This window comes from Carex rostrata, chromosome 19, assembly GCF_964058835.1.
Source record: "Carex rostrata chromosome 19, lpCarRost1.2, whole genome shotgun sequence".
Taxonomy (NCBI): Eukaryota; Viridiplantae; Streptophyta; class Magnoliopsida; order Poales; family Cyperaceae; genus Carex; species Carex rostrata.
Window position 1 is genome coordinate 513,062 of NC_135936.1, and position 144,179 is coordinate 657,240.

At 34.0% G+C, this 144,179-nt stretch overlaps 11 protein-coding genes and 1 non-coding gene across 22 annotated transcripts; 4 read left to right on the forward strand and 8 right to left on the reverse strand.

Annotated features, from left to right (window-relative positions):
* Positions 1 to 3,839: 3,839 nt before the first annotated feature.
* Positions 3,840 to 3,911, forward strand: TRNAP-AGG (transfer RNA proline (anticodon AGG)). The gene has a single exon. It is a non-coding gene; the product is annotated as a tRNA-Pro (tRNA).
* A 10,262-nt stretch (positions 3,912 to 14,173) lies between these two features.
* On the forward strand, positions 14,174 to 16,105 carry LOC144571968 (heme oxygenase 1, chloroplastic-like). The gene is made up of 4 exons (XM_078321363.1): positions 14,174 to 14,472; positions 15,248 to 15,471; positions 15,586 to 15,693; positions 15,797 to 16,105. Exons 1-4 carry the CDS (start codon positions 14,268 to 14,270, stop codon positions 15,887 to 15,889), a joined length of 630 nt encoding a protein of 209 aa, XP_078177489.1. The 5' UTR covers positions 14,174 to 14,267; the 3' UTR covers positions 15,890 to 16,105.
* A 358-nt stretch (positions 16,106 to 16,463) lies between these two features.
* On the reverse strand, positions 16,464 to 36,894 carry EMB3142 (nuclear pore complex protein (DUF3414)). 2 transcript variants are annotated; one of them, XM_078321362.1, is made up of 45 exons: positions 36,611 to 36,894; positions 36,383 to 36,478; positions 36,225 to 36,299; positions 35,881 to 35,985; positions 35,679 to 35,789; positions 35,040 to 35,199; positions 34,371 to 34,456; positions 34,184 to 34,291; positions 33,850 to 34,077; positions 33,306 to 33,395; positions 32,828 to 32,980; positions 32,339 to 32,455; positions 31,493 to 31,702; positions 30,771 to 30,872; positions 30,485 to 30,631; positions 30,061 to 30,191; positions 29,832 to 29,951; positions 29,412 to 29,523; positions 28,369 to 28,566; positions 27,887 to 28,005; positions 27,375 to 27,525; positions 26,875 to 26,987; positions 26,659 to 26,740; positions 25,895 to 25,981; positions 25,703 to 25,780; positions 25,385 to 25,564; positions 24,154 to 24,246; positions 23,956 to 24,069; positions 23,080 to 23,238; positions 22,639 to 22,694; positions 22,483 to 22,555; positions 22,164 to 22,354; positions 21,621 to 21,750; positions 21,046 to 21,123; positions 20,723 to 20,887; positions 20,336 to 20,506; positions 19,765 to 19,893; positions 19,264 to 19,407; positions 19,061 to 19,183; positions 18,376 to 18,468; positions 18,180 to 18,293; positions 17,885 to 17,985; positions 17,634 to 17,756; positions 17,237 to 17,315; positions 16,464 to 16,792 (listed from the first exon to the last, which is right to left on the reverse strand). In XM_078321362.1, exons 1-45 carry the CDS (start codon positions 36,749 to 36,751, stop codon positions 16,709 to 16,711), a joined length of 5,520 nt encoding a protein of 1,839 aa, XP_078177488.1. In that variant the 5' UTR covers positions 36,752 to 36,894; the 3' UTR covers positions 16,464 to 16,708. The 2 variants fall into 2 exon arrangements, with proteins under 2 accessions (XP_078177488.1, XP_078177486.1); XM_078321360.1 differs by having other exon boundaries at positions 36,569 to 36,894.
* Positions 36,895 to 40,535: 3,641 nt separating this feature from the next.
* LOC144571396 (beta-glucuronosyltransferase GlcAT14A-like) lies at positions 40,536 to 45,003 on the reverse strand. The gene is made up of 4 exons (XM_078320668.1): positions 44,126 to 45,003; positions 43,534 to 43,609; positions 43,304 to 43,419; positions 40,536 to 41,469 (listed from the first exon to the last, which is right to left on the reverse strand). Exons 1-4 carry the CDS (start codon positions 44,688 to 44,690, stop codon positions 40,949 to 40,951), a joined length of 1,278 nt encoding a protein of 425 aa, XP_078176794.1. The 5' UTR covers positions 44,691 to 45,003; the 3' UTR covers positions 40,536 to 40,948.
* A 22,689-nt stretch (positions 45,004 to 67,692) lies between these two features.
* LOC144571705 (EG45-like domain containing protein) lies at positions 67,693 to 69,819 on the reverse strand. The gene is made up of 3 exons (XM_078321066.1): positions 69,479 to 69,819; positions 67,921 to 68,203; positions 67,693 to 67,784 (listed from the first exon to the last, which is right to left on the reverse strand). Exons 1-3 carry the CDS (start codon positions 69,588 to 69,590, stop codon positions 67,778 to 67,780), a joined length of 402 nt encoding a protein of 133 aa, XP_078177192.1. The 5' UTR covers positions 69,591 to 69,819; the 3' UTR covers positions 67,693 to 67,777.
* A 17,602-nt stretch (positions 69,820 to 87,421) lies between these two features.
* On the forward strand, positions 87,422 to 90,047 carry LOC144571543 (adenine nucleotide transporter BT1, chloroplastic/mitochondrial-like). The gene is made up of 4 exons (XM_078320870.1): positions 87,422 to 87,513; positions 87,725 to 88,279; positions 89,097 to 89,258; positions 89,571 to 90,047. The coding sequence occupies exons 2-4, from the start codon at positions 87,779 to 87,781 to the stop codon at positions 90,039 to 90,041; spliced, it is 1,134 nt and encodes a 377-aa protein (XP_078176996.1). The 5' UTR covers positions 87,422 to 87,513; positions 87,725 to 87,778; the 3' UTR covers positions 90,042 to 90,047.
* Positions 90,048 to 91,061: 1,014 nt separating this feature from the next.
* LOC144571380 (Alba DNA/RNA-binding protein) lies at positions 91,062 to 92,732 on the reverse strand. The gene is made up of 5 exons (XM_078320653.1): positions 92,428 to 92,732; positions 92,240 to 92,288; positions 91,751 to 91,813; positions 91,581 to 91,645; positions 91,062 to 91,441 (listed from the first exon to the last, which is right to left on the reverse strand). The coding sequence occupies exons 1-5, from the start codon at positions 92,542 to 92,544 to the stop codon at positions 91,343 to 91,345; spliced, it is 393 nt and encodes a 130-aa protein (XP_078176779.1). The 5' UTR covers positions 92,545 to 92,732; the 3' UTR covers positions 91,062 to 91,342.
* Positions 92,733 to 97,871: 5,139 nt separating this feature from the next.
* LOC144571337 (DEAD-box ATP-dependent RNA helicase 37-like) lies at positions 97,872 to 105,093 on the reverse strand. Of its 6 annotated transcripts, none has more exons than XM_078320598.1 (8): positions 104,813 to 105,093; positions 102,964 to 102,999; positions 101,228 to 101,760; positions 101,044 to 101,127; positions 100,458 to 100,700; positions 99,923 to 100,090; positions 99,152 to 99,262; positions 97,872 to 98,617 (listed from the first exon to the last, which is right to left on the reverse strand). In XM_078320598.1, exons 1-8 carry the CDS (start codon positions 104,859 to 104,861, stop codon positions 98,081 to 98,083), a joined length of 1,761 nt encoding a protein of 586 aa, XP_078176724.1. In that variant the 5' UTR covers positions 104,862 to 105,093; the 3' UTR covers positions 97,872 to 98,080. The 6 variants fall into 6 exon arrangements, with proteins under 6 accessions (XP_078176724.1, XP_078176723.1, XP_078176726.1 ...); XM_078320597.1 differs by having other exon boundaries at positions 99,152 to 99,265; XM_078320600.1 differs by lacking the exon at positions 102,964 to 102,999.
* Positions 105,094 to 116,679: 11,586 nt separating this feature from the next.
* Positions 116,680 to 120,989, reverse strand: LOC144571336 (DEAD-box ATP-dependent RNA helicase 52C-like). Of its 3 annotated transcripts, XM_078320594.1 has the most exons (8): positions 120,842 to 120,972; positions 120,668 to 120,808; positions 119,913 to 120,427; positions 119,729 to 119,812; positions 119,150 to 119,392; positions 118,568 to 118,735; positions 118,246 to 118,359; positions 116,680 to 117,667 (listed from the first exon to the last, which is right to left on the reverse strand). In XM_078320594.1, the coding sequence occupies exons 2-8, from the start codon at positions 120,765 to 120,767 to the stop codon at positions 117,050 to 117,052; spliced, it is 1,842 nt and encodes a 613-aa protein (XP_078176720.1). In that variant the 5' UTR covers positions 120,768 to 120,808; positions 120,842 to 120,972; the 3' UTR covers positions 116,680 to 117,049. The 3 variants fall into 3 exon arrangements, with proteins under 3 accessions (XP_078176720.1, XP_078176722.1, XP_078176719.1); XM_078320596.1 differs by having other exon boundaries at positions 118,246 to 118,356; positions 120,668 to 120,989; XM_078320593.1 differs by having other exon boundaries at positions 120,668 to 120,988.
* Positions 120,990 to 122,576: 1,587 nt separating this feature from the next.
* Positions 122,577 to 125,656, reverse strand: LOC144571721 (binding protein). Of its 2 annotated transcripts, none has more exons than XM_078321086.1 (8): positions 125,520 to 125,656; positions 125,267 to 125,400; positions 125,020 to 125,135; positions 124,713 to 124,794; positions 124,329 to 124,388; positions 123,686 to 123,793; positions 123,278 to 123,323; positions 122,577 to 122,948 (listed from the first exon to the last, which is right to left on the reverse strand). In XM_078321086.1, the coding sequence occupies exons 2-8, from the start codon at positions 125,363 to 125,365 to the stop codon at positions 122,743 to 122,745; spliced, it is 717 nt and encodes a 238-aa protein (XP_078177212.1). In that variant the 5' UTR covers positions 125,366 to 125,400; positions 125,520 to 125,656; the 3' UTR covers positions 122,577 to 122,742. The 2 variants fall into 2 exon arrangements, with proteins under 2 accessions (XP_078177212.1, XP_078177211.1); XM_078321085.1 differs by having other exon boundaries at positions 125,267 to 125,395; positions 125,520 to 125,651.
* Positions 125,657 to 125,946: 290 nt separating this feature from the next.
* Positions 125,947 to 127,763, forward strand: LOC144571339 (testis- and ovary-specific PAZ domain protein). 2 transcript variants are annotated; one of them, XR_013517489.1, is made up of 4 exons: positions 125,947 to 126,423; positions 127,199 to 127,400; positions 127,488 to 127,539; positions 127,635 to 127,763. XR_013517489.1 is itself a non-coding variant. In XM_078320604.1 (4 exons), exons 1-4 carry the CDS (start codon positions 126,215 to 126,217, stop codon positions 127,713 to 127,715), a joined length of 549 nt encoding a protein of 182 aa, XP_078176730.1. In that variant the 5' UTR covers positions 125,949 to 126,214; the 3' UTR covers positions 127,716 to 127,763. The 2 variants fall into 2 exon arrangements, 1 of the variants encoding a protein (XP_078176730.1); XM_078320604.1 differs by having other exon boundaries at positions 125,949 to 126,423; positions 127,194 to 127,400.
* On the reverse strand, positions 127,634 to 131,926 carry LOC144571338 (F-box/kelch-repeat protein At1g55270-like). The gene is made up of 3 exons (XM_078320603.1): positions 131,550 to 131,926; positions 128,957 to 130,600; positions 127,634 to 127,812 (listed from the first exon to the last, which is right to left on the reverse strand). The coding sequence occupies exons 1-2, from the start codon at positions 131,574 to 131,576 to the stop codon at positions 129,365 to 129,367; spliced, it is 1,263 nt and encodes a 420-aa protein (XP_078176729.1). The 5' UTR covers positions 131,577 to 131,926; the 3' UTR covers positions 127,634 to 127,812; positions 128,957 to 129,364.
* Between the last annotated feature and the right edge of the window lie 12,253 nt (positions 131,927 to 144,179).

Below are 144,179 nucleotides of genomic sequence, written 5' to 3' on the forward strand. Positions count from 1 at the left end.
AAATGGTTGCTTTTCTCGAAAATTCTCAGTGTAATACAACTATACAATGGACAATTGTCAGGATCTTCGTGTTCAGGATATATATATGATTAGGATCGCGGGCTATTTGGAATCATGCCTACATGATCTCAATCATGGACAATTGGAATCACGCCTACATGATCATCAACATTCAGGATTCTATGAATTAGATCATGATTATCTAAATTCGAACCGCACTTGCTGTCATATGTCATACGTTTATACAATGCAATTCAATCAAAAATTAATAAAAGAATGTAACAATAAGCAATTCCAAGGGAGTTGAGTAAACATGTCACGCATCAGTTTATTTATACACATTGTAATATGACTAATATCTATAAATAAACATGTCAGGCAACTCACAACCAATTTAGATTCCAAATGGTTCTGGTAACGTTGTATAATTCAACTTTTTCTCCATTATTCGTTCGCCTCTAGGCTCTAGCCCCTGCGGGAGAATCCGTATCCTCTGCATTAAACGGAGCTAATCTGGTTTCTGTCTATAATATAAGATATATTTCAATATTAGTATAGATCTAATCCACACAAACTTAATACAAATCGAACGGTTGTGATTCATTAACTCAAAAGATTTTCATTTGAGTTAATACAGAGGATACGGATTCCCTGCGGAGATGCTCCAAGTTATCCAACACCCCCTTACCAGAATTGGGAGGCATTACAGCCCAGGAATTGGGCCGTATTGCAACCCAACCGGCCCAAAGTTTGGACCTGCTTTTTCTTTTTTTGATGAAATCGTGACTAATTTTTTTAAACAAAAAAAGTGTTGGGTTTTCTAAATTAGTAGTTGGGAATTTTTTGGAATAAAAAAGAGAGATATTTTTTCTGAATGGAAAAGGTAATGGAACTTTATCTGAGATAAAAGAATTATGTTTTTTCTCCTTGAGAAGCATGTTTCGAATATGTTTTTTCATACCAACCCTTTAAATAATTTTAATAGTTCATATTTGAGGTGTACGGATTTCAAAAGAATAGTAGATCCAGATCTTAAGAAAGAAACATCAAATCTGAGTTGTTGAAAATATTTGAACAGTTGCGATTAAGAAAAACATATTTGCACTTTTTTTAGAGAAAAACAAATCTGTTGTTTTTCTTTCTTTGAAATAAAAATAAAATATTTTGGATCCGATTTTTTTTTCAGATTTATCTATCACATAAAAAAATTAGGTACTTTTTTATTTCTTTATAATATGTGTAAATAGAAAATCCCTTTTTAAATCCCACCATACAAACTAAAATTGAAAAAATGTGATGCCGTAATTAACCCGCTGTGATCAAGTTAAAATTTCACGTACTGTGCCGTGCTGCGACCAAAATGTCAAGGGATGGTTATGGCACGCAAATAGTCATGACACGTGAGTCACGCCGTGTCTAAACGTATCGTGATCAAACGTAACTCTAGTGACCATTTGATCATAATTTATATTAGTTTTTTAATATTCACTATTTAGTCAAGATATAATGGTCCTAATTACACGTGAAAAAACATGATACGTCCTGCCGTAATTAACATGCCGTGACCAAAATGTCGAAGGATGGTCATGGCACGCGACTGGTCACACCGTGTCTAAACGAGCCGTGATCAAACGTGACTCTAGTGACCATTTGATTATAATTTATATTAGCTTATTTAAGATTCACCATTTAATCAAGATATAACGGTCCTAATTACATATGATTCGCATGATCATGTGATGTGACTAGATCTTCCGCGTGACGTGTCGTGCTATGCCAAGTTTTAAAAAGATGGTCACGACACGCGAATAATCACAGCATAGAACACGCAAGTCACGACACATAACCGATAAGTATACCGTGTTGTTCCGTACCGTAATTGTGCCGTTCTATGATGGAACTGATATCGCCGTGTCATTTTTTCCACTCTAATACAAACTGCTAAGTTGAAGGATATTCTCTCCAAAAGACAACATTCTCTCATAGTATTTGCTAATTGGGGGAATTTCACGCATACCCCTCAAAAGTTTCAAAATTACATATTCCCCCCCCCCCCCCCCCCCTATAATTTTGAATTACGTATTTTCCATTCTAAACTTCAAAAACTCACAATTTATCCATTTTATTGTCTTTTATATTAAAACACATTCTAAATTTATAAAATATCCATTTTACCCTTTCATTAAAAACATAAAACGTCCATTTGACTCAAATTTGAATCTGAAGGGTTCCTCTGTCTGAACTGCTTTAAGATCCATACCCACTAGATCCTCACGAATCTTAAAGCGAACATACATGGATATTGAAGCAATGTGCACATATTTAAATGTGATGCGCGTGGATCCGGATTGGTTTAAGATTTATGTATGCTAGATTAGCACAGATCTTGAAGCGAACATGTACATATTTTGAAGCGATGCGCGCAGATCGCTTCAAATAGGGTGTTTATGCTTTTAATAAAGGGTAAATTTGGTATTTTACAAATTTAGAATGAGTTTTAATATAAAAGACAATAAAATAGATACATTTGTGAGGTTTTGAAGTTTAGAGCGGAAATACATAATTTTGAAGTTTTTCAGGGGTATACTTGAAATTCCCCCTTCCTAATTTGTGATCTTCCCATTTGCCTGATTGCCTCTCTTGGATAAAACTGATTCGAGCTGGGATTTGCATCTGGCGTAGTCGATCCTTTTGGAATAAAACTGCATAAAAGTGGTTTCTCTGTTTTTTTTGTTTTCATTTTAAAATTCAATTCACCTTTTTTCAGATATTAACCACACCCTAAGCATTAATACAAATATGACAGTATCTGCCATGATCCCTGGAAAAAAAAAAACCACACCCTACCTAAGCGCCTTTTTTGAAAATTGAATTCCAAATTTTGTCACCTTACCCTAAAAAAGAAAATTGAATTCCAATTTAGACGGAAACTTTCTATTTAAATTTAGCAAACAAATTACGAACCTAAGATGCTGTTAGACTTTGTCCAAAGGAGTTTTTTAATGTGCAACTTTGGTGTATTTTCAAATTTAATGTGCAACATTAAATATTTAAAACACTATTGAAATTTAATTACTATTTCGGATTAAGTGAATTTTCTTCTTCTTAAAACTTACAGAATGTTATAGAATTTGTCACAGTAAATCTTCTTCTTCTTAAAACTTACAGAATGCTACAGAATTTGTCATGCTGGATCAGTTATTGTGTAGAAGGGAAGTTACGGATCAGTTTTGAGGAAATAACATAATGGAAGGTTAGAGAGAGTAATTTGAATTTCACAAGGGCAATCTATCAAATTTTGAAGGATATTTTGACCAAATATTTGAAAAACAAAAATATTCATAAATTTGCCCCATTAAAAATTGATTAAAGCTAATATAACCTAAAAACCTATCATATTGACTTCAAACGACGAATTCAAACTATTGAAACTAATCTACATTGCAAGTGATGAGCACACATACAAAGTTTTAAAATTTATTTAGTATAAAGTGAAGCATTAAAAATAACTTTTATTAATTAATTCAATGCAGTCATTTTTCAAATTTTTTAATCATTTGACTATGCACTAAATAAATCCAAAAAATTCAAAATTTTGCATGTACACACATCATTTGTGAATTAGATTGGTTTCAGCTATTTAGATTCGTTATTTGTAGCCAATCAAATAAATTTGGAGTTATACTCATCAAATTCTTATGGTGAGTGTAGCAAAAGCTAGCTTTGCTTTTAAAAATTAGTTGAAAATAATTTTAAAAAAAAATCGATAAACTAGACTCATGAAATGAAAATGTAAAATATCATAATTTTATAAATATTATAAGATTAATGGACAAGAAGGGCATTTGGTCTAGTGGTATGATTCTCGCTTAGGGTGCGAGAGGTCCCGAGTTCAATTCTCGGAATGCCCCATTTTTTTGTTATTCTTTTTCCTACATTAAAGCCCAAAGGCCAACAGCCCGTTTCCCATAATCCGATGCTGGACCTCCAACGTGATTTTTAATTCCCATGTAGCATTAACGAACTTATTAAAATCGAGCCCCGAATTTTTCTTATAATGTTCACGCCTACAACAGTTGAAAAAAATAGCACTGCTGATTCGGCTCTGTCACCGTTACCGTTACGGAATAGCACGGATATGGTATGGGACAGTATGGTACGTGTATCGATTACGTACCGTGATTTGTGTGTTACGTACTATAATTATTCATGTGTCGTGATCATTTTTAGAAAATTTGAAACAGTATATCACTTGAAAGATTTAATTCTGACAAGTCATGTAGTCACGTAAATCATGTTTAAAAACAGCATTACTCATTGTGATGTAACTATTCGTATACCGTGATCATTTCTTAATATTTTAATCACGATACGGTATGTCACGTGAAAAATTAATTTGATTGCAACATAGCACGAAACTGAAGTCACAGTATATTTATCACGGTACATTTTTTTTTTTTTTTTTCACTCTATTCACGCTTCCGACAGCATTGCAATTATACACGAGTTTCAAGTAACGTGGCTAAGTTGTTGGATAAACCCCACGTTAGCTTTACACTTACCGCCTGCATTTGGGAATTATTGGAATATATCAATTTCTCACATATTACTGCTAAAGTTTTCTAACAACTCGAGTTGATCACCAATAAGTTTATTAGAAAATTATACTAAATTTAGTACATGAGTTTTTTTTTTTTTTAAATTGCAGAGAGTATATCACAAATTTAGTTTTTTCTTAATGTTTTATTTTCTTTTTTAAAGACTCGAGGTCTAGCCTGCCAGTTTTCTTCAAATTTTTGTTTATATTACAGATAATTTTCCTACTTTGTAGGTTTTGAATTCATGACCTTCTTTAATATTTGAATTCATGACCTTCTTCAAATATTAATACTCTTTTTTTTTTTTTTAAATATTGATTTGTATTAGTTGTCAGGGTTGTCAAGTAAATTGCTTTAATATTCATACATGATTAGTTAGATGCAATTGGGCGTTAGTTATTTTCTTGTGTTTTGAGGTACTGTTATACTGTAATTGAAGATTATGGACATAATTTCTTTTAATAAAGGCTTCACGCTTCATTAACGTCGTAGATGCCTCCAATTCAATGCCTTTCTATTGGTTTGACAAAAAAAAATTGGCATTTTATTGCATGCAGATGCTAATTATATAGGGAGCATCTAGCTATCCCCCCGTAACAATCCCCCATTTCATCCCCCGGTCATTAACTACTTCAATAACTACTAACTACCTAGGGGGACCACTTACTATTTGGGGACCACATAATATTTGAAAGATTTTACAACTGGCGTGCGCAAGTATTAATCTATAATGCATCAAATATTCATCTATAACACATCAAGTATTCATACCTAATATATCAAGTATTTTAAAAAAAAAAAACTGGACACGTTTTTAGAGGTGAAAATTTTTTTCTTCGTTCAATCTAATCAATATTTCTGACAATCGGTGAGGAATTTTGCAAATCTAAAACCACGAATGTTTTTGACATAATTTTATCTTTAAAATGAGATCCATAATGATATACTTTTGGGTTGTCCGTTGTACAAGTATTCATCATTATCGAGAAAATATTCATCCTTGTCGTGCAAGTGCAAATATAGAAACTGGACACATCACTCATCCATCTTTTACACGTTTTTAGATGTGGTTTTTTTTCTCCGTTCAATATAACCAATATTTCTGACGATCTATGAGGAATTTTGCAAATCTAAAACCATGAACGTTTTCTACACAATTTTATCTTTCAAATGAGATCCATGATGACATACTTTCGAGTTGTCCGTTGCACAAGTATTCATCTCTTATCGAGAAAGTATTAATCCTCATCGTGTAAGTGTAAATATAAAAACTGGACACATCACTCATCCATTTTTTATATGTTTTTAGAGGTGTGTTTTTTTTTCTCCGTTCAATCTAACCAATATTTCTGACGATCTGGGGAGAATTTTGCAAATCTAAAACCACAAACGTTTTCTACACAATTTTATCTTTCAAATGAGATCCATGATGACATACTTTCGAGTTGTCTGTTGCACAAGTATTAATATCTTGTCACGCAAGTATTCATACATAAGATATTAAGTATTCATTTATACACATTGAAGTATTCATATCTAAGACATCAAGTATTCATTCATATATCTCTATTTTTTTCAAAATTTTGTTTTTATGTCATTTATTTAATACGCAATGGCCTAATTCACCATTAATAAAGCTTTGTTCTTTGCAAAACTCGCTACTTCATGAGCAAAGAGAACATAAACATGAAAAAGATTAATTGCATATACATATACAAAATTATTTTGATACGATCGACAGTGACGGATCTGACTCGGTAGAGACGTGCTCTAGTATTCATTCATACACATTGAAGTATTCATTCATATACGTTGAAGTATTCATTCCTGGCAGAGGCGTGCTTGATTGGGATGGAGTGACGGATGATCTCCGACAGAACGTTCGCTGGAGCAGGAGTAGCAGGCGTAGAGGGAAAAAACTGAGGCGAAAGTGTAAGAGGGAGGGAGCTTATTGTATTTACCATTTCGAGGTGGGAGAGGGATGGGAGCTTATCGAAGGAAAAACGGAGGCGGAGGAGGAGGTGGGATGCGGAGGTGGGAGAGGGAGGTAGAGGCGGAGGTGAGGTGAGGTGTAGGAGGCGGAGGTGAGAGAGGGAGGTGGGAGGCGGAGGTGAGAGAGGGAGGTGGGAGGCGGAGGTGGGAGAGGGAGGTGGCAGGCAGAGGCAGAGGCGGAGGCGGAGGTGGGAGAAGAAGGTGGGAGAAGAAGATGAAGGTGAAAGAGAAAAATGGAGGTGGAAGAGAAAGGGAGAAAGAGAAAAGAAATAAAATGTTGTTAGAAATAGTAGTTATAGTTATAGTTAAAATAGAAAGTTAGTTGAGGATGAATAAGTGGGAGAAATTATAATTACCCAATTATATATGGATTTCATTGTTCTTTTTTTTTTTAAGAAAGCCCTCAGTTTTGAAAGAGACGTACCATCTAAAGGTTGAGTAATGAAAATCTAGTATTCTTTAGTCAAAAGCAGAACTAGAAAATTTCAATAGAGGAAGCTAATCGATCAAATACATAATATGTGAAAAGGCAAAAAAAAAATGTGATATTTGAAATTTGAATCCATAAACCTTACAAACATCAAATACAATACTTACCACTAGACTACAAGTACACATCTATTATTTTATAAGAAGAGCTAAATTATATAAATGTATAAATAACAAAAATTTAATTAAATTTTAACGTACATAATTAAGATTTTAAAAATTATTGAGGTGGCTTACAACTCCCTGACGTACATGTAGATTCGCCCCTACTTTTAACTATTTAGGCGTAGTTGTTATATAATATCATGTGAAACCAACCACAACAGATCCATTTGCACAATCAACAAGCCCAAGTTACTTTTTTTTTTTTTTTTTTATATTATGGAATTAAGAGTTTCTCGTGACTATTTCGTGCGCCATTATATTATCAACTTTTCTTTCCAAATTAAAAATATGATATCTTAATTTTTTTTTTTTTACCCCTTCCTTTTTCAAAATCGTAACAATATAAAAGTTCATGAGCAAATGAAAATTTGTTTATTACTAAAATATTAGCGGTATTATAGTTCGGGTAGACATCCGAATGAATGATAGCAATGCTACACGATTGTGAATTCCAGTATAACAAGTAAAATAGGAAGAAACTAAAATAAAAGGGAAAATTAAATAAGAAATATTTTTAACCTGATCAGATATGTTATTTATTCTCGCCAACCATAAAAAAAAAAAAGATATGTTATTTATACAATTTTCTCAAATAGCTTAAAAACTTGGTCGAAGTTTAGTTCTCAGCATAAATCGTTACTAACGATTTCTCTTATAGAAATAAACAATTAGTAACGATCTGACATTTATACGTTCAAAGCAATGTATAAGATAGTCAACTGTTTATTAAATAGCCAAGATTAATCCGGTTATTCCGTTAACAACGATTATTCAAGATAGTACCAAAAACAGAATTTTGAAAATGCGAGGTTTATTTAATATTTCAAACACTTCCTCAAAAAAAAAGTATGCTTGAAGAATATACAGATGGAGTTGGCACTTTATCATTTAGGAAAAATATAATTAATAATATATTTTTAAAATAATAAAAATGGTTGAAGAATATGTAATCATATTTGATGATCGATTTATTAAATGAGGTAGTTAAAAGTGCAAGTTTAATAGATATGTAATATCATATAATCATAAAATCTAATCGAAATAAAGTATGCTTCTAGAAGAAGAAAAAAATATAATATTGTAGAAACCGTCATTAATGTAGAAAATCTGAAAATGTTAAATTAGTCTATTTTTATTTTAAGAAATTATTTAGTCATATAATAAAGAGAAAATGTATCATCCCCCCACCTTCAGTCCCCCGATAATCCCCGCTGACTTTTTTCACGCGGTTTCAATCATTTTTAACGGTCCGTCTCAAACTGCATATTTAAAGCTTTTCCAATCCCTCTCTGTTCACTTTCACCTCTCAAAATTTAATTGCCAAATAAGAACGGAATCGTTTGTCCTTTTTACCTTTTTATATTAAAATAATATAAAGTTTATGGTTTGAGATGTTGAATCAATATTTTAACATAAAATTTCATCATGACATTTTGTTTTTTTCACAGAACTGTTAACTTATTTGAAAAGTTGAATTATAATATTTTAATATAATAAATGTTAAAATATTAGAAAACGATTCAATAATACAACAAAACAATACAGCGAAACAATACGACAATCCTTGTGTGTTCAACGAATTCATTTTGATGGTCAACATTTGAAATAATACGGCAATCCTTTTTTTCAACGAAATCATTGAGATGGTCAACGCAATTTGGCCTTCATACCTTCTTCTAAGATACCTCACCTAGTGAGTAGAGAAGGTTAGTTTTGTAATTTTTCATTGTTTTGTATGTACAGAGTCATGTGATAAGGTTTATAGAGTTAAAAAAATTATAATTGAATTTTTTTTACTGGTTTACAGTATTCAATGAAATTGTCTACAGAGTTATGTGATAAGGTTTATAGAATTTAAAATAATTGAAAGTAGCGTCTAGTGCAAATTTAAACAAAAAAAAATTGAAATTTTTTTACGGGTTTACAGTATTCAACGAAATTGTCTACAGAGTTATGTGATTTTGTTTACAGAATTCAAAACAATTGAAAGTATCATTTAGATGTAAATTTTAAAAAAAGTTGAAAAAAAAAATTGTGAAAAAAAAAATTGAATTTTTTTTATTAGTTTACAGGATTCAACGAAACTATATACAGAGTTATGTGATAAAGTTTACATAATTTAAAATAATTGAAAGTAGCATCTAGGAGGATATTTGAAAATTTTGAAAAAAAATTTGAAAAAAATTTGGAAAAAAAAATGGAGGTTAAAGTGGAGGTTGAAGTGGAAGTTAAAGTAGTTATTGGAGACCACACAGAAATGAGAAGTTTTTATGTTGACAGAATTTGTTGAATTAGTTTACAGGATTTAGTATTGATGTTTACAGTATTGATGTTTACAGAATTGAAAGTTTTATGTTTACAGGATTTGTTGAATTAGTTTACAGGATTTAGTATTTATTTTTACAGGATTTGGTATTGATGTTTACAGGATTTAGTATTGATGTTTACAGAATTAGTTGGAATTTTTTTTTGAAAAAAACATTCGAATTCTTTTTTACATTTTTAAAAAATAAATTTTGAAAAATAAAATAAAATATTGAAAAAATTTAAAAATTGAATTTTTTTTTTACCGGTTTATAGGATTAAACGAAACTATTTACAAAGTTATGTAGTAAGGTTTACAGAATTCAAAATAATTAAAAGTAGTATCTAGAAGGAGACAAAAAAATTTTGAAGAAAAATTAAAAAAAAGAATTTTGAAAAAAAAGTTTGAAAAAAAATTTTGAAAAAAATTTTTGACAAAAAATTCCGAAAATAAATTTTGGAAAATAAAAATTTCGAAAATAAAGTTTTGAAAAAAAAAATTTGAAAAAAAAATTTGAAAAAAAAAATCGAATATTTTTTACATAATTCTGTTTACAAAGTTTTAATGTAGTAATAGTTAGTTTTTAGTTTTGAAAAGTTGTTAGGGATCTTCTAGATGTGGTCCTAGTCAAAGGCCTAGAAGTGGTCCCAGTCAAAGTAGTTAAAGTGGTGGTTAAAGTGGAAGTTATTGGGGACCACACAGAATTGAAAGTTTTATGTTGACATGATTTGTTGAATTAGTTTACAGGATTTAGTATTGATGTTTACAGGATTTGATATTGATGTTTACAGAATTAGTCCGGGAATTTTTGGGGGACTGTTAGCTGCTTCCTATAATAAAATCTTATTATATCACATCGTTTAGGTCCTCATCTCACTTTATGAGGCTCAAATCTCCTCCAAAAAATCAAAATTAACATCTTTTGTTCTTCCACCGCATATAATTAAGTCGAGAATTGAAATTTAGGGAGAAGTAAAGCATTTACCCTCGAGTGTTCTTCAAAGAAGTTTGAATAATTACCAAGGATGAAAGTAGGTAATGGGAAAAGGTTATGAATTGGATTTTTTTTTTTGTCCTTTATAATTTTTATTTTTTATAAAAAATATTATTATTAGTCCTCCTTGTAAAATATAATTATATAATATTTATACATTCAGCTTCCAATTTCAAATTTCTGATTTCACCTTCGAGTACTACTTTACTATCAAGCACAAAAAATAATAAACAGGTTGAATGTGATATGATATTGTTTTGGAAAAAAAAATCAGGTAGAATGTAATTGAAATATAATATGTGAAACAGACACTCTAACACATTTCTTTTGTTTGGATTTTTCTATTTTTCCAAGGGTTGTTTTGCCATTGTATAACGTACCCCACTTTTTTAGTGAGCAAGTTGATTTGTAATTTAATGTTCACCTTTCCCGTATTTACAAGACGTGCACGATTGGATTTGTGAATTAAGAATGTTTTTTGGGCACTTTCACCCTTGCTATTTATTTATTTGAATCATCCAAAGGTCCTTCAAATTTATATTATTATCTGCGCTCGCTTCAAATAAACAATGAACGTTCAATGCTTAAATTTTTTTGGATTTTTATAGGTACGTCCAACATCTTCACCTTATATAAATCCTGTAGGTGTTTATTCTAAAATTCCATTAATAGTAAAAATGAAGTGTATATTTCTAAAAGCTGGACGTACACAATTGATACAAAAATTATTCCGGTATTGAGAATCCTTTTTACTAATTCCGCATTCCCGCTTTTTATTCCAGAGTAAATTTTTAGGAGGGAATAATTTTTTTTTTTTTTTTTTGCATACTATATATCCATTAAAAAGCTTTTTCATGTAACATTCTTTTTTTTTTTTGGGAACAAATTTTCATGTAACATTCTAGCCTTCAAGTCCATATAGGCTATAGGCTCTCAATTTAAGCAATTAATTAGTTTAAATGAAATATCAGGAAAAATAAATTCCCTGATTTAACAGCTTTCTTGGATCATGCATGAATCTCTCTCCATCAGTTTGTATATAATTAATCTAGCATTAGTATTTTACAACTTTTTTCATATCATATATTTTATTTTCTCTAATATACATAGTTAGAATTAAGGAGTTCTTAAATTCATCAAGTTTCTTTGTGAACTCAATTTTAAAATTTATTGAATTGGCTTCTAATAATTAATTTGAACTATTGAAACTCATCTACATAACAGTTGGTTAGGAAAAGGTCCTACAACTGTTATACTCAAAGGTCGAGAGTTTGATTTCCTCCTCCTGGCTTTTGCAGCTTCTACGAAGATTTAAAAAAAAAAAAATTATACCTTACAAGTGATGCGTCTACATGTGGAAACAAATTAATTTTGTATAGAGTCAGTAAAAAAACATTTAAAAAATGAATGCATTAAATTTAATTTATAAACCTTCTAATTTTAACCGCTTGACTTCATGCCAAATTAATTCGAAAGTTTAAATTTTTGTATGTAGACTAATCAATCGTAAGGCAAAGGAGTTTTAACAGTTTGAATTCGTCATTTGAAACTAATTTGATATGTTTTAGAATTGAGTTCACAAAAAGACCAGATGAACTTAAAAACACCCTAGTTCTACTCTTTGGTTTTGTATCATCTTTTATTAATAAACAGATCGGCTTGTCATTTCTTTTATACTATGTTGTCGAATACAATACTTTTCTTCTTAGACATTGTAGATAATGAGCTCAGTATACCTTTTTCTTTTTATAAAACAATATACTTTTTGTTATTGGAACTATTACTGAAATAACAATTTGGATTGTCAAAAATCAATATTTAATCTAATGATAAAGACAACATTGTACATGTGAAAAGTTGTGAGTTTAAAATTTAGATAAGAGATTCTTATAAACATTAGAATTTAAAAAATTAGACCTCTATCCTTCTCCAAATAAAAATTATTGATTTGATGTGTCAAAACTCGTTAAGGGCTTAGCAAAAAGATACAAACTAAGTTTTTAAGGAAATCTTTCAAAAAAAGGACTTGAACAAATTTCCAAAGAAATGAAAGGATAAAGCTGTAAAACAGCCATTTTTGCTCTTGCTTCCTCTTAAATTCTCTTTACCCTGGTCATCGGAAACAGAAAACCATCTGACCTACTCGCCAATAAGCAAAAAGAAAAAATAAAAAATAAATAAAAACTCATTAAAAATAGTGAGCTCTCAAAGACTTAATGTGCCTATTAGAATGCTGATATGATCTTACGCGCGATATTGCAATTAAGAGGTTTACATGCCACCTACAACAAAATCTTTAAGAAAAAAATAGCTATATATTATCGAGTCCTGGTGCTAGGTAAACCAGCACTAATTTATGTAACTTGAGCATGCCAACAATCATAGCACTTATTTTCATCTGCATCCCAAAATATTTCTTAATGCGTAAGTTGTTTATATATAATTTTTACAAGACTTTACAGTTTACACCTAAGATGTAAAGTGTTCATTATTTTTTATTTTCTAAATAATCATAAGCAATTTAAATTAAATATTTTATCAAATAAGTAAATATATATTTTTAATCTTTATTTCTAGTAACAAATATTTCTTAACATACATTATCTTTAAATATACATATTTCTCGGGAAAAAAAAATATATCAACACACATAAAAATACAACCAAGAGGTAAGTATCATACAACATAAGTAGAGTGGAAAAAAACATGCCGCGCCGTGTTTGGTCTTGTGTCATGTCGTATTGTGACCAAGTTAATTTTTTACGTGTCATGCCTTGTCATGACCAAAATATCAAGAGGTGGTCACGGCACGTGAATGGTCACATCACGTGAGTCACACCATGGTCAAACGTAATGTAACCAAATGTGACTCGCTTGACTCGTGTGGCCATTTTATCATAATTTAGGTTAGTGCCGTACCGTGTCATGACTAGATCTTTCGCGTGTCGTGCCGTGCCAAATTGTCTAAAGATGATCACGGCACGTAACCGACACACGTACCGTGTCATTTCGTACTGTAACCATGCCGTTCCGTGACATAACCGGCTCCGTCGTACCATTTTTCCTACTCTAAGCGTAGCTATCACTCAATTATACAAATAAACTTCAAAAAATGTGTTCATAAATCATAAAAACATTTGTATTTATTGAAACAAGGAGATAAATGCAGGAGGATAATCAGTAAAAAGGATGATTATTTTTACGCAATAAGTCGCAGTCATCCGATCGACTTGTCATTGCCATTTTTTTATAGACCAAGTGATGTAACTTGTCTTCTCTGAAACTCTCTCTGTTTACTAGATCTCTTGTACATCCATATCCATAAGCAAACACTTTTTATGCAAAAAAAATAGTAACAATAAATAGGAAGCAAACATTAGGCTGAACTGAGTTCCGATCATATGTGATAAATTATTGGGGCAGTCTCTGTTACAATTTAAGGCGGGCCCTCAAATAATAAAAGCTTTGTGGACCCAAACCCATCTGTGACTTGCAATTTAAACATTTACATAGAATTTGTCACAGCGAATCGCAACGTCCACCGACTTAATTTCTTATTTTTTTTCATTCTAGAATTTTATTTTATTTTATTTTATTTCTTGCTTCAAGGAGCTGCTTTCATCCTAGCACCCTATTGCCTATAAAAAATAAAGGAAACCACAAAACCAAACATAATTACCTCCTGCAAAGAAACAGAGAAGTAGAAATTAATAAGAGAGGGAAGATGAAGGGGTTTGTTGATGAGATGAGAGCAGTTGCGATGAAAATGCACACCAAAGATCAGTCTAGGGAAGGGGAGAAGGAACCAGTGGGTCCACCTATTGCCGCCTGGGACCCATCTGTAGATGGTTATCTTAAATTCCTTGTTGATAGTAAGGTTGTGTTTGACACTCTTGAACGCATTGTCACCGCAGCGCCTCATCCTTCCTGTAAGTTTTAGCTCTCTTTCCACCTTTTGTTTTTTGTTTTTTGTTTTTATTGAATTGCATTACAAGTTCATCTATGCACCACCTAGTTCACTTCTTGTGTCCATCGGTTCTCTGTTTCCAAAAGTATCCCCCTTGCTACCCCCTCAAGTGGATTTTTTTTTTTTTGGAAGGGAGGTATAGTTTCCTTTTTGGGGACCAAGTTTTCATGATACAAAATTGGTTCGTCTAAATTTGTATCCAAAACATGTCTTGCTTATGACTTGCATTTTAAAACGTATATCAATTCAGTATGGTTTTTGCAGTAAAACATGCCAAAATTAATCCTTTAAAACTGTACGGGTCGTGCTCGTGCCTCTCTACTCTAAAAATCATTTTATGTTGTTGCGTTACTTCATTAATAAGGTTTTATGTTGTTGCGTTACTTCATTAATAAGGAGGTCCCTTTCCATCTTTAATTCAGTGGATAATTGGTATATCTTCTTAACTAGGGGAAAGTGGAAAAGGAATCTTCAAAAAAATTCCTTTTCCTTTTATCTAAATTCTAAAGGTCGTCTTTCACACTTCCAAGTAATGTATTGACAACTGAAAGCATTATCTGCCGTGTGGGGACAAAGCGACACTGACATATCTTAGAACTAGCCTGAATTAGATCTGAGTATCTTTCAAAAGGGAAAAAAAAAAAAAGATTAAGCAACTCTTAAGAATTAAGATTGGTGTTTTGGTGAATTTGAACGCATAGAACGAGTGGTTCTGAGACAAATCATTTTGGTCGCAGATGGTGAATTTAAAAGTACAGGCTTGGAGAGGTCAGGACAACTGAGCAAGGATTTGGATTGGTTCAAAGAAGCCGGGTATAGCATTCCTGAGCCATCTAAACCGGGCATTGCATATTCTAACTATCTCCAACAATTATCCGAGAATGATCCACCTGCGTTCATCTGCCACTTCTACAACATCTATTTCGCTCATACTGCTGGTGGCCGTATAATTGGCAAAAAGGCACTTTCCACATTTGTTTCTAACACCATCGTACGATGGTGTTTAAATTAAGGTAAATTAAAATTGAAGTACAGTGATTATGTTTAATGTGATGATGGCAATATCTATTAACAGGTGGCTGAGAAGATACTAAACAAGAAGGTACTTGAATTCTACAAATGGGAGGGTAGCGTTCCACAATTGTTGCAAAATGTCAAGATTAAGCTCAATCATGTTTCCTCTGTATGATCTCCATTAACCTTAATTACTTATTTTTGTTATAGCATTTATTTTGTACCCAAGATCTCTCAGTTTCATTATTTTTTATGTCTGTGCTGTTTCGTAGTGCTGGTCAAGAGAGGAGAAAAATCATTGTCTGGAAGAAACTGAGAAGTCATTTGAATATTCTGAAGAAATTCTCCGGCTCATACTATCATAACTCCGATTTGCACATGCAGTCCTCATATTATCTGTGCATTGTAAATAAATGTAAATAATAACAAACTGTTTCATCATGAACCAAGGGTTAAATATGGCACCTGATGTAAAAAATAACAAACTGTTTCAACATGAACCAAGTGTCAAATAGGGCATAGGTGCCAATACAGTGTCACAGTTCTTAAATTCAAGGACAGGACAGAAAATATTGAACTAATGTCCACCATGTTATATTGTCGTGCTTGTATATCTTTCCTCAAATATAATGAAAGGTGAAGAAACCTAATCTGACTGGAGTACTTGCTGTTTTTCTCATTTATTTTTAGTGCTACCCCATCGCTACCTCATTTTTTTTAAACTTGCCAATGGCCTCTCTCTCTCTGTCTCTGAGTATCACATCCTTTCAAAATAGTCCCAAACCTGCAGGAACTTTATCCTTATATCTCTTTCTATAAAAGACAATACCATTACTGCTACACCTTAGATATGGCAGTATTTTCTATGGATTTGGTTTTCAACTGCGATTAGCAGCAGTTTAACAAAGCAATAATGCTGTACCTAAATACATACTTGTGGGATAAGTAAAAGAATATGTTGAGTTGCACAACATCTTAATATACAAGCTTAAAACAATATAATTATATTCATTAAGCCGTGCACTACCCAGCCTCTGATTGAGAGGAATCCGTACAAAGCAGGATACAATGTATAAACAAATATACCTTTTTAATCGGCCAGCATTACCTTTTTGTGTTGTCCTATTAGTACTTTCCAATCGATCAATAAGTAGACACTCTCAAAGGAGACAAAAACTTAATTATCAGAAAGACATGTTTCTAATAGACATCTCTTTTAGCGTGCTCACAGATCTGTGGAACAACTTGAGGTCTTGGCCGGCTTTTTCCTGTTCATATATCACACCAAAAAGGAAATCATAAGCATCAAGTTTAATAGTCTTATTCTAAGTACAAGAAAATGCATGTATTTATATCTATACATGTTGCACAAACAATTCACAAAACAATTGTGCAATCCCCAAGTTGCACACAAGTGATTTTACTAGTTGTACATAAGCAAAACTATAGATGATGTTTTCATATTTTTTTAATACTGTTTATACTCGAAGAGGCTGGATAACCTCCCATGATTAAGGGCACCTTGTAATAGCTAGATTAATTAAGGCTGCTGTCTTCTTCAATAATACAAGGGGTAGAATGGTCTTAATTTACTGAATTCTGCAATGGAATTGGTAGCTCAATGCATTTTCTCTCAAGGGAAAAAAAATAAAAGAGGTCAAATGGAATAAACAAGACCAACCCAATGGCTCAACTTATATTTCAGGGTTTACCTCTTTTAAATGCTCTAGTTTTTCAAGAACAGGATGCAATTGCTCACAAAATGAAGTCAGATCCCGTTTATCAGCACTCCTGTCACACGAAACAATAGAAATAGAGGTGTATTAGGTGATACTAATATAAAAGTATCATAATATATTAAATGTACAAGAAAGAGTAATAAACAAGCCAATCCTTTCTGATTCCACAACCATTTTGGTCCCTCCCAACAATGGATATACTGACCAAATTTTCAATGTACTGTACCACAAAAATGTTGCTTTTGCCCTTTCGGTGAGGATCAAGTACCTCTTGCAATCCCAATGTTAGCTCCTCATCCTTTTTTTCTAAATTTTCAATTATTATTTCTCGGTTGTGTGTGTGTGTGTTGTTATTGGATGGGTTACGTACTCTGAATCCTGAAGATGGAGGAGAAGAATGTGGATTATAGACTCCGCAATTTGGAGCAAAATAGAAAGAAGCTGATCTCTATTCCCGGCCAAACGGCACATCTCTATCATTGCTACGTATCTCCTGTTATTTTACATTCAAGATCTCATGTCATAAATCTTTTTCATAATTCAAGCACATCAGATATTTATATAACTCACATGCTTCAAGAAAAACCATTGTTTCATATGAAGTATTTTTCTTTATGTTACCTTTTGCGTATATTGTCAGAAGGAGAGATCCAGTCTCGCTGGCTGCATAACTTTATTATCTCATCAACCTCTTGCCTTGATAGTTCATTGATGTTTCGGATCTACAATAATGAAAGAAAATATAATCAGAGAATTAAATCAAGGCAAGCAAATACTTTAATCACAAGAAAAATTAAAACTAAAGGACTGTCCACTATCCAGCACTGTTTCAGAGTGATGGTTTTATGATAGTTCAAAACAAATAAACAAAGTAAGGATATATCAGGGAGAATCTAAGCAAAAGCTCACTAATTACCTTGTTGAGTAATACAAATATCTCTTCACTGGCTCTTTCTAGAGCAGTATCAACCGAAATAAGAAGACACAGAAGAGTTTCCAGTGTAGGTTCTGAACAAGAAGGATCAGTTACCTATTGAAAAAAAAAAAAAAACTTAAAAAGAAATCGACAAGTAGGGCAATCACACAAACAGAAGTGAAATAACCAGACTCACCAGAAGACTCATTTCCTTCTTCCTCACAAGATTGTAGAGGTATGAAATCAGGCTAAAGGACAACTGGGACATCATCACCTCACATTTTTTATCCTTATTACATAGCAAAAATACATAAAACATATAAGCAGAAAAATAATGATAATAACCACGACAACAAAAAATCAATTTCAAAAAAGGTACATCCTCCTAGGTGACTATTTGCAGTAACTCTTTTTAAGATATTTGTGACACCCAGCCTTTATTAATATGTGATGAAAAAGGAATTTTGAAAGACAGGGTACAAGTTCTCATTGCATGTTACTATTTTATTTGCATCAGGAGAGATCTAGTGACTTGACTGGCTGAAATTTTCAGCAACTGAGCTTAATTTGATATTAATATCATGATAAATACTGTTTCACATATATTCTATGAATTTGAGAAACCTACGAGTCTTGTCCATATGAAATTTTAAACATTCAAGCTTTTCTCAACAAAATAAAACAAACTGCAATGATTTTTCACCTGCAAAATGAGAATACGATATGCTTCCTAACCAAAAACATAAAATGGTGAATGTTTTGGCAAACAGGTAAAATATCAATTAGGTTTGCCCAACCCAACATTGTATGACAGAGCAATCAGATAATAGAAAAATATTCCTGGAAAGGAAAGGAGAGAGATGGTAACAAGCAGGAAATACCTCGGGCAAATCTGATAATTGCATATAATCAGATGAAGAGGGAACAAGTTTGAAATGGGAGAGCATCTTAGAAAAGAGCTCTTTAGCAAATCCATGCTCGTCATTTTCTTCATATGGCCAAACCTTAATAAAATAGATTTGCTTGAAGTCAAAAAAATCGATAACTTATCCGAGACTAATTACACAATTCATAGCAATTATACCTTGCAAAGAATAAAAACAGCTAGGTTAACCCGTTCAAGAGAAGACTCATCTGTTGTCTTAATATCCTCCTTCAAAATCTGAGCAAAAATTTGATGATGGGATCTAATAAAGTCCAACACCTCACGTACTATTTTGTTCTTCACCTGCAAGAATATTTGTTATTATATTAACATACTGGCAGGAAAATCACCACCCATATTCCCAAAAGAGGCACCAAGCATAATTGTTACATCAAGGCCTTAAAGTGCACAGAAAAAATAATCACAAGAATCTTCTCTAATGATGGAAGTTGTCAGTAACATCTTCCTTATTTGTTAAAACTAAATAACTATACACCTAATATATTTCATTCTTCTCCTTAACGTAACAAAAATAAAATTAAAAAGATCTTAATCAAGTATGTAATTACGCATAATGCAGTTCAGAGAAAAAGGTTTAAAAGTGATGTAATAACACAGAAAATTAGCTTGAAATTGATGAAGTTATGCAAAACAAGTTACCTCCAAATATTCAGAGGAGTCAACAAGTGATGTAATGCAGGAGACCAATCTCAATATGGGAGTAACAAACTTCTCTCTGTGAGACCAACCAATTCTCTCTTTACTACCATGGCCACTCCATGAAATTCCCTAGAGAAATATCGAGTTATAATCGGGGTCCAAAACACCAGTACCAGATATGTTGAGTATATGTCTAAAAATAAAAAATCTCATGCCCAAACCCAAAATCAAACCTTTAAGATCTGTTTCCATCTAACACACCGTAATCCCATGCACCTATAAATAAATTTTTCTTTTGTTTAATAAAAATATTAGTAGGTAATTGCCTACTACTTCAAAGAAAAAAAGTTCTGTTTCCATCCAGAATAAAATATATGTTAAAAAAAGAACAAAGTTTCACATTTTACAAAAGGACTTCTACAAAGAAAATCTAATTCAAACCCAATAAAGTGAAGATAGCAATGAAGTAGCTCATCAGGTCCCAAGGGAAAAAACCTAGTTGATCATATGCTTTACGAGCAAGTACAGAAAGCCAAATGAAAATACAGAAAAGAAAGACCTAATATCATACCATGTTAGGCGAACCGACAAGTGCACAAGAAGAGAGGTGGTCTAGAGCACTCATCGACTGGAGAATCTGAGCACCATGCTTACCATACTTGTGGCATATTCTTAGAAGTAATGACAGTTCGGCTTCCATAGTGCACAACCGTTGTGAGGATTCCAGTGAAATTGGCACTTCCTAGAAGAAGATAACAAATAATATAAAAAAGAAGCAAGAAAAAAAAAACCAACCCCAATGATCTTTTGAATATTATCTATGAGATTAAATCATCTTGCTAATAATTATTCTAAATTGTTGTTAGATCATCTTAAAAAAGGTCCTTTCACAAAAAGGTTCTAAAAATGAGAAGAGAATAAAAAAAATGGTTATGGTTCAGAGGAAAAAAAAAAGAACCTTTGAGGAAGAGCTACTGATATCTAAAAGGATTGATCTAAGAAGTCCTCTGCTTTGAATTTGATTTAGAAAGAATGCATCATGGTCAATACTTATAAAAGCATCCAAAACATAATAGGAAATGGCCTTCCCAGCTTCACTGCCTTGCATTGCATCTTTCGTAACCTGAAATTTGAAATTAACAAGAAAATATAGACGAAACTAGCAGGGAATCAACATTATTTTAATTATTATTTATAGCTCTCATCAAACATGGATCGCATAATAAAAAGCACACTATATTTTAAATAGATATTTGACAAAAAAATGTTAAAGGGTATTACCAAATCAACAATAGCCTGAGCTTCTTTCCTTATTATGGAGAAGTTGGCTTTTGCCAAATCATTCTGTTCCTTGCCAATCTTCACCACAAACACACAAATGCAAACAAAACACATCAAGAAATAATCAACAAACTTCAAGAAAAGGCACAAAAGATAAATTATTTATAAATAAAAAATAAAAAAAGAGCAAGGCCTTCTATCCACTTCCCACCTTGGTTCATCAAATTTCAAGGATCCCATTTTGGTCCCTGAAGAATCCAATCCATTATTCTCAGTAAAAAAGTACAGATTGATATATTTGTTGCCGTGCAAGCCAAAGGGTCATTTTTTATTGAAAGATGACCAGAATGACTCGTATCACTCAACATCAGTGCTTGACTAAGATCATTGTCAAGTGTTTGAAATAGAAGTTGGGACAAAATAGCACATATGGTGATGTATATGGTGAACCTTAAGGCTTCAGACAGCAAAACAGGGAATGATATACCTCAAGGACAACCTGACAATATAGAAAAGGACCATTTGCATAACTCACTATTTAACATTAATACACCAAAGAGGGCACAAAAAGAGACCTTGTGAAGATAAAATTCATCATCCTCAGCTTGTTCTTCAGAAAGCAAATAGCGAAGTACCGATGAAGGTACATCTGGATTCAGTATACTTCCACAGTATTGCATGTAACTTAGAAGTAGTGCATACTGCCTGCATAAATCATCAAGAGTTTGTTTATCCCAGTTACACTGCCAATTGTTTGAATGACCCAGTAAAGGGTGGGTTAATGCCAGGCCCATGTCAGCAACAGAAAACAATGCTGAACCGACAGCCCTCAAAATTTAATTCTTCTATCGAATTAAAAAGAGCAAATACTACAAATTAGCACACCAATTTTTCATGACGGAAAAAAACAATAAACAGAACAGAACAGAACAGAAGGCAACATGCATTGCAGAACTACCAGTGGTGAGCATAACCAACGAACCTGCTGACCAACCCAACCTGGTTCAGACCAACCTAACGGGTTAATCGGTTGGGATCAGTGCTGATCCAACCTATTGCTGTGCTGCCTCTAGTTCTAATAGATTGGCACTTCAACTTGCACATAGTTGTCAAAGTACCTTCTTCTTAAGGGCTCTGACGACTCATTTCTCTGAAGCGCCATAATGAGTTTGACTAGTATTGAATGGTAGGCTCCACTAGGCAATTGATTTCCTGATATTATATCAAGACAAGTGACTCCATCTGATTCTGTGCTACCTGGGCAAGAGAACCTCTCATCTCGTAGTTTAGCCATACACGTCAATGCAACCTTCAATAGAAGAACCATCAAGATTGGTTCAACAACTTAAGTATAAAGTATAAAAAGTGCAGATTTAAATACTTAGTATAAAAAGCGCAACTTTACATATTAAAAAAAAAAATCAATATTATTCTCACATTGGTCAGTATGATGGCCATCTTTTTGGAACAATCTGGAGATGCTGTTGTGCTCAGAGAAGCATCAAGCAGCCTGTTTGAAATATAAAATGTGAAAAATGTGATAAACAACATTGACAGGTTAAAAAAAAGACCAAATCTCAGTATATCACTTACTCAAATAGTATCTGAGAATGATCTTCAAGAAGTGACATCCTTCTAGAAATAGCAACCTGAGAAAAGAAATAATACAAGAACAGTTTCTCAAGCATTCCATTTCATTCCTAAATATAAACTGCCACTACAAATGCCCAAGCAATGGTGCTTCTTAATAAATTATTGACCATAATTCATTCCTAGTTGGCTCATTATTTTAAAAGCTTTTGAACTGTAGGGACTTCAATTGTGAATAATTGCAATAAAGGCATCGGCTAAATTGAGTTGAGGTCCAATTATATAGATGTATTTTACATGATAAAAGATGGATTAATTTAAATTGAGGCCCAGTTCACAACTCGAAGCTCACCAGATCTATACATCGCCACACCAACTCAGGAAAAAAAAAAAACTCATATATGCAACAACAGAGAGAAAAAGGAATACTAAAAAATGATAAACCTCTACAATCTGAGACCATCCAGTTAACATGTGTAGTTGGGCAGTCTGTTCTTCGAGAACTTTGTTGTATCTCAAACCCCATCTCATCAAATTGTGAGTTAATACCCTGAACTCTTCCTTCTCTTCCTCATTTGCATTAAGGCCCATTTCTTCAGACATCTGTACAGACCAAAAGTAACAAACAAAGAGAAATTATATTTTATGGTGACACAATGCAAGTCATGGGATCAATAAGCAAGGTACTCCAGCTAGGTAAAGTGTTGAATATTTGGTACTAGTTAGAAGGAACTAATTTATCTCAAAGAAAGACCTGAAAAATAGATAAATCAAGAATCACAGTTAGGAGGTTATCTCTATTGCTTAGCTGTCAATTTTTTCAGAGTTTATGGGTTAAACTAGAGTCCTCAACAAAACAACATTAGTACAGTAGTGCTTTCCCCTCAATTTTTGCTTGGGCTCAAAAACTAAAGTCAGCATCAACCCTCAATTGTGCATATAGTGCCTTCTGTACTTCAAGTCACCACTCAATTTTTGGCCCTTGCAAACTAATCCCTCAACTCAAACTCGATTAATTTTGCCTCGAACCAACCTCAACTACATTAAGTACAAAGCTAAGTAAAAAATGTTACAAGTAAACAAACAGAAATAGGTAACCAAAACCTAAATATGATGGGAGTTACATGCAACCATCAGGCTGTTACAAATATGATACAGTGCAGCAGCAATGCAACCCTAGTCATGATTTCATGATAGCAAACACATTGCATGTGCCACTAACATTCTAACACTTAAGAGGACGCAATGTCAAACCACTAACCAAAATGATTCAAGTACAAAAATTTCAACAATAAACCCAAAAGGAGTACCAATTAATACCTCAAAAAGCTTATCATCTAATGCATCTATGTCAATCAGACGGTCACCTCTCTCTGAATAGCAATAAACACCACCAAGCTCAGTAGTCTCGGGAAAAGTTAGTATTTCTTGAACCTATATGGAAGAAACTTAAAATCAAGCAACACATAATTTAAAAACGCTCATGTTACCCATGACCCAAAAAGCAATAAAACCAACCTTTGATTCATATTTAGTGCTGTTAAGAATCTGTGGGTATTTTATATCAGCATCAGAACACCTGAACCGCATAATATTAAGCAACTCCAACAGCTGAAATAAAAAAGAACCAGATTAGAGAGAGAAAGATCGAAACTATTGTGCATTGCCATATGTTTGTTACACAAATACATAACCCAAAGAATACATAACCGTGCATGGAACATTAATACTCAAAAACTAATCACAAGGTGAACATGGACCAAATAAATGCAAATATTGCACCCAACAGACGACTGTACTCCCTATCACAGGAACAAATGGTGTGCATCACACCCATACATTTGCAATTCATACAATACATCTGTACAAAGAGAGCAACAAAAATGTGAAGTTGTATAGGGACAAGCTTGTGAGCAGGGTGGTGTGCATTAGTTTAGGCTCAGGCCATTAATTTTGGGTTACAGTTGAATTCAGACCAATACAATTCTAGCTTAGAAAGTTCCGACCACTTTCACTTCATGTAAATTTCAGGTATAGAATCACTCAGGTAAGGTTTACTGTATTTCAGATTTAATGTGTTTCAGTTCAGTTCGGATCTCAGGCTAATGTGGTCCATGTTAAAGAGGTTTCATCAGAGAATTTTAAGGTGACTAGGCCAAATTGTAGTCAGTTCTTAGGTCACTCCAGCGGAAATTAAATAAAGTCAAATATAGCTTATTGTTGCAGCTAGCTAGGCTGTGGCTTGATTGAGGCTGAGATAGTCTATAATTCTTGAAAGAGTGAGGCTATGGTACTATGCATACCGCGGATTGGTTCGTACTACGGATCAATATCTTGATTTTCAAAGTCCAAACACAATTGTTCAGAACCATACAACATGATCTCTGTATGAAAATATACTTGTAGATCAAATTTTATATTTTTTTAGAATTTTTTTACTATTTTTCTAGATACATAGAAAATCACTTGATCTAAACATTCTAGACCATTCAAAGGTAGTGATTTTCTACCTATCTAGAAATAGTATAAAAAATCTAAAAAGTGAAAAATTTAGTTTGCAACTACATTTTCATATGAAAATCAAGTTGAACGGCTCAGATCGACCATTTTGACTTTGAAAATGAAAATATTGATCTGTCGTACGACCAATCCACGCTATGTTTGTGCATAGTACCATAGCCTCACTCTTCTCGAAAATATTATGAGGCTGTGTTAGTGCATAGAGAGAAAGCCAGAGAGGATAACATGCCTTGTTTTTGTTTAGAGTAGTATTGTTCCATGATGTATTGATATCTGCCTGGAAGGCGTCGCCAGTACTCACCTCACTAAAAGAGTGTGAGAGAATAGCAATGCAAGTCTCACGGTGTGCAGACTCGGTAGTGTCAGCTACATGCAACTCCAGGGCCAATAATTTCAACAGCCACCCTCTCTGTAAATGGTTCAATCAAGCTCTCTTCAAACTTATGTAAATTTAAAATAAAATAAAAAAGTAATTTGCAGAAAGCACACATGAGTTTTATCCTTGTGGTCAAATTGCAAGCAATAAAAAATGAAATTGTGACCTTACCTGATGGAGTGTACTGACACGAAGATTATGACTGCTATTCCCTTTTGGAAGTGGAGCAACACCAATTGTATCAATATGCTGCAATTGAATTACAAAATAATAGATAAATTGACCTTGCAATTACGGCATCCTGCACAAAAGAAAATAAATAAAAAGAAGCAAAAATAACAATCTTTCTAATGAACAGGTGACCTTGCAAAAGAACTGATATCTCCTTGTGCTCAAAAGATCCATAATTGGTCCGGCTGTTGATGGGTCCAGGCTTAACTCATATAAAAGCTGTGTACCAAAGAAAGATAAATTTATGTTTCTAACAAGAAAAGGAATGTAAGCACTGGGCTTTTTTGGGAGAAAAAGATAGTGTGGGCGCCAATCGAATTAATTGATATCAATCATTTCAGTTGCTATGACAAGAACAGATCTTATATTTGGTATTGGTACAATGAAAACCGCAAACCCACAATGCAATTAATCCTCAAGTCTATCAAATTTTGGCTAGTCCTCATCGCACAACTATCACTCAATTAAGCCACAGTATAATTCGACAGAGTACCAATTTACTAGAAATAGCAAACAGGAAGGGACTACTTGTATAATGTTAAGGTTAATTTGGTCTTCCAGCCATTCACTTTGGGTTATCTCGGGTTCTGCAACTGATTTTCACATTCTTTAGGTTTCACGAAAATCAAGTACGTCTTGCAGAATTTCAGATTTAGCTTTTGATCTGTTTGCAGTTTTGGGCCATTTCTTTTTGGTAATGTAGCCACAATTTAATATGGGAGGGAATGTTGAAATAAGACAAAGTATGATCTGACTTGAGCTCTATCAACATAAATTCAAAACAACCCAACTTATCCAGTGAGTTGCCACCTTACTTTAAGCAAACATATGGTTAAGGATTCAGCGTTCCTCATCATGTCAAATTTTGGATAACAAAAAAATATAAATAAATAAACCTGAAAACTGAGCTCATGCAGTAAAGCATTTATGTCAGGCCTAGACAACTTTTCCAGATTATCAAGAATGACCCTCAAACAACTGCAGGGAAAATATTCTCAAGGTTAGCTGCTTATTCCCACTATAAATGCTAGTTATCCAACAAACAGAGCTCAATGCCACTCCAAAATAAAGACCACACCACATAAATGAAAGCTTGTTATAATAAAGCTCACCTGTAATAGAATTTAGGCTGCAATTTTGTACGCTCCACACGATTCTCCGCATCATAACTTAAAAGCAAATGTGCAATATTCGGCACAGGACGAGAAATGTTTTCAATAAGCATCTACAATTAAAAAGGACAAAAGAGCAAACCAGAAAGACAACAAATGACATCAGTATTGACAGATATATCCCCAAGCCAAATGGACTTCAAATTTTTGGGGGCAAAACAAAGCAATGCTTTGTGCAGCTCTACAATTGATCCTTAGAGCACTAACAAAGTCAAGTAAATAATTGAACTTCAATTGTCATCCATTTCACCAAATTAGCCCTAGTTCATTACTATAGTCCTTGAGGCCATTGATCACCAAAAAATGGCACAAAAGATAAATGAAAAAGAGACATTTGATAAAATAATCATTGATTACCATACAGATACAATGCAATGCAATTCTAGCCCTGGATGGGGAACCTCATTCTTCTAATACTAAAGTCCAAAAAGAACTAAAACCTGAAGTATGAGGAGACCAATGTCATCTTTCTGATCTTCTAAAGCCTGAGTCTCATCAAACCGGTACTCCAAACAAGTCGCATAATCTTCCACCAAAGACTTCGCTGCACCCACTTTGAGTAGGATCTGTACTAGACCGCTTATTCGAGAACTGTCAGAAGGGTTTCCAACATTAAAAACATAGTTTCTTTTAAGTTAAGATAAGGGGCAGAATTTTCAATATGGATAGTCGAGAAGCAGGTATGTCCAAGTCTTTACCATACTATTAACCGATTATTATCTGAGCTTTTGCTTACAAAAGGCATTTCATGCTGCATTCATGTACACAAGTGCCAATCATGAATCATAGCTACTAATCGGCAATAGTAGGGTGAGCGGACATCATCAGCAAAACAATAGATGGTACCAGTCATGCTGTAAGCAGATGCCAATCATAGCTAATAATGTTCACGAGTATGTTAAGTTGACCTGATTAGATAGACAGTAGTCTCCAGATAGGTAATAAGACGTACCTCAAAATCCTCATGAACTTTACGGAACATTGCTGAATGCCAGGTAGTAATTCATATCGCACATACTCAAGCAAAGCAACTATCTGTTTGTGATCTTGCGCTAATATGACCTCCAAGGGCTACAAAAAGTTCACACGAGGAGAAGAACACTAATAAAGAGATCATATAAAAGTGAACAACCAAATTAGCCAATATTTGCAATACTTTTGAGGAATCAATAGGAGGTCATTATGTGCCTGGTGCAGAATTTTTTAGATCAAGTGATTTTCTACCTATCTAAAAAAATAGTAAAAAAATTCCAAAAAATGTAAAATTTGGTCTCCAAACACATATTAATATGGAGAACAAGATGAACGGTTCGGATCGGATTTCGAAAACTCGAATATTGAGCCGTAGCACCGTAGCCCTCTATGCAACCCATAGCACCATAGCCTTACCCTATATATATATATATATATAGAGAGAGAGAGAGAGAGAGAGACCTGATACAAAGGACGCCATGCATCAGCAAGGTTTAAATCATGATCCAATGCAAGTAGAATGATCTGGAGAGAGAGATGCACAGCTTTCTCCAGGAGGTGGCTGTAAACCTTTGTGCTCCGCTCCTCAATTAGTGTGTCCACACCCATCAACAATATGTTCATCACATTTCGAAATGCCTGCCTGCCACTCATCAGGTCCTGCAGTAACCGTCAGTCAAGCTTAGCACATCCCTTGTCATTCATTACCGTACTTGTTAGAATTCTAGGTTATATCAAATATTAAAATAATGGTAAATAGCACCGTCATATCTAATATCTCATTTTGGCATTTTTCAAAGCCTGGTTTTATGCTATTGGTAAGTCCAAGTTCCCCCCACCCCCTTCCCCCCCAAAAAAAAATTTCCCGTATCTTTTCAGAGGCATCATCGGGTATTCAATTTAAAAACCAAAAATTAAACAAAAATATTAAGTTTTCAAAACATTATTTTAAGATATCCATTTGCAACCCTGATAAAATTTTCTTGTTCAGAGGCACCAGCAACATTTTCTGGAATACACTGTTTAATTGTCTAAACCAACAGTTGGCAGTGTTTAGAGTCTCTGTAAAAATGTGGGACATCAAGTGCAAACTTTAAAATGTCGACAGCTATTGCCCAGTACATTTAAGGATTGTTATTTGCAAGCATCCTGTTTAGTACAAGTGTAGCTCATTGTTGCTTCCGGACCTGACATGTATGCATGCCCTAACTAGTAGGAGTGCAATTGGAGGTGTTGGCTATTAACATTTGCATATAAATTAAGCCCTTGTCCCAATATAAAACTTCAAACAAACAAAAAACAACTAATCAGAAACATAAGAAGCCAGAAACTAATCATAATTGAGATCAATCCAGTAACCCGCCAAGTTCCACCCCAAGAGATGCAAAAGGGCCACTCCAAAAGACCAAAAATGCTTTCATAATTGAAATAGACCAGAGACAGTAATACAAAAGGAGCTTCATCAGCAATGTGTTTGAATCAGAGAAGAGGAAAGAAGCCAGTACTTTCATCAGCTCCAAAGCTGGTAATTGTGCCTCCAGAGATGTAGCAAGTGAGGGGTCGATGGCAGCACCACTTTTATAATCCAAATCCTTTGTCCAGAACATGCTTAGTACCCTGTTAGTAGTGTTTCAAGCAAGTGAAGTGTAGTACTATAGTTACTTTCAGAACTAGACAGGTTAGACTCAGATTGTTTCAGAGCAACAGAGGCCAAGAAAACCTTACCTCTACCTAACACATCCAACGGATCAACAAGGTTGGACCTTTCATTGCCACTCTAGATGCTTTAACTTAGTCATGAGTGGAATGTGGCCATGAAATAAAATCTTTTCACATCCAAAAGTAGATTCTAAAGAGTGTACATAAGTAACTCAAAACAAAACTAGATAAGAAAATAGGCAAAATTAACAATGAATAATACTCACATATGAAAGTGCTCAAGGCAAGCAAGCACCAATTCCCATTTCTCACAGGGGTCGACATAGGCTCTCTGAGGGAAAGGCCCAAAGACGTGCTCATAAACAAACTTGTAGATCCCCAGAAACCTAAACAACAAAAAATTCACAACTCTTATTGTAGTAACACAACATCAAATATTGCACAAAATAACAAAATGAAAGAAGAAAGAGCCAAAGAGGAAAATATCAGCAGTACCTGTGCCCGCTGTCGGACAAATCGCGTTCTTCCCTGATTAGAGCATTTACCAAATTGAGATATGATATTGTAGAAGGATACCTCTCCCTCCTTGCTTCTACTTCATTCAACTCATACCTCATGTCATATAGCTGTCATGCATGCATAGTTACACGTCAGAGAAAACTAAAACAAGTATGACAAAGTTACCACGGAGTTTACTCAAAACAGCTACACTGATCAAGTATTTAAGCCCAATTTGTGCAATGGTAGACATGTTTCAAAAAATGGCCTCCGCACTAAGACTGTCAAAATTAATGTCTCATCTTCCTTTGATCAATCATTTTGACCGGACAAACTGAAATCAGTGTCATTAAAAGGAACTAAACACACAAGAAAAACAAAAATCAAGCAAATTATAAAACAATGATGCACGTGTTTTAACCTTAGTTGATATCTGTTGGCCAGCAGTAGTAGTAACTGAGGGGCCCACAATAACTGGAAGCTCGTACTGCTCCAAGTATTTCCAGATAGCATCTTTCAAGAACGGGGATACTTTGATAAATGCAGCTATAGCCTCCCGTAAAGCTCCCTGTTTTCAATTAGGTACAAAAATTTAGACAATTGTCCTCCATATTCCACATAAAAAATCTCTAGAACTCAAAAGGAAACAACAGAAGAACTATATAATGAACTAATAAAATAAAAAAGATTTAAGACCGTGAATTTACCTTGAGATATGGTGGCACATTTTCATAGCCAAGAAGCTTAAATAAAGGTTCTATATCAGGGAACCATTTCTTTCTCTCTACTGGATTTCCATTTTCTACTACCTACATAAGGGCAAAAATGAAAGAATAAAGAAAACAAAAATAACAACAACTACTAAGATAAACTGAATAAGGTAGCAGACGAGAAGCAAGAAGCAAACAGTGGAAATTTAATAGTGTAGAATTCTTTCCAGGAGCAGTGGCATGCACGGAAGCAGATAGACATTATTTGCAGATGACAACCTGTATATAATTCTGTTTGCACAGAACCCTACTTACATGCAATACTTTTTACAACATCTTTAAATAGCACCTCACCAGTAAACTTGATGCGAATAAAGAGTAATACAGTGCTAAATAAATACAGTTTGCACCTGCTCGTAATTAGCCCTTCTTCTTTTTTTACAATACCTGGTTCACACTAGATAAGTCGAAGTAGGTTTCATGGTGATTCCAATTTTGCAACTTGTAATAACAAAGTTTGGTTGAACTTTTTATCATTTCCTTAAACCTTATTTTAATTGTTCAGTGTTATATGCTAATGAATGAAAGAATGTTTAGTTTTAGTTTTGATTTGAGGGTTAAAAAAGCCTGCAAAGATAGTAAATGCAGGTTTGATTTGGCCAAAACACAAGAAAAGAAAAAAGAATAGGAAAAATGAGTAGAATAAATAGCAAACAAACCTTTTTGAGAATCTTCAAATAGGCAACAAGTGCATGAGCTTCAGGCTTGGGAAAATCTTGCAACACTGCTGTGGATGAGGATTGAAGAGTCTTCTTGAACCTATCTTCGTAAATTGTGAGGCAGTCAAAAAGTTTGCTCCATCCTATTGAGCTAAATGCTCGACCTTGAAGCAATCCATGAACTCTTGTGGCACCCTCTTCATCCAAAGCCTGGCAAATTAGAAAGGAGCCCGCACCAAACTAGTAACTAAGTGTGCATTCGGTAAGTCATTTAGAGGTGATTTAAGTGCTTTACGTGCTCAAGGCACCAAATGGAAATGCTTTAAGGTACTTTAAGGTGGAGTCAAGCTATTGGTAGGTGTTTTGAACTTAAAGGCACCAAATCTCTAACTTCCAGCACTTGTACCCTTAGTACTTCATTTTCTATCATAGTATGCGACGACAATTTAGTCCTTTTATTCAAAGTTACTTAATCTACTTGGTTCGCTACTACCAAACACCAAGGCATCTTAGTGATCTACTTCACATCAACTTCACTTGCTAAACGCAAGGCAATCACATAATAAACCAAAGAAACTCTAATCACTGGTAGCTCAAGCAATTGGGGGGCATAACAATGAGGTGAGAAGCTCAAAACCCAGTGCCAACCAACATATATAAGCACAATACTGTTCCAGTGCCAACAAAGAGGTTAATTTGGCAAGCTTAAAATCAGAGGGCATCAATCATGTATGCATTGCAGTTCAAGTACCGACTGAGAGAGTTTGGAAGGTGGGCGAAGCAATTTTAAGTGGATACCTTCTACTAATGACCAATATAGAAGAGATTGCTTTGGGATTTATTTACCAGAGTAGAAAGGAGTCTCAGGAAAGAGACGAGGGTGTGAATGTTGTTATGATCCTCTCCTGCGTGAATAACAAACTGCCACACCTCATCATTCCCATGTAACAACTCTGGTTCTTTCTGTTGAAATAAAAAAACACTGACTTAATTAGCATAGCGAGAGAGAGAGAGAGAGAGACCCACAATAGATTACTTCATAAGCAGCTGACAAAAATTTAGATTGATGATGACAAGACAGACCCTTCCAAACTAATTATTGAAATATTAGCTGGCACTTGTTGATCCAGCCTGGTTATGGCCAACATGAGAGTTCACTGCAAGGTCCAAATCAAAAGGTTCTAGACAACTAGCAGGTCTGGTTTTTTTTAAAACTTAACCAATATCAACTCAAGCTATTCCACTGTAGGGTGATAATTAATATAATACTTTCTCCGCGCCTAACATTGACAGGAGAGACTTGTGGAAACAGAGTTGAGGAAAAGAAACCTGTACCTCATAAATCACACTAACCAACTCCAAGAGAGAGACAAAAGGTTGATTGGTGGCCAGTGAAAGTTCATGACAGTTAACCATAGCATCATCCCCAAAATCGTCTAAAATGTTCGTACTAAGTGTACTCATAGTCTTATCTTTCATTTCCTTCACCTGTTGCAATGAGGCATCCCCAATAAATTATCCCTTATCAAAATTGAACCGTTTATGCTTACAGATTGGAATGATACAAAAGTATGGAAGAAATCAATTTCTATGTTATAATTCCAAATAGAGGTAATATATTGTGTTATTTGATAAGGATTTTATAATTACGCATTGCTTGTGCAAATGAAACTTAAAAGAAGTAACAGCAGAAAAGGGTTATCCAATTGACACCATTATGGTATGGTTAGGAACGGAAATTGGTACACTTATACAAATTTATATGACAAAACAATGAAAATACTTAATAACCATGAAAGATGAATTTTATGACCTTGTCCCTAGAGATAGGGTTTGAAACAAAGCACATCATCATTTTGTGCAAGTAACCGCTGTACATGTAAGTCATGTCCTCGTCATCATTCTGCATTAAATTACAAAAATGTCAGAGCAAAAAAAAGTAAATGAAATAAAATACAAGAATGTATGTTGTACTAGAAAAAAAAACCTTCTATCTTTTTTTCAGGTCAAGAGATAGAATGTATGTTGTAGAACATCCAAATCAAAACTATCTTAGACGGTAAATACAAGAATGAAATAAAATAAAAAATCATAGAAGAAATTCAAGTCCCACATTGAAAATTTTAGTCCTGAAGAGTCTGCCAATAAAATTTTGGTTTGAATACGAGTCAGAATCTAATTTTAACTACAAACGATAGGAAATTTACTAAATTGCATATGGTACCAAAACGATGATTTTAGTTATTTTGTCTCATTGATGTTTAGCATAAATTGAGCTTTCAGAAAGCCTCACTTATGCATAAACAACAAAAGAACAAAATAAGACGATGCATATGACCATCAATTATGACACGCACCTTGTAAGCAGCACCTGCAATAACCTTTGCAAGTAAAAACTGGAAAACATTTTGCGAGCAAACAAGCTCCAGGCATGCAGAAATGTTGCTCATCTCCCTCAAAGAAACATTTGAAACAATGCCCCTTGAAGCAATTCTATCATGAGTTAAAATCAAATGCACCACCCAAGCAAGGCGTACCACACCAACAAAATCCTCAACATTACTGTTCGTACTCACAGTCATTACCTAAAATACATTAGCACTTGTCATAAGTTAACCATGCATTGATTGACAAGAAGAAGAAAAAGAATAAAACGGAATACAATTGAATAGAAAGGTATGACCAGCGTACTAATTCATGAAATTCCTGTCTGAAGGAAGCATCTGACGACAGATGTGAAGTTCTCAAGGCATCGGAAACTAATGCAATGACGACAGCAAACATTAGCGCATATATAATCTGTAATGAAACAAAAAAAGGAAGAATATTAATAAGTATTTTAATTTCAGTATTAAGAACAGAGAAACTAGGATCAAACCTGAAGTTCGATAACTCCAGTGCTTTCATTTACTTCAGCTGTGCACTCTTTCAGTGTTAAAAATGTATCCTTTATATCCTTTGGGCCTGAGAAAATGATAGGCGTTGTACAGGTCAGTGGTCACTAAGAATGGGCGTTGAAAAGAATAAGGTGATTACCAAGGATTTTACTAATGAGACACGACGCAGGTGAGCTATACAAGTACTGGTCTATATCAATGTAAACCATTGGTTTCTTTTAACCACTAGGTATAGTTTCTATTATCATAACCAAATTTTAACCTCATTTCATTTTATCCTTTTATCTTTGTATGTGAATGTATGCACATTTTTTTAATTGCTTGGTTGCTTTATAATCAGAGGAACAGTTGTTTTGTTGTTTGTTTGTTTTTTCCCTTTGTTCTATTATTGGCCTTTTTGGATTTGGGGTAAAGGGGTAGTGTTACTGAGAATTATTGATCAAAACAAGCCCAAAACTGGAACATATCAAATGCTTGAGGAAATGTTGCATCAGTACTGCATCAATAGAATCCAAGCACATGACAACTTTTTTATAACCACTATGAAGAGATCCAATAACTTCCCGTCACAATAGAAACCAAAGGATATTCTCCAATGGTGATGCTACTTTCTGTATTTTCAAGGACAAAGGGTAAATATATAAACGTACTTGTTTGGGAGATTAGAATAGAGAGAGCAAGGCACTGGCTCAAACTTAGCCTTTCTCGATTAACAATGGCACGCCTCTCAACCAGAGTGCCCCTTGTATCTTTCACATATTGCTCTGAACTATGACGGCCATAACCAGCAGGCTCTTCCCTGTTTAGTTCCTATTTATGAAATTTATGATTGATAAAAACAAAATTGTTCAAATCTAGAACTAGAGAAAAATGCAGACAGACAAGAAATCAAATGAGTTGAGTAACTTGAGTTCAAGTGAACCCACAGGAGTCAAGAAGTAGCATCTGGACCCATAGCTTACCCAATCAGTATGGGCCGGACAACAGGCTCTAGGTATAGAGCACATTGGAGTATATATCAGACTTTTGTTCTCCTTTTCATTTTCCTCTTTTAGTAAAAAAAACATTGGTTAATTGACCTGACCTTCCAGTGGGGCAGAGCTGGCCCAACCCAACCCACCAGTGACTCAAGAAATCATGATCTGAGCCTGACCTCAGAACCCATTAGTATATTTCTTATAATCCGTGCAAGGCCAGGTAAAACTGTCCCTTGTAAACTGCCAGTGCGTACTTTAACCGAAAGGTATTAGAATAGTTATAGAGAAAAGAGAAGGTAATGTGATTCTTACTTTAATGAGGGAGACCAAGCGGCTTCTGAGGCCAGAGTTAAAGAGATCTTCTAAGTGCTTTTGGATTTCGGCCAAAAGATCATGGTCCGTCCCTTGATCAAGCACAACAGACTGCAATACAGAATTTTTCAACAATTTAACAAATCCATCGTTGATCATATGCACAGAAAATTCAATATATTAAGAATGAACAAAAACGAACCCGCAAAAGAATATACAATGAAGTTATCAGATCCCTTCTTTCCATGTACCACAGTCCCGCGGCCAGACGGTACCTTTCCAGCTTATCCCGTCCAGTCAAAGCCCACTACAATTTGCAATTAGTGGCCAATTAATGTACTTCTGTTGTTGGGTTTTTATATGAAATAGATGGGTTTTGCCCACTTTTATCAAAAAAAAAAAAAAAATGTACATCTGCTGTCCCCTTAAAATATTAATGGATAGAACAAAATCTTTCAAACACAGAAATATTTACTTCTATTACGGGATATTTGTTATTCTTTGTAAGATTTGGTATCAGTTAGTGAAAAAGATAATAAAATTTACCTCCGTGTTGGCTGAAACAAGCAAACGAACACAGCTGATTTCATTAAGATTGAGATCATCGCTCAGTTTTAGTGCCTGCAAAGCACATTAACATATAAACTTAACAGTGCTTAATTTGCACGTAGACGGTTATTGTAGAAGAGAGGGAAAAAACATACAATCTCAACATCAGTGTCGTCCAAAGGGATAAGAGGCTGGTTGGGAAGTTTAACTTCTCTTGACCTGACTTGAGCTCTATCCGACTCCTTTGGCCCCTGCATTAATTCATAGAAAACATCACACCTCAGAAATTATATATGAGATAAAACACATGAAAAAAAAAGAACACTAACACATTGAATTACAAGATAAGAGAAATGCGAAAGCGAGGAGAGAGAGAGAGAGACTGGGTATGAGAGGAGGGACTGGAGAGAAGGGAGGGAGGCGCGAATAGAGTGCAAAAGCTCTATGCGCTGAGCGGGGGAGGGTGGAGAGGAGCTCAGCATGGCTGCTTCAATTGTGGCGAGCAACTCGTGAGAAGACGCCATTGTCGCAAAGCTTCTTCCAACCCGTGCAAACGGAAGTTCGCAAGTTTCTAGTATCAAGTTTCCGACCAAGGTTTTTGAAAAACCCTAATAAGAAGCGGGCTTCGTGTTAAGATCCGAAGGAACAGAGATGTCTGTTACGGACTTGCGGTGTTACCTGTCCTCTGGCTCTCTCTCTCTCTCTCTCTCTCTCTCTCTCTCTCTCTCTCTCTCTCTCTCCAATTTTCTGAGTAATTCTTTTCCTGAACTTAAAACTGTACTGTGCAAAAGTGTCTCGGGTAAAAATCAACATACTGACGGGTTCGTGTGACTAGTTTCACGAATAATCAAATGGAGAGACCACAATAGAACGGCCGATCGGCTTGTGAATGCCGCGTGGTGGTAACGCAATGCTAGCGGGTCCCACATGAGTTGGAGTAGCCATTCAGCCCAAGTCAGAGCAAAGAACCATTGTCATGTTCTCCCTACGATCTGCTGGTAGTTTAATCCGTGTAGGCCCTGTTTGGCTGCACAGTAGAAATGAGAATAGGAACGGAAATAGAAAAAATTTGAACTAAAATTTACTGTTTACGTGGGAAAAAAAAAATTCAGTCTGAGTAAATTTTTTTTTCCCACGTGAACAGTATTTTCGGGATTACATCCGAACAGGTCCGTAGTATTTAATGTTAAGTCTGACTAGTTAATTAATTATCCGCATTCCGCAACACGGAAAGATACGAAGTTCCTACTGCAAGTCTGCAAGTATATAAATTGAAAAGGTTACGGTAAATATAAAAAAAAAAAAAAAACAAACAAACAAAGAAACAAAAAAACTAGGGGTGTCAATGGCACCCTTTTATCCGTTTATCCGATTCGTATTGTATTCAATCACATAGATATGGGTAAGATTTTTTTTTCGTAAATTTATCGGGTACAAATACGGGTAAAGTTTTTTTTTCGTTATTAAAACAGATAAGGGTATGAGTAAAGCCTATTTCGTACTCGTTATCCGATCGGGTAATTATATAAATAAAATTATATATATTATATATTTTAATGAGCATTAAATTATTATCTATCTCCAACAGTTCAACTGGCAAGTGGCAACTACTCTTGATCTTGAAAAAGAAAATTTATTAAATTTTCTAACTTGAACAATTGATCATCTATGTAACTATGTTAAACATAATTGATCATTAAAGTGCTTAAATAGATTCCATGCTTTCTAGTAAATTTCAAATTTCCAATGAAGTTTAAAAGCCTACTGAACTTAATAGTTGAAAGCACAAAAATAATTATTATACAAGTATTAACCGTTATTTACCCGCTACCGTTTCGTTATCCGACAACTACAACGGGTAAGAGTAGGGTACGGGTAAAGTAATTTGTAACGGGTAAGGGTAGGGTACGGATAAAACTAATTTGTGATAGGTACGGGTATTAAAATACTTCCACCCGATCCTTACCGTACCTGTTGACACCCCTAAAAAAAACTTACAACTATATAAAATACTCATAATGTAAACCGTTCAAACCGATCTACTTCATTAGTTGTGTGTTTACATGCAAAATTTATAACTTTTCAAATTTATTTAGTATTAAGTCAAGCGGTCAAATGTGTGAGTTTTTAAGTTAATTTTAATACATTTATTTTTCAATATTTTACCGCTTGATTTGATACTAAAATAACTCGAAAATATAAAAAAAAAAAAAAAAAAATTGTATGTAAACGCATCACTCATAATGTAAATCAGTTTGAACGGTTTGGATTAGTCGTTCGAAGTCAATTTGATAGGTTTTAGAGTTGGTGTTATATAGGCTAAAATGACACTGATGTTATATTAGCCAAACTCACTATCATATGCGTCGGTATTTTTATATTTTACATGTGCATAATTCTCTGTGCGTACATCAATTTGGGTTAATTACTTGATTTTCATTCCAAAATGCTTGTGTCATTTTTCTGAACAAAGTAAGTGCAGCATTAAATATATTTAGAACCATCTTGACAATCTTTCATTTCTTTTCCGCAGATTGTTTTTCAGTAAGAAACCTCTCGATATAATGTCTGTGCATCATTATTTCAATAATATTTCAATTTTAGTATTAGAAACTAATGCAATAATATTCAATCAGTAAGTTGTATTGTATGGCTCACATATTGTGAGATTGGCTAAGGTCAAAGTGGTATGACTATGGCTTAGATGCTATCAACTCGTTTTTACAATTTAAAAATATTGATTTTTAAAAATTTATAAAAAATAGTAAAATATTTTTAAAAGATGTAAAATTTAATTTCCAAATACATTTTAATATGGATAACACATTGAGCACTTTAGATCAACTATTTAAACTTTGAAAACCGTAAAAACAAATTAGTAGTAAGTTTAACCATATAGCTCAAATATTGTTCGTTTAATTGCTTCGTGTTCTAAATGTTATCAAAATGAAATATTAATGATTGATTCTGTTAATTATTATTTATCCGTTTTGTATATATTATCGAATCATTCTAAGTTCTGCACTCGCTGTCACACTTCAAAAGTTTTAAATATTTAGAAAAAATTCCCATTTTCCCTTTTACGACTCTTAATTTAAGACTCTTTTGGATATCATTTTATTTTTCAATTCGTAGAACTGATCTGAATCTGATGAGAAATATCCCAATTTGCCGATTTTGTGCGTAAAAAGCAGTAAAGATACTGACAGAGTTTTATTTTCGTGTAATTGTCGGTCATATGTTTTTTTTTTTTTAATTTTCGTACATACTAGACGAAGTCTAACCAACTCTGATGATATTTTACCATAAAAAAACTAAGATGGGTGAAAATTTTGACCGGGCAGATTTTGATCAATAGAGCGCATAAATAACAGAGTCAAAATAACATTATATATGATTTATGTGTTGTGTAAAATGAAAGATTGTTTTTTTTTTTTTTTTTTAAAATCTCCGCAGAGTCATGAGAAAGAAACAAATTCTCGTCCTTTAGACAACTAATAATTTTAGAATTTTTCTAACTAACTGTACTACCTCTTCTTTTTTTAAAAATAAAATATTATTTTTCAACTTTTAGCAAGGAACTCCTTCATATTAATAGAACTACAAAACCGCTCGCATGAAAATAAGGAAATGTTAAATGAGATTCCTTTAATAGAACTACATCCCTTTAATGGGGGTTTAGAAACTTTCAGAGACAAAATTTCTAAAAATTAGTTAACCGTTATTTAAAAACTTCAAAAGTTTTAGAAATGTAGATGCTCTTAAATGCGTGCAAAGAGAGAGAGGATGTAAATCCGAATCACTCGAAATTGTTTGTCCATATTCTCTACATTAACGCACCATTTGAGTTTATCTGTAGACTGTTCGATCAGAATTCGGGCCTGATTCGGTCGAAATCTATAATGCACGGATCCTTTAATATTTCAGAATTAAATCGGACAGTCCGGATCTAAATTTAAAATTTGAGTTAACTTAGAGGATGCGAATTGGAAATGTTTATCGTCAGGTGATTAAGGCTTGTGGCCCATTGGTAAAATTGGAAGCGGGCGAGAGCATAACATTTTACTCAGGAAGTTTCGACTTTTAACGGGCCGAGACCCTTGTAAACACAGCGGAGCTTCCGAAAAAAAAACTTCATTCGTAAATATGAATAGTTGGTACTGCAACGAAGCCTGTTAAATTTCTTGCGCATTGTATATTCACCGTTATTGCATTAGCATCATTGCATCAACCGTCAACCGTTTACTTTATCTGAAGCACACAACGTCTTCCTAGTTCCTACACATCTGATTATCTGAATGTCCCAAGTTGCACCGGTATCACAAAGTTAATCGTAAATTCGTAACACAACTCAATCATCATATGACATATGCCTATATATATTGTCATCAACACCAGTGTTAACACCCTCTGGGGTTGCTGTTATGTAACAACCGCCACAAGTAATGAGACTGGATAAAACCTATTATTTCAAAAACTAGCACCTAACAAGACAGTTAGTGCACTGTGTTAATCTCCTGTATCCCCCCCCCCCCCCCCCCCCCCCCCCAAACCAAATCCACAAACAGCATCTCAACATAATATGGACAGCCTTGTCTTTCTTTAAACTCGATCGTGCCCCTCTATACTATACTATAAAATTGCCGATCAGCCACTCTTTATCAATCTTTCCCTGACCGCACTAGTCAGGCAGCCAAACAACTTGTTATTATAAAAATCATTCAGAGACAATGCTTGTTATCAAAATCCTCCTGTGTGATCAAGCCCGTAATCAACTTCTTTATCCTCTGAGCCCCATCTCCAGGCTGCAGATCCTTCACATCCTTGACATAATAACCCACATCACCACTCCCATTCTTCCGCAACAAATCAGTCCAACCGCCAGGCGCAAAACCGGTCTCAGGATCCCGCCTCAACAACTCCTTGTCTATCTTGTCAAGCACAGGGTCCTCACGGGGGAACTTCCTGGCAAAAGGTGCATTGCTTGTGACCATTTTGGAGAAGTCATCGAGGGTAAGGAAGTGGGGATGTTGCTTTGGGGGGTTGTCCCAGGAGATGAAATGGAGGTCGTGGTTGACAGTCGTGTTGCGAAAATCAGGGGAGTTGCAGATGACAGTGTGGAAGTAACCTTCAGGTGATGAGAGAAAATTGGCATAATACATAAGCACCGTGCGTGGGAGGTTGTCCCATCCCCATATGCAGAACTCTATAAACTGGTGTGTCAGCATCATCCATGCCGAACCTGAAATTTTTTATTTATCATAACCCCATTGTAAGGCTTGGATACGCAGTAGAGGTCCCCCAGAGAAATGCATTCTGAGTACTCATAATCAGGTAGCAATAAAAAATGGATACACTCATGCAGATCATTCTCCAAAATTCTATGGGTACATGCCATATTTCTATGTATTTTAAGCAAAATTATCACAGATACTCTAAAATTGACCCACAAATCTTAAAAAGATTTCTGTGATAAACCCTTGTACTTTTCAGTCTTTACAAGAAAGTATTTTTCTATAGTTGACCCTCATAGTTCAAAATTATGTTTCCACTTCTGACCTTTATATAACTAAATTAAGAATAAACTAAAAGTGCTGCCTACTTTTGGTTTTTGTCCATCAAGTATGTAGTTCTTGCTGACAACATAAACATTGGATCTGCGCCTATTAGTCCTAACCATAATCTTAAAATTAAGAACATGGACAAAAACTCTACTTGGAGCTGAAAGGGGCTTTAGTTATATGTTGACTATATCCATGCAATAACACAGGCTCAAATCTTTGTTGAGACTATTGATTAGGATGGTATAAACATAACTGGTAAAAAAAAAAGGATGTCTACAGACCAAAACAGAAAAGGGCAGTGCTTGGGTATCATTGTGTATTTACTCGAGCAATTACCAGAGAAGTAATTTGCCCAGGAATGAGGAGCTAGTTTTATTTAATTTTACTAAGGCTGTAAATAGGGGTGAAAGCGGATCGGATACGGAGTGGTGAAACCATATCCATATCCATTTTTTTATTTTTCGGATATGGATACTGATCGGATATTTATTAAAAAATATATACATATTATTAAAAACTACCAAAGTTCATAATATTTATCTAATTATAATGATGAATAACATATTTTTTTCATAATATATATTAGACTATATGGTATATGAGGAGGGATCCACTTACAACAACTTGAAAGTTACAACATCTTACAACATCGTTTTTTTTCATTTTCAAAGTCCAAATCGTCGATCCAAACCGTTAGATATTCAATCTATATTAAAACATGGTTGCAGACCAAATTTTACATTTTTTGGAATTTTTTTGCTATTTATTAAGATGGGTACAAAATCGCTGTTTTTTAATGGTGCAGAATTTTAATAAATACAGCGATTTTGTACCCATCTTAATAAATAGCAAAAAAATTCCAAAAAATGTAAAATTTGGTCTGCAACCATGTTTTAATATAGATTGAATATCTAACGGTTTGGATCGACGATTTGGACTTTGAAAATGAAAAAAAACGATGTTGTAAGATGTTGTAACTTTCAAGTTGTTGTAAGTGGATCCCTCCTCATGGTATATATCTACTATTCGGATACGGATAGTTGAAACGTAAAACCAAATCAGTATGCGTATACACACGGATATTCGGATATCAGATATCCATATCTAATTTTTCGAATACAGATCAAATATTATCCACTCTATTTTCACCCCTACCTACAAAGCATGCACTTTTAGCAACAATTCCAACAACATTAGCAACTCTCGGAATATCAGATAGAGAAGCAGAAAATTTGATTCACATGAATTCTGAGATAGGATTGGTCTATTTCTGACAGATATTATACTTTTTTTAATATAATAATAAATCAAATGAGTATCACAGTTCATGAACAACAGATAGCAATTAAATCAATACAGAGAGCTCTGGAAAATATAAGGGCATATTTTTTTGCAAACCAAGATTATAAGATGGTGCCAGATGGCTCATAGAATTGAAGACTTGAAGTGTGCTAGAATGCAACTTAACACTTGTAACACATGTATTGTTAGTTCAGAGTCAGATGCACATACCAGTAAAAAGCTTGAATGCAGTAGGCACACTTCGCTTCTCAGTAATCCAAAATACATCTGATTTTTGCAAGCTATAAAGACCTGGGTCTATTATAACTGGCTTTGCTCTCTGATATCTACACCAGAGTTTCTTGATCAGTAACATTTATTCACCAAATATATATGAAAGTAATTTTTATCTTACAAGAAGAATTGACAAAATAAATAAAATAAAAAGATGAAGTGCATACTCTTTCCATCCAATGTCACTGGTATGCTCAATGAAGTTCATTTGCCTTGGCAAACTTGAGAGAACATACAGCAGATCTGAAACAATATAAAGCAATTAATTGTAAAGTGCCTGTTCGACTTGGTAATTAGAAGATAAGTAGATAACTGAATAAGTCATACTATCAGAAAAAAATAAAATAATATCAAAAATAGGAAAATTTGATAACAAATTGGAAATTCAGATGATATCGACATATAAGGTCAGTTAAAAAGTGATATCAAAACAGAATTGAAGAACAAGTGGATGAGATTAGGTGAATCTAACATATACTAGGAGTATTTTAATATTTAAACCCCCCAGTACAGGACGCGAGTAGTAAACTATATACCTGCTCTAGACAACATCGCCCCTTCAATTGGTAAAAAAAAAAAAACAATAATTAACAGGAAGTCGGTGAGTGTATTTCAGCCGAATCAAACATAGCACCAAAAAGGAATGAAAAAAAGACAACAAATTTAAAGTAGGCTGGTAATTGGGCCGATTAGGTGTCCTCCTACTAGGAAAACACGAATATAGAAAGCTTCAATTTTTATGTTAAATTGGATCTTTACCATCTTGCGTGACCAGTGGGTAATCGGAGGAACTGAGGTTGATAAACCAATCCCAATCCCCCCCTTCCTTTAGCAAAATAGCCGCCGCATGAAGAGTATTTGCCACCATGGTGGGCCCCCTGTAGGTCACAAGGTTGGCACGTGTGACCACTCTGACATTACCAAACCGCGCATAAACGGGGTCTGCTCGCACCTCTTGAGCCAATTCAAGCCGCTCCTTTGCTGGAGCCTCGAGGTCCAAGTGCACTACATAAGTATTCGCAGGGTGGTACAAAGCCCGAAGCGTCCGTCTCAAGCTCACTCCATCTCCAACAGATCCAGAAATGAGGTAAGCGATGCGAGGCACCTTTCGAGCATTGGCAGTGGATGGAGGAGATAATCTGAGCTTCGATTCAACAAAGATCGGCTCTTCACCAGAAAGCGAAGGGATTGGAGAGAAAGAAAAGAGAAGAGCTCTAGAGGATGAGAAGAAGAGAGAAGCTGATATGAGAAGAGAGGAGAAGAGAGCTGAGGCTAGAAGAGGCACCACCCACTTTCTCTGTTGTAGTGGAGGTTTCGTTTCCATCTCAGGCGCCGGCGTGTAGCCGCACCGCCAGCGATCCGATCCGATCGCCACGCCCAATACGCAGGGTTTTATTGATGAATTGCGAAGAGAGGATGGGTGAGAGTTGGGTGAATGATCAGCGGAGGGTGAGCGGATCGGTTAGGTCGAAGGTCATAAATGGACGACGGTTGGCTTTGGTAGGAGTCTTTAGAGAGAGAGGTGGGGGTTTGGTAACCGCGGTGAATAATGTACGTTACCACCCCGAGTAAATAAGCTGCAGACTGCAGTGTAACGAAATATGTCGCGGAGGAGATAGGAGGGAGAAGGAAGTGGGAAGATGTGAGCCACCCGTTCTTTCCAAGGGGAAAAAGAGCATGACCGCGGTGGGTGGTATAATATCTCGATGCTCCATCGTTTTTACGACAATTTACTAAACTACCAGACTACCAGTCTACCAGCCGTTAGGCCAAATGATCCCTTAAACCACTAAGTTTTCAAAAAAAAAAAAGAGACTCGGAATTTTAATCGGTGGGGCCCGTTGTGTAGTACGGTAAGCGTAAATATGTAAGGATGTATCAGCGGATTGATTAATCGATTTATTTATAAGATAATCAAGGGATAAATTAATTTATACATGGAGTTATGGAGAGAACGAGGCAGGAACAAAGATTAGTAGGAGGTGGCGAAACCTTATCTTACATCAATCGAGGAGAGAATTGTAAAGCGGGTCAATCATTAACATTTAGCAGGTATTTTGTTGACTTGCTTCACCGATGTATAAATGAATTCTGTCACGAGAAGTGGTATTGGAGGGGAATGTTGGATCTCTCTCTCTTTTTTTTCTTATTACAAGGCCCGGGGAGGCGGGGACGAATCTGGAATGGAATCGTTGAAACGTGTTTTACTTGATCAGGAATAAAGTCTCGACACGTTGCTCACGGTTCTCTCTGTCTTGAATCAGGATTCTCTGTAACCGTGTTTCACCAACTGTATATGTTATGGCGTTTTCACTGGCTCCCTGGTTCTCTGCCATGAGAAACACGTATTCGTATTCGTATTCGTATCCAAGACTATCCGTGGCGATTTTGTCCGGATCTGTATTCGAAAAATTACTTAAATTATTAGATTCATATTCGTATTCAAGACTATCCGTATTCGTATCCGGATCCGGATCCGAAAAATTATAACATATAAGAATACGATAAGGATTTTAACTATCCGTATCTAACCGTTTACACTCCTAAACCACAACAGATATATTCTATGTTCTTAAATTGATTTCTTAAATTGCACATACATACTAATGATTTATTAAAATGTATATACATATATATTCTAATGAATAATACAACACTATGAAATGATTAGTGACTAATATTTTGTATTCAACAAACTTATTATGGAAAATATTAGATCTAATTTATGAACAAAAAAATTATATTTAGATGCTATAATGTACATTAGTAATTTATTTTTAATTATCCGAATTATATTCATATCCATATTTGTATCCATTCAATATCTGATTCGTATCCGTTTAATATCCGATCCGTATCTGTATTCGAGACTATCCGTATTTGTATTTGTGTCCAAAAAATTATAATAGATAGAATACAGTTTGACTACTATCTGATTCGTATCCAACCGTTTACACCCCAAGAAACAAGTAGAACTAAAGAGGATTATATTTGCGGATCCCGCTGTCAGGTGTATGTTACACCATAACATTTAACTTGCTAAGAGGATTTTGACTTGTAGACTTGTAGTCGGCAAAACACACATAATAGACTGGTGAAGACTTCGAAAAAATAGAAAATATATATATATATATATATATATATATACCGTTTGTGTTTAAATATTGGTTGAATGGAACAAAATAAATCATCTAGTAGCTGTCCGTTGCACTTGTGAAATTGATTATTTAACACAACGAATAGTGTATCTGTAAAAGATTTTCCCAGTTGAAAATTTATAATATTTGAGAAAGTTGTTATCTTTTGTTTGACAGTACACTTGACACTAATGATGCAATACAGGAAAAATAAGTCCGTCTGCTTCTTTTTATTTATTTATTTATTTATGTCAAATTGTGAATTTTTATACTGTGCAATGTGTTAAATTTTTTTTTTAGACCGCTTATATGTTACCAACTTACCACGCAGAAATAAAATATTCATACAAATCAAAACAAAACCCTACCCGTCGCCCCGTCGGCGTCAAACGTCCGGGTCCTACCCATGCATTACTTGAATGCGAATTGCTATAAATTGCATTTTTTTTTTTGTTATCTGAATTAGACGATTAAAAGTATTATATCAGCGACTCTGAAATTCCTCTTCTCTCTCTTCTCTCTCCTGAACTTTTTGAAGAGAGAGAAAGAGGAGAGATGAGAGATAGAAGAGTATCGCTGAAATCCTCTCATAATTTTAGCATATGACTACAAAAATAATTTGAACAGTTAGAATTTTCACATATGTATCAACTCAAAATTTGAGATATCTCATGGATACAAATTTGATAGCCATTCTAACGCACTAATTTTTAAGAGCATCTCTATTCATGAAATTGATTAACAATTTCAAATAATTATCAAAATGTAAAGAGAAATTAATGTTAGGACAAAGAATTTAATTAGCCGTGAGAGAATGGAAGTAGAGATGAAAACTTTCATTTCATGAAATCTTTCAAAATTTACAATTGCACTGCATCTATGAAAGTGAAAAAATTGATTTTGAAAGTGCCGACTAAAATTTTACAATTCAATTTTGGATCGCTAACATTTGTATTAAAGAATAAAAGTTATGTGCATGGTTCTATCACATTCTATTATGTTAATTACATAAATGAAAAGTAGTTCTCAACAAGAATATAAAAACCAATCTCTAAATTGTCACACAGTATCGATCCTCAGTTGTACATATACAGTATCGCCTCATTAAGCAGTATGTGTTATGTTATTAAATCAAATATTAGATTAAATATTAAATGTAATATAATATTAATTTAAAAAATAGATTAATATTAAATAAATATAATATCAAATTAAATTAATATTAAATAAAATGTTAAAATAAATATAATATAATATTAAAGTAAATATTAAATGTAATATAATAGTGTTTAAATATTATATTTCTATTAAATACAATATTATATTAAATGTAATATAATCTTAGTTTAAATATTAGTATAAATATTATATTAGTATTAAATAAATATAATATCAAATTAGATTAATATAAAATAAAATGTTATATTAAATATAATATAAAATTAATTTAAAATTTTAATGTAATATAGTATCGGTTTAAATGTTAAGTATTGAATGTAATGTAATATTAGTTTAGTTATTAGATTAGTATCAAATAAATATAATATCATATGAGATTAGTATTAAATTAAATATAATATGATATAATATCAGTTTAAATATTAAATGTAATATAATAGTACTTTAAAATTATATTAGTATTAAATAAAATATTAGATTAAATATAATATAAAATTAGTTAAAATATTATATTAGTTCATCTTTTTTATTCATTATCTCTATCTCTATTTCAAATTTGTAATTCAATTGACACTTTTTACTAACTCGAATAGTTGTAAGTGAGTATTATTTTTAAAGTTTAAACTATTTGAATTAGCATTATTCTCAACCACTAATTTAAAAATTACTATTTTTATACTTATCCTCGTACGATCATACCTTAAGTTGGAATGTTAGGGGTGTAAACGAATCGGATACTATTTGATTTCGTCCGGATCCGAATTCGAAAAATTATCTAAATTATTTGATATGTATCCATATTCGAGACTATCCGTATTTGTATCCATATCCAAAAAATTATAACGAATAATGATACAGTAAAACTTTTAACTATCCGTATCCGACTGTTTACACTTTTAAACCACAACAAATGTACTATGTTCTTAAATTGATTTATTAAATTACATATTGTGCCAATAATTTATTAAATTGCATATAGATATATATTTTGATGAACAATATAACACCATGATATAATTAGTGAATAATATTTTAATAATATAATAGATTTTTGTAATCAACAAGCTAATTAAAAAAAATATTCGTATCTGTCCGATATCCAATCTGTATCAATATTCGTATCTGAAAAATTATAACGGATACGAATACAGTAAAACTACTATCTGATCCGTATCCGACCATTAACATCCTTAGGGAATGTAGTGGACTTCGGAGTCCACTCAAGGAATTGGTTTTCAAAGCTCGAGTTGTTCAAAGCTGCCACTTTTGACTTTAGATTCGAATTGATGAACTATGGCTTCTTTGACTTGGATTCGAATTTATGAACCGTGGCTGCTTCTTAAACATTTATTACTGATCAAAATCCATATTTTAAATTTTTTTTAGAATACTTGGAATCTCGGCGAGCACGTTGAATAATTCAAATTTCAGTTTTATCGATCTTATAGAACGAGCAATATCATTTTAAATATCAACATTGATTGTTGGTGATCCTGATTTGACGAATCTTAATTCTTGGATTAAATGCCTTGATATTTAATTAGGGGTGACACTTACTATCTCTACACAAAGAAAAAGTCATGAGTACTATAATGTTATTATACTTTACTCAGAAAAAAATTACAAGAATATGTTTGTTTTCTGAATAATTATAAAATTACGTCTCATTATGATTTTTTTTTCATTATATCACACTTTATACTGCAACTTTTATTTATATCATCTTAAAAAAAAGTTAAATCAAATAATCATGATTTTTGAGAAATTATATTTTCACAGCGTCATTAGTTTGAAACTGCGGACATAAATTAGATATCTGAACTTTCAAATGAAGGACAACTTAACATGTTTTCTATATAAGAAAGTCAGTGGTAGAGAGAAACTCTTGTCTTCAGTTTGAAACTCTAGACATTTAATTTCTAACTGCAGTTTCAAACTAAAGACGTGATAAAGATGAAAATACTGAGAAATCATAGTTATTTAATTTATCATCTTTTTAAAATGATTTAAATAAAAATTTCGGCACTTTCTAGCTCCGCCTGTTAATAATAGAGGAACTCAGTATACGTATACCTGATACTTCTATATATACTAAATTATAAATATAGATCCTATCGAATTAGGTTTGAATTTCAAATTTGTTTTATGCTGATCACAAGTATAGAAACATCCATTAAAATTAGATAGTTTAGCAAAACCCGTCACGAGACAAAAATAATAATAATCATCTACGTCTGTTTGAATTGTCAAATTTATAGTATAAGAATAATGTCATTCCAGTAAGAAAGGAGCAGGATCGAAGAGCATCAGAGCTGTTCGATGTGTTTTAAAATTGTGCGCATGAATTTCAGAACGAGTATGTACGTATCTTAAAATGTATCAAACGGCTTTGGTGTCCATCAAACCAAGATAGGTCTAAAGCCGATCAGACATACACTTTTCTCCATTCTAGTCAGGGCGTGTTTGGCTGCATTACAGTTCGCGTGGGAAGAAAAAAATTCAGTTCAACTGAATTTTTTTTTTCCCACGTAAACAGTAAAAAGCAGTTCAAATTTTTACTTTTCTTATGCCTACACCAATTCCCATTAGTTGGCCGAACAGGACCTCAGTGTGTAAGAATAGTGTGAAAAAAGTGATGAGTAGTATTGTCTAATAAGAGTGTTAATTTTATATTATTCAAAATAATAACACTAATTCAGAAAGCATAATTTTATTATTCCATGGTTGGATTGGATTTGCATAATACTCATTAATCCAAACTATTTTAAAAGAGTAAAAGTTTATTTGGATCACAAACATGAAACAAAAAGCTGTCAGTGGCATGTTAATTAAAACTTAAAAAACGGACAAAGAGTACACTGCACCGAAGTTGGGGGCCGGGTTAAGACAAAAAGATTTTGTTTGGAAAGGGCGATCTTGGTGCCTACTGCCTAGGTCTAGCTTTGAACTAAGCATAATCTTAAAAAATTAATATGAATGCAAAATAATAATAAAAATAGCTAAGCCTGGAATTGGACATTCTCACGCCATTTTCAGAGGCCAGATCCTACCAACCGCTTTCTTAATTCGCAAGTTGTATAATATAATTGTTACGACATGATAGCTTATCATTCGGTGGTTGTAATATTGTAATCTGCATCTGTTGCATTCGATTTCCATTATTCTTCATACGCGTGTGTATCGAGTTCAGCCTAATTTGAGTAAATTACAATTTTTCTGTCTGTGTCGGTCTGATAAGATACAAATGGACACATCCATTGTTACAACCAATGGACAGCAGCCTCACAAGGCATAACGGATGACTCAGGAAATAAATCAGTAAAAGATACTCACTGCCTAGATAGCGCATTAGAAATAAATGTAAATTAGTTTTTCATAATAACTCAGATTGTTATAAAAAGGTAGGAACAATCTCTGTGTCGGTCTGATAATAATTGTTTCGTTCTATTTCAAAATTATACTGGTATCATTTCATGGTATCAGAGCCTCTACCATGGCTGAAAATACTCCAACGCCTACACCCTCTAATCCACCTTCTAATTCCTTGATTTTTCTTAGCATCCCTGTTTCAACAAAACTCAACCGTACCAATTTTTTAACCTGGCAATCCCAAATTGTTCCTATTCTCCATGGACATGGACTGCACAAGTTCATCACCGAGCCAGCAACCAATGAAAACAAGCAACAGGACCAAATCTTACTTGGATGGCTGCGCTCCTCCTTGTCAGAAACGCTGCTTGGTCAGGTGGTCTCCTGCACCTCTTCCTACGACCTATGGACCACCCTTCAAACCACCTTATCTTCCACCTCCAAGGCTCGTCTAGCAGAACTTCGCCGGAAACTCTTCAACACAACCAAAAAGGGGATGAATTGTACTGATTACATTACAACCATGCGGTCGATTGCTGATGAACTCGCCTTCATCGGCCATCCAGACTCTGACGAAGATCTAGCTATGCACATCCTTGGTGGTCTCGGATCCGAATTTAACTCCTTTGTTGTAGCCACCACCACCTCTTCTCGGCACAATGGTCTCTCTCTGTCGGATATCCAAGCTGATCTTCTCAGTCATGAAAATCTTCTTCAAACTCAAGACACCTCTTCCTCCTCTCTTCCCTCTGCATCGGATCCCACAGCCCTCTACACAAACAATCAGAAATCCAAATATTCGAGCTCCAAACCCGCTAACCAGAACTATCCTACTCAATACACCAACCAGCGATCTAACCAACAATCCAACCCCAGGTCCCGTGGTCCCAGACCTACTGGGCCGTGCCCCTCTTACCCCCAAAACAAATCCCCTCTTCTCCCTACACCTCAAAGCCCAAATATATCCTCTCCTCAAAACAGACCTGCAGCATCTCCCTCCTTAACTCCTCTTGAATTCTGTCAGATCTGTTATAAGAAAGGTCATACTGCAAGAATTTGTTGGTGGCGCTTTGATGACTCTCGGGATGCCACTTTCCATCCTCCTCAAGCTTACATGGCTGAACCAATTCATACCTCTACATCTACCTCCACATCCAACTGGATTCTTGACTCCGGCGCCTCTCACCATGTCACTAGTGATTTAAACAACTTATCCAATTTCGTGCCATATGAAGGATTCAATCAACTACACATTGGTAATGGTACCGGTATGAAAATTCTTCACATTGGCTCCACTTTTTTTTCTATAGCACATACATCCCTACATCTCAAAAATATTTTACATGTACCATCATTCACCAAAAACTTGCTAAGTCTTTCTCAATTACTACTTGACAACTCACTTCTTATTGAATTTTCTTCTCATGATTGTCTTATCAAGGACCACATAACCTCAACTCTTCTCCTTCAAGCCAAGGTTACTAATGGTCTCTACTCCTTTTCTCTTCCTCTCAACCGATCACTACCTCATCCACAAGTTTTCTTTGGTGCTTCTACTTCGGCCGACCGTTGGCATGCTCGCCTAGGTCATCCATCATCTTCTACTACTCTTCATGTTTTACATTCTCAAAATTTACCTTGTTCCTCAAATAAATTGAGTATGTGTCATGATTGTATTGTTGAAAAATGCCATAAACTTTCGTTTACTTCTAGCACTTCTATTTCTTCTTCTCCTCTTGAACTCATCCACTCGGATGTTTGGGGACCTTCCCCTTTATTATCAAACAATGGTTTTCGTTACTATGTGCTTTTTATGGATGATTTTACACGATTTTCGTGGATCTATTTTTTACACACAAAGGATGAGGTTCCAAAGGTCTTCTCTCTCTTTAAAGGCCAAATTGAAAACCTTTTAAACAACACTATTAAAATTTTGCGTACCGAATTCAAACCTATCACCCGCCTTTTTCCACAAATTCTACACCAAAGATCTTGCCCATACACCCCACAACAAAACGGTATTGCGGAACGCAAGCATAGACATATAATTGAGCTCTCATTAGCCATTGCAAACCATGCCTCGATACCTTTACATTTTTGGGATGAGATTTTTGCAAATGCGGTATATTTAATAAATCGACTCCCCTCCTCTACCACCTCTACATCACCCTATCATCTACTCTTCAAAAAAAATCCCAACTACACCATGCTTCACACCCTTGGCTGTGCTTGCTTCCCTTTAACTCGACCCTATAATGATCACAAATTGCAAAACCGATCTCTCCCATGTGTTTTCATTGGTTATTCTCCATCCCAAAAAGGCTATAAATGCTTGCACTTAGCTACAAATCGTATCTATGTTTCACGGCATGTAATTTTTGATGAAGCAAAATTCCCCTTTAAAAACGAAATAACCACCTCAGACAAGTCCAATACACCTACAAATCTCTCACAGTGGCTACTTATTCCGCTACCAAACTCAGAAATTAACCAAACAACCCATTCACCTCAATTACTTCCATTAGCCCATTTACCACAACCCATTACTCCCCAGGCCTCTTCTTCTCATTCCCCTATTCGGGCCGAACCTTCCTCCACTCAGCAGGCCGACACTACCCACTCTTTACAAGCCCAAAACACTCCCTCTATCCAGGCCGCCCCTCCTCTACTCAATCTAGTCCAGCAACCTAACCAAACTACTCATGTGCAATCAACCTTAAACACAACAGAACCATTGCAATCCAGGCACCACATGATTACCAGGACCCGAGATCAAACTAGAAAACCTAAAAATTTTCCAGATCATGAAGCCTATGTAACTACATCTTCCAGCACATCTGAACCGACTACTTTTAATCAAGCTCAACAATTCTCACATTGGAGAGACGCCATGGCTAAGGAAATAACAGCCTTAGCTAGCAACAATACATGGGTCTTAGTTCCCCCTCCAACAGACCAACACATAGTCGGTTGCAAATGGGTCTACCGAGTCAAAAGGCATGCCGATGGCACGATTGAGCGTTACAAGGCTCGTCTCGTGGCAAAGAGTTACAACCAACAAGAAGGTATCGATTATTTTGATATGTTTAGTCCTGTTGTTCGACCTACAACCATTAGACTTGTTCTTTCTCTTGTTTTATCCCGTGGTTGGACATTACGCCAATTAGATGTTCAAAATGCATTCTTGCATGGTGACTTACATGAGAAACTTGGTTTCAAATCCTCTCGCTATGACCCATCCCTATTTATCCTTCACTCTCATGCCCGAACCATCATACTTTTAGTCTATGTTGACGATATAATCGTCACGGGTAGTCATCCTGAATTCATTATGGAGATCATCTCAAGCATTCAAACTTGCTTTGCTCTCAAAGACCTAGGCACACTTCACTATTTTCTTGGAATTGAAGTTCATACTTCTCACAATGGCATCCATATATCTCAAAAGAAGTACATAACTGATCTCATCAAGAAGGCAAATATGTATCTCTCAAAATCATGTGCTTCACCAATGGTTGCTCAAACCCCTCTTTCCAAAACTGATGGTGATCCATTCGAAGATCCTTCTCTCTATCGCACAATTGTGGGCGCCTTGCAATACGCCACGATTACTAGACCGGATATTGCATTTGCCGTCAACAAAACCTCTCAATTTATGCATAATCCGACAATCACACATTGGGCAGCTGTGAAGCGTATCTTACGCTACCTTAATGGAACTCTATCTCATGGACTTCAATTCAAACCTGGCTCCTCACTAACCCTTCATGCTTACTCGGATGCAGATTGGGCCGGTTGCCCCGATGACCGCAAATCAACATCGGGCTTTTGCATCTTCCTAGGCTCTCATCTCATATCTTGGAGCTCCAAAAAGCAACCAACAGTATCTCGATCAAGCACGGAGGCCGAATATAGAAGCCTTGCATTGGCTAGTGCCGAATTAACTTGGGTTCAATTCTTGCTTGATGAACTTGGTGTCCACTCGGTAACACCACCAATTTTATGGTGTGACAACATCGGCGCTACTTTCTTAGCCTCTAATCCCATGTTTCACTCTCGTACAAAACATGTGGAAATAGATTACCACTTTGTGCGCGATAGAGTAGCAACCGGCAAGCTTCACATTCAATATCTATGCTCCAAAGATCAACTTGCTGATGCTTTTACGAAGCCTCTCACCACTCCAAGGTTTTTATTCTTGCGAGACAAGATGACACTGACAGCAGCACCATCATCTTGCGGGGGGGCTGATAAGATACAAATGGACACATCCATCGTTACAACAAATGGACAGCAACCTCACAAGACATAACGGATGACTCAGGAAATAAATCAGTAAAAGATACTCACTGCCTAGATAGCGCATTTGAAATAAATCTAAATTAGATTTTCATAATAACTCAGATTGTTATATAAAGGTAGGCACAATCTCTTGTAAATCAATCAATTACAATGAGTGAATAAAATCAAATTTCAAACTTATCTTTCTGTTTCGTTCTATTTCAAAATTATACTGGTATCATTTCACGGTCGCTATTTAATTCAATTTGGACAGTTTAGTTTAAATTAATAGTAATAGGGAATGATAAATCATAAATGTTTGGACAGTTTAGTTTAAATTTTTCTGTCTGTGTCTGTATCGACTTGATGGTAGCATTGTTGTTTTTCACGGTGAAGACTTAAAAAAAAAAAAAAGAGCTTGTAATAATAATAATAAAAAGTTTGAAAATTCGAGTAAAGTTAAGGTGTTGTTAAGCTCATCAAATCATTTGAAGAGGTTAACTTCAAATTTATCGGATCAATTTCAAATAATGAATTTAACATTGATATCGTTCGACTTTGTGAGTGATATATTTACATGTCAAATTTATAAATTTTTAAACGAATTTAATACAAAGCCAAATAAATAAAAATAATAAAAAATGAACACATTAAAATTATCTTATATTTTTTTTATTGCTCGAATTTATACTAAATTAATTCAAAAAAATATAAATTTAACATGTAAACACATCACTGATGAAATAGATCTGATTCAAGAGTTTGAATTTGTTATTTAAAATCATTCTCGTGAATTTTGAAATTAAGTCCAAAAAGAAAAAAAATTCCTAAATCTACTCTAATTTTTATAGAACACTGTCTTAAAAGAAAATCATCACGGATAGACCCCCCCCCCTCCTCCTGCCTCCGAAAATTTTAAATATAGCATAATCCAAAAAATAATAAACCAAAACATCATTTTTCGGCCAAAATTATAAAAATGGCATGGCCGCATCTAGGAAAAGCGGGCACCTTTTTGGTGGCCGCATCTAGGGAAAGCGGCCAATATTTTGGGCCGCTTCTAGGGGATGCGGCCACCCTGGCTATTTAATTATTTTTTTGTTTGATTTTTTGTTTTCAATATTTGTAGTTATAGCTGTGTATGGTGTTTAATTTGGAAGCTGAAATTTTATTTGAAATATTATATTAAGATACGCCTAAATAAATATTCCATATAAGTACTACTAAATAAAATTCTTAAAACTATTACAACAAACAAGCAATGCAATCACAACATAAAATTGACTACTAGATAAAAATATATTGCTTGCCTCTCTCTCAACTTGAAAATTGACAAACAAAAATATATTGTTATTATTAGTTTTTTTTTAAAGCTGCAATTTAATTTAAAAATATGAGTTAACTACCTCGTGCATCTCGAGCAGCTCTGTTTTGTTGTTCTTGTGTATCTCGGCGAGCCTGATGTCCTCTCCTTCTATTATGCAGTAAATCAAGCCACATCGGAATCCTATTGACTCGCCTTCTACCCAGAGTAATATTTTTGTCATTTGGAATGTTCGCTTACAAAAGTAGGCTACAAAGTCTCAGGTATAGCAAGCTATACCAGTTTAAACCTTGAATCTACTCTCGTCTAGGGTTGCAAGTGCACAACCCTATCCGTATAGTATATTAAGGTATCGATCCTCAGGGACGGTTTAATTCGATTCTAAATCACCACTTATCCAAGCTAGGTACTAGAAGTGCGAAGAGTTGGGTTTGATTTATTTATATTTCCTAATTTCAAATGAAGATTCAATTAACAGTAATGAAAGCAGTTAAAGGTTTTAGTTTTGAATCAAAGATAAAAGGCGTTCCTAGGGTTTCAGGTTTCATCCCAAACTTTGCCTTCTCTGGACCTATCATGCGACTCGCATCATCTCTGATGCGACCCGTATGATGCGACTCGCATCATCTCTGATGCGGGTCGCATGGCCCTCGAGCAGAGCTGACATGTGTTCGTATCTAAGTTGATTTCTTGTGCGAGGCTTCAACCTGTGGCTCTCACCTACTGGTATCTAACCTAAATTGATTGTCTGGTTAACTAGAGGTATCTACAACCTTTCGATAATAGAAATTTCACCTCTCGGCTACTATTGATCTTAGATCTACCTCAAATGCTCAATCACAATTACAAGATACATCAAGGCCAAATTACTAGAAGAGATGCTATAGACATCTAACAGTAGACAATCAAGAATCAATCAAGAAATCACAATCAAGAAAACAATGAATACTCAAACAACAATCACACAAGTTCAAACTTAGATCAAAACATCATTCAACTCAAAGACAAGGTTTAGAGACTACATCCTAACCCTAAGAACTAGAGATCTACTCAAGCATAGCAAAAGAAAGCATAAAAGAGAGAGAGAATAGGCAGATCATGATGAAGCTCAAAGATCCAAGGTGGATTGGAGAGGATCTTGCAATCTTCTCTTCTTCTCCAAGCGATCTCCAATCTCTCTCTTCTCTCTTGATCTTTTTCTCTCTCCTTGAGGCTTTGAATCTTTAAATTTCGGAACTCCCTCTCTGGTAGCAGGGGTGGCCTATTTATAGGCTTTTTAAAACGAGTGCTTCAATTCTGGGCCTTTGCTGTCTGCTCTGGAAATTCGCGATGCAACCTGCATCAGGTCTGATGCAACCTGCATCGGCTCTGATGAGGGTCGCATCGGCTCTGATGAGGGTCGCATCGGATGTGATGAGGGTCGCATCAGATGTCTCAGATTTCAGTAACTTCCCTGATTTTGCCCGTTTTCGCCTGATTCCTGCAAAGTAAGAACCAAAACATAGCAGTGCCACATTCTATGGATATTCAATGTAAAAGGCACCATTTGTTGGTTCAAAACATAGATTTTTGTATGGAAACAAGTCGAAATAATAGGTCTAATAAAGTGATATCATGGAACAAGGGTTGGGCCTTCGTTTTGCAAAAAAAAATAAAAATAAACCAAAACACCATTTTTCGGCCATAAAAACTAATGGTTTGGTTGTACAGTACCTGCCAGACTCCATCATTCTGAACAGGAAATAATTGGAACCAGGTTTGTCCTGAACCAGTGGGCATGCTAATTTTGGCCTGAATATCAAGGTCATATCGATCCTAATTCAATCCCAGGTTTTGAGAAATAATTGATTTCAAAACCAACAAATCAGTTCCCGGCATTTCCGGTATCACAGAAACAGGCCTGATACTATAATAAACCCCATTAGGGCCTGTTAGAACCTCACCACTAGTGTAAACTGATACCATTATAGCCATTTTGGTCTGAGTATATAAGAAAACCTAAAATTACAAATTAACTAAATTAATTACAAATACTGAAAAAAAAATTGAAAAAAGAGAGAAAAGAAAAAACTTACAGTTCAGCTGAGAAGAAGAAGAGGCTCGGTGAAAACGATCCGTGAAATGAACTCTCTTTCCAGAAAATGGGATTTTATAGAAATGTCGGTTTGGACCGCATCCCCTAGAAGTGGCCAGGGTGGCCGCATCCCCTAGAAGCGGCCGTGCCCGCATCCCATAGAAGCGGCTCAAAATATTGGCCGCTTTCCCTAGATTCGGCCAACAAAAAGGTGCCCGCTTTTCCTAGATGCGGCCATGTCATTTTTATAATTTTAGCCGAAAAATAGTGTTTTGATTTATTATTTTTTGGATTATGCTATATTTAAAAATTTCGGTCCCTGCCTCTCTTTCGGATCAATATCCTCTTAGGTACCGCACAAGATTTCCCATACTTTACAGTTTGGGATTTACTCTCAGTCCGTTTGAGATTCGAACTAGCGCAGGGGCTGTATTATTGGATTTTGAGATTCGTGCCGAGGCCCGAGTTAAGAAGAACGGCTCGGATCTACTAATTGTAAAAGATTCCTTTTTCAGAGATCTTGGAGGATGTGAATTCCTCTCCTTCTCCATTCAAAACTGATGTTGTGCTGCTGTAGTAAACTTTTGCTATCATCCAAATAAAATAAAATAAAAAATTTGCTATCATTTATTCATAAATTAATGGTGGTTATAATTTACTACAAATAAAATAGCATAAACTATTATCCATATTTCACAGGGAGTATGTGGGGACCAGAGAAGCTCATGGGTCGGAGTCTCGGAGAGGTGGTTGACCCGCTGGATCAATTGCAAAGGGAGAAGGTACGAGAACCGAGGTACTGATCTCATTTTCTATCAGTGGTAATTATCTATGCTAAACAAGATTAACCCTTGATCAAATAATCATTGGTACTATGAATACTTGAAACAGTTTTGCAAAAATGTCTCTGATGAAACAAAAAAATTGGTCTTACGATTTATTCAAATTATGTACCTTTAAATTGTCAGGACGGTAAAGAAAGATGAACATTTGCTTAGAGTTAGAAAAATATATATATTTCAGACACAATATAAATCTACATTTTTATATTTTTATATTAAGTACCTAGATATTTTGATCTGCCTCCGGTCATTATTAAAAGATGAAACTTACAATTTAATATTAGCTCTCCGATTAAATGGGTTGTCCCTTTTTTTTATTCTATGCATTTTTTTGATATTTTTTCTATGTAAAAGAGTATATTTATTTAGACACGTACTCGTTACATGTAGATGTTGTGATTTCTCCATTTTGTCCGAAAACTTTCATAAATCCCCTTATTTGATTGTCAGATACTTAATTTCTTTTCATTTTTAAAATATCATTTAATGATACAAATCCACAATATTCGTTGCAATTCTTGATTTTATTGTATGTCATTTAAGGATACAGATTCACACGTAATAGCAATAAGAATTATAGATCCACATTATATAATAGCAATAAAGATACATATCCACATGTAATAGTAATAAAGATTACACATCCACATTAGTAGCAAAAACTATACAAATTTTCATTTAACAAGACATATAATATATTGATAAAATAGTAAAATTATAAGCAATTATTTTGTTGTCATAAAAAATACCACACAAAAATCAATGTACGTATGAATTAAAAGACCTACATATATTTTTATGAAATACTGAAATTTTAACATATTCGCTCTCTTATGATATGCCCCCCTTCCAATCTATTTTAATATTATTCATGGATATTGTTGAATTTTTTTTTTCATTGGTCTATTTATTTATGAGAATATTTTGTTCTTTTATAATGTTTGTATTGCAACGTACGGGCATGATACTAATAATTTATTATACAATTTTATGAAATACTTAATATGTTTTTTATATCAAAATATTTATAGGATAAAGAACTAGCTTTTATTCTAGTTATAAAGACACTTAGTATCTCATGTGGAAAGTCATGTGTTCAAAGTTCCGATGGAAATTATTTTTGTTGTAAACTTGTAATAACAATGGTATTAAAATAATTAGATGGTTAATCTTTACTCAAAAGAAGATAAGAATGCATAATTTTAATAATTTATATCCAAAAATAAATATTTATACAATACTCTAACACTACTTGTTTATCTAATAATTTATTATTTTATGAAAAATAAGGATCAGAAACTTAAATTTCATTTTATTAGTGATTGTTTGATGCAACATAAGAACAAAGATCTACTCCACTGATTGGGCTCATTCAATCACGAAAATTCCAACTTGTACAACTTTTTTTGTTTCGTAATTATATTATAAACCCGAAGAGATTTCAAATATCTTTATTTTTTTATATTTTTATCATACTTTTATTTTTAACTTTTTAATAATTTAAAATTTAAAACTTAAAAGTCAAAATAAAACCATTAGATATGATCTATATATAATCTATATTATGATATTTCCATTCTGTTGTAGTTGTCATCAAAAGTTTGTAAAAATGTATTGATATAGATAATTTGTAGACATTTATTTTTCAAGTTATTGATACACATAAAAATAAAATGAAAATGTGATAATATTTTATGAGTGTGTAGTTAAAATCATATAGATCATATCTAATAATTTTATTTTGATATTTATATTTTAAATTTTAAATTATTAACGTTTAAAAATAGAAATATATAAGTAAAAACACAATAAATAAAGACATTGAACCTTGTTATGTAGACATATTGCTTACGGCATATATATTACGTCTGTAATAAAACAAAGACAATTTAACAGAAATAAATCTCTATAAATCTTGAAAGGGGCTTATCTGCGACGAAGTTTCAACACGCTGGGAAACTTTTTTTGAAAAAAGAAAGAAAAATTGTTGGACAGGACAAAGACAGCCGAGCAAATCCTTTTTTTTGAAAGCTTGAGTGTTGAATGTTTGCAGCCAAGCTAGGTTCTTATTTATGATTTTCCTTTTTTTTTGAAAGCTTGAGTGTTGAATGTTTGCAGCCAAGCTAGATTCTTATTTATGATTTTCCTTTTTTTTGAAAGCTTGCCTGTTGCAGCCTTGTAGCCATGGTTCTTATTTATGATTTTCATTTATAATTTTCATCTCTCAATTGCCGAAAGACACACATCATTGATTAATGAGTCTTTAATGCAAGAGAGCTAGCTAATTTATATATGATACTTACATGTCAATGTATACTACAACAAAGTAGACACTTTTTGCGAGGAAAAAAACGCATTTACGACGGCCGTCCGTTGCAAAAAGAAAAAGCTGAACAATGAGAGTATTCCGTTGCAAAAAGTCACTTTTTTATCCTCGCAAAAAGTATCTCATTCTTGTTGATGTAATAATCCTTCGCTCCTGAATCCTGATCTGTGTAAAGTGAAAACTAATTGTTCATTGACAAAATTTCTACGCAAATGCCGTCATGAGTATCAAAACCATTTATTGCAATCACAACGCGAAAAAAAATTGTCCTTTTCTGTGATTTATAAATTGTGTCCTTTCCAATACCGGGATTTATAAATTGTGATAGCATACATGAACTTTAATATAAGTGTCAATATTTTCTCAGACCAGTTTCAATCAGACATTAGACTGAATTTGATCCGATATCTATTGGATTGTATGATTCCATACACTTGGCGGTAGCTACTTGGGTATAGAGTTTGAGGATTTTTTTTTTTCAATTAGAACCAATTTTAATTATTTTAATAGAACAAACACCATTGAGTTGATTTTTTATAAAAAAGAATTCCACCGATTCTAGGGATCAATGAAGGAAAGAATAATCTCCTTCCACCGATCCCTAGAATTATTGAAGCTCTTTTTTATAAAAAGTAACTCAATGGTGCTTGTTTTATTAAAATAATTAAAATTGATATTATTTAAAAACAAAATCGAGTTCGAGTCTCGGGTGGAGAATATTTTTGTTGTCCGATTTCTTTTCGCCTTTGTTTGTTTAATTGTTTGCGTAAAATTAAAAATCAAATTAGACATGCACGCTTTCTCGAAAGAATTATGAGAACTCCAGTTTTACCTTGCATACGCACTAAATCATCAATGAGAATATAAAGCGTCAGATAAAGATCAGACGGCTAGGTTTTTCAGCCGTCGCATCTGCACTGCTACATATTGATCGTAGGATCCACCTTGACCGGTTCAGATTTCGTAGGCTAATCAGTCCGGATTTCATTCATCTGCAGTTTTGCGTACCCTTTATTTTTTTAAAGAGTAGGTTAAAATGTTCATTGATTTTGTACTCCATTATATTCCAACATCGTTATCTTTATTTTTAAAATTTAAATAGTCGATTCAAACCAGTCATTATGATCTTTATATTAAAATGTGCTTGAATACAAAATTTATAATTTTTTAAATTATTTTACTATTTTTTAATATAGATACAAAATCAATGTTTTTGGATGAATTTGGACCATTCAAAAATATTGATTTTGTACCTCTAAACAATTATTAAAAAATTATAAAAATGATGAAATTTGTTATTCAAGTATATTTTAGTATGAAGATCATGTTGAATGGTTTGAATCAATTATTTAAATTTTGAAAATAGAGATAATAATGTTAGAGCACAAAACTAACGGAGTATTTTAACACTCTTTTGTAAAATATGAACATCTCTAAATATAGGAGGATTCGATAATTGAATGCATACATCCTTTGTTTTAAATTATTCATTCGGGTCAAATTTTATGTCAGAATGCCAGTGTTGTTGTTTTGAGCAAATCCGTACAATATAAATATAATTTTCCAAAAAGTTATTAGCTTTTCAGTTTTTTTTTTTCGAATTAAAGTCCATAAATTTTCTTAATAATCAATTTTTACTGTATAAACAATAATACAATATAGAATTTATACTGTTTTCAAGTACTTAAAAAATAACTAGTTTGACACTGGATTTCGAAAAGTATCCAAACTGCAATTTTTTTTTGCGGATTCAGAGCCTAAAACCGCAAAAAAAATTTTGCAGTTTTTCCAAAAACCAACTTTTAAAAAAAAAAAAAAAAAAAACCCGCAAAATTTATTTGCCGTTCCAACTCTTTTCCATTTTTTCAGATTTTATTATTATTTAAATAGAAATATTTATAATTTATTTATTTTTTGTATTGAAATATTAGAAATATTTAATATATTTCTTCGAAAATAGATGGAATACTATATAATTTGATTTATTAGAAAGACTGCTACAAATAACCCGGATTAACATTTTTCATGCCGGATTTTTCGCGGCTGTAAGAAAAAATAATATATTTCTTTACGTGTTATTGGAAAAAAATAAAAATGCTTGGATTCTGAGTTATTGATCCCGGTTCAAAAGTCACTTCTAGGTAATACATAAAATATTGTCATCCTTCTAGTACATTTAATTTATAAAACGTTATATCTATTTTTGAAATTTTTTTTAAGTTATTTAATGATTGTTATTAAAAAGAATTCTCAAAATAGATACAACTTTTTTATAAATTAAATGTACTAGAAGGATCATAATATTTTCTATATTACCTAGAAGTGATTTTTAAACCGGGATCAATAACTCAGAATCCAGGCATTTTTATTTTTTTTCCAATAACTCATAAAGAAATATATTAATTTTTCTTACAATCGCAAAAAATCTGGCATGAAAAATGTTGATCCGGGTTATTTGTAGCAGTCTTTCTAATAAATCAAATTATATAGTATTCCATCTATTTTAAAAAAAAATTTAAATATTTCTAATATTTCAATACAAAAAATAAATAAATTATAAATATTTCTATTTAAATAAAAATAAAATCTGAAAAAATGGAAAAGAGTTGGAACCGAACAAAATTTTGCGGTTTTTTTTAAAAAAAAAAAAAGTTGGTTTTTGGAAAAACTGCAATTTTTTTTTTTGCAGTTTTAGACTAAATTACCGCAAAAAAATTTTGCAGTTTGGGTAGATTTGGAAATCCAGTGCCAAACTGGTTATTTTTTAAAATTTTAATTTTTTTTGGATATAAATAAAAAAAAATCGGTACTGGTTCGGCTAGTGCCCTTTCATGGGTTTTATGTTGGACCCTGCAAATACGCAGAATCATTCCTAACTTGGATCCTATAAATAAAGGCCATTTATTTTTTTGTCCTAAATATTAAGTTTTGATGAGATGTTTAAAAAAAGGATATTTATTAATCTATTGTTTTAAAAAAGTCATCATTGTAAATTAAAAAAAATAATGGTTTTTATTTTTTTGTAGAGGGATTTTTAACCAACGAATTTATTTTTCTCGCACTTGATTGTCTTAGAAAAAATGTTTAAACTTTAAACTCGTAATACTCTCTTTTTGTATGGAGGTTCTAAAAAGGAAAAAAATAATTATGAAAATTATTTGTGTGAAATTGTTCCTAGCTTGGACCTTACAAAAGCCAACCAAGTTTTTAAATACAGAATTTCGAAGTTAAATGCTTTGAATTGACGAAACGAGCAACGAATATTTATATTTGGCTGTCTAATTTTGCTCGGATAACACAAAACTAAAGTTGCATAAAATAAATCAAATTACAAAAAATAACCACTTCGGCGTTGAAATTCGAAATCTACCCAATCCGTTTATCCAGTAACCGGATTTTTTTTTTCCGGTTACCCAATTCCCGGATTAGTGAAATGGGTCCGGTTATTGGATAACCGGAAATGTGAAATGGGTCCGGTTATTGGTTAACCGGAAATGAGCAAAATGTTTGGTATGGTATATGTCCGGTTAATGGTGCACCGGTTTTGTGTTTTTTTTTTTTTTTAAAAACATAATTTTTTTATTTTTGTATTAAAATATTAGAAATGTTGAATATATTTATTTGAAAATAGATGGAATACAATATAATTTGATTTATTAGAAAGACTGCAACAAATAACCCAGATCAATATTTTTCAGATCGGATTTTTCGAGGCTGTAAGAAAAATTAATATATTTCTTTATGTGTTATTGGAAAAAAAATAAAAATGCTTAACTTCCGAGTTATTGATCCCGGTTCAAAAGTCACTTCTAGGTAATCTAGAAAATATTATGATCTTTCTAGTACATTTAATTTATTAAAAGTTGTATCTATTTTGAGAATTATTTTTGAATAACAATCATTAAATAAATTAAAGTTTTTGTTTTTTTTTTCAAAATAGATACAACTTTTAATAAAAATCCTAACGGTCGATCCGAACCGTTCATCTTATTCTCCATATTAATATAAAATTTGGTCTCCAAGCACATATTAATACGGAGAACAAGATGAACGGTTCATATCGACTTTTTAGATTTTCAAATTTCAAATTTGGACCGTGTGTATTTCGGCCCATATGCTACCGAAAGCACATTAGCCTATCTCTCTCTCTCTCTCTATATATATATATATATATGAGGTGGGTTCAAATGCCTCCATTTTTTGTGCCTCCACCATGCCTTCATTTTTAAAATCTTTAGTAACTCAAAATTTAAAACTTAAAAGTCAAAATAAAGCCATTAGATGTGATCTATATTATTTTCTCTATGTGCTCATAAAAAATTATTACATTTCAATTTTATTTTTATATGAATCAATAAGTTGAAAAATCAACGTCTAGAAATTATCCACATTAGTACGTTTTTTACAAGTTCTTGATGACAACCAAAACAAATTTGAAATGTCATAATTTTTTACACGTGCATAGATAAAATGATGTAGATCATATCCAACGGTTTTATTTTAACTTCTAAGTTTTAAATTTTGAGTTATTAAAGTTATTAAAAATGGAGGCATGGTGGAGGCACAAAAAATGGAGGCATTTGAACCCTCGTCTATATATATATATATAAAGTTCAAACATCTTACAACAATTCAGTTTTGTGATTTTTAAAGTTCAAACAGTCGATCCAAAATGTTCAATATGATATCTATATTAAAATGTGCTTGTAAATAAAAGTTTATATATTTTTTTAACTTTTTTTAAGGTATTTTACAAAATTTATGTTTTTTCGGTGGTTCATAATTGCCTAAAAAATAATATTTTTGTAAAATACTTTAATAATAGTAAAAAAAAAGTTTAAAAAATATAAAATTTAATCTCCAAACACATTTTAATATACATATCATGTTGAACAGTCTAAATTAACTTTTTTAAAAATTACAAAACTAAATTATTATAAAATATTATAACTTACAAATATTATAAATGAATCCTACTCATTAACAAATGCGTATACTGTTTCAAATATAACATTTTGAGATTTAACTGGATATGAGGTTGTTGGGCCCATGAGCAGGTTTTAATTTATATTGATTGAAGCCCATCAGAGTTCGGATCATATGATATACTTTTATTTCTATCTTCATTTTAATTCTACACATTATTCAAACGTGACGGATCCACAGGGATGGCCTTGGCTCAATAAATTGATTAATTTGTCACGATATTATGATATATTTAGTGAGTAAGTTTTCTTAAAATTTTGTTAGAAAGTATATATTTTGTGAGTTAAAAAATATTATAATTATATTTAAGTTAATATTATGATATATATAAAATTTTACATGTGGATGTCACACTGTTTTATGATGTAGTTGTTTCTTTATCTATCCGGATTGTATTCGTATTCTCATCTGTATTTATCCGACATCCGATTTGTATCTTCATTCGCATAATAAGGTTGACAAATATAATAATCTAATTCACATATAAAATTGAATGTCCTCGGACCAAACCTAATCTGGTATGGACTGATCTCCAGCTATAAAATCGGATGGCTTCGGATCAAATCAGATCATAAAAGAACCATTATTTCTGATTACATAACACAAATAATAAGCAATAAGAATCTTTATTTGAAGTTCGCTAACAGACTCGCTCCATAATTTGAATTTTGAACTATCAACTGCAGCACTTGCTGTGATCTTACCGCCTTCTACACTATAGCAAGTTTAAGATATTGACAGTGCTGTTTTGACTATAGCAGCGTATATACTGTAGAGTCAATAGAGTCAAAATGAAAAAGAAAAAAAAAAAAAAAATACGACTCATGCACTGTACGAAGCTAATTAAAGCATCGCTGCTAATATCATTATCCGTCACAACACTTGCTGCATTCTCATGTCCTGCAATAAGATAAATCCATGCCTTAGAATTACTTTTTTCCGCTTAAGTTTAGACAATTTCTCCTTTAATTTTGATTATGACAGATAAAAAAAGGATCATATATATAAAAAAAAATATTCAAAGAGCATGTCATACTGTGCATATTCTACATTGAGCTTCGCAGTGGGGGAGCGGGAAAGAGCATTGAATGCATCTTTAGACAAAAGGAGAGTGGCACGGCACGGGTCTTGCGGGCACTTGTCAACGACTTGCACCACGATATTTCCTTGCTTGCACGGCCTGTTACCTGTTCCACTGAGGCACCTGACAATGTAATTTCTCCCGCATGCTGCACCGTCGTCCCACAGCGCGGTGCTCACTGCAGCAAACATGTTGTTTGGAGGGAACTGGTCTTGGCTGTTTCCATTGCACTGTGTCGCTGAAGAGAAAGAACGAAAGAAAGAGAGGTCTAAAACTCAAAATTATGGAGCTTAATATTTAGATATTTTCATGAGTTTCATGTTTCATTGGGAATGTGTTGAAACTTAATTTCATAAAAATCAAAGGTTTAAATAGCCTTTATCGCGTCATAGCGGAACGGTAAAAAAAACGACGCTAATGCTATATTGCGCTGATAGCGTTATAGCTTTTATGGTCCGCAAATGCTATAGCGCGCTATTTAGAACCCTGATAAAAACACAAAATTTTCACAAGTCTTGATTTGATTAAAGTAGATTCTGATTAATTTTTCTTAACTATCCGAATTTCTGAATTTTTACTCCAACAATATATACATAGAGAAGGGGATTAATAGGAGTCAGAGCTAAGGAGAGTATAATTAAAAGCAAGGGATAAGCTTCATAACAATGACCAAATTCTCCAGGTTAATTTGCTCAGAAGGTTTTTTTTATATGTAAATTAAATCATATCGGATTGGAAAACAATAGTGAAGGTAGAGATAACAGTCTATATATGAAACAGGTAGTAGTTGATAATTTAGTTTTTTTATCAAACAGATAGTAGTTGATAACAGCCTATATATATATGAAATGTTTGCTAATATTAAATTACGTACAATTTTTTCTATTAAGAAGAGTTCTTTGTAAGTTTGTATTTGCACAGGGCTCACACTTGTAATCTAAATTTGAAAAAAATACCTAAGGATTATTATTTTTGATATTTTCTAAATTCTTTTTTTTGTAAAATTTATAGTATTGATGATATAGTATTCTTGTAAATTCACGCTTTATATATATATTTTTTAAATTTATCTGCCCAATGTACCACTGGTCTTATAAAATTACAAAATATATATTTTTTTTCTATCTGTCATTACAATAATGTTGAGTAATTAGTTTTAATTACATAAAAATTACTCATTCGCCAACTTGTTCCTTAATTAAAAAACATCAAAGCAAATATGATAAATCGAATAAATATAAATAATATAACTAAAAACAAGAACAAAAGGAGTATATAATTAATGCGTTCTTCCCAAAATACGAAACTGATCAGCAAACGAGCATTATTTAAATAAAAGGAATGCCAAAATATCATAAATATATTTGGATTTGAGGCAAGGCATGGAGCAAACAAGTTAAAAAGGACACATGGATCGATGATGTTTATACAATCATTCAGAAAAAGGAGATTAAAAAAAAAAAACACTTATTTGTTTGGTTTAAATTTGCTAGAAAGAAAATGAAGTACTTACGGATATAAGGAGGGCCATAGGAGGCAGCAGTCGCTAGGTCTCCTCGTACCAGTATAATTTCCTTGGATAATACCAGCAAGCTTATTATAGCTAGCAGCGCCATGAACCTCATTCTCCAAATAAATTTGTCAAAGTCGTATGCTATCCAGCTGGTAGTTTATATACAATACACGTATAGAAATTAATACCTATCTGCTCTCTGAAAAGGAAAAAAAAAAGGTTTTGAGTGGAGGGAAAAGGTAACTTGTAATTTTGTTTAGAAAAACCAGATATTGGTTAATCTTAAGGGACTTGCGTGCAAGATAAAGTGATATCCTTGTTGGATCATATATGGATTTATAATATATAGCTTGTTGCAACTGAGTCATGCCTTCCTGGCATGAATTTTTATTTTTATTTTTTTTATTTTTTATTTTTTTATTATTATCTATTTGGTATCTGAGAAAACCGTCAGATGCATTTTGAACAAGAATGGTTTTTCACATGTACAGCTCACGGAAGAACAGTTTTTTTCTTTTTTTGCAATTTTTATCTAAAAAAGTCGTTAATTCCCGCTCTTGGAAATTAGGTTTCAATTGATCCTGTCCGTCACGTGTAAACTGTACATTTGTAACAAGCTATATATTATAAAGAAAATTTTCATCTAGAAAACAGAAGGATTAATATAGTAATATATTATGATGCTGGAGAGCTACTAATTAACTTGGGAATTAATCTTTATCTAAACACATTTCGTTATCATCCGCTTGCGAGGTTATCAACAATAAAATTGTATTGGATATCAAATCCAGTGCAATATAAAAATTATTTTTGTTAATTATCAAGTTTTGATAATATTTTTTTTTGGAATAATCAATCAATCTTCAAATTGCATTAAGTTTTATACATAACTTTAATATTTTAATTTTTATAACGGTTTGATTAATCGCCACAGTTGTTAAATAAATTTATTGTACATGCAAACTATCCCTTTGAACTCCCTGCAAAGTTGTTCATTTTCAGAGGCAGATTTATAATTTTCGTCAAGAGGGAGCAAGAAAATAGCAAATTGGATTTAAATCTAACTAAATCATGTATCAGATAAAAAACAATACTATGATTTCCAATGCTCTAACATCTAATTTCTAATACTTTAACTTCTAATTCTAATTATTAAACATAATTCAAAAATTTATCCCAATTTAACTATAAATTTAATCCAAATTACAAATTAGAAAATATAAATTTCCATTAAAAATCAAAATCTAGAGGGTTTGCTTCTGTTCATTCCTGTAAAATTAAATAATCGCTCTTTATCCTAAATCTAATGTACAAAATTACATACTAATTCAAGTTTTTCTTTCCATCTTCTTTTCTTATTATAACGTTTTTTTTTTTTTGATGGTTAGCTGGCAAGTGTCAAACTAACAAATATATATAATAAAAGTTAATTACAAAGCTAGCACTATACAAGGTCATTTTTGTTATGACCTGTTAGCAATAACGTTGTTCAAATATGGGTTGAAAGTCAAAGCCACCCAACACATATTTTAAACCCCTATATATTAATATAAAGAATTTCTCCGCTTTGTAGATTTCAAATATATGACTTCTCACATAGAAGCCATGTGCTTTTTTCACTAGACCAAATACAAGTTCTTTATTATTATAACATTATTCTTTCGTGATCCAATTACAACATGTATTTTTGTTTAGTGTAATGATTTTACTCGTATGAAGAAAAATAACTTATACAACAAATTTTAGATGCTAATTAGAGAATTGAATTTGTATCTCTCGGCAGAGAAACAATAGTTTTTCTTTGTGTAAATTAAAAAAAAAAAATGAGAGTTTGTATCAGTCTGTGATTCTTTCATAATAATAGTTAGTATCGGAGGCGGAGGCACTCTATCTAAATGGGGGTCAATTGATCTCCATGTAATTTCAAAATTTTTGTATTTATTGATAAATTTTAATTTAATTTATTAGAAAATGTTATAAAACTATCAAATTGATCTCCATTCGCAACATAAAATTTTTACATGCTCGACTCCCATTTATATTTGAACCCATAGTTCCCTGCTTAGTACGCGTTATTTGTTTAATTAAATAATCCTGGGAAATAGTGGATTCATGGTGTGGACTGATAATCCGATGCGGCAGTGTTGGTTTGCTTTTTTTATTTTTGCTTTATGTGTATATTATGAATTTATGATAATCCTGTACGGATGGATGTATATCAAGCTTATCGCCTTATCCTTGGATCGTTATCGTTATTAGTTCTATTTTGCTTTTATGAATGGATAGATTTTAACGATTATAATTAATTATTTCATCTCGATCGGTTTATCGTTTAGGACGGCCAAACTGATCCTACGGGTTTTGAATAAAAATAAATAAATCCCTCAATCAATAATCAATAGTTTGGTTCATTCTAAAGAAAATAAAACAATAAAACAAGTTTTAGTTAACGTTCAAAATAAAATAAAATAAGTTTTAGTTTTAGTTTTTTTTGTACTTCAATTTGAATTGCAACAAAGAGACCCAGAGCACAAAACAAGCCGACGAGTTGAAAAATGTTAGAACCCGTCCATGGTACTGGGTACACTAGATTAAATGAATTAATAAATTAGAAGTGTAGCGGATTTGAAATTTATAACTGAAGGTAATATATAAAATATTTGATTATGTTTTTAAATATATATTTACTAAATACGAATTCTCTGAATATGCAATTGATTTATAAAAAGTGAATGTCACATATTGAAATTTTTGAAATACTAAGAGACAAATATTTGAAGGTTAGAAGTGATATGAGATATATAAATACATGTAAAGGACTAATGTACAATTTTATTTAAGTTGTTGCACTAAATTGTAATGTTTGAAAAAAATTAAAGGAAAATTATGTGAAAATGCAAAGTATAAAAAAAGAAGAAGAAGGATGATGTGGCACTAAGGCCACGCGGCCCATACTCAGTGCTACACCCTCACCTTCCTATATCCTTTAATTAATGGTCTATCTCTCTCTTTTAAACTTTGTATTTTTATTTATATTTTTCTTTGCTCTTTCCATGAGACAACAGAGGCGAATATATATCTTTAAAAAACTTTGAAATTGGATTGTTGTACCAATCTTTGTTTCTTCTTGGAAGTGAAACGTTGGCACTAGGTATTGTCATCCTCTATATATTGTTCTTCTTTAATCTGATTTAGGATATTTCAGTAAAATATGAAAAATCAACAACTGAGCTTGCTAAAAAAATTAGAAAGGATCATTGGGTTACTATATATATTTTAAGGAATATCAATTTAACAGATTGGATAAAACACGCTAAAATTTGTGGGAATTTAGTTAAAAGTATGTTTTAATAGTGTATTTTAATTGAATGCTTGAGGTCCATTATTATCCATGAGTTCTTCAATTAGATCTAATCTAATAATTATTATGGTAATTGTATTGTTGAATTTTGGTTTAGATCTCAAATTTTAATCTGTACCTTTCGGTACCAATCTCAAACTACCCTGTAGAGGGTATCATTATTCTTTTAACTTGTATCTTAATCTCTTTTTAATGAATTGTTAAGTGATTGAGTGTGTGGATTATGAAAACCGTTACCCAGATGAAATTCATATTAGTAATTTAATATAGTCAACTGGACATTGACCTGGCTTTTAATTAATATATAGAAGTGACAACATGAATGGAGAAATTATCTTAAACTTAGGAACACATAAGTTATCATGTTATATTAAAATGTCATAAGTATTGATCAGGATGTATATAATTATGATATAGGCATACTAACAAAAGAAATTGACCGAGATGAATATTCAAGAAGAACATATTGCTATAGATCTCATCTATTGTCCTACGATATTAGGTGCGAGGTTATTGGATTAGTCTGAGATTCATGACTAGGAATTAAATCGTAACTCGCTATGCATTTTGAATATTTTATTGACTGTATGGATTGAACTCTTGCATCATATGCATAGCCCAATACAACTGAAACTGAATTACAGGTAAGTCTGTTGACTGTCATGTTGATATTGTTTATTGATTGATTGTTTCTTATTGTAAATGATTGATTGAGATCACAGAATTGAATTGATTGAATATGAAATACTGGAGAAAAATGATTAATATATCGTAAAGTCTAGCTAGCTATTAGACTTTACTCCAGGACCCTTATGTGCATATGGTGAATGACCCCAATTGAACCTAATACCGGTTGGGTAGGGGATATTGAATAAATTGTGACTTGTGACTGTGAAACTAATGAACTGTGGTAACTGTCTTATCATTGATTTTCTTTCCGATAATGACATTATTGTGATATTGATTTCGTATTGTTTTCGTTAATCAGCTGTCAGGATAGTTAAAACGGTATAAGCCCTGACACGACAGATACATGTTATAGTATCTATCAGTGTTACCAGACTAGAAATTGTAAAGTTAAAAAACCAAACGTTACTGGACTTAGTGATTGTAAAGATTAGGTCCCAAACGTTACCAAATTTAAATGATTAAAAGATTTTGACCCAAACCATTTATTATGATAAGATTCATAGAGTTCTGATTTATTTATGTAATTTTTGTTGTTCAATTGGATACTGTTATTGAGCATTTGCATTCGTTATTATGAAATGAACTATTTATTTCTCGTGCGGTGATTTCATTTTGAATATGGATTTCCTTCGAATCCAATAATCTGAGTGGCAATCAACACTGAGAAATAATTTATTATTTCTCACTCGTTTCTCCTTGTGGGTTATAGGTGTATTATACGAAGATAGAGAGTGCTTTTGGGGTTATATTTGACAGCAGGGCCACCTAGTGATATGTCTTTTGGGTTATTTTATCTGACATGGTGCATAGAGGATTTCTCTAGTATCATCCACTATAAAATGTCAGGTAATTTCTTGTTAAATAAATTGGGATGTGGCAAAAATAAAGGATGATATTGGCAATGCATAAAAAGATCAAAGATCCAACCTTATGTTATGTATATTGTTATGGAAACTAGATGCGGTAGGAATTGTCGCGGCTCCGGATCGGAGGTGTGACAAGAAGACAATAGCGGAGTCACATGAACTCAAATAGACATATGCAAAACAAAACAAAAATATAAGAGAGTTAAAATTTAAAATATATAATGTATAGTAGGAACTCAAATTCAAATAAGTAATCATAATAACAAATTAAAATTCTAGCTGCTTGGTTACAAGTAAAGATGTGATAATTAATAAGAGGGAGTTGACTATATATATAAGCTTAAAAAAAAATAAAGATACAATTAAATTTCAATAAATATAATTAATTTTTTTGAAATCATACAGAGGGAATTAACTAACTTTCTGGTCGAAAAATTGTACTCCACGCCGTATTTTCATTTTGAAAATCCAAACAACCGATCCGAGCTGTTAGATGTGATCTCCATATTGAAATGTGCTTGGAGATCAATTTTTACATTTTTTGGAATTTTTTTACTATTTATTAAGCATTTTTCAAAATTTCTGCTTTGCTGTGAACAATAAAAAAATAGTATAATTTTCTGGACCATTGGATCAGCAATTTTCAAAAATGCTTAATAAATAGTAAAAAAATTTCAAAAAATGTAAAATTTTGTCTCCAAGCACATTTCAATAAGGAGATCACATCTAACTGTTCGGATCGGTCGTTTGAATTTTCAAAATAAAAATATGGCGGCGTGGAGCACCAACTCATTTTACTCCATGGAGTAGCGTAGCCCATCCCTATATATATAGAAAGAGAGAGGAGCTACGGTGAGTTGCGAAGTAAAACACGTTTCTACTTCACGCCGTATTTTCATTTTGAAAGTCCAAACGACTGATCCGAACCGTTAGATGTGATCTCCATATTGAAATGTGCTTAGAGACCAAATTTTACATTTTTTGAATTTTTTTTTTACTATTTATTAAGCAATTTTGAAAACTGCTATTTTGCTATGAACAATAAAAAACAGTAAAAAATTCTGGACCATCAGATCAGCGATTTTCAAAATTGCTTAATAAATAGTAAAAAAATTTCAAAAAATGTAAAATTTGGTTTCCAAGCACATTTCAATATGGAGATCATGTTGAGCGGTTCAGATCGGTCGTTTGGATTTTCAAATCGCAAAATATGAGTTTGAAGTAAAATAGTCGCTTTACTTCGCAACTCACCGTAGCCTCTCTCTCTCTCTCTCTCTCTCTCTTTATATATATATATATATATATATATATATATAGAGAGAGAGAGAGAGAGAGATGAGATATGGTGCATTGCAATGCATGGAGGGGTTTGTGCATTGGACCATAAATCTAAAATTCAAAATTCAAATGACCGATCCAAATCGTTCATCTTGTTCTCCATATTAATATGTGCTTGAAGACCAAATTTTATATTTTTCTGAATTTTTTTTACTATTTATTAAGTATTTTACAAAATTGTTGATCCAACGGTGGCTTAACAAAACAGTAAAATCAGCAGCCACCGTTGGATCAACAATTTTGTAAAATACTTAATAAATAGTAAAAAAATTCAGAAAAATGTAAAATTTGGTCTCCAAGCACATATTAGTAAGGAGAACAAGATGAACGGTTTGGATCGGCCATTTGGATTTTGAATTTTAGATTTATGGTCCAATGCACAAACCCCTCCATGCATTGCAATGCACCATAGCCTAACTCTATATATATATATAGAGTTAGGCTGGGGTGCTATGGATAACATAGAGGCCTCTATGCTACGGCTCAATATTCGAGTTTTTAAAATCCAAACGGTCGATCCGAACCGTTCATCTTATTCTCCATATTAATATCTGCTTGGAGACCAAATTTTACATTTTTCTGAATTTTTTTTACTATTTATTAAGTATTTTACAAAATTGTTGATCCAACGGTGGCTGCACAAAACAGTAAAACCGTTGGATTAGCGATTTTCAAAGTGGCTTAATAAATAGTAAAAAAATTCAGAAAAATGTAAAATTTGGTCTCCAAGCAGATATTAATATGGAGAATAAGATGAACGGTTCGGATCGACCGTTTGGATTTTGAAAACTCGAATATTGAGCCGTAGCATAGAGGCCTCTATGCTATCCATAGCACCCCAGCCTAACTCTATATATATATATATATATATATATGTAGAGGTTGGCTAAGATCAAAGTGGTAGTTCCTGAGCTTTGGTGCTACCAATTCATTTTTTAATTTTCAAAGTTCAAAACGTCGATCCGAACCGTTCAAGTTGTTCTCCATATTAAATTGTGCTTGGAGACCAAATTTTATATTTTTCTGAATTTTTTTACTATTTATTAAGCCACTTTGAAAACAGCCGATCCAACGGTAGCTTCTGATTTTATTGTTTTGTTAAGTCACCGTTGGATCAGCGATTTTCAAAGTGGCTTAATAAATAGTAAAAAAATTCAGAAAAATGTAAAATTTGGTCTCCAAGCACAATTTAATATGGAGAACAACTTGAACGGTTCGGATCAACGTTTTGAACTTTAAAAATTGAAAAACGAATTGGTAGCACCAAAGCTCAGGAACTACCACTTTGATCTTAGCCAACCTCTATATATATATATAGAGAGAGTTGGGCTACGGTGCTATGCATATATAGTGTCATGCTGTGCTATGCATTTTCTAATCGTCAGATGATCTTTAAGATCTGTGCATGAAAATTTCGATGCCTGAAGGAATGGACGGAAAAATTAAAATGAACAGAGCCTCCGTTAGTGTTAAGCGACAAAACAAATTAATTTCACTTTTCTTCTCCGTCACCTCCCCTTACCCGTGTCCTTTTCTCTTCGTATTTTTCCCCAAATGAAAAAAGAAGATGAGAGATTAGTCCCTCGCGCCTCCAGTCTCAAGCCACCTTGCGCCTCAATCCGCCAGTCTCCCCCGCCCCTCTAGTCCCCTCTAGCCTTAACAATCTAGTCCCTCATGTTGTAATAGTGCAGATGCAAGTTTTATTATATCACTGACACAGATTCACCTATTTAGGTTTTGTACTCATTGCCTTAAGAGTCTAGCCCTCATAATTAATACTCGCTGTCTGAACTTGACGTGTGGTGACTTATGGTCGTAAGGGAAGGACAAGTATTACCGAAAGAGAATTAAGGAGGAGAGCAATGGCAGCAGAGAGCCGCCAAGGGGAAAATGCATGAGAGCGGCTGGGGGCGAGGGACGCAAAAGAGAGCCATTGGGGGGAGGGGGCATGGTGAGATTCATCGGGAGAGCAGTTAAATCGATTCCTGTCTCCGTTTGATTCTGTCAATATAAATCAGCGCTGAATTATTTGCACAGATCTTAAAGATCATCTGACGATTAGAAAATGCATAGCACAGCATGACACTATATATGCATAGCACCTTAGCCCAACTCTATATATATATATATAGGCTGTGGCTAATTTGCTGCCGGCAGCATTTCTGCCGGCGGTGCTGCCACTGTTTTTTATACTTTTTGATGTTCAAACGACAAATCTAAACCGTTAGATGTTTAATCTATATTATAATCTACTTGGAGACCAAATTTTACATTTTTTGGAATTTTTTTACTATATATTAAGCTGGTTTGAAAACCGCTGATTTCAATGCTGCAGAAATTTACTGAAATCAGCGGTTTTCAAACGAGCTTAATATATAGTAAAAAAATTCCAAAAAATGTAAAATTTGGTCTCCAAGTAGATTATAATATAGATTAAACATCTAACGGTTTGGATTTGTTGTTTGGACATCACACGGCTAAATATAGCCCCGGCAGCACCTTTGCCGAAATGCTGCCAGCAGCAATTTAGACAGACCCTATATATATATATATATATATATATATATATAGGCTAATATGCTTTCGGTAGCATATGAGCCGAAATACACACGGTCAAAATTTGAAATTTTAAAATTCAAAAAGTCAATCTAAACCGTTCATCTTGTTCTCCATATTAATATGTGCTTGGAGACCAAATTTTACATTTTTCTGAATTTTTTTACTATTTATTAAGTCACTTTGAAAATTGTTGATCCAACGGTGACTTAACAAAACAGTAAAACCGTTGGATCAACGATTTTCAAAGTGGCTTAATAAATAGTAAAAAAAAATCAGAAAAATGTAAAATTTGGTCTCCAAGCACATATTAATATGGAGAACAAGTTGAACGGTTCAGATCGACTTTTTAGATTTTGAAATTTCAAATTTTGACCGTGTGTATTTCGATCCATATGCTACCGAAAGCACATTAGCCTCTCTCTCTCTCTCTCTCTCTATATATATATATATATATAGAGGTAGTCTACGGTGAGTTGCGAAGTAAAACGCGTTTCTACTTCAAGCTGTATTTTTATTTTGAAAGTCCAAATTACCGATCCGAACCGTTAGATATTTAATCCATATTGAAATGTGCTTGGAGACCAAATTTTACATTTTTTGGAATTTTTTTACTATTTATTAAGCATTTTTTAAAATTGCTGTTTTGCTGTGAACAGTAAAAAACAGTAAAATTTTCTGGACCATCAGATCAGCGACTTTCAAAATTGCTTAATAAATAGTAAAAAAATTCAAAAAAATGTAAAATTTGGTCTCCAAGCACATTTCAATATGAAGAACAAGATGAATGGTTCGGATCGACGTTTTGAACTTTAAAATCGCAAAATATGAGCGTGAAGTAAAATAGTCGCTTTACTTCGCAACTCACCGTAGCCTAGCTCTATATATATATGAGAGTGGCTAATATGCATTCGGTTGCATATGGACCGAAGTGCTTACGGTCCAAATTTGATTTTTCAAAATCCAAACGGTCGATCTGAACTGTTCATCTTGTTTTCCATATTAATATGTGCTTGGAGACCAAATTTTATATTTTTCTGAATTTTTTTACTATTTATTAAGTATTTTACCAAATTGTTGATCCAACGGTAGCTGCTGATTTTACTGTTTTGTTAAGCTACCGTTGGATCAACAATTTTGTAAAATACTTAATAAATAGTAAAAAAATTCAGAAAAATATAAAATTTGGTCTCCAAGCACATATTAATATGGAGAACAAGATGAACGGTTCAGATCGACCGTTTGGATTTTGAAAAATCAAATTTGGACCGTAAGCACTTCGGTCCATATGCAATCGAATGCATATTAGCCACTCTCTGTCTCTCTCTCTCTCTATATATATATATATATATATTTATATAGGCATATGCTAGCATGCTACGCGTAGCATAGCTTCTCTCTGTGCAACGGCTCAATATTCAACTTTTCAAAATCCTAACAGTCGATTCGAACCGTTTATCTTGTTATCCATATTAATATGTGTCTGGAGACCAAATTTTACATTTTTTGGAATTTTTTTACTATTTTTTTAGTTTTATTGAAAATCGCTGTTTTCAGCAAATGTGGACCCTAAAAAAACAGTGATTTTCAATAAATCTAAAAAAATAGTAAAAAAATTCCAAAAAAATGTAAAATTTGGTCTCCAAACACATTAATATGGAGAACAAGATGAATGGTTCGGATCGACCATTAGGATTTTGAAAAGTCGAATATTGAGCCGTTGCACGGAGGGAAGCTATGCTACGCGTAGCATGCTAGCAGGTTCCTATATATATATATATATATATATATATAGAGTTAGGCTGGGGTGCTATGGATAGCATAGTGGCCTCTATGCTACGGCTCAATATTCGAGTTTTCAAAATCCAAACGGTCGATCCGAACCGTTCATCTCATTCTCCATATTAATATCTGCTTGGAGACCAAATTTTACATTTTTCTGAATTTTTTTACTATTTATTAAGTATTTTACAAAATTGTTGATCCAACGGTGGCTGCACAAAACAGTAAAACCGTTGGATTAGCGATTTTCAAAGTGGCTTAATAAATAGTAAAAAAATTCAGAAAATTATAAAATTTGGTCTCCAAGCAGATATTAATATGGAGAATAAGATGAACGGTTCGGATCGACCATTTGGATTTTGAAAACTCGAATATTGAGCCATAGCATAGAGGCCACTATGCTATCCATAGCACCCCAGCCTAACTCACACATATATATATATATATATATCTCCATTCCATTATTATGCACGTAAGGTGTCCGATCCGCCAACGGCTGCGATTGAAAGATGAAATTTAAGAGTTAATCTCAACCCTCTAATTATATAATTTGTCTTCTTTTGATTAAATGCATCTGAATTATGTGTAGAAGTCTAAATTCAACTAAAAACATACTCACCACACATACTGCCACACAATGCATTACAATTAAAATTAAATAAATTCTGAAATTGAGCTATATCATTTGTTTCCTTATTTCATTCATTCCTTATTTCTCCCTCTCCAATTTAGTGTTATAATAATATTTCCTTATTTCTTTCATTCATTATTTCTCTTCTATGTTGTTATAGCTATTGCCATAAGAATTCTAGAAATATTATCAATTTTGTTTTTATACAGATCTACACATATCACAATGAAAATCAATTGAAAATCTTAGAAGCACAAATCAGCGGAACAGGAAGAAGGGAAAGAAAACAAAATTGGAAAAGTCGCCAAAAATATGAAATCATTGGTATTTAAAATACCAATGTATTTTTAATTTCAGGTTTTTTCATTCAGTTTGCTTATGGCATGGATATTATATCTAATCAACTATATCAGCCTATTAGGTATTCTATTTTGTACAAATTAATTTAAAATTGGAAAGCTATTATTTCAAATCATTAGTACTTAAAATACAGAATCATCACATCATCAAATTATTATAAGAAATCACAAAAAAATACAAAATCATATAATTCTATTCAGAGATCATGTCCCTCAATTTTTGAATAATTATTAATTTTATTGAATGATTTTTTTCAAAACAAAATTTCTCTTATAGTGTGTCCCGTTGCAACGCACGGGCATGATACTAGTATATATATATAAGAGTAAGGCTTGGGTGCTATGGATAGCATAGAGGGCTACGGTGCTACGGCTCAATATTCGAGTTTTCAAAATCCTAACGGTCGATCCGAACCGTTCATCTTGTTCTCCATATTAATATGTGTTTGGAGACCAAATTTTACATTTTTTGAAATTTTTTTACTATTTTTTTTTATATAGGTAGAAAATCAAATATCTGAATGGTGTAGAATTTTTTAGATCAAGTGATTTTCTACCTAGCTAAAAAAATAGTAAAATTTTTTCAAAAAATGTAAAATTTGGTCTCCAAACACATATTAATATGAAGAACAAGATGAACGGTTCAGATTGACCATTAGGATTTTAAAAACTCGAATATTGAGCCGTAGTACCGTAGTCCTCTATGCTATCCATAGCACCCAAGCCTTACTCTATATATAAAGTACTTTAAAATTAAGAATCAAGTAATTAACTAAAGAGGATGAAGCAAAGGAATTGCATTGATTTGTCGTTGGTGCTATAGTGGTATTGTAGAAGCCACAACCGGGCTCGGAAATTGAATGGACCTGAAAGAGAGCCTATGAAAATCGAAATTCAATGGACCTAAGAAAGTCCAAAATGGAAAAATATATGGTCCAGAAATTAAAGGTTGGTTATGCCTGCGTTTATATATGGTGCTGGTTCAGAAAGATCCGTTGGTACGATGATAAACAGTGGCGGAATAATTAGATTTGCAAGAAAATAACAAATTTTATTTAGATCAATTTAATGAAAATATGATATTAAATATTATTTTATCATAACAACCATGATAAAAATAAATTACAAAAAACGTACACTAATGCATACGCAGGGCGAAACAAGAAAATAGGATAGAACAAAATTTTCAATATATATATATAGTTGTATAATTATTTTAAAAACAAACATATATTTGTAAATTTTTCGAACAAAAAATTCAAAACAAAGTTACATATTTTGATTTTTTTTAGCCGGTAGGTAAGTGCCTCCCTTTGATCTTATGTGGCTCCACCACTGTGTACAAGAGAGATGAGGGTCAGAACGAGAATTTTTCCATTGAAAATTAGACCAACAAAACGCACAGTGATCAAGTCTTGCTACTAATATATTACAATATAATATAAATGTATATATGCTGTGTAAATGTTTACACATTTCAAATATGTTTAAATAATTTTGTAAAATATTGTTTTTAAATAAACAGTATTCGTTGTAACATCGAAAAGAATTTGTCGTTTTAAACATTATGTAAAAGTATGCTTGATAATTATCATGATCATACGTGTTTTACACATTACGTTACTTATATCAGATTATCAGCAGATTATGACATATACTTATAAATTATATATACGTTTTTAAAGTTTAAACAGTTGATCTGAACCGTTCATACCAATCTCCTTCTTGAGAGCTTCGTTTACATATAATTTTTTTAGATTTTCGAGTTTATTTAGTATCAATTCAAGTGGTCAAATAATACAGGTTTTTGGGCACATCTTAATGCATTATTTTTTTGAAAAATCTTTATTTTAAAAAATTCTTAAAAAATAGTCTAAAAAAATGTAAAATTTGGTCTCTAAGCACATTTTAATATGGAGATCATACTCAACAATTTAGATCGGCTATTTGGACTTTTAAAAATGCATATATGACATATAAGTGTATATCATGATATGCTTTATATAAATAGCGTAGACAAACTCAAAGTAATGTGTTATAATTATTATAATTTAAATATGAGTAGAACTAGGGTGTTCTTAAGGTCACCAAAGTGTTTGGTGAGCTTAACTTCAAAATCCAACAAATTTGTTTTAAATGACGATTCCGAACTATTGAAATCCGCCTACCTTATGAGTGATGAGTCTACATGTGAAGATTTTAAACATTCGAATTAATTTAGTATAAAGTGAAGCGGTAAAAAAACGTTCAAAAAATGAATGCACTAAAATTAATTTATTAACCTTTTAATTTTGACCGATTGACTTTATACTAAACTAATTCGAATGTTTAAAAATTTCACATGTAGACGCATCACACGTAAGATAGGCGGATTCTAATAGTTCGAATTTGTCATTTGAAACTAATTTAATGAGTTTTGGAGTTAAGCTCACCAAACACTTTGGTGAGCTTAAGAACACCCTAGTTCTACTCTTTAAATATAACACAATACATGTTTTGCACATTATGTAGAAGTATGTTTTGAGAAATAAAACCTAAAAGTCAATAAATTTTCAATATGATAAAATTCCAACATATAATATATACATGCACAAACTAGAAAAGAATTGAATACATTTTCAGAAAAAGGCACTAACACATGAAGGGGAACAATTTTTTTCTTCCTTAAATAATAAAAGATATTAAGACAATGTGTAGTGAATGAACACATCATTGTAAGAAACTGTTTGTTTTGGTATGCATGACTTTTCCTGCATTAAAATTCGCCAATGTTAATTTCCATTAAACCGTGATTACCATTAAAACTCTTAACATCGAATATTTCCAAAACAAAAAGAAAAATACAGCTTACTTAATTCTATCATGTCATGACTTGCAATATACTTGTATTAGCAGTTTTTTTTTTTTTCTATTGGGTTGACATCTTAGCATTTGCAGATAGGGGACATGGGGTGTTTAATATTTCGATGTTTATTATATCAAAACACAAAACCCGATTTTTTTATTTATATCCAAAAAATAAATTAAATTTAAAAAAATAACCGAACCGGCTGTGGAATTTGAAATCTACCCAAACCGGTTAACCGTTAACCGGACCAAATTTCCGGTTAACGGTTAACCGGACCCTTTAAAAGAGTCCAGTTAACCGTTAACCGGAAATTTGGTTTGGGTCCAGTTAGTGGTTAACCGGATTCGTTGGTTCGCTTAACCGTTAATCGAACCCGATTTTTTTTTTTTTTTTTACTTTTATTACTTTTTTTTAAAACAGAAAATTTTAAATTTTTTTTATTTTTCTATTGAAAATATACATGAAAATTCGTATTTAGATTTATCAAATTTACACCAAAAAATTTTGTAAATCAAATATGAAATTTAAAATTATAGAAAAATACACATACACATACACATATACATATACATATACATATACATATACATATACATATACATATACATATACATATACATATACATATACATATACATATACATATACATATACATATACATATACATATACATATACATATACATATACATATACATATACATATACATATACATATACATATACATATACATATACATATACATATACATATACATATACATATACATATACATATACATATACATATACATATACATATACATATACATATACATATACATATACATATACATATACATATACATATACATATACATATACATATACATATACATATACATATACATATACATAAATAATATACGGTTACCAATTTTTTTTTTTTTTTTTACTTTTTTTTAAAACAGAAAATTTTAAATTTTTTTTATTTTTCTATTGAAAATATACATGAAAATTCATATTTAGATTTATCAAATTTACACCAAAAAAATTTGTAAATCAAATATGAAATTTAAAATTATAGAAAAATACACATGCACATACACATATACATATACATACACATATACATATACATATACATATACATATACATATACATATACATATACATATACATATACATATACATATACATATACATATACATATACATATACATATACTACATATACATATACATATACATATACATATACATATACATATACATATACATATACATATACATATACATATACATATACATATACATATAACATATACATATACATATACATATACATATACATATACATATACATATACATATACATATACATATACATTATATTACATATACATAAATTTCATATATAATATGTATATGTATATGTATATGTATATGTATATGTATATGTATATGTGTATGTGTATGTGTATTTTTCTATAATTTTAAATTTCATATTTGATTTACAAATTTTTTTGGTGTAAATTTGATAAATCTAAATACGAATTTTCATATATATTTTCAATAGAAATTTTTTTTTTTTAAATTTTCTGTTTTAAAAAAAAGTAAAAAAAAAAAAAAAAATCGAGTTCGGTTAACGGTTAAGCGAACCAACGAATCCGGTTAACCACTAACCGTACCCAAACCAAATTTCCGGTTAACGGTTAACCGGACTATTTCAAAGGGTCCGGTTAACCGTTAACCGGAAATTTGGTCCGGTTAACGGTTAACCGGTTTGGGTAGATTTCAAATTTGATGACCGGTTCGGTTAATTTTTTAAATTCAATTTATTTTTTGGATATAAATAAAAAAATCGGCACAAAACATTATACTTCCATTTTCTTGATGCAATAAAAATCATTAAAATCTTCTATTTTAGGGTTCCATTTCGTGTGCTAATAATTTTCTTCCGTGAGATATATATTTTTTTAATCTTATTAAACAAATAAATAAATCGGTGAAGAATTATATATAAAGTTTTAGATGCTAATAAGAAACATATAATTCTTTTATTTTTATCACGGTTACGATTGGGACAAGACATCATGTGGTGCGCGCATATCAATCCTTCCTACTAAATACCTTTTAATTCATTGACATTGAACATATATAGGATGTTCAATACTTTGATGCCCATATAATTATAAGTTGGCAAATCCACACCTATAAAAATGATAATATAATCTAACTTATTAACTTTTAACCAACAAACGCCCAACAGATCTTCTCAGAATATATAGTAAAATGTCATCAACTTTGTTAAATTGATAATTGGCTAAATCGAAAGCAGCAAAAGATAATTATAAAAACCGTGATTTTATTTATCTTCTAGAGTAAGTAGTTTATATATTTTAGCATAAATGAAATTACTAAATAAAGCGAAAGACACAACACATTACTTTCATTTTATGTATACATTGAAATCATCGAAACTTTCTTTTTTGAATTCTCGAATTGTAAAATTTCATTTGCTAATTTGTTAAACAGGTAATTGGCTAAATTAGAAACGAGAAAGAATAATTATGAAAACTGTGATTTTATGCTCTAGCGTAAGTGATTTATATATTTTAGCGTAACTGAAATTACCAAATAAGACAAAAAGACACAAAACATTACTTTCATTTTATCGATACATTGAAATCATCAAAACCTTCGTTTTTGGAGTCCCGAATAATAAAATATCATTTGCTTTGTTAAATTGATAATTGGCTAAATCGAAAACGACAACGAACAATTATGAAACCGTGATGTTATCCTCTAGTATAAGCGATTTATATATTTTAGAATAACTGAAATTACAAAATAAAAAGAAAGACAAAACATTACTTTCATTTTATTGATTCATTGAAATCATCGAAACCATATTTTGGGAATCCCAAATAATAAAACGCCGTTTGCTTTGTTAAATTGATAATTGGCTAAATCGAAAAACGACAGACAAAGAACAGTTATGAAACCATGATTTTATCCTCTGGCGTAAATGATTAATATATTTTAACATAACTGAAATCATCAAATAAAATGAAAGGCAAAAAAATATTACTTTTATAGTTTTATTTAATTGATACATTAAAATCAACGAAGCCTCTTTTTTTTTAAGATTCCATTTTGGGTGCTAATAGCTTTTTCTATGAAATAATAATCTATTTTGATCTATTTTGAAGAATATAAAATTTTAGACGTTTAGAATTGCGCCTTCTCCCACGAAATATTGAAACGCCTTCTCCCACGAAACCTCCCGACCTAAAAAAAGCGGGATAATAATTGAATTACGCCTGTCAGAAATTAGAGTCAAAATCGTCAACAAATTTAGAATATGAGTCATAAAGGTTCAAAAGACTTATTTATCCCCAGACTTAGCCCAACTAATTACTAATCTGTCATGACAACAAAATTAGGAAGGGTGTTTAGGTAATTTAAAGAAAAGGCCCCGTAAATCCGACGCTTCTCCATCACCAAGTGTACATAAACTATATGCACACTTTTCTCTTGGCGGAGCCAAACCAAAGTGCAGAGGCAAAGTGCGATTAAATGAAATCTCTTTCTCCTTCCATTTGCAAATTGAAGATTCAGGTGAGAATCAGAGACTTTGACCTACCAATTTCTTTTCAATCTTCTTTTAATTCTCTTCTCTCTATTCCTTGGTTAAAGTTCCCATATTTGGCTCTCTTTTTTTATTGAGAAAAGATGCTTTAATTTCAAATTAACTGTTCATGCGAGATTTTAATAACTATGTTATCGTATTCTTTCACACATTCGTAATTATTTCCTAATTACCAAACAGGAGCATCTGCAATTCGAGAATATATCTCAGCTTAAAACCTGAGACGAGAAATCAATGACGAAGAACAACTCAATATGCATAGAAAACAAGAGATGCCAACTCTCGTTGCCTCTTCTCGAATCGAGTTTCACATGGAGTAACATCCAACAAGGCCACGTTTTCATTTTACCCGTGGAGGATTTATTTTTTCCTACTTCGGGCCTCTTCGCAAGTGTTTCAATAGCAACCCCTGAGGCCGGGTACCTTGTGGCCGGAAACGGTGTAGCTGAGCCTGTAGCATGCAGAGGAAAAGGAGGAGGTGGAGGAGGGATGGGCTTTAAAATAAGGATAGGGAACCGACACTTGAAGAGGCTGTTGAGTGGGGCCATTGCCGGGGCTATTTCGAGAACAACCGTGGCCCCGCTGGAGACAATCAGGACACACCTAATGGTGGGGAGTAATGGGAATTCATCCGGAGAAGTTTTCGACTCAATCTTAAAAACTGAGGGGTGGAAGGGGCTTTTTCGTGGTAATTTTGTCAATGTGATTCGCGTGGCACCAAGCAAAGCAATTGAGGTAACATTTTTATTTTAGTTGTCTGTGCACAATAATTTATAATGTTACCACAAAAGCTAACTCTTATCAGAGAAGTATTCTGTAGTCTCATGAATCTGTTATCTTGGTAATACGAACTACTGTAGTTTAAATTAACTACATAAAATCCAGTTCGAGTAAAAAATTTCAAGCTTTCAGGTTGCAACCAAGAATTGTTCAGTATTACTTCCATGTTTCGATGAAGGGCTGGAATTATTATGAGCTATTTGGCCAAGGTTTACCTTTACCAGTTGACTTGATCAATGACTAGCATGAAACCAAGTTGACCCCAATCAGAGCAATTTTGGGTTCAAACTTGATGGTGACCAAAATGTGTATGATCCTGAAAGTTCAAGGGGGTGAGAAGTCAACTACCCCAAAAATGATCCGATCAAAGATTACCCTGTCTGAAACCAGTTGGCCAAAACCCAATTAATATGACCTTTTGATTTTCTGTCTACTAAAGCACATTAGATTTTAATTTGGTAAAAGAACACTTTTATATCATGATGTTGCATCTTGATGGCAATAACCTATTTGTAAGGTACTATGGTTATATTTGAACTTTTGAGGAAATACTTACCGCAACTTACAATTCTCGATAGAGGTTTTCAGATGAGAAGACCGATTGCTAAAAAGTGACCTACACATTGGTCAGAAAAACCTTAAAATAATTCTAGGAGAGAGTTTTTTTTTTTTTGGTTTCCGAAAAAACTGATATACATTATAATACAATAATGTTATTATCTTTCATGTATGCTGATCAATTAGAATTTAATTTGCTGGGTACCATGTGCAGCTATTTGCATTTGACACCGTACACAAGGTGTTGTCACCAAAAGAAGGGAACCCGCCTAAACTTCACGTCCCATCCTCACTTGTAGCGGGAGCAATGGCTGGTTTCAGCTCCACTCTCTGTACCTACCCTCTTGAGTTAATCAAGACTCGGCTCACTATTCAGGTCAGTGGGCCAATCAACTAAAAACAATATTTTATCATCACGCAGTTCTTATATAATTATTGGCATGCACCGAGCAACTTCCTCTCATCCCTGATAAATAATAAACAAGTATCAAGGAACATGGTTATTTTTTCTGGTCCCATCCAACAACAATTGTAATACCACACATTCAATAGTTTGTTGGTCAAAGCACTGCATGCACGTAATCGCTAATTCTCCCAAAATGAAAATGAAATCAAATCATAAATAAGAGAAAGATTATAATAGAAACTAGACAGAGATTTTTCATACATGGTGTATTCTTGTTGACAGAGAGATGCCTACAGAGACTTCCTCGATTGCTTCATGAAAATACTCCAGGAGGAGGGACCGGCTGAGTTGTTCAGAGGTCTGACACCAAGCCTGATAGGAGTCGTACCTTATGCCGCCATCAACTACTACACATATGACACCCTCAAAAAACTATACTGCAATACATTCAAAACGCACGATGTAAATAGCCTAGCAACCCTACTCATGGGCTCTGCATCTGGGGCGATATCTAGCACTGCAACCTTTCCACTGGAAGTTGCGCGAAAGCAGATGCAGGTTGGTGCAGTTGGAGGCAGGCAGGTTTACAAGAACATGCTCCATGCCTTGGTGAGCATACTGGAAAAAGAAGGTGTTGCAGGGCTTTATAAAGGGCTGGGGCCCAGTTGCATGAAGCTGGTACCTGCTGCTGGTATTTCGTTCATGTGTTATGAGGTATGCAAGAAGATTATGATAGAAGAAGAGGACAAGTAAAGCCATGATGTTTGAAGTGGATGTGTGATAGTTTGTTTTAGTTTAAATTTAGATTATAACTATTTAATACATGCTTAACTCATTTTTGTGTCTGAGATAACCTTAACTCCATAGTTGGGAGGATTTAATGTTGTTTCAAAGAAAGAGCAGTCTGGAATATCTTTTGCTGGATATATTTCTGTACCCGAGAGCACCTCTTGCGTTGGAGCTCATTGGTACAGGCAGCATCTTGTGAGGCCCAATGGGCTTCTTACCTTGCCACTACAAATAAGTTTCTCAAAGAAACAATCATTCAAAGTGGACATTTTTGGAATGAATATGCGAGATTTATTTCCGGGTTAAGGCTATAGATGTGCATATGTTAATTTCGAGTTAGTCCAATTTTAGAACCGATTCTTTCTGAATTTTGGTCAATTATGTGTATTTCGTCTTTTTTCAAATCTGGAAACTCTATTTTGTAAATATAATGAAAGAGAAGAAAACAAGAAAGGTCTGACAGTGGTGAGACCTATTATTACAATTTATGAAAATGGATCGGTCAAACTTTTTGTGTCTTTTATTATTCAATACTTATATTTTAGTTAAATTTTCATCTAAGCTTTGAATAATTGGCTAAAAATTGTCTCAATTTGAATTGTGTCAAACAAATTTTTAATTATCTTAAAAAAATATTTCAATACTGTATCATTTAACTTTATGATTATAACCAATTTCATAATAAACATAATTATAAAAATTGAGTTACAATTGTATATCCGATAAATTAATGAGTTTGAACCCGACTAGTGCTCTACCCTGACAGAAATACTAAATCCACCCCTTCTGGTGTTAATAAGAATTAATAACGCTATATTCAAGGAACAGAAAACACCAAATTTAATTTAATTCCGAAATCCAAAACAGCACATTTTTAAGATTTCGCCTTTTCTCTCATGAGACGAGTTAAGAGCACACTAAATGACCAAACGGCCAACCCACTTCGGTAAGCGGCTATTAAAAACTCCAAAAACACATGCAAAATAAACAACCATCAAACAAACGAAAATTAAACCACAACTATACAGAAATTGTACTGCAAATGTAAAGCTAACATAAATTGAGATAACTGACCTAGCACATTGGTATCCCAGTAACAAAAAATTGGAAGATGCAAATAACAATACATGAGCAACATCCAACCAAACATGTTGATTCAAGAACACTAATAACTAGTGTTCTCTTAATTACCGTCCATTCCAAACAAATTAACATATGCTCAAACTAAAGTTCCAACTAGAACAATAATCCTAAAATAGAAACAACTAGTTGTGCTCGTCAGCTTCAGCAGCAGCCTCTCTCTCTTCGGCAGCAGCTGCCATTATCTCATCAAACTTCTCGCTCTTCCCCAGAACTATCTCAATCTGTGCAAATTTTTGCATTACAACATCACCACCATAAACAATAATTGTAGAAATATTCAGACTGATATTAAATGACTCTTTTTCTTTTTCTTTTTTGGGAGGAAAAGAAACAGATTATGGTACATGTTAAAAAACAAACCTTAGCCTTTTGAATTGGCCTGGTCTTTCCGTCGTCCTTGACCTCAACGGTGGAAGTCATGATCTCTGCCAGGAGTAGATAACAAAATGTCAATCAATAAAATTTTAACTGCAAATGGTGATTGTGATTTCATTCATTAGAAAAGATATAGAAAGGATGAAGGTCGTTACTTTTTTCAACTGCAAGGCCGTTGTTCTTGAGGATCTCAGCAACAGTCACAACAGTTGCAATTGCTGACATGTCAACACCAAAAATATATAATTAGTTGTCTTATATACATAACTAATGATACTTGTATTCAGAGAGAGTGAGAGAGCGGGGGGGAGGTAATAAATGAAGGGTTTTAGTTCACATTAAATGGATTGGGGGTGTGATACTTGAAATCAAAACAATAGATTACTGAAATTCAAGGTTGCATCATCAACAACTAACCATAATATAAGTTGGATATTCAGAGATATTTAAGATAGATCTAATCATGCATACAGAAGCTGGAGTTAATTGATAGATAGGCAAAACAAGGTATTATATAGGTAATATCCAGCGGTTTATTGCACCACTCTTTTCTAACACAGGACACCGAAGGGAATACAACGAAACTGGATTTACCCAACAAAATATAACAATCTAATAAAAAAAAAAATTGATTAGAAAAATACCCATTCCAAGTGCGGACAGTTCAACTTCGTTATGCTGCTGCATGTATCGCTGTTTTCACAAACAAAAGCAAAACCCTATCAATACACCATCAAAATAGGGAGAGATTTGAGAGAGAACAAATCAAACATTCGATTCTAACAGATTCGCTCAAAATAAGAGAACAAGAGGATCAGGGATAACAGGAGACCTTAGCGAGGTTGACATAAAAGAACAGAGGCTTCTTGGTGTTGGAGACCTGAATCCGGTTCTTTTTGTGCGTCTCTGAGATGTTAAGGTTGGTCACGGCCTCTGTTACCTCCTCCATTGATGCACGGATATCAAAGGAAAAACTAACCCTAACCCTAGAGTTGTGAAGTCAGAACCGAAAGAGGAGGCGAGAAGGGAAATAATAGAAAGCGAAAGAAACTACGCGACCAACCACACTCCATTTTTATCCATATTTTGTGCCTAAATATAGACGTGCTTCGGCTTCAATTGAGCCGAAAAGCCCGACCTGATTTAAGGCCCAATTCTGAGTTTGTTCCTTGTTTCAAATATACAGTGAGCCGCCTCTGCGACGAGAGAGGTTTTGAGTCCGATACTTATCCGAAGTAAATATGGATTAGAATCATTTGATGGATATCTCTAATCGGAGCCGTTTGATACATTTTAAAGTCGTGCGCGTTTTGTTTTAAGATTCGTGCGTACAAATTTTAAATTGTATGGGATGTAGGGCCGCAAAAGAATCAAACCAAAGCGAACTTACCCAGTTTGAGTTTGAGTTTGAATAAGATTCGAACCAAACTTGTTTGATTTGTTTTAGAACGAACTAATTTCGAATCGAATTAATTGAGAACTACAAATATTTTGAATTGAAGTCAATTGAATTACGAACTATAAATTTTTTTTTACAGCCCTAGTTATATTGGTAGTTTATGCATTAGTTTTCTTCTTACGGAACAAAATTCACACAGCTTTCTTTTATCTTTCACGAATTCACACTAATAGATTATGAGCTAGCTTAAAATTTCCTTACCTTTTTACGTTGCTGGATTGATTAAAATCACGGCATGAACCTAGTCAAATGAAACTTATTCAATTGTTAATTTATGTTGCTGGAATATTTTTCTATTATAAGTTATCATTATATTAACAATTTTCAGCTTTGATATAAATTTGATTCTTGTATTATTAAAGATTGATGGTTGAATCCATTAGTTGCATTATTTGAGATTCAAATCTAAATAATTCGCGAATCAATTTCGAACAAATTATATCCAGTTTCAGTTTGAATAAGATTCGAATCGAACTGGTTTGATTTGTTTCAGAACAAACTATTTTCGAATTGAATTAACTATGAACTTTTTTCGAATCAAACTCAAATTAAATCACGAACTACAAACTTTTTGTGCAGCCCTAGTGGGATAATTCTGATGTCTATTGAATTTAAATTTGTTTACGATGGACATCGAACTCAAATTGCATACTACAATGATAATAATAACGATAAATCTTTGTTTTTATTGATCAAAATACGCTTTTGTTTGATTTTTTAAATCAATCTAATGAGAGAGGGGTTGGCTAATATCAAATCAATTGCTCTTGAGATTTCGTGCAACTAAGTTGTTTTTTAATTTTCAAAATCCAAAAAGTCAATCTGAACCGTTAGATGAGATCTTTATATTAAAATGTGCTTGGAGACCAAAATTTTACATTTTTCTGAATTTTATTATTATTTATTAAGCCACTTTGGAAATCGTTGATCAACAATGGCTTAATAAAACAGTAAAACTAGAAGCCACCGTTAGACCAACGATTTTCAAAGTGGCTTAATAAATAGTAAAAAAAAAATTTTAAAAAAAATGTAAAATTTGGTCTCCAAGCACATTTTAATATAGAGATCAACATGAATGATTTGGATCGACGTTTTGAACTTTAAAAATTAAAAAACAATTTAGCTGCACGGAACCTTAAGAACAATCAATTTAATATTAGCCAACCCCCCTCTCCATCTATATATACAAATACAGATCAATTAACGATCTTTTTTTTTTTTTATGATTTAACCTCTTTAGACCTCTAACTTTTGAGTAAGGCTATAGTAATATGCATATCATGGATCCACTTGTGTTATGAATCCATAATTTTAATTTTAAAGTTCAAAAGTTAAATATGATGTTTATATGAAAATGGAGTAAGGCTACGGTGCTATGAGTTGCATAGAGGGCTACGGTGTTACGGCTCAATATTCGAGTTTTCAAAATCTTAATGGTCGATTCGAACCATTTATCTTGTTCTCCATATTAATATGTGTTTGGAGACCAAATTATATATTTTTTGGAAATTTTTTACTATTTATTTAGATAGGTAGAAAATCACTTGATCTAAAAAATTCTGCACAATTCAGATATTTGATTTTCTACTTATCTAAAAAAATAGTAAATTTTTTTCAAAAAATGTAAAATTTGGTCTCCAAACACATATTAATATGGAGAACAAGATAAATGGTTCGAATCGACCGTTAAGATTTTGAAAACTCGAATATTGAGCCATAACACCGTAGTCCTCTATGCAACTCATAGCACCGTAGCCTTACTCATGAAAATGTATTTGAAACCTAAAATCTAATTTTTTTTATAACTTGTTGACTATATTTTTTTATGATTTGTTTACTTTCGAATGGTCTAAAACTTTAATCTTTCCATTTTCTACCTATATAGAAATATAGTAAAAAATTCTTAAAAAAATATAAATATTTGTCTACAAGTACATTTTTATATGGAGATCGTTATTTTGAAAATAAAAATATGAATCACTGTCTGTAATATTATTACCATAGTCCCACTCCTAACTTTTTACATTATCTTAAAAATAAATATCTGATCACGGGATAGGCTATGGTGCTTTGTAATTTGAAGAGGCCGTTTTAATTTGTGTTAATATTTCTGTTTTTAAAATTTAATTCAGTGTTTTAAATAGCACGCTATAGCGTTTTTGGACCCTAAACGCTAAGCTATGGCATCAAAACGCGCTATTTGAGCTACGGATTATATAGCGGTAATAGCAGTCCGTTATAGTGTATAGCGTGTAGTGCAAATAGCGCACGCTATGCAACATTAGTTTTTTTTTTTTTCAATTTATATGAGATTTAAATAAAGACTCAGATTGGATTTTAATCGTGATTATTTTTTTTTTTGCAATTGACGTACTAAGCTTTACATTAAACTATTAATTATTAAATGAGAGATCCATCACACAAAATCAAATAAGGAAGCTACAGCGCGCTATAGAACATGAGCTATTTTTTTTTCTTTCAATTTATATGGGCTTTAAATAAAGGCTCAGATTGAATATATTAAGATATTTCTTGAAGTAACAAAATGATACTTACTATATGGTAGTTTGAATATTTTGAATAGATTAAGATGGTTAATTATGTCATGATGTCTAGGTTATTTTGAAATTTAAATAGAAAAAAAGATAGATTATGTCATGATGCTGAATATATTTTGAATAGAAAAAGATCAATAGTTTATAATATTAGTATTACTATGGATATTTTGAGTCGCAATTTGGACTTTGTATTGGTTCAATATGAATATTACAATTTTTTAATCAATTTGATGTTATTTATTGTTCTATGAGACTTAGATAATGTTGATATTTAGTACAAATATATGATATAATTTTTATAAAAAAAAAAAAACGCTATGTAGCATAGCTTTCGCTATAGTTTTTTTGTAGGCTTCCCGCTATGACACGATGAACGCTATTTAGAACCTTGATCTAAATAGTCAATTCGAACCATTCAATGTGATTTTTGTATTAAAATTTGTTTGAAGACCGAAATTTACATACTTTTTTTTAATTTTTTTACTATTTTTTAGATATCTAGAAAAGTGATATTTTTAGTTTTTTAAAAGTTGGACCATAAAAAAAAGTGATTTTGTACATGTAATTTTTAATAAAACAATGATTTCCAAACACATTTTTATATAAAAATCATGTTGTACAGTTTGGTCCAATTATTTGAATTTTAAAATCGTAAAATATAATGCTAATTAAAACAAAAGCTTTAATTTCCAAAGAACAATAGCCCATCTCTTTTACCATTATCTATTACTTCGTCTGTTCTACAATTTGAATCTGTCTGTTTTAGTTTAGACAAGGTTACAAATAGCTATCAGTATCAACATAGTTGAGCTCTCAGACTCATTTTTTAAACCTATTAAAAATATAAACTTGATTATTACAAATACATACATGTTATGTAATGCACATTTCTTAATTTCAACTTCTACTTATCTAATATATTAATAAAAATACACATTTGACTGTTGTAAATGCCCACTTATTTTTTCAGTTAATTAAAAATAATGGACTGGAAATAATTAGAAAATATATATTAAAGTTGAGGACTTAGTATAAATATAATATTTTATTTTGATATTCCTGTCAAAGGTAGCAACTCGCACGCACTCCATTGCTTTTATTTTTATACTATTTCCGTCTATTACAAAATGAGAGAAGACATACTTCGTTGCTTGAATTATTAAAATCAGAGTAGAACTAGGGTGCTCTTAAGCTCACCAAAGTTTTGGTGAGCTTAACTCTAAAACTCATCAAATCAATTTCAAATGACGAATCCGAACCGTTGAAACCCGCCTACCTTACGTGTGATGGATCTACATGTGAAATTTTTAAACATTCGAATTAATTTAGTATAAGGTCAAGCGGTCAAAATTAGAAGGTTAATAAATTAATTTTAGTGCATTCATTTTTTGAACGTTTTTTGACCTCTTGACTTTATACTAAATTAATTCGAATGTTTAAAAATTTCACATGTAGATGCATCACAAGTAAGGTAGGCGGGTTTCAACAGTTCGGATTCGTTATTTGAAATCGATTTGATGAGTTTTAGAGTTAAGCTCACCAAAACTTTGGTGAGCTTAAGAGCACCCTAGTTCTACTCTTAAAATCATATTATAATGATTAAAACAAAATAATGTTGGTTTAATTAGACCAGTTAAATTTAAAATTTATTTATTAACTTAATAAACAAAAGTCTTGTCATTTTTTATAAAGCGAACAGGTGACAATATTTTTTTGACAAGTTTAATTAAGATGTAATTTACGCAAGTTGAGGAAACGAGGAAGAGAATATAAAGGAAAATGCATTTGGGAGCATAACCAAGCAAGATTAAAATTATTATTTTAATTTGAGGCTTAGTATCATAACGGCAACAGCAAATTTGAATCGACATTTTATTTCTCCGTTTAGAAGGAAACATATTGGAAGAATTCCTTTCTTTTCTTTTTGCTAGTTAGAAGCACTCCCTTCATTCAGGACCCAACAATAAGAAATCCGAATGCTCTTTGTTACGAAAAGTACGTTCATTAGACTGCTCAAAGCTCGAAGATTTATCCACTGCAGACGGCTCAAGTAAAAGTATTAGATCTTGATCTAACTTCGGTAATTGAATCATAGAAGAAACAACTATAGTTGGAGCTGTAATTTCAAATGAATCGTGTTTGGCTGGTCAGAACATGTTTTGCAAATTTGAATAATGACATGATAAAACACAAAAATAAAAAAAAGGTAGTACCGACTACCGAGCCCAAAGCATGAAGTCGCAAAAAGTTAACTGATATAATTCTCACAAATATCTAAACCAAAAGTTAACTGATCATAGAGCCTAGTGCTCATGGATGTCCATCAAACAAAACCAAAAACCAAAAGCAAGTATGTCTAACATCAACACGACAGAGATACAACCTAAGAACCTATAAACAGAGCGATGTTTATAGTTAGCTGGTTCCTATATATAAAGTTCTTTTTCCATGGAGACCAATGCAGTGGCCTAGTCCCAGCCAGTTGCAACCACCTGCTCAGTACCATAACAAAACCCAAAACCATTTGGAGCAGCTTCATAATCATAACTCCCCATTTGAGCATTGCCAGTTGGATAAGACTGAGCATAAGTTTCACCTCCCCACGTCATACCACCCTCACCCTTTCCATAGTCATATGCATCATATTTCCCATATGTTGGTTTGTCAGAATAGCCATAGTCATTTCTTCCCCCATATGAAGAAGATGAACTCTCGGAAAATTGTAGGAGCCACTCAGGAACTTCTTGCTTTGATTCTTCCATCACATCAGCCAGTGCCTTCGCCATAGACTGGTTCGTACCATCAAAGAAAGCAGTGGCAAGACCTGATTTACCGGCTCGACCAGTACGGCCGATACGGTGAACATACGAGTCGATGTTCTTTGGGAGGTCATAATTGATCACATGAGCAACATTTGGGACATCTAGACCACGTGATGCTACATCTGTTGCAACCATAATTGGAGTGCTTCCCTTTTTGAATGAATTCAGAGCTTGCTCCCTTTCCTACAACATTTTCAAAAGAGTGACTTTAATTTGTTTCCTGCATAACTTATCAACTGACTAGCATCAATATTTGAGTTCTTGTTACCATGATCCAGATGTTACACAATCTAATGTCTAATCTAGCAAAGCACTTGACACTAAAACAACAAAGGTAGTGTTTGCCTTCCCTCTTGACCCAACTACTCCCACTTCCTTTCAGTGAAGGTTACTTACAATTGATTATCGCAGATTTGTTGCATGTTCGGGGTAAATCAGGCCTAATGTTGGCTAATTACACAATTTGGGGAAATGGCACTTCACCAAACTGGCCAAAATAACATTGTTTTAAACAGTACAGTCAATTAATACCATTTCCTAAAAATAAATTAATTTCATGTAAATGATAGGAAAGCCTCGGAGCTTTATATTACAAACAGAAAATCACAATTAATCTCATAAATCACATACACTGCCTTCAAATGAAAAGTGCAAGCATATTGAAACCATCACATATTAATTTACACAATACATGACCACAGAAGTTGCGAATCTTACCCACTGATTTCTATCTCCATGAATTGATGTTGCCGGGAATCCATTTTGGTACAGAAAGTGCTCCAGTGTGTCAGCCTCTCTTTTTGTTTCCACAAAAACCAAAGTCAATGGCTTCTAAAAGAAAAGTGTAATCCACATTAATACTACATAAATTGCTAGGTTCTTTCTTAAGTACGATATCCTCAAAATATTCAAAAACTAAATTAAACTGGTAGACTTAACAGTGATTTTCTGGGATCTAAAAAATAGAATAACAATAGTGCCACGATAAATCTATTTTGCATCTAACTTTACAATCTGATATTGGAGAATTCAGATAGTATCTTTCAAAGGAAAACCACCATATATTTGCAGCAATTACTACTCATTCTTGTTGTAAGAATTACCACCATCCATCACACTTTTATCAAAGTGAAAAGGGGTCCCACTTTTAATAAAACAGACCACATCTGACTAATTAAACAAATGGTAAGAGTTATAATAAGATTTTGGGAAATAAGCTATAATAAAATAACATCAACACGATTGATCTACTTTGTATCTCACTTAAAAATTTTCATATTGGAGAAATCTGAAAGTAGCTTTCAAAGGAAAATAACCATACCTCATCAGGAATTCCTACTCGTAACTATCCATTTATCACTTTGATCGAGTGAAAATGTGTCACTTTTCATTAAACAGACCTAAACAACAATTATAAGCTAAACTTAAAGAGATCCAAGAGATTGCCTTGTTAAAGGCAAATATAAATATGAGATGAATTCAATGTACCATTCCATGAGCTGCATTCATGCTTTGGGACCTCAAGATATCAACGAGGTGCCTTCTTTTATCCAAGTTGGAAACATCAACCACCTTTTGTGTGATCAAATCTGTGCTTGACCCAACCTTTCCTACTGTCAGATAAACATAGTTTGACAGGAAGTCTGCTGCTAGTCTCTGCACATTTAACATACAAAAACCGTACAAAATTATGAAAATAATATAATATAGGTAGTCTTCTGTAAATTAGATCCATCTAAAAGATTTGCAAATGACAATGACATTTTCTCATTTTTTAATATAACGACCTCCATGCTCATCCAAATGCAAAACCTTACTGAACTACCCCTAATTTTTCATTCTATCTCGAGGATACTCTTTATATTAATAGCTCAAAATTAAATTAAATAGTCCATCTTGGTTGTTTGGAGGCCAAATCATCAAAAGTTAAAGAGCAAACCTCTTTTTAATGCATTAATCTAACAAAAGGGTGTTATTTGGAGGAATCACCTAAAACATGGTGTTATCTAAAAGGGAAAGTCACCTGAATCTCAGATGGGAAGGTGGCACTGAACAGCATAGTCTGCCTAACAGGGGAGGGAGGCATGTAGTTTTCTTCAATGATCCTTCTGATCTGAGGCTCAAACCCCATATCCAGCATTCTATCTGCCTCATCAAGTGTCAGATACTTGACATTTTGGAGAGAAACCTTAGCTCTGTCTATAAGATCAACTAACCGGCCAGGTGTTGCAACCAAGATATCCACCCCACCCTGAAGACTGCGCAACTATAAATCATGCAACATTACGTTAACATTAAAATTATGGAAGTAGATAATTTTATGTCATAATATTACATGACACAACTCTACCAATTTCTGTTCTGATTTCTTTATTTTTTTGTTTCATATTGGAGCTGTATTTTTTTTTATATCTTGCTAACTCACCAAAAAAAAAGAGAGTAGACTACAATTCTAATCAAGAAAAGCAAAAAATTAAGGCTCAAAGGATCCTGATTCCACTGAAAGGGTTTTATGAACAGCTAAAATTTTAGAAAAATATAACAAAATAAAGAAAGGAAAAATAAACCCATCTCTTGATATGCAAAGCTTAGAGGAAACCAAAAATTACCTGCTGAAAGATGGGCACACCTCCATAAGCCACAGCAACTCTCACCCTTGTTCTATTGGCAAACTTTTTCACTTCATCATGAATCTACATATTACAAAACAACACTCCATTTTAGAAAAAAAAAAAAACAAGAAAACAATAAAAAATGTCAAATTTAATATTATATAATTAAAGAATTTCATACCTGACCAGCGAGCTCCCTTGTAGGACAGATAATAAGAGCAACAGGTGATGCGGCTCTACTTCCGGTGCCACGTGGGCCCCGCGTCTCAGAGAAACCGTTTCGACCTTTAAGGATTCCAGCTATTATCGGCAGGCAGAACGCAGCGGTCTTACCCGACCCGGTTTGAGCGCATGCCATGAGATCGCGACCGGCCATTATAACGGGTATGGCATGCTTCTGAACAGGAGTCGGCTTTTTGTACCCGCAACGCTGGATGTTTAGTTCAAGATCCGACCCAAGATCGATCTGAAAGAAGCTACTGACAGGCGGGGGTACGTCGTTGCCGATGGTTTCCACCGGGATTTCTTCATACGCGTCGAAGTTGATCCCTCCATTCGAAGTAAGACTGGACGTATCCTTCTCAGAGAGGGATAGATCGGACAGCTGGGTGGTGACAAGACCACTGTCGCGGCGACATGGAGGGACGTAGGTGGTCCGGGTTAAAGGGCTCGAAGGGACGTTCTTCACTTGGCCGGTCATGGATGACGACATTGCTTCAAAACGAAACCGAAATTTAGAATACCTTTTTATCGGAGCTTTGAAATGGGTTTATCCTCGAAAAAGCAAAGAGAAGAGTTTGGTTTTAATTCAGATCGGTTAGAACTTAGAAACAATCAATCTTCAACAAACAGATAAAAAAATTAATGTGATTTGAAAGAAAAGAGAGAAGTGGACAAGTGGTGTGTTACGGGCGATGGAAGGAGAGGCAAACATACCAAGCAAGGGGTCGAAAGGTGTGTTGTGGTCTCTGGCTTATTTCCAAGAAAGGAAAGGACTGGGCTTGGGAAATAGTGAAACGAGGCAAGGGTGTTTTGGGGAACTCGTAATCTGACGCTTCGTTTCCCGCGCTTGACAGAGCTACGTGGTCGCTGGGATGTGAGACGCTTGTTTGTAGGCTTCATCCGACGGTGCATGATCAATTTGACAGTTGAGATACCAGAGTCGTACTACGGCCCCCAGTCCGATTCGACTCCCTGATGTCATCACTAGGCTACAGGTCTTGTTGTTTGTCTGTTAGTATATAGATAATGAACCCCACAAGGCAGTGGTTTACACTTTACACTTAGCTGGAGCTAAAAATGCAACGCAAAAGATGTCACTAGTGGTTTCCGAAGCGAAAAGCGAAGTTAATGTTCATGTTAATTTTCGATATTCCATCCAGAATCCAGATCACATTATTAATACTATTATCTATTAAACTATATTCTTTTTTATTTATTATGGTATACAAATTAATATATTTTTAGTGTTCTCTTTTTCATTAAGAGATGCTATATGCTTATATTTTTTTTCATTATGAACATTTTCTGATTGGGTTCATTCTCTAGTCTATTTCAACTTGTTTGGGACTAAATATTTGATTATTGTTTGTTGTTGAATTTTCATACAATTAATTATTTTGCCTTTTTATTATATTTTTTTTAGACTTTTAGGAGTATTTATTTACGTTCGAAGTTTAATTGACCGAAAGATTATTTTATAAAAACTATCATTATAAAAAATTAATCCATTATGAAATAAATATTATTTTTGCGAAACAGAGTACGGAGGACATTTATAGTTTTAAAGAATTCTCAAAATCATATCTTAAATACTAAAAATATAGACGACATATGAAGTTGCATAAAAAATTAACAAGAATACCTTTAATTTGAGAATTAGAGAACATGCGTTTTAATTAGAAGCTGGTTGAATACCTCTTGTATTAAGATCCAAAGAACACCTATGCTTGCCTATTAAAAACAACAAATATTCTCTCAATACGATCATTAACATGCTGTTCAATTTCTTTATGCACTAAATCAAAAGGACACATCAAATATACGTCCAAAAATATACTGCAATACATTTACATGTTGCGCTAGTATATAATTTTTTATTAATTGGAGCTCCATTTGAGGTCATAAAACACTAGAAGTAACAACTATCATCTAAATATACTTACACACTCATAATTTTTTTCCCACTCAATATAGAAGATGCATCAATTATTACGCTAAAAATACGTTGGAGTGCAATTACAGAATAAAGTGCAGTATTTCAATCATAAAATTACTAAAACTAACCGTGAATATGATTACTTACTTTTTGATGATTTCCTTTCAGACAAATATGCATGAATTTATTGCGCGTGCCTACTCATTAATCTACCGAGGGCTTTATTTAATTTATAAAATGATCAAAACATATATATATTCTCTTATAGGATCATTGACATGCTTGCCAAATTTTTTTTGCGTCAAATAACAAATACACATTAAATATATGCCTATAAATTTGCTGTAATGCGTTTATAGCATGTTGTGTGCATCTACTCTTGTTTTTAATTAAATGCGACCTCAATTAAGGTCGTAAAAGTAGCAAAACTGACAAATATTACAGAAACAAATTTATTGGAATGTAGTTATAGCATATTATGTGCATATCGATTCATATTTATACTTAATTGGGGCATCATTTCAATTCATAAAATCAAATATAGTTGAAAGATACAAATATAATTGGGGCATCATTTCAACACCTTTTAAATGCTCACATACTTTTTTGTGCTAAATTAAAATTTTGAAATACAAATATGAAGTTACTTTTACTATACAGCATGTAGATCAGTAGATGCACCTAATTGGTCTTTTATATGACCATGAAACCACGTGAGGTAAATCACCTTCACTATGAGTTGACAACTTGACATGACCATTGATCAATGTCAAAAATCCACATTAAAATGAGTATGACCATTCTACCAAAATATCACGAAACACGAACACAACGCATCCCAATGACTCGCAAGCAAGCATGGCCAATCCAGATCCCACAATCACAAATATCACGCGGTCCATTAGCCAAATAAGCCAATATCCGCACGAACTACATTAATTTAAGTTTTTTTTTTAAATATTTTTTTCCTGAATACTCTCTGTTGATAATTTATAGTAAACTTAATATGCAAACTGATATATTTTTGCAAATTATCTGGAAATAGAAACCGAGTCCTAGAATCTATTTGGTCAGAGAAGCCTAATTCATAAATTTATTTGGACAGAAAAGCACAATTGTCGTAATAATTCAAACAGAAACTTAATTTCAGAGTATATTTAGAACCCAGGTATGTTCCGAATCACTTTTTTCAACCCTTTAACATTTCTTCTCTAACAAGACAGTTAGACAGGGATCAACAGGGCTTCTGCTCCTTGTACCAGTACAAAGTAGGTGCTGGTACAGACCTGATACCAGCCTCAGTTTTTCTCTTTGATGCGTTTTAGACTCATAAAAAAAAATATTTTTTTTTTGAAAAAAAGGCATATAGCCTATTTGCGTAACAAATAGAATCATAAAAAAATATTATTTGAAAATGTATTTCTCTCGATTTTGCTATAACTTAATTCTAATATTCATGTCGTGTTTAAGCATTGCAATGCCTAATTTCATGCTTATAGCACGCTGATTTACTTGTAAACCCCCAAACTGGATTGCTAAGACTCTTAACCGAATTTCTAACACTAATTTCAACAAAATCGAAAGAGTGGAGGAAAGTCGGGTTATTACCAATTTTGCTGATTCCACACACCGAGCCTGCGGCAGCCTCAACACTCATCTTCTCCCTATTCTCTGACGCTCTTGCCTCCTACCTGCAGTAAAAAAGAGGCAAAGGAGGAGGTATTTACAGGGTAGCATCCTTGGCTTGGCCGGTCAATTATGAGGAAGAGTGTAAGGAGAGGTCGGCTGGGGTTTTCAGGCATGGGCATGCCATAGGACGCCCGTTTCAGGAGCGAGGAAGGGAGTACGGAGAAAGGGGAAAGGCCAAGGGTGGAGGAGTTTGCGTTGGCCCGGATCATGTATTCATATGTCGAGGAGTTCGTATCCTCTGAGATATCTCAACTTTTGCGTGACCGACGTGTCCGGTGCCTATTCGGGGGTGATGTAGGGGTTAGTATTATGTGTGCTTTGAGATTCGTTCATAACGTATTTAAACGCTTGGGATTTTCCATAAAGTCACGCAAAGTTTGAGATATCTCAGAGGATACGAATTCTATGTCGAGGGGGTTGGTAAAGTGAGAATTCGTATCCTCTGCATCAACTCAAAAAGGAATCTTTTGCGTTAATGTATCCGGACCGTTCGATTAACTTTAAAATTAGTGTACATTAAATCCACACTAATATTAAATTAAAGATCTTTTTGTTTTAAACGGTGGCCGGATGGCAGATATGTATTAACTCAAAAGATGCTCTTTTGAGTTAATGCAGACGATGCGGACTCGGTGAAGTAAAGGGAGACGACGAGAGGAGGGAAGGGATCTTATAATGGCGGGTGGGCCCCGCCCTCATTAAAAAAAGGTTTACAAATTTCATTGACATGTGGGGCCCTCGGTGAGCCCATCAACGGCTTTGGTCAATCCCGGTCATCCAGAACTTGAAAAAATTTAGCAAGTTCACTTTTCTAATTGACAGGTGGGTCCCCCCGTGAGCCGATCAACGGCTTTGGTCAATCCCATTATCCCAGTCATCCAGAACTCGAATCTTTTTAGCAAGTTTAATTTTCTAATTGACAGGTGGGTCCCTAATTCATTGAATTCGTAATTTCGTATGTTCCGAGTTAACACAAATTGAGTTAAGATCTGGACCGTCCGATTTAATCTGCACTAATATTAAAGAACTCATGCGTTATAACATAAGTTGAAATGGACCAAATTCTGATAGTACGTTCCGAAAATTTACTCAAACGGTACATTAATACATATACGATACGTGTTACACGCATATATCTCTAATAATGTAATACATGATCGTGATATTTGATGTGTTAATTAAGGTCTGGTCGGAATCTCAAATTCCCCGCTAAAACACGAATTAGAATTGACGTCCCTTCATTTTTATCTGATCGGAATGTAACCAACATGCTGCCAAAATAAATAAAACAGTGCCCAACCCTGTTCAGAAAATAAATAAAACAAAGCACGTCCGTGCATTAAGAAGTAATTGACCCAGTGCAAATAGAAGCATGTGTCCGTCCTCTGATTCGCTTCGACAAAATACCAAAAAAATAGTTGATCCTTGCTACACGGAGTTAGCAGGAAATAAAATAAACTTTGTCTAGTGCGGTTGGCTCGCTTGAGGAAACGAAAAGACTTAAAAGTTAAAACTTTAGAATTAACCCCTAGAGTCAAAGAGCAATTGGCTCGATTCGGAAGAAAAAAAATGATTTCGTAAATCCGACAGAAAAAACAAATTAGAGAGCAAAATACTTAACCCTTCGTTCCTTCCTTTTGCTCTTCGCTTGAGTTTAGAGAGCAAAAACAAAAGAAAAAACCTAGTTGACAGCGACTCACGCTTGGAACTTGGACAATCCTTTCCGCCCTCGTGGAAAAGCAAAAGCTACTGATGAGCCATGAATTGAAATTTTTTTACAAATTAGATTACAATCCACCTGTTGGTAAAAAGCCTGATATTGATTTGCCTACAACTGGAGATTTTGGGTTTTATTTATGATGTAGTTTGTTGGTCAAAAACTGATACTGACTTATGCTGGTTTTATGGCTATTATACCATATGAAGTTAAATATAAATTTTATAGAACGAATGATTTTGTTATTTAATATATGCTACTCATTAAAAAAAAAACGAAGTTATTAAATGGGGTCCCATTTTATCCGGCCATTTTTATTAATAACAAAAAAAAAAAAAGTTTTTTACAAAAGTAACCCCAAAATCTGAGTTTTTCCAAATATAACCAAACCGCCAGGAATACTGGCGGTCCACTTCTATAGCAGACCGCCAGGGACATGGGCGGTCTGAGTTTTTTAAATGTAGTTTGTTAAGGAAAAAATGCTGGTTGCACTGTACGTGGGCGGTAAGCTAACTAAGGGTGTAGAGGGCGTGTATTACTCGAAAGATGCCTCATTCGGCTTGCAGGTTAATGAAAGAACCACATTTATTGAACTTAAGCAACTAGTATACGAAAAGACTGGTGTAAACCCCAACCGGTATGACTTAGAATTGGCTACCCGAATTGACACACAACGGGCTGGGGCGGGTAGACCTTACTTTGTGAGTTTTCCTATAACAGATGAGGAGTTGTGGAAGGTTGTGTACCAACAATTTGAGTCTAGGGGGGTCGCGATGATAGACTTATATTCCAGGAGGGTTCCCCAGGCCGGGGATAGACCTTTTAGTGCGGTTGGGGCTGGACCTTCTAGGGCTCCCCCTGCTGGACCTTCAGGTTATGACAATTCGGCTTATGACAGCCAGGGGTACCACCACTCCCCTCATGACAGCCAGGGGTACCACAGTCCCTGTTATGACAACCCGGGGTACCATAACTCCCGTGAGTTTACTGAAGTTGTACCACCACCACCGCCCAGACAGACACCCATAATCCCTACATTTGCAGCTATACCAGAGTCAGTACCGATACAGTTATCCGTTAATCGAAATGATACTAATATTGATGTTGATGCTATTGATGCCATACCGGAAAGAGAAATGGAAACCGGAGATGAATACCAAGGAATTTGGGAATCTGATGACTTATCAGATGGTGATGCAAATGTACCAGGTTTGTCCAGGGAAGAAAAATTCCCAATCAGGGGTCGGGGGAATAGGCATCCTGTCGCCACATTCAACGATACCACAGCTTTTGAAGAGGCTGACATTAGTTTCTTTGGTCCTCGTGTTGTATACAATCGTGAACTTGCCCCAGGGCAAGTCTATACCAACATAGATGAACTTGTAAAGAAAATCTATGAGACTCATGTTCACGGCAACTGGGAATGTATATTACAAAAAAGGGAATCAAAAAGATTGGTTGTGATATGCAAAAATGCCCCTCGTTGCGAGTTTCGCCTTTATGCAACCCCTGCGGGTTCGGGGGAAGCATGGATAATTAAAAAGTGTGAACCACCTCATACATGCAAGTCTGCGTCCACAAGGACAGACCATTCAAATCTGACAGCATCACTAATTGCCGATGCAATTGAGGCAGACATTAAGTTGTAGAAGACACTTTCTACAAGTTAAATACCTGGTTTCAGGAACGGCGTGCTAAGGCCGCAGAATTAATAATGATGAACCAGTCATTTTCAACAAGGGTGGAGGAGAAATTCAGAAAACACAGGAACAAAGGTGCAACTATGACCGTGATCCCGATGGGTAATGATGGTACAGAATTCGAAGTGCACAATCCAAATGAGTACGTTCCTTCCAGCCGTAGACCAGATGGCACTATGAAGTTTGTGAAGAGGGCTTTCAAGTGCGTAGTGCAATTCCGAGAGGCAAGAGAGGTGACCTGTAGATGCCAAGGACCCCAACTATCTGGAATACCTTGTAGTCACGTGATGGCGGTATGCCGAGTGAGAAACTTCTGCGAGGATCACTATGTCGCTGACATGTATCGTACTGATTACCTTGCTTCTACTTGGGGTGGATCTTTCCATTCTTATCCCAACCAGCATGAGTGGCCTGCGTATGTCGGTGATAGAATACTCCCTTCAGAAGGATGGATAAGGAAGGGGAGGAGACACAAACGTGCTATAATGACCATGGACGAGATGGGTGGTAGGAGGCCATCGGGAAATCAGGCTCGCCGTTCCGTTTCTGATAGGCGCAGGGCAGGTATGTAGCATTTTTCAGAATTAATTTATGATTTTATTATATTAATAACTGGATTCTGTTGTTATGTTCAGATGCCATAAACGAACACAATGAAAGAGAAAATGCGAGAGTTGTTGCTGAAGCAACTGGTAGACCACAACCACCTCTTGCGACCCAATCATCTAGTAGCCAAGGGTCTACAAGTACTGCCGCACCTGCAGCTGGCACCAAAAAATCTTCTCGTCTATTGGGTTTATTCCGACGTCGTGAAAGATGAACTTATTATTTTGCTTGGGTGAACTTATTCTGTTTGGTTTGAACTAAGTTATGAATATCGATGAACTTCAGTTGTATAATTGAACTTTAATTGTATTCGTGAACTTTACTTGTTAGACTATGTTAGACTACTTTAGAATTACAGTTATATTATCTAGCATATTCAATAATTAATTCAGAGATAAATGATAAATTGTCTGACAAGATGATAAAATACATTAAGAAACATCTCACAACGGAAAAACTAAATTGACGAATTTAAAATCCTATTTCTTACCAACTGACTTCTTAGGAGCCGGATTCTTAACAGCAGTATTCTTAGCCGCCGGCTTCTGATTCGTGACACCCGACGATGTGCTCGCCTTACTAGTATGAGTACATGGAACAAAGTCTGGGGTTGGAGGGTCTTCATGAATTTTTTTTTTCAGACCATATCCATATGGATTTTCAACAAAGTCATCGTATGAAATGGGTGGATTTTCAATGGGACATTTGACACCAACTCTTTTCAAAAGAAGTACTGCATTACAGTGACATTTGGCAGCATGAGTGCCTTTTTCGCTATTGTCCATCCTGTTCAACAGAACCACAAACATAGACTAATTGTACAGTAAACATATACTAATTATAAAATAATTACAAAGGAATGAAAAAAAAAATTACCTATAGATCTAGTAGCCTAGAAAATCGTCTGAAATCGCCCAAACAATCGCCTGCGCTCTCTCTTTCTCCTTCTTTGCAGTGTGTGCCGGAGAGAGAAAATGCTGATTTTGTAGGACAGCTAGTGGACCGCCAGGGATACCAGCGGTCTGGTCCCTAGCAGCTGATTTTGTATTCGTGAACTTCACTTGTTAGACTATGTTAGACTATATTTATAAGTGATGTCATAACTCTTTATAACTTTGATGTAATTTGATTTGATTTGTCAAAAAAAAAATAGCAGACTGTTTCAATTTTGGATAATTTTGGGCGATTGCTACAGGTATAAGACCGTTTCGATGGAATTGCTTAGTTTTAACACTTGATTAGTTATATTTTGACGAAACAGATACGTTGTAATTTCAGAAGACCGTTTCGATGTAAAGCAGAAAAAACATAAAAACCAACATGAAATATAAAATAAAACTGCAATCATAATAATACTACAGTCCAAAATACATCATAAAATGCAATCATAATAAATACATCATAAAAAAACTGCAATCATCTCTTATGCTTCTTCCCCGAGGGACTGAAACTATTGTTTTAGTACCATAAATATAGAGAAGAAGATCAACAAGCTGTCAGAGCTTAAAATTTTTTGAATCAAGGCCAAGTCCTTAATTAGTGTTATCTTTAGACTCGTGATATCCAACTGACAAATCAATTGAAAGTTATAAAGAGTTACGACATCACTTTCTAAGCAAAAAAAACTAAAACTTCACAAATGAAAATATTAAGAAAAAAAATCAGATCTCTAAAATAAAAAAAATAAAAAAAAAAAAAAAAAAAAAAAAAAAAGAAGAAGAAGAAAAGAAGAAAAAGCGGACCGCCCAGAACACTGGCGGTCTGGTCCCTAGCAGACCGCCCATGTCCCTGGCGGTCTGCTATAGAAGTGGACCGCCAGTATTCCTGGCGGTTTGGTTATATTTGGAAAAACTCAGATTTTGGGGTTACTTTTGTAAAAAACTTCTTCTTTTTGGGTTATTAATAAAAATGGCCGCATTTTATCAGTATTGAACAGATTTTTTCTATATAAACTTATTGGTATTTGTTATAATACAAATAATTCAAGTACAGCTTTCAAAGAAAGATCATCAACTCTTCCTCTAAATATTGTTTTTATTATGTAATATCCGATTAGTTAATGAGTTTGAATCCGATTAGCTATTTGAACTCGATTAATGCCCTATCCTAACAGAAATTCTAAATCCGTCCCTGATTGCTACCATTTCAAAGGCTTGTCAGAGAGATCGCAAAAGATTTCAAAATAGATCTGAGGTTTCAGAGTTCGCCCGTAGCGGTGCTTCGGAAGGCAGCGAAAGTGTACTTGCTCGAATTGTTTGAGGACACCAATACTCATATTTCGCTTCCCCCAAAGAAGCAGCAAAGAAGATTAGGTGAGATTTTATTGGAGACAAGAAAGATTGAGGATCCATATCGTAAATTACACAATTTGTTGTTTAACCTTATTTTGTATAGTCTTTTGTAGAGTAGAACTAGGGTGTTCTTAAGTTCATCAAGTTTCTTAATGAATTTAAGTCTAAAACCCGTTAAATCGGCTTTAAATGACGAATCCAAACCGTTGAAACCCGCCTACCTTATGAGTGATGCATCTACATGTGAAAATTTTAAACTCGAATTAATTTAGTATAAAGTCAAGCGGTAAAAAAACGTTCAAAAAATAAATGCATTAAAATTAATTTATTAACTTTCTAATTTTGACAGATTGACTTTGTACTAAATTAATTCGAATGTTTAAAATTTTCACATGTAGACGCATCACTCGTAAGGTATGTGGGTTTTAATGATTCGGATTCGTCATTTGAAGCTGATTTGACGAATTTTAGGGGGACTTGGTGAACTTAAGAACACCCTAGTTCTACTCGTCTTTTGTATATACAACATCTTAGCTGTTAATTACTTATATATAAGAATCAAATTAGAAATCTACCTGATGGCTAAGTAGCCAATTTAAAGCTTATATACACTGCCTGTAATGCTTTGATAATAAGAAATACAATTCATAATATCTTTTTGTAATTTCTGAAAATCTTTAGTGTTGCTTGTGTCAGCATGATCACTTTTAGAGCAAGACTTGTTTATCAGTATTATTTGTGTCAGCATATTTATAGAGCCATAGTATAGTTGAATTTGAATTGACGTGACTTCATTTACTTGTATTCTGGACACGGAACTCAGCTAAGCGTGTTCAGATAAATGTGCAATTAGATACTAATACTTCTGTACGGGATGGAAATGCTTAATGGAATTAGTTAGGTCTGCAACAAGTTATTTTAATTTTTCATGTACCAGTTGGTTTTTGTTTAGGCGAGCAACAAGGTATTTTACTTCTATGTACCAATTGGTTTTTATTAGATCAGCTTTAATTTATTTCTATGTACTAGTTCTTTTTTTATCAGTAAGGTATTTTCTTTTTATGTGCAAATTAGATTTTGTTTAGGTGAGCTTTAATTACTTGAGCTATTGTAATGTCAAAATTCAGATTTAATAGATATTCAAGGGCTTTCATAATTTTTTTTTGTAAACTTTTCTTATTTTATATAATTGTAATTTTTGTAAATAAAAAAAGAATATAGTTGTGAAACTTTCTGTTTGATAGATTACTTTAAGCTGAAAATTGAATTGGTGCAACTGTGCTAGTATACACTTTAAGAACACAAAAATTAATTTTTACTCAAATGCAATCATTTTTCTTTTATTATGTATATATTTTAATCAATAAATAGAGAAGAATTTAATTCTTCTTTATTTTTTTCCGATCAAAAAATTTCAATTAGAAATCGTCCCTATTAAACTGAAATTATTTGAATTTCAACACCTCTATTGTTCTGATCTGACTCTAACCTCGCAGATCTGCCGGATCACATGGCACGTCATATTTAATGTTTTGATAAATTGGGGATTCATTTGAAATTCACAACAAAACAAAAATCGAAATATATGCTATTAACATCATATATTTGCTCAAATACAAAAGATATATCAAAATATTACACTGACAAATCAATTAAAATGCTTTTATAGCTTGCGTGCGTCTATTTGTGATCTTAATCGATGTGATTCTCATTTCAAGTTATAAGAAAGAACAGAATTCGACATATATAATCACCATAAAATAATTAACATTCTTGTGAATTTTTATGCTCTGACAAAAATAAACATCAACTCTTATGCACAAAAATCTACATGAATAAATTTACATGCAGCATGCAATAGACTTCTATTTTTGCTGATTAATTGGTATGACATTACTAATCAGTAATGAGAAAATCACTAAAGTTGATATATATACTCCAGCAAAGCTAGAGTGTGTTGTATCCATCAAGAGGGATTGGTGAGCATAACTCTAAAACTCTATCAGATCAGTTTCAAATAACAAAATTAAACTGTTGAATTATAATTACTTCATGAGTGATGCGTGTATAGGGGTATAAACAGTTGGATACGGTTCGGATAGTGGTTTTACCGTATCCGTATCCATTATAATTTTTCAGATACGGATACGGATCGGATATTAAATCTTGCAGATACAGATCAAATATCGGACGGATACGGATATTTTTCATAATTAGCTTGTGGTTTACAAAACATCTATTATATTATTAAAATATTAGTCACTAATTATGTCATAATATTATATTGCTCATCAAAATATATATCTATATGCAATTTAATAAATTATTGGTACAATATGCAATTTAATAAATCAATTTGAGAACATATAGCACATTTGTTGTGGTTTAAAAGTGTAAACGGTCGGATACGGATAGTTAAAAGTTTTACCGTATCCTTATCCGTTATAATTTTTCGGATACGGATACGGATCGGATAATTTAGGTAATTTTCTGGATTTGAATTCGGATAAAATCAGATAATATCCAGTCCGTTTACACCCCTTTGCGTGTACATATAAAATTTTGAATTTTATTTAGTACAAAGTTAAGCGGTAAAAAAATAATGAAAAATGAATGCATTAAGTTATAAAAAAACTTATAAAACTTCATTTTTTTTACTGTTTGGCTTTGTACTAAATAAATTCAAAAGTTTTAAATTTTTGCATGAACATATATTACTCGTGAAGTAGATGAATTTCAACAGTTTGAATTCATCATTTGAAGCTGGTCCGATCAATTTTTAGAGTTGTATTCACCAAACTCTCTTGATGAACACAACATTTAGATTTGCTCTGTATGCTGAATGTTTGTGTTTACTTGCGCATGCATTTTCTTGTGCAAAAAAAGAAAAACATATTAAATATTACACACAATTTTTTTGAAATTTATTTACAGCCTAGTGTGTGCATCTGTTCATGATTTTAATCAATTGGGACCTAATTTCAAATTATATAATCACCAATTGAGAAATACCCCATTAATACGAATCTTACACGTACCTGTAATTTTGTTGTTTTCTCAGTCAAAACGACACAGCAAACATAAGTTCACATATCAGCTGGAATGTATTTTCAGCATGTCGCATGCATCTATTATCGTTTTTAAATGATTGGGACCAAAAGAAGCTGGAATGTATTTTCCGAAAAAGAAGCATATGTCCTTTAAATTTCAATTACATGCCACTGAGCTTTGTTCCTCTCATTAAAAAAGTTAAACCAAAGCACATGGCAGCTCCTGCCAGTAGGGCTGGCAAAAAAATTCGAGGTTCGTGATTCGATTCGGGTTTGATTCGGATTTGATTCGAGTTTAATTCGATTCGAAATGGGTTCGAATTGAAATGAACCAAATCAGGTTTGGTTCGGAATTAATTCAAACCAAACCCAAACCTAGCCTGGTTCGATCGAAATGGGTTCGATCATTTTTATGGTTCGAATCTCATAATAACATCGGCCGTCCATTTACCTGATGAAATTAAAATCCAAGATAAAGAGTCATAATTTAACTTAGCCGATACTCCATCGCTCTCAAATCTCAATAACCTAGTTCTCTCTCCATATCTCTCTAACTCACTCTCCCTCTAGCTCTAAAATCTAACTGACGCTCTCGACGACTGGCTGTCTCTCCGGCTGTCACTCCTCTCTCCGGACTAGATGACTATCTCTCCTCTCTCTTCGGTGGTCTCTCATAGTTCATACCAGGAAAGCCGTATCTGATGTATTTTTTCATAAATAATTTTTTAACTTAAAAACACTCATTTCATAGTTCATACTGGTAAAAGGAAGCCATGTGAATTGTTCCGCGAGAAAAAATTAATGTATAAACTACCGGTATAACTAGGACTGCTAAAAAATAATTTAGTTCGTGATTCGATTCGGGTTCGATTCGAAAAATGTGTAGTTCGAAATGGATTCGGTTCGAAATGGGTTCGGTTCGAAACGAATCAAACCAGGTTCGGTTCGAAATTAATTCAAACCAAACTCAAACCTAAGATAAGTTCGGTTCGGTTCGGTTCGTTGCCACCCCTACCTGCCAGGTTATCAAAAAAGAAAAGAAAAAGAAAGTTAAACCAAACATTATACCCTCTTGTTCGTTAAAATGCATTTACAACACATCATTTGCATCTTTGTCGTTGTTTTGAACAACTCTCCATTGCAGATGATATAATTTTCAAAACCAAAAGAGATTCTTTGAATACAATAATTTACTTTCTCGTGAATTATTTTATAAAAAAAGACACCTTCAATATTGTGCACACATATTTGGGAAAATGCATCAATAGCAGTATAGCACGTTACGATGTGTTCATAGTTTTTAGTGGGGACTTCATTTCTAAGTCATAAAATCATTGAAATTGATAGACATTCTTTCAAGGAAAGGGTTCATATATCTTTATTTTGCTCGTCCTTGTTGTTATTTTACTTTTAAAATTTTTTAAAAGAAAAATAATTGAAATTTATATGACAAAAACTATCAATTTTGATCTATATTAGTTTCTCTACACATACATAAAAACCATCAATTTTTTATTTGAGTTTTATATGAATTAATAAGTTGACAAATCAAAATCCAAAATTTACCTACATGGATACATTTTTATGGAAGCTCTTGTAATTAATCAAAACAAAATTGAAATATCGTGATCTTTTATGTGTGTATAGAGAATATAATAATAAATCATATTTAACATTTTTATTTTTGACATTTAAGTTTAAAATTTTAAATTATTATAATTTTAAAAATAAAAGTATAATGAAGACACAAAAAATAAAAACATTTAAATTATTGTCTTCTTTCAAAATGATAATTTGCATGCTAGTGGATTGTTAGCACTAAAATAAAACTAAACATCAAATATTACGCGCATAAGTCTGTTAGTATGCATTTACATCACATGTGCATCTATTTGTTGTTTTAATCAAGGGCAGCTTCATTTCAAATTGTGAAATTTCCAAAATTGACATATACGCTCTCAACCAGGCTTCTAAATGCTTGTGGATTCGTTTCGCATTAAATCAAGAGGACACATCAGGCATACGCCTCAAATACACTTGAATGCATTTACAACGTATTACGTTTATTTATTCTTATTTTTGAAGAATTGAGATCGCATTTATAGTTATAAAATCACTAAAACAGACATTATCTCTTTTATGATCATTTACATGGTCGTTTTTTACCCGTCAAATCTAATCGAAACATCAAGACTGTACATACATGTCGATTTAGTGACAAATGATCATTTTGATATTTTCTGGTGTTATAAAATTACAGCAAGCTAACCCATTTTTCACTAAATATGGCTCAAATTAAAATATCGGTTCTAAATCCAACTTCCAGCAGTTAAAATTATAAAAGAAACCAGTCCTAAGAGGAGCAGCAACTTCAGAATGGTTAAAGGCTTCAAAATTGTTTTGCAAATTTAAAAAGAAATGATACACAGAACCAAAAACCTTGGAGCCTTAATTTTTCACAACATAACAAATGCATAGTTCTCAAAATAGAGCCATCCAACAAAACCAAAAGTATTTCTAATGTGCAAGACCACAGAGATACAACCTAAGAACCTATAACCAGAGTGATGCTTGTGGTTAACTGGTGCTTCTATAATGTCCTTGTATTAAGACCGATGTAGTGGCCTGGTCCCATCCAGTTGCAACCACCTACCTGCTCAGTACCATAACAAAAACCAAAACCATTTGAGGCAGCTTCATAACTACCCATTTAAGCATTGCCAGTTGGATAAGACTGAGCATAAGTCTGACCTCCCCAAGTCATACACTCACCCTGTTCATGGTAATATGCATCATATTCCCCACATGTCAGTTTCGTCAGAATAGCGGCGGCCATTCCTTGGCCCAAATTGTAGGTCAGTTTTGTCAGAATAACGACGGCCATTCCTCGACCCAAATTGTAGGTCAGTTTTGTCAGAATAGCGACGGCCATTCCTCGACCCAAATTGTAGGTCAGTTTTGTCAGAATAGCGACCGCCATTCCTCGGCCCAAATTGTAGGTCAGTTTTGTCAGAAGAGCGATGGCCATTCCTTGGCCCGACAGAATTGCGACGGCCATTGCCATTGCCATTCCTCGGCCTGCCAGAATTGCGACGGCCATTGCCATTGCCATTACTCGGCCCAAATTGTAGGAGCCACCCAGGAACTTCTTGTTTTGTTTCTTCCATCACATCAGCCAGTTCCTTGGCCATAGACTGGTTCGTATGGTCAAAGAAAGCGGTGGCAAGACCAGATTTACCGGCTCGACCAGTGCGGCCAATACGGTGGACATATGAGTCAATGTTCTTCGGGAAATCATAGTTGATCACATGAGCAACATTCGGAACATCTATACCACGTGATGCTACATCAGTTGCAATCATAATTGAAATGCTTCCCCTTTTGAATGAACTCAGAGCCTGTTCCCTTTCCTAAAACATTTCAAAAGAGTGACTTTAACTTAATGACTAGCATAATTAGTTGAGTAAATCATTGTTTTTTTTTTTTGAGGAGAAGAGTAAATCAATGTTACTTGATCCAGATGTTACACAAAATAGCATTGCCTAGCCAAGCAAAACAGTAAAACCATTTATCTGAGACAGAGGAGCACTTCACACTAAACCAGCAAAGGTAGTGTTTGTCTTGACCCCAAACTCAACTGCTTGCTACTCCCACTTCCTTTTAGTGAGGATTAATTACAATTAATTGCAGAACTGTTGCACAGACCAGGGTTAATGAGGCTTATTTAGGGCTAATTACATGAGGAAATGGCACTTCACCGAACTGGCTATAATAACATGGTCTTAAACAGGCTATGTACAATCAAAATTTCTACCCCAGGTAAAAGATGGGAAAGCCTCAGAGCTTTATTTTACAAAAAGAAAAACAACCAATCTCATATATCACATATATTGTCTTGGAATGAAATGACGAGTGCATGCATATTGAAACCATCATAATTTAATAGACACAATACATAACCAGACCAAAAGAAAGTTGCAAATCTTACCCGCTGACTTCTATCTCCATGAATTGATGTTGCTGGAAATCCATTTTGGTACAGAAAACGCTCCAGTAAATCGGCCCCTCTTTTTGTTTGCACAAAAACCAATGTCAATGGCTTCTACAAAAACAAGTACCATCCACATCAAAAAAACAAATTGCAGATCCTACTATTAAGTAAATTCTCCTCAGGATATCCTAAACATCAAATTATACAAATGGTGGAGTTACAGTGATATTTTGGGACAATTATCAGCTAACTTAGAAAAGCGATCCAAGAGACAACCATGATTCGAAGCAAATAGAAATATGAGATGAATTCAATGTACCACTTCATGAGCTGCATTCATGCTCTGGGATCTCAAAATATCAATGAGGTAATTTTTTTTATCCATGTTGGAAACATCAACCACCTTCTGTGTGATCAAATCTGTGCTTGAACCAACTTTCCCCACTGTCAGATAAACATAGTTTGACAGGAAGTCTGTTGCTAGTCTCTGCACATTTAACATACAAAAACCACATAAACATTCAGAAAATAATATAACACAGGTCGGCTTTTATAAATTACATCCAATGTCTAAAAGATTTGCAAACATCAATGATGTTTCTCACTTTTGCATATAACACCAACCAGCATGCTCATCCAAAAGCAAAACCAAAGGTTAAGTGAATTAACCTTAATTTTTCATTCTATCCGGAGAAACCTTTTAAATTAGTAGCTCAAAATTAAACTACATATTTTAGTCTATCTTGGCTTGATTTTGGTTCAATTTGAATTTAAACGAAGGGATATACGGCAACTGGGGGCCAAATCATCAAAACTTGTAAATCTCTTTTTAATGTATTAATCTAACAAAAAGGTGTAAGAATCATCTAAAAGGTGGTGTTATCGAAAGGTAAAGTGGTACCTTAATCTCAGATGGGAAGGTAGCACTGAAAAGCATAGTCTGCCTATCACGGGAAGGAGGCATGTCAGTTTCTTCAATGATCTTTCTGATCTGAGGTTCGAACCCCATATCCAGCATTCTATCTGCCTCATCAAGTGTCAGATACTTTACATTTTGGAGAGAAACCTTACCTCTGTCTATAAGATCCACTAATCGACCAGGTGTTGCAACCAAGATATCCACCCCACCCTGAAGACTGCGCAACTGTAATCATGTAACATTACATTAACATTAAAATTATGGAAGCAGATAATTTTATGTCACAATAGGCTATAACACATGACACTACTATACCAATTTCTGGTTTTGATATTTGATTTTTTTATTCACTACAAAGTACTGGAGCTGCATTTTGTACACCATGTTAAAAGACTCGCAAAAAAAGGAGCAGACTACAATCCGAATCAAGATATGCAAAATTCAAGACTCTCAACTAAAAGGGTTTTATAACGGCTAAAATTGTAGAAAAAGAAGCAAAACAAAGAAAGGAAAAATACACCATCTCTTGATATGCAAAGCTCAGAGGGATCCAAATGTTACCTGATGAAAGATGGGAACACCTCCATAAGCCACAGCAACTCTCACCGATGTTCTGTTGGCATACTTCTCCACCTCATCATGAATCTACAAATTACAAACCAACACAGCATATTCAGAAAAAAAAAAAAATGAGAAAACCATAAAGATGTTAATTGGATAAATATATAATTAGAGCATTTCATACCTGACTAACGAGCTCCCTTGTAGGACAGATAATAAGAGCAACAGGTGATGCGGCTCCACTTCGGGCACCACGTTGGCCCCGGAAACTGTCTCGACCTTTATGGATTCCTGCTATTATCGGTAGGCAGAACGCAGCGGTCTTACCCGACCCGGTTTGAGCGCATGCCATGAGATCGCGACCCGCCATTATAATGGGCATGGCATGCTTCTGAACAGGAGTTGGCAATTTGTACCCGCATTGCTTGATGTTAAGTTCAAGATGCGATCCGAGATCCATCTCAAAGAAGCTATTGACTGGAGGGGGTACCTCCCTGCCGTTACTTTCCACCGGGATATCTTCATATGCATTGAAGTTGATCCCTTCATTTGAAGGAAGACTGGACAAATCCTTCTCAGGGAGGAATATATCTGACAACAGGCTGGGGGCATGGAAATTGTCGCGGCGACGGGGAGGGGGGTAGGCCACCTGTGTTGAAGGGACCTTCTTCACTTCATAAGTCATGGGCGACGACATTGCTTCAAAATAAATTTTTTTTTTTTAAAATACCTTAAAATCAGAGCTTTGAAAACAATGAAAAGAGTTTATCCTCCAGAAAGCAAAGAAAAGAGCTTGATTTTTAACTCCAATCGATTAAAAAAAACTAATTAATCTCAACAAATAGATAAGAAAGCTTAATGTGGTTTGAAAGAAAGGAGAAGAAATGAAGAAGTGAACTAGAGGTGTGTCAGAGGTGATGAAAGGAGAAGCAAACATACCAAGCAAGGGGTCGAGAGTTGAGCCATGGTTGGAGAAAACTGGACGCCGGGTGCGTAGAAAGCACGTCCCACAAAGGGCACTGGTACCACTGCACAACATGGCGAGCTTGGCGAGAATGACCGGAAATGCAGCGTTTAGGCCTTTAGGTGACCGGTGGGGCTAAGACAGGAAACCGACGGGCAGATTTTCAATAGTTCAGAGCAGGAATGCTCAATGGGATATGCTAATCTTGGGGAGGAAACTCCTCCGTTCGAGAGCTTATCCTCTCTGAACTAATTCGCGGGCTGGTAGTGGTAGGTCAGGAATGCGCAATGGTGATGTTGTGAATTGGGAACGCTAGTTCCGGGGTTTATCTTTACTTTAGGGTTTTTCACAAATGATCCTGTATTGCGTGTTTTCTTGTAGGATATTGTGTTGTTTTGTAAGCTAAAAAGCCGAGGTTTTATTGGTTCTCTCTCATTAAGCGTGGTACTTTCTTCACTGCATCTTTGGGCCTTCTTCATTCCATAGTGGGAATCATTGTTTTGTTTTTCTTTGAAAACATACATCCTCTCATTCTCATACATAGCACAGTATTATTTTTTATCACTAGATTAACACTGATTTTGAGATTACGGATTACATCTGATTTGACACTTTTCCTGGTTGTCCAGCGGTCCAGCCAGATATATTAAAGTGAAGGAATTAATTAGCGAATATAACTTAGCAGTTGAGACAAAGTAAAATATTAAAGCCCAACCCATGCATGGTTCTAATTCTTGATGGTAAGGACTGAGGAGGCAACTGCCATCCCTACTGTTTTGAATTGATAAAAATTATTTACAAATGCATGGTTCTAATTCTGATGCTAAAAAAGATAACCATAGGTCCGTCTAAAATTTAGAGCCCAATTCATGGGCGTCTTGGGAAGTTATTCAGTAGATGCATTAAAAACTAAGTTCTTTTTTAAGTATTTTTAATATTAGGAAATGCGAACTACGTACTAAAATCAAATAGGTATTATGGGTGAGCCCAAGATAATTATTCGAATTCAAAAAATCCAGTAGTGAATATAATTTAGTGGGAACAAATAAATCCCGATGCTTCGATTAAATGAAATAATTTTACTGTCGTGATTGGGGATCCTTATTGCAATATATCTCTTTGAGTGAGTATACATACTATCACAACAACTGTCGATTAGATTTACTTCCGAACATGCATTATTAAATAATATTATTCATATGCAATTGCTGAACTTACAGTTGGCAATATCAAGAATGCAAAGATCGTGTGTACTTTTTAACTAACCTAGATGATCAAGCTGATTTTACAAGGGAGAAGATGACAGGAACTATTATTTTTCATGACTTTAAATTCAGATTACCTTCTGTGTTGGGTTCTATTGAAAAATATCAGTTATAGTTGCTAATTGCATATATAAACTAGAGGCATATATAGATCGTTCTAGGAGTAAATGCCCGAATATTTCACCTGGTTGCATGCTCATATTCAGAGTATCCAATGGATCTAATACCCATCTTTGAAAATTCTGTATAATCAGAAGAGCAATAATAAAACGAGGCATGGAATACAAAATAAAGAAATTTGTTTTTTGTTGATCGAGTCTTTTCTATGGTTAACAGCACCATATATTCTTTGAATATTCTAAAAACTGCTCTTTTTTTTCCACTCTAATATCTACTTTCACTACGCTCTGATGCTAAAATATATGGTCTGATATATGCAAGTTGTTTCAATACCGATGGAAAAAGTAACTGAGTATTTTAGGACAAAAACAAATTTGTAATATCTTCCATGTCACTGAAAACAAAAGGAGTTGTTACACAAACAACAGATGATTTTGCACAATAGTTTGAAGATTTTTAAATATCCAAATAAAAAAAATGGATCTCATATTTTGGGCTGTCAACTATATCACAGTAATAATTTATGATTTATGTAAGAACAGAGTCATATAAAAGGCTAACATATGCCTCTTCAAGCAAATGAAAAGGAAAAAACAAAAAAAAAGGCAAACCTCAACTACCTATAGAAACAAATTTTACTCTCCTCTTTGCATAGCAAAGCTTCCCTACTCAACCATTTTAATTTGGTCTTCTTTTTTTGCGCAATCTGAGAGGTGCTTCAGCCACCGAAAACCGAGATCACTCCCTACCTCCGCAGCAATCTGAAACTGTTCCTTTGCCAGCTTCAGAGAATCTTGTTTAATTTTCTTCCCTTTTTTTCTGAGCTTTCCAGTTGAACTAAATCTTGTTATAACTTCTGGGATCTCCACACCTGACACATGGTCAATCAATGGTGAGAAACTGCATAAAAGACACCTTATTAAATCGCAAACCACAATTCCTTTTTACTTGTATCACAATCATTCTTAACCAAACAAACTACATATTAATACCAAATAACGCTACCTTTTGTGTTGCTGAGTTATTCCAAATACAGCTTATAGGGGTAAAATTGTCATAATTTGATGATACTATTTTTTGTATTGCACTAATATTAAAAGTTGGTGTTATTTTCCATGGAAACTCCTGAAAAAATTGTATAACCCAAAAAATGCAAAAACTTTTTGGATTAATAAACAAATTAAATGTTGGTCTGAATGCCTTTAAGGAGAAGTGATCCGCATGCAATTGCAGCTCCAGCATGGCCCTGATTAATAAAAATTAGAACAGAAAAGATGAAATGTTATTACAAAGGAAAATAACCTCAAAGTAGTAGGAAACAGCTCATTGTCTTCACTGTTTGCAATTGATTTCCATTATTCAAATTTATTTTACCACCCGAACATCACATTATTATTATTATCTTTTTTTCAAAATAAGTATTCATTCTTGTACAAAGTTTTATGACTTCTCTCATACCTCCTACTAAAGTTTTTGAAACTATTTTTTGATTACTCATAGCCAAAAAATTTAATATTTATCCAAGAAACATGGAAGGACTGTTTCACTCCCTTGATTACTGCAAACAAAATAATTGAGCAAAATAAAAATATCTGCATATGAAAAAACCTTTTCTGATGCTCGATGAAAGCACCACATGGCAGACGCAATATCTTTCTTCACACAATCCCCAGCTAAGTACACTGATCCAAGTAGATATAAAGCACCTGGATGCAACTAGTATAACAAAAGAAGTTTCTGATAAAAAAAATAATATTTTTTGGCCAGAAAAGAAATCCCACTAAATGTCAGAATTTGTAAGGTAATTTCTGGTATTGCACAAGACTTCTGCAACTAACATGCTTTCCCTTTGGTTCAAAATTATATGCTTAATCCATTTTATACAATAGGGGAGCAACACAAGGATACAACATTATTTTATCCTCAAGATGAATTTCTCACTAACTAATTTTCCTTTCTCTTGAGTCTTGACTGATTTGTTTTGTTTCATTTCTGTAAAACCCTATTGTAAGCAATTATTTAATAAAAGGAAATTTCAAGTAAATAATAGTTTTGTATAAAGGAATTCAGAAACAAACAAGAAAATAATGAAAATGTAAAATTTAAGACTTGTCAGATATTAAAGGGATATTTCTTGCAATATAAAAAATCATTGTCATGTTCAGCACACTAGGATAAAATAGTAGGCTTCTACTTTATTTGTAACAGAGCTACAGCTGGAAATAATTGAATAAATGAGAAAACTATCTACCTGGTCAACTGCTTTTTCCACATAATAGAAAGCCTGCTGATCTGATTGCACGTGTTCATTCTACATGAAAAGAAGAAAAGGCCCAAAATATTTGATATGAATGAAAGTTTAGCATTTACTAGTTACTATAAACCTAGATTAGGTTTCTGTATATGGGAAGTTGTCCAGTCTAAAAGACCCATAATCTTGGATTAGGTTACTGTATTCCTCAAGACAAGTACGAGCACCAAGCACAAATTCTGGTTATTCCTTGTATCACTTCTGCATTTCTATTTATTTATTTCTCCCCCAAGCTGTTTAATGTGTACACTGCAAGGCAAACTCAACAGCTCACATTTAACTATGATTGTTTACAGAAATTATGTTTTACTTTATCTAACTCACCTCAACTCTTAATTTACAGCCAAGCTCATATTGTGCATCTGCATCCCCCATGTTTGCAGCTTCTATCAGCAATGCAGCTCCACTATATGCACACATCCACAAATTTAATAAGACTCAGCTTCACAAATGTAAATCAGTGACAGCTTAATCGGTTACCACCAAGTCAGTTAACTAATTTCATGCACCGGTGCATAAATTTGCAACAACTGAGGTCATAATTTGGTAATATTGGAAGAGCTTCCTTGTGCAATTGGGAAATCAGTACCAAAAGCTAAAAAGCAAGGTAAAAAAAAAAATGGAAGCATACATGGCTTTACAAGCACCAGGGACATGGTACTTGAAATGCATCCTGGAAAGCCAGTATCTGGCATGAGTATTCATGTTGTCTACCTCCAGTGCCAGCTCAAAGTTCTCCTTTGCCCCCTGTTTCATGGATTTATTTTCCAAAATAAATAGAAATTACACTTCTACAGCATAATTTAAGATGAATAATTTTTTTTTTTTTGACAAATAATAAATTAGAAGATAAACAACGAGAGGAGAGGTAATAATACACGGAGGAGAGGGATGAGACGGGTGTCCTTGCGGTCAGCATAGTCGATTACACGATCGACCTCTTGGAGAGCGCTCCATCCCTTGGCCACCAGCTCCATGGCTTTCTTGTTTCGGTCATGGATCCCTCTCTGCACTTGTGTTTGTGTACCATTTTGTATTTCCCCAAAATCAGATAAAACTTCTTTGAAAAATCAGAAAAGTACCAAGGTGGGGGGGGGGGGGGGGGGGGGGGGGGAAGTGAAATCTACTGACCTGGTGAGTAAGGTAAGCAAGGAGAGCGGTGGGAACAGGCGAAGCACGCCTAGTGAAAGCACGAAGCATCAGTTCTAACTTCTCTTATGGCTTCGTCTGGTTTGGTCGGTGAGAGAGATGCAAAGGTTGGGGATGGTGTAACGGGCCGATTACTGGCCTTATATTTTTGGGCTTCTTCGTAAAAATGGGCTGGCGTCATCTGACACCCAAATCTAAAAGGAGGTTTTCTCGATTATGACCTGTTTGGGTTCCCTTTATGTGCAATTGGGCAGGTCGTCTCCACTCTCCAATAAGATGCCCGTGTAGATTTATTATATTTGAATTTTAAAATAATAGAATACATTGTTGACTTGAATAAACGTTTAATTTTACATTATTAAAAAAACAACATTGGAAGTGCAAGATCGCACAAAACTACTTGCCACAAATAATCAGACGTAAAGATGAAGAAACGACCGTTACTTGTGCGTTACACCTATGCCAAATTGCCCATATTGAATACTTCCTCCAATCGGAAGAATCGAAGCTGGTTCTTCTCCATACTTGAGGCAACTCAGATCCTCTCTCTCTCTCTCTCTTTTGTTTCTCTTTTTCTCTAATGCATAATAATCCCATTCTACAATTTTATGTAATACAGTATTTCTCTGCCATTATTTTTGTTTGTCAATTAAGTATTGGGTGCGGAACAATTGAACATGCGGCTTCGACACAAAGAAGGATTGAATGAATCTTTGGAGGCAGAGCACCATTCTTTGGCGAGTTTAGTAGTGATAAGGAGAGCACATACAACAAAAGAAGCCATAGAGGATTTGCTCTGGGTTGTTTTTGCCATTTTTATCGTATATTTGGGTGATTGCCAAACTAATCTGGTGTCTATCTTGCTCTGGGACCCGAGGATTGATCGGTAAGCTGTGTGATTTACACGTGCAATTGCCATTCTATGGGTTTTGTTAAATTGGTCTGTTTAGTTCAGTTTGGTAAGATACGTACAATTTATGCAAACATTCTTGAACCAAAATAAAATCAATAGCAGGCTTGACTCCTATTGTATTTTTTTTAAAAAACAGATCCATTCTCCAGCCAATGTATTTCATAATCTAAGTTATCAGAAAATCTAACCAACATTCAGAACTTCAAGAAATTATATAAGAGAGGCATGCTACAAAATTATTTGGTTGTTGAAGAAAAGTTATTGACTCAATTTAACCGAACTAGAAACCATTCTGGCCAACATGGTTTGATTGGTTTCATTTGATCTACTATTAATAAATGACAAATAGAATTTGAGCTAATGTGATGATATGAATGTTGATAAACATTCATGATGTTAGCCAATAGCATCAGTATACTTAATTATGTAACTAATCCAAAATGTTAGTTTATAACTGGTGCCACTGTTATAGAAAATCATGTCTCTCTAAGCCTTCTAAATGAAACACACATCCTATGAACATTTGCTAGAGATAATAATCTTTCAAGCTAGGCTAATACTTGAGAAATTTGCCTGGAAATTGTGGAAACAAGAACTATTCCTCTTAAATTTCTTAAGAAAAGAGTTAATCTGAATAATTATTTGCAAAACATCACAACCTAGAAAAAAAAGTTATGTTTATTAGGTTTATTTCTTTAATTAATTAACTTCCCTCGATAATATCTTCTTATCATGAATTTTAGGACAGCTTTGCTGCTTGGGCTATCGGGCGTTTCACTTAATGTCGGCTTTATCCTTTATTCGACATTTTTGTCCAGCTATAGACTGAAATTTCATAAAGAACATGAGCTATCTAATGTAGAAGCACCTACATTATTAGACGAGAAGCCTGAATTCTCTCTAAAGATTACAAGGTTTCTTCTCCTCATAGGGATTTCTACATTTTGCATGTAAGTAACGCAATAAGCGTACATTTTGCTTGGGTTCAAAATTTTCTTTTGACAGGTTTTATTTACTCTCTTATTTATTTGTTGTAGGTTATTGTATGCATTATGGCCAATTTGGAGATTTTTGAGCATTCTTCTTTTGGTGAGAATCAACAATAGTACCTTTTCTCATTACAGTGATACTTTCTCATTACATTTAGCAATATTGTCTTTCTTATTCCCTTTTTTCCTATGCAGCTTTCCTTGCTAATGTCTTCCACAGCTATGTCACCATACTTGGTAGGAGCGGTAACCAAATTTCTGATTCTTGCTTTCTGAAGAGAAATGCATGTATTACCATAATTAGATCACCAAACCTCTCTTGAAGAAAAGGCAGCATACAAAAACTAGATAGACTTTCGTAGGAGCTTCTTCACTTTGAATTTTTTTTTTTTTTTTTTTTTGAAATCATTGGCAGTGGCTGCCAAAGTTACAGGAAAGTAAAACAGTTTAACAACTTAGTCCTCGGACTAACAGAAATCAAACCAAAGCAATCCATCATGCAAAATTTTCCTCCTCAAAGCATCAGCTCTCATCGGCTTCCCTCTGAACACTACCTCGTTCCTCTGACGCCATAACCACCAGCACACACACAGCATACGATTGAGCCATTCATCTCTCTGCATACCAGGTTGCCGTTTCTCTTGAAGCCAAAAATTCTCCCATACTTCCTGTACTGGTGATTATCGTACCAGCGATCTTACCAGAACTGTTTGCCTATAGCGTTCTGTACAAAAGTCTATACTAAAGCTGCATATGGACAGGAGAAAAGGATATGAACAATTGTCTCCCTGCTGCGAGTGTCACACATCGGGCATGTGATCTGACAATTGACATTTCTGTGTTGCAAAACATCCCTTGTCAGGATTTTGTTCTTAAGGATAAGAATTCCAAAAAGCCTAACAGACTGTGGGACCTTAGCATTCCACACTGAGTTGAAACTCCAGCGAATTTTACCTCCCTCTCTCAAAATTCTGTATATGGACCTGGATGTATATTTGCCATTCCCTGTCAGGTTCCACAAGATTGCATCTTGCTGGTCGGTGAAATTGAATTGCATTTGAGGAGCAATTGCTTGCAGCATAGGACCTGCATCTTTTAGTGAAATTGATGGAAATGGTGGTTTGAAGTTTTCCCGGTATCCTATCAGCGGTTGTCCTTCCCATGAATCAAACCAAAACGTATGCCTCTGCCATTTCCAATCACCCAAGAGATGCATGTATGGAAGAGAGGCTTGAAGGTTATCAGCATTTTCCAAAAGAAGGATCCCGCAATGTTCCAGATCTTTGGGACACCAGTACTGGTCGGTCATTTTCTTCGCAAGACTGTACACACCTGAGCCCTTCCTCCTTCGGTTGATAAAGTCTCCACCACCACTTAATGAGGAGAGCAATATTTTGAAGTTCGATATCAGAAACGCCTAAGCCACTATTTGATTTTGCAAGCTTGCAGGCATTCCAGTTCAGCAGTGGCATGCCTCTGGCGTTGTCCTCCCCAGATAATCTCGCCTAATTCTTCACTTTGAATATGGCATGCTAAATTGCTAATTTTAAAATTTTAAATTCAATTGTACCTTGGACTAATGAATTTTGTTTTAAAAGGGATCTCTTTGGCATTTTTTTTATTATCCTTTTACTTCCTAGTGAAATTAAGCTTGCTAACAACGCAGATACTAAAAGTAAAAAAAATCTATTTAAGTGCGGCTAACATATTATTAAAATCACCAGGTACCATTAAATACAATTCGTATCATAATATAACCTCTGGTTTCAGTTTCACACCTAGAGATAATAACACAGATAATTAATCCCCCAAGTTCCAATTCAAAAACGTGTGATTGTTGATATTTCCCCCCTCTTTTTACTGTCTTACCATATAAGGTAAAATTGAAATTCAACTGGTCCAGTACCGCCATGGTTTCTTAGCTTTTAAGTCCGAAGAACATGGCAATGAACTATGTGACTCTTGGCTCGGCTCCGACCAACAACACTCAACCAAAGATTGGTCACAAATGTCTTGATCTGCCCTTTGCCGTTAATAATCTCCCATTGAGCATCTCCACTCACATCAACAAGCGAAATATTCATGTTATTCCTCACCACGCACAATTTCCCATTAAGTGCAACCAGAGCTGCAGCCTCTGAACTTCTTGAAATCCCAGAGTGCTGCTTGCTATCCACAAACTTGCACCACGAATGTGTATTCTTGTCATAAACTCTTAATTTACACCCGTCCTTACAATCTACCACATACAATCGATCATTTAAACATAGGCTAGGGTTTCTCCAGCCGGTTATCATGTTATCAAAAACAGGGCACCAGGTATTTGTCTTTGGACAGTACACCTCGCTGAGCACCTGTCTCTGAGCCCCGAGGCCTTTCACGTACCACTTTCCTTCATAAACCATACCAATGAATGGCACCATGGCAACACACATTTCAGATATGAAAGACCAACGATTTTGGACCGGGTCAAATACCTCAGCTGACCTAAGGGTTCTACTCCCACTCTCACTCTCTCCTCCTGCAACATACAAACAATTGTTTATTACACATGAACCCAAAAAATGCCGACGCCTCAGCATATCTGGTGCCCGATGCCACCTATTGGTGCGTGCACTGTAGAATATCACCCTTCTCATGGAACCCTTGCGTGGGTCCCGCCCACCAAACAAGTACAGGAGGCACCCACTCAGGACAGCACAGCCAAATCCAACAGCTTCAGAGTATTCCACGGGTACAGGAGGTAGGGGGTGCCACAACTGCGACACCGGATCAAATGCATCCCATGATATGCGGCCCTCCCTGTCCCTTTTTATAACATAAATCCATTCTTCGGCAAGGTCATGAGTTCGGCGAAGGCTATATAAGTAATTTCCTGCTAGGAGGCGGTGCCATCTCTTGCACACAAGCCGGAGCTTGTGGTGGTTTGATCTGGGGACACGAATCAGACAGGCGATGGCTAGGTCGTCAGGAAGGCCTGGGATGAGAGGGGACTGACAACGGGCCCGTTCAGCCAGTTCCGCCCTCTTAGGCTTTGATGGGTGGATGGATGCACGGAGATTTGGCCGGATACATAATTTTGATTTCGGGACATACATCTTTGTATCAGAAAATGTTTTCACTTCCCTATCAGCATGGCAAAGACATGCTGAGGCATCAACCTACACAAGTGATATGTAGATCTGTCATTTTAGACAATACTATGCCTAGATTTTGTACTGATAGATAGCCGGTAAAAATTTGAAATTAAACTTAGAAAATCTTAGATGTCTGTAAAAAAATAAATAATGTCAATTTTGCCGCTGCAAATATCTTCATCTCAGTTTTGGGTATGAGTCAACCAGGTTGATTTAAGATTAGTTCAGGTTCCCAACATCTTTGGTTCCGTGAAACTTAATTTCACATCAGTTGCGGTTGAGAATATGTTTTCTTGACTAAAAAGATTCCAGCTAATAGAGGTAAACTCAGGTGGATTAGTTGGGTCAGGCAAAAGTAGTCACTTTCAGGTTTTGCCCACAAGTTAGGCAACAATATTAAATTTCAGCTACACCAATATTACTAGTGCGGATTGCTTCTATTGTACTATTGGGTGTGTGTGTGTGTGTGTGGGGGGGGGGGGGGGGGGGGGGGGGTTGGGGACAACTTGATAATTATTATTTTGACAATTAAATTTGAAAAATGATCTACATTATTCACATATATGATGTATATAAAAATGATATATTTGAATTATATTTCACCGTACGTTAAGTCGTTTGAAATATCGACGATAAAAAAAATTAATAGTCCTTGATGTATATAAATTAATTTGTCAATTTATAATTTTATTTATTTATTATTAAAATTATCAAAATAACAATAGTCTAAGTCAACCGAAGGTTCTTTGTAAACAATCTTATAATAAGGATGCATATTATTGGAAATGATATGATAGAATATATAATTAACTGGAACTAATCTAGCCACATAGAGGTATGACATATGGCATAAACACTAATCATTACATTCCAAGCATAAAAATAGCAGGTCTGGTTAAAGAGAGCCAAAAAAAGAGAGCACCCCACTTTTGATGCAAAAATTAACCAAAAGGGACAACAGAAAGTGACATACCAACGGAGCGTGGTTTCTTCTCTGCATCTCTCTCTCTTCAAGCAGACACCTCCTTCTTCATTTCTCTTCTAGTTGTAAATTTAACCAACGTTTCATCAAAATAAATTAACCCAATCCCATCTGTCTCATAGTATGTAAAATCACAAAAGAGGCAACCAGCTATGAAGAACTAAAAAAGGTTTCTCAAAGGAGTTGAGTTTATAGGTGTAATAAAGGATCGGAGGTGAGAGGAATAGGTGGAGTTGTTGTGAAACAGTGAAAGGGGCAAATAAAGACACAAAATGCCACCACCGCTTAGTCCTTTGTTTGCTCTTTCTCCCTCTCTCTCAAGTCTCCAACGCAGAAGGCAATTCCTCTGCCTCTTATCTCTCTCTCTCTCCTCTTCTCTCTGAGCATTAAAATCTAGTTTGTCTCTATCAGTGGGGCCCCAGAAAGACCACTGAATAAATTCCATGAGCCGGCATTTATTGCTTACTCTGGACTAGTTAGAGGTTGAAACCAATGTTGGGTCCCCACATATTTGGGGCCCACCTGTGAATACCCAAGAACAGGCGGCACTTTTTTAAAACTGGTGCAAAACGGGTAGACTAATTCATGTATACACCAAGCACGAGTTGTTCGCTTCCTTGTTGCAAGTGCTACTTTGCTCGACTGACGAGGATATAACTAAAGGATATATATATATATAGAGTGAGTCTATGTTACTATGCATATCACGGATTATTACCGTGCTACGGCTCTATATTTGTGTTTTCAAATTGTAACGGTCGATCCGAACCGTTCATCTTATTCTCCATATTAATATGTGTTTAGAGACCAAATTTTACATTTTTTGAATTTTTTTTACTATTTTTTTAGACATTTAGAAAATCACTTGATCTGAAAATTATGGACCATCAAAAAACAATGATTTTCAATAAATAATGTCAAGTAGCTGCTGATTTTACTGTTTTGTTAAGCTACCGTTGGATCAACAATTTTGTAAAATACTTAATAAATAGTAAAAAAATTCAGAAAAATATAAAATTTGGTCTCCAAGCACATATTAATATGGAGAACAAGATGAACGGTTCAGATCGACCGTTTGGATTTTGAAAAATCAAATTTGAACCGTAAGCACTTCCGTCCATATGCAACCGAATGCATATTAGCCACTATATATATATATATATATATGAGGAGGGATCGGATGACACCCTCTTTTGGTGACATCGAATAACATCGTGCATTTTCAAAGTTTTTAAAGTCCAAACGGTCGATCCAAACCGTTCAACTTGATGGATATGTTAAAATGTGCTTGCAGATCAAATTTTACATTTTTTGGAATTTTTTTACTATTTATTAAGTATTTAACAAAATCGCTATATTCAGACCGTTGAATTTTTGTACCCATCTTAATAAATAGTAAACAAATTCAGAAAAATATAAAATTTGATCTGCAAGCATATTTTAACATATCTATCAAGTTGAACGGTTTGGATCAACCGTTTGGACTTTGAAAATACACAGTGTCATCCGATCCCTCCTCTATATATATATATATATATATATAGGATTTGGCTAATATGCTATGGGTAGCTAAGAGGCCTCCCGTGCTACGGCTCAATATTCAACTTTTCAAAATCCTAACGGTCGATCCGAACCGTTCATCTTGTTCTCCATATTAATATGTGTTTGGAGACCAAATTTTACATTTTTTGGAATTTTTTTACTATTTTTTTAGATTTATTGAATATCGCTGTTTTTTATGGTCCAGATTTGTCTGAAAAACAGCGATTTTCAATAGATCTAAAAAAATAGTAAAAAATTTCCAAAAAATGTAAAATTTGGTCTCCAAGGACATATTAATATGGAGAACAAGATGAACGGCTCGGATCAACCGTTAGAATTTTGAAAAATCGAATATTGAGCCGTAGTACGGGAGGCCTCTTAGCTACCCATAGCACCGTAGCCAAGTCCATATATATATATATATATATATATTGTATTTTTATTGTGTTTAAAATAAAAATAATTTTATTTTTTTAATTTAAATGTCAAGATGAAGATAATAATATTTTGATTATTATTTAGAACTTTTACATTGATGTGGATAAACTCTAGATGTTGATTTTCAATTTATTGATTCATATAAAATCAAAATTGTAAAATAATAATATTTACGTAAATATGTAGAAAAAATAATATAAATTACATATATCTAATGGCTTTACTTTGATATATATTTTTTTTGTTATCAGTAAATTAAAAAATAGAGGCACGATGGAGACACGAAAAATAGAGGCATTTGAATCCTCTTCAAATTCTATTAGTATCATACATGTACGTTGCAACGGATACATAATATAAAATTGAACAAATTAAGATTGCAAAGAGAGGCAAATAATAAATAATGTTAATTTTTATTTTCAATTTAACGTAGTGTATAGGAGCAGGGTTTGTGTTGTAAAAACTTTTATATTTTTAATACAATTGTTAACAAATGCTAACCTTAAAAAAAATAACAGTAAAAGAAACAACAAATGAAAAAAATTATTTTCTGACACTAAATAATAATAAAATTAAATAAAAAAATATTCCCATGCAATCCGGTTTGTACAACATTACATCCCATCTCTCTCTCTATTCCATTCAATCTCAGTAAATAAAATATTATACATATGCATCAGTAAACCAGGTTCCAGCTACATATCTTATTACACAACATAAACCAGGTCCCTTCGCTTGTTCATATTTGAGATAAGTTAGACCAGTCACTGGATTTATAGGAACATAAAAAAAAATTAATGAATTGATTGGATCGAAATTAAATTCTCATGAACTATGATTTATAGCCTTAAAGCTCTCAGTGATGCCTCAGCAATTAAAAGCCCCATGCACCAAAAATATAAGCAAATGTGAGCTGATCATGTTTCATTTGAAGCTCTGAGTGATGCCTTAAAGGACTTCATAGAACCTAAAACAAACAAAAATTATCTAGCAAAAATGGGGGTAATCATATAGGTTTCCAAGAGCATTCTAGAACAGTGCCATTGATGGGTTAAAATCAGAGCTAATAATATTTATAACCCTAATTGTCTACTCTACTATTAATTCGCAAGTGCACAAATCAATTCGTAGTATAGATTGGAGTGTCGATCCGTAGAGATTGTGTATTAAGAGATGTGATCGCAAATCAAACAATCATAATAAAAACTAAAATCTGATAAGATAAAATTAAACAAGTTCATGATAAAAGACCTAAACCCCTAGAGAGGAAGACTAGCCTCTCATGGAAATAGGGGTGATTAATGAGCGAGCATGAGCGAGTTAGGGTATGCTCATGCTCGCTCATTAAGTAAATGAGCGAGTTGTTAATGAGCGGATAAATGAGCGAGTTGTAAATGAGCGAGCTTTTAATGAGTGAGTTATGAGCGGCTCACGAGTTATGACTTATGACTCAAAACAAAATTATATAGTGTGCCCACGCATAACAAAATTTGTTAAAAGTCATCATAACAAAATCCAACAAATTGTCATAATTCATTTAAATGAGTTGTTATGACTATTACTTGTTTTGGGCTTTAGGCGGAGGTTTTGGTTCTCCCGATTTACAAAAAAAAATGAATATGAAACTATGAATATTAGTATATTACATAGGATTAAATGTTATATTGTGCTCACTATATTACACAGGATTAAATATGAAACTATGCTCACTATCTATCAATCTTAATGAGGCAAGGTTGATGTTACACATAATTACATAGGATTAAATGTGGCAGGGATTAGATGTGGCAAATTCTTAATAAGCGAGTTATGAGCGAGTTGGGTCATGCTCATGCTCGCTCATTAAGTAAATGGGCGAGTTGTTAATGAGTGAGTTTAAATGAGCGGATAAATGAGCGAGTTTAGGCGAGCTTTTAATGAGCGAGTTATGAGCGGCTCACGAGTTATGATCGATTTACTCACCCCTACATGGAAATGCAAGAATTCAACAAAAGATTCATTACAATAATTGGCTAAAACAAAGATAAATTAAATAGAGGAATAGTTTACACCCTTCTCTAAATGAAGAACCTTAATCTTGCCGACTTCTTGTTGAGATCTTCTTCTTCTTCTTCTTCCTTGAAATGCTTCCTTGACTACAAAATTTTACGTTAAGTATGAATGATAAGAGGGATTGAGAGATCTTTGCGAAGAGATGCCTTGAATGGGAAAGTTCTAATCCTTTTATAGCTGAAGTTCTACCCATTCTGGAGCCTATGGGCGTGGAAAGTTACTAGATACTTGTCCTACAAGTTTCCCTAACTGGTGTGTTCTAATTTGGGCCATTGGGGCGTGTCCAGGAGTGCTAGAAATAAAAAAACCATCGAAAAACACACATTATTAGGCTGTTTGTGACCTCAATGCGGCTCCTCTGCGTCCGCACTGCGTCTGGAAATTTTTTTCTATCATTTTTATATGAAAATACAAGATATTTGGTATTATTTCATGATGAAAACCAGATAGAATATTCATACAATTTATGTCTATCATTTGGGCGAAGAAAAGGGAAAATGAGAGGGGTTGTGTAAATTGCAAAAAATAATGGTTTTGGGAAGGAGAGAGACACACGGATAAAGAGCACGAACCTGTAGTTATTCGATAAGAAAGTGGAAGACTTGACAGGAGATCTACTACGACGAAGGAGGTAGCGGCACTTCATCCCTCAACGCTAGTCTTTACTCGTCTTGAGTGAGGAGTCTTGTGGTGGCGCCTCATCCGAGATGGAGTCGTTGGAGGAATTCGATGCAGCCATGGCAGTCGCAGAGAGAGAGAGAGATATGGATTTACGAGAAGAGAGATTTGGCTCTTCGTAAATTTCAGATTAGAGAGAAGAAATGAGACATATGGTGTGCAGTACGTGTAGTATTTCGTGTAGCGGGTACCTTTTTAACTAAATATAGATTTATATACATAAAATATATATTTAATAAAAAGAGACAAATTATTTGATTGGAGGGTTCAGATTGAATCCGAATTTAGATCAATCAATCACAGTTGTTACACAATAATGACACTCAACAAGCATAATATAGGAGAGGAGATACCTACGAACATAAATTTATGTAAATAGTAAATTTAATTATAGCTTTACTTTATAGTGTGATTCTACCATGAGTTAAATTTTAAAAATTCAAAGACTGAGGCTATGATACTTTACAATGTGCATATAGGTTCGTGCTATGAATTTTTTAATATGATATTAATAGAAAATTATATTTGAAGATCAAACTTTTTTTTTACATTTTACAATTATCTTTAGACCTAAAATTTGTAGAATATCCAAAAATAGTAACTTCTCACCTATCTAAAAGAATAGTAAAATAAAATTATATATACATATAATATTTTATTTTAGTATTCTTTTAGATAGTAAGGCTACCATACATTGCAATGTATATGTATTTTTTTACATTGGATTATAAATCACCGATATTCAAAGTTCAAATAACTGATCCTAACCATTCATCTTGTTCTCCATATTAATATGTGTTTGAGACCAAATTTTACATTTTTTGGAAATTTTTTACTATTTTTTTTAGATTTATTGAAAATCGTTATTTTTTAGACAAATGTGGACCATAGAAAAATAACGATTTTCAATAATTCTAAAAAATAGTAAAAAAATTCCAAAAAATATAAAATTTAGTCTCCAAACACATATTAATATGGAGAACAAGATGAACGGTTTGGATCAGTTATTTGGACTTTGAAATTCAGTGATTTATAGTCTAATGTACTAAAATGCCCATGCATTGTATGGCCATTTTTTTAATACCAAAAAAAAAATATATATATATATATAGAGATAGGCTAATGTGCTTCCATAAGCACTTGGCCCGAAGTGCTGCCACCCCATTTTTGATTTTTCAAAATCCAAACAGTCGATCCGAACCGTTCATCTTGTTCTCCATATTAATATCTGCTTGGAGACCAAATTTTACATTTTTTGGAATTTTTTTGCTATTTATTAAGCCACTTTGAAAATCGCTGATCCAACGGTGAACCCCTGATTTTACTGTTTGGCAAGCCACCGTTGGATCAGCGATTTTCAAAGTGGCTTAATAAATAGCAAAAAAATTCCAAAAAATGTAAAATTTGGTCTCCAAGCAGATATTAATATGGAGAACAAGATGAACGGTTCGGATCGACTGTTTGGATTTTGAAAAATCGAAAATGGGGTGGCAGCACTTCGGGCCAAGTGCTTATGGAAGCACATTAGCCTATCTCTCTCTCTCTCTCTATATATATATATATATAAATAACCTCCGTTTTTTTTTATATATGCCCTGACCGCTTGGTATTTAGGCGGTTCAAAATTTGAGCAAACCGCCCAGGGTACGGGCGCTCCATGCCATTACAAAACCGCCACTGTGTTGGGCGCTCCATTCCATTACCAAATTGCCCATGCAGTGGGCGCTCCATTCCATTACCAAACCGCCCATGCAGTGGGCGCTCCATGCCATAAACCAAACCGCCCTGGCGGTGGACGGTCCACCCTACACCAACCGCCCAAACTTAATCCTTTTTAATCTCTCAGCCATATTTAATCCTTTTTAATCTATATGTACTCCATTCTTCTCTCCCGCACACTTTATTCTATACACTCTGATCTGAATTTTACTATTTGAGAGAGGCGATTTATTTAGCGATTGAAGAGCGATTTTACTATAGCAACAAGTATTTTTTTAAATTCTTTTAAATTATTTACTAAATTAGATAACTGTAACTATTGTAATTACTGTGACTGTTGCTACTGTGCATTACTGTTACTGTTACAATTACTGTAGCAACAACTATTTTTTTCAAATTATTTTCTAATTAGATTATTGTACCCGTTATAATTTCTAATTACTTTAATCTTTATAAAATTATTTTTTAAATGTAGTTTGTTAAGGAAAAGATGTTAGTTGCACTGTATGTGGGCGGCAAGCTATAAAGAGGTGAAGATGGCGTGCAGTACACGAAAGAGGCTGCATTTGGCTTCGAGGTTAATGATAATACCACATTTCAGGAACTTAAGCAGCTAATATACGAAAAGACTACTGTAAACCCCAACAGGTATGAAATAGAATTGGCTACACGGATTGACAACTCACGTGGGGTGAGGGCTAGACCTTACTTTGTGAGGTTTCCAATAACAGATGCGAATTTGTGGAGAGTTGTGTACACTCAATTTGAGGTTAGTGGGGTCCCGGTAATGGACATATATTCGAAGAGGGTTCCCCGGACTAGGGATGGACCTTCAAGTTCGACTGGGGCTGGACTTTCAGGTTATGAAAATTCGAGTTATGACAACCAGGAGTACCACCAGCACTCCCCTTATGACAACCAGGAGTACCACTAGCACTCCCCTTATGATAACCAGGAGTACCACCAGCACTCCCCTTATAACAACCAGAGGTACCACAGCCCTGATTATGACAACCAGGTGTACCACAACTCCCCAGAAAATACTGAAGAGTTACCACCACCACCCAGACAGACACCCATAATCCCTAGATTTCCAACTATGCTAGAGTTAGGACCGGTACCCATTAATCGAACTGATATTGATATTGATGTTGATGCTATTGATGTCATACCAAAAAGGGAAATAGAAACGGGGGATGAATACCAAGGGGTTTGGGAATTTGATGACTTACCATATGGTGATGCAAATGTACCAGGTTTATCCAGGGCAGAAAAATTCCCGATTAGAGGTTGGGGAAATAAGCATCCGGTCACCACATTCAACGACACCACACCTTTCGAAGAGGCAGACATTAGTTTCTTTGGTCCTCGTGTTGAATACAATTAAGAACTTGCCGTATGGCAACTTTATACCAACATAGACGAACTTATAAAGAAAATAAATGAGACTCATGTTCACGGCAACTGGGAATGTATAATACAGAAAAGGGACCGAACAAGGTTAGTTGTGCTATCTAAAACTCACCCGCGGTGCGAGTTCTGCCTTTTCGCAACCCCTGTGGGTTCAGGGGAAGCGTGGATAATTAAGAAGTGTGAACAACCTCATACATGCAAGTCTGCGTCCACGAGGACAAACCATGCACAGCTGACGGCATCACTAATTGCCGATGCAATTGAGGATGACATTAAGGAGGACCCATCGATGAGCATCAAGGCAGTGGCTAGGACCGTCAGACACAAATACAAATATGTAACCCCAAAATACAATAGGCTGTGGAGAGGTCGTGAACTTGCCATCTGCAGGATATTCAGTAGTTGGAAGGATTCATATGGCTTTCTGGCACCATTGCTCCAGGCCATGGCAAGTACAAATGTCGGCACTGTATATGAGCGATGGCATGGCCTTTTTTTTATAAAGACGGAGTACTAATAGAGGGAGCTCAACAATTCAAGGACATATCGTGGGCTTTTGGTGCTTGTATTCAAGATGTGCCATACATCAGACCCGTTATCAGCATTGATGCATGCTTCATGTCTGACCGTTACGAGGGGAGGCTCCTGATAGCATGTGCATATGATGCTAAGAACCAGTTGTTGCCTTTGGCGTTTGCAATTGTTCAGAAACAGGATGGTGAGAACTGGGGATTCTTTATGCAGTTTTTAAGAAGACGAGTGGTTGGGGAAGGAAAGTTTTTCTGTGTGATATCAGACCAGCACAAAGGAATAAAATATATTTTTGATCGTGAAGATTACGGTTGGTCAACACGTACCGACCAGTGTGTGCACAGGTTGTGTATGCAACACGTTGCGGAGAACCTTTCGAAGGCAACCGGGGGCGACAAGTGGGTTACTGATACATTTAGATGAAATTACATAAAGAAAAAGCCGAGAAGGGTGGTAGAGATGACTAGCAGTTTTGCAAAGGTATATATATTTCAATTGTTTACATATATTATTGTATTTTAAGAAAATTATTTTTTTAGTACAATTGTTTACTTATTATTTTATTTCCTTATTTTTTGTGTAGTACATGCCAAAGGCAAATCTCTACTTAATGAAGGTGGACAAAAATAATCCCAGAGATGTCAACGAAGATCCAGCATACGAGAAAATATATCAATCCCGTGATGGAGATTGGCGTTGGGGAATTATGACCACCAACGGGTCCGAGTCACTGAATGCAGTCTTCAAGCAGAGTCGGATGTTGCCCGTGGCTGCTGTTGTAGAGGACACATTCTACAAGTTAAATGCGTGGTTTCAGGAACGGCGTGCTAAGGCCGCATAATTAATAAGGATGAATCAGTCATTTTCAACAAGGGTGGAGGAGAAACTAAGACAACAAAGGGATAAAGGTGCAACTATGACCGTGATCCCGATGGGGAATGATGGTATAGAATTTGAAGTGCAAAATCCAAATGAGTACGTTCCTACCAGCCGTAGACCAGATGGCACTATGGAGTTTGTGAAGAGGGCTTGCAAGTACGTTGTAAATTCGGAGATGGCAGGGAGGTGAACTGTACATGGTAAGGACCCCAGCTAGTTGCCATACCCTGTAGTCACGTGATGGCCGTATGCCGAGTGAGGAACTTCTGCGAGGATCACTATGTCACAGACATGTATTGTACCGATTACCTTGCTGCCACTTAGGGTAGATCTTTCCATTCTTATCCCGACCAGCATGAGTGGCCTACATATGTCGGTGATAGGATACTCCCTTCAGAAGGATGGATAAGAAAGGGGAGGAGGAGACACAAGCGTATTCTAATGACCATGGACGAGATGGGTGGTAGGCGACCGTCGGGAAATCAGGCTCGCCGTTCTGTTTCTGACAGGCGTAGGGCAGGTATGTAGCATTGTACAAAATTAATTTATGTTTTTTTACATTACTAACTGAATTGTGTTCTTATGTTCAGATGCCATAAACGAGCACAATGAAAGAGAAAGTGCTAGAGTTGTTGCTGAAGTAACTGGTAGAACACAACCCCCTCCTCCTGTAAGCCAGTCATCTAGTAGCCAAGCCTCCCAGCCGTAGAGGATGGACCCGCTCCTCCTGAATCCCCAAATCCTGCTCTAGTCATTTCCTCATATGACGAGCCCTCTCCAGTTGGATTCATCGAGTACGGACCCGCTCCAATCGGATCCACAGCATCCGAAGGGGGATCCACATCATCCAGAGGGAGTCTCCATCATCTACACTCTTTGAGCATACTACATTTACAGACAATTATGGACATATAATATAACTTAATAATAATATAACTATATATTATAATATAACTACAGTAATTATTATTATATTAATTATTTAATATATTAACAATATAACATATTAATTATATATAACTATATATAATATTAATATATTAACCATAAACTATAAGATGCATGCAAACATTATTCATATAGAAAAAAATTTAAGATGCATACAAATATTTTACAACATTTTATAATATTTTATAACATGCATGCAAACATTAATAACTAATATAACACACATATTTTTATTATCACAACAAAAATACATGATACAACTAGCACTTAACATTACAATTACTAAATTGACAATATAAATCATCTCACCCATTTATCTCACCACACTTAGAAAATATATCCTAACCAAATAACTCTAACACATGAATTTTAATCAAATTTAAATTATAACCAATTACCAAATAACATTACAATACACAATTCTAACAATCACAATCATAACATGAATTTTTATCTAACAATCACAATACACAATTCTAACAATCACATTAATTTTTTTCTAAACAATCACAATCCTAACATTTATTTTTTCAAAAACCCTAACATTTTTAATAACAATTATTAATTTAATCACAATCATAACCGCAATCACAATCACAATCACATTTAATCGCATTCAATAACATTCAAACGATTCGATTCGAATCGTATCGAATCGATTCGAATCGTATCGAATCGATTCGAATCGTATCGAATCGATTCGAATCGTATCGAATCGATTCGAATCGTATCGAATCGATTCGAATCGTATCGAATCGATTCGAATCGTATCGAATCGATTCGAATCGTATCGAATCGATTCGAATCGTATCGAATCGATTCGAATCGTATCGAATCGATTCGAATCGTATCGAATCGATTCGAATCGTATCGAATCGATTCGAATCGTATCGAATCGATTCGAATCGTATCGAATCGATTCGAATCGTATCGAATCGATTCGAATCGTATCGAATCAATTCGATTCCAATCGAATTCAACAATTACACAACTTAACATTCAATCCATTCAAATTTAAAACTTACCCGAGAAAGAGAAGTGACGAATTCAACAGTGAAGCATCGGCAAAGGAGAGAGAGAGCGAAGAAGTTGGCAGAGTTGAGTTTTTTTTTCCTTTTCTTCTACTGCTGCGGCGAGGCTCTCTCTCTGTTTCTCTTTTTTTGTGCGGTGTGTGGAGGAAGAAGAGACAGAGAGTGGAGAGTGAGGAGGAAGAGACAGAGAGTGTGGTCACGGGTGGGTTAGGGTTGGTTCACGGGTAAGGGTGGTAAAGGTGTATATTATTAAAAAAATTAATATTTTAATATTAAATTTGAATATTTTATATTTAATGGATCGCCGTGAGTGTGGGTGGTTTGCTGGGGGTTCGGACCGCCAGACCTTGGGGCAGTTTGCGTTTGGGCTTGGACTGCCAGCGACTGGGGCGGCCTGCTTCATTTTTGGACCGCCCAGCTACCGAGAGGCCTGCTTCATTTTTGGACTGCCCAACTACCGAGCGGTTGGGGCAGATGTAAAAAAAAATTAAAAAAAATGGCCGTGCATTGTAGTGTATGGTAGCCTTACTCTATATATATATATATGAGGGTTCCAATGCCTCATGGCTTTCATACCTCATCGTATCTCATATTTTATATCTTCATTTTCAAAGTTTAAATTGTATATCCGAATCGTTCAAAAAGATATCCATACTAAAATATGGCTGGGGATGAAATTTTATAATTTTTGAAATTTTTTTTACTATTTTTTAAGATAGGTAGAAAATCATTCTTTTTTGAACGGTCCAAAAACAGTGATTTTGTACATATCTTAAAAAATAGTAATAAATTTCCAAAAATTGTAAAATTTTATCTCTAGGCATATTTTAGTATAAATATTATATTGAGCAGTTCGGATCAACCGTTTGGACTTTGAAAACCAAGATATAAAATATGAGGTATTGGATCCCTCATTTATATATATATATAGAGTAGAACTAGGGTGTTCTTAAGTTCACTAAGCCCTTTGGTGAACTCAAGTCTTATACCCGTTAAATTGGCTTTAAATGATGAATCCAAACCGTTGAAACCTATCTACCTTACGAGTGATGCGTCCACATGTGAAAATTTTAAACATTCAAATTAATTTAATATAAAGTCAATCGGTCAAAATTAGAAGGTTAATAAATTAATTTTAATGCATTCATTTTTTGAACGTTTTTGACCGCTTAACTTTATACTAAATTAATTCGAATGTTTAAAATTTTCACATGTAGATGCATCACTCGTAAGGTAGGTGGGTTTCAACGGTTCTATCTATCTATAGAGTTATATATATATATATATATATATATAGAGTTAGGCTGGGGTGCTATGGATAGCATAGTGGCCTCCCGTGCTACGGCTCAATATTCAAGTTTTCAAAATCCAAACGGTCGATCCGAACCGT

Excerpts from the sequence above, each read along its gene's own strand:
- LOC144571968 (XM_078321363.1), top strand. The coding sequence starts at position 14,268 with ATGAAGGGGTTTGTTGATGAGATGAGAGCAGTTGCGATGAAAATGCAC. Across the intron at positions 14,473-15,247 it reads CGCAGCGCCTCATCCTTCCT|ATGGTGAATTTAAAAGTACA; the intron begins GTAAGTTTTAGC and ends TTTTGGTCGCAG. Across the intron at positions 15,694-15,796 it reads AGCTCAATCATGTTTCCTCT|TGCTGGTCAAGAGAGGAGAA; the intron begins GTATGATCTCCA and ends GCTGTTTCGTAG.
- EMB3142 (XM_078321360.1), bottom strand. The coding sequence starts at position 36,751 with ATGGCGTCTTCTCACGAGTTGCTCGCCACAATTGAAGCAGCCATGCTG. Across the intron at positions 32,981-33,305 it reads ACCCTATCTCTAGGGACAAG|GTGAAGGAAATGAAAGATAA; the intron begins GTCATAAAATTC and ends TCATTGCAACAG. Across the intron at positions 29,524-29,831 it reads TGCCTTGAGCACTTTCATAT|GGTACTAAGCATGTTCTGGA; the intron begins GTGAGTATTATT and ends CACTACTAACAG.
- LOC144571396 (XM_078320668.1), bottom strand. The coding sequence starts at position 44,690 with ATGGAAACGAAACCTCCACTACAACAGAGAAAGTGGGTGGTGCCTCTT. Across the intron at positions 43,420-43,533 it reads AGTGACATTGGATGGAAAGA|ATATCAGAGAGCAAAGCCAG; the intron begins GTATGCACTTCA and ends ACTCTGGTGTAG. Across the intron at positions 41,470-43,303 it reads TGCATTCAAGCTTTTTACTG|GTTCGGCATGGATGATGCTG; the intron begins GTATGTGCATCT and ends AAAAAATTTCAG.
- LOC144571705 (XM_078321066.1), bottom strand. The coding sequence starts at position 69,590 with ATGAGGTTCATGGCGCTGCTAGCTATAATAAGCTTGCTGGTATTATCC. Across the intron at positions 68,204-69,478 it reads CTATGGCCCTCCTTATATCC|CGACACAGTGCAATGGAAAC; the intron begins GTAAGTACTTCA and ends CTTTCTCTTCAG.
- LOC144571543 (XM_078320870.1), top strand. The coding sequence starts at position 87,779 with ATGACGAAGAACAACTCAATATGCATAGAAAACAAGAGATGCCAACTC. Across the intron at positions 88,280-89,096 it reads CACCAAGCAAAGCAATTGAG|CTATTTGCATTTGACACCGT; the intron begins GTAACATTTTTA and ends TACCATGTGCAG. Across the intron at positions 89,259-89,570 it reads AGACTCGGCTCACTATTCAG|AGAGATGCCTACAGAGACTT; the intron begins GTCAGTGGGCCA and ends TCTTGTTGACAG.
- LOC144571380 (XM_078320653.1), bottom strand. The coding sequence starts at position 92,544 with ATGGAGGAGGTAACAGAGGCCGTGACCAACCTTAACATCTCAGAGACG. Across the intron at positions 91,814-92,239 it reads ACTGTCCGCACTTGGAATGG|CAATTGCAACTGTTGTGACT; the intron begins GTATTTTTCTAA and ends TTGACATGTCAG. Across the intron at positions 91,442-91,580 it reads GGCCAATTCAAAAGGCTAAG|ATTGAGATAGTTCTGGGGAA; the intron begins GTTTGTTTTTTA and ends AAATTTGCACAG.
- LOC144571337 (XM_078320597.1), bottom strand. The coding sequence starts at position 104,861 with ATGAGTGTTGAGGCTGCCGCAGGCTCGGTGTGTGGAATCAGCAAAATT. Across the intron at positions 101,128-101,227 it reads CAAGGGAGCTCGCTGGTCAG|ATTCATGATGAAGTGAAAAA; the intron begins GTATGAAATTCT and ends TGTAATATGTAG. Across the intron at positions 100,701-101,043 it reads GTGTGCCCATCTTTCAGCAG|TTGCGCAGTCTTCAGGGTGG; the intron begins GTAATTTTTGGT and ends CATGATTTATAG.
- LOC144571336 (XM_078320593.1), bottom strand. The coding sequence starts at position 120,767 with ATGTTGTGCAGTGGTACCAGTGCCCTTTGTGGGACGTGCTTTCTACGC. Across the intron at positions 119,813-119,912 it reads CAAGGGAGCTCGTTAGTCAG|ATTCATGATGAGGTGGAGAA; the intron begins GTATGAAATGCT and ends TGTAATTTGTAG. Across the intron at positions 118,736-119,149 it reads CCTTCCCATCTGAGATTAAG|AGACTAGCAACAGACTTCCT; the intron begins GTACCACTTTAC and ends TTAAATGTGCAG.
- LOC144571721 (XM_078321085.1), bottom strand. The coding sequence starts at position 125,588 with ATGCTTCGTGCTTTCACTAGGCGTGCTTCGCCTGTTCCCACCGCTCTC. Across the intron at positions 124,795-125,019 it reads CCTGGTGCTTGTAAAGCCAT|TGGAGCTGCATTGCTGATAG; the intron begins GTATGCTTCCAT and ends GTGTGCATATAG. Across the intron at positions 124,389-124,712 it reads GCTGTAAATTAAGAGTTGAG|AATGAACACGTGCAATCAGA; the intron begins GTGAGTTAGATA and ends CTTTTCATGTAG.
- LOC144571339 (XM_078320604.1), top strand. The coding sequence starts at position 126,215 with ATGCGGCTTCGACACAAAGAAGGATTGAATGAATCTTTGGAGGCAGAG. Across the intron at positions 127,401-127,487 it reads GGGATTTCTACATTTTGCAT|GTTATTGTATGCATTATGGC; the intron begins GTAAGTAACGCA and ends TATTTGTTGTAG. Across the intron at positions 127,540-127,634 it reads TTTTGAGCATTCTTCTTTTG|CTTTCCTTGCTAATGTCTTC; the intron begins GTGAGAATCAAC and ends TTTCCTATGCAG.
- LOC144571338 (XM_078320603.1), bottom strand. The coding sequence starts at position 131,576 with ATGCAGAGAAGAAACCACGCTCCGTTG. Across the intron at positions 130,601-131,549 it reads GAAGAAACCACGCTCCGTTG|GTTGATGCCTCAGCATGTCT; the intron begins GTATGTCACTTT and ends TCACTTGTGTAG.